Source organism: Manacus candei, unplaced genomic scaffold, assembly GCF_025592945.1.
Source record: "Manacus candei isolate 608988 ecotype Guabito, Panama unplaced genomic scaffold, ASM2559294v1 h1tg000086l, whole genome shotgun sequence".
Taxonomy (NCBI): Eukaryota; Metazoa; Chordata; class Aves; order Passeriformes; family Pipridae; genus Manacus; species Manacus candei.
This window is the reverse complement of record NW_026138134.1, coordinates 5,730,599-5,865,377: the sequence shown is the minus strand read 5'-3', so window position 1 is coordinate 5,865,377 and position 134,779 is coordinate 5,730,599. Positions and strand designations below refer to the sequence as shown.

The following is a 134,779-nucleotide window of genomic DNA, read 5'->3' as shown; positions in this document are numbered from 1 at the left end:
GTTTTGTTTTCCCAAGTCCTCGGGCCATGGTCTTGTTAAATTTTGGGAGGGTTGTCCAGAGTTCCACCTGCTGAGAACAGGGCTCCTGGATGTTTGTTCTTGGCATTGTTTTTTATTCCTTCATCACTTCAGAAACAAAGTACATTTAGCTCTCATGTTCAGAACTAAGTGATGATTGAGGAGCTGTGGGTTGTTGTGCCTCAGGCTGGACTGGCTGCACAGAGGCAGACAGAGACTCTGTGAGCTGAACCCACGGGGGTGCTGCTTCTAAAATGGCAACCAGACATTTATGCAGAGGAATTGGCACAGGAGAGGGGAAAAAAAAATGATCCACATCCATTTGTGTGTACACTGAACAGCTCTAAAATAAATTTTAACGTCGTCAATATTAAGAATGTTGCTCTGAAATGCACAGATGGTTCTTTTTTTTTTTTTCATACAAATAACCTTCAGATGGTGGGAGTGCCACAGCATCCAACTGTAGCTGCAGGGCACCAGGGGGAAGGGATTTCCAAGCAGGGCTCAGCACTTTCTGTTCCTGGTTGGATGTAGATTTAGGCTGCCTAAACTGTTTTGGGAATTTCTGGCCAGTTATTTTGTGAAGGAGGTTGGAGCAGAAAGGGCAGGAAAAACACAATAATTTGGGTTGACTTTGAGGAAACGTTTTAATTTTTTTATTTTTTTTTTGCAAAAGTGAAAGTGAATTTTAAGAACTTGTTAAAAAAAAATTCTCAAGTTTAACAAAGCATTTAGACCTGACCTAATGAGCAGTGACTTCAGCATTCCTGGTGCAACCAGGGAACCAAGACAGTGAGTTGGTCTCGGTGTTCACTCTTTCACTTTCACTCAATGATAATTTATTTGTATTTAATTTTTCATCGTCCTTTTAATTCGTGGCGAGTTAAAACCAAAACCGGGGGGAGAAAACCGAGAGGGAGCAACGTGAAGCGTTGTCCTCATATCCCAGGCTCTGTCACTAGATGGTGCTGGGAATCAGACTGAAGGAAACCCTCGGCAGCCAAAAACCACCTCAGGTACCACCAGAGCTCAGCAGGGAAGGGGAAGGTAGAAGAGGGTGTTGAAATCTCGTGTTGAAGTAAATCTGATATATGAGGGTGATGTGTGAGGCTTTCCCCGTGTTCCCGGTGTCGTTTTAAAACGTGCATCAGTGAGGAATGTGGCAGAAATGTGACTTTTATTGCTTTTCCCTGCCTGTGAAATCAGGGACTCAAGTATCTGTGGTGGTTGCTGACCTGGCTGTGACAGGTCCACCCTGAGCTGGAACAAATAGGTGGTGGAAGGGGCAGAGGACTCCCAAAAATGGGGCTGGTCTTTGGTCCTGAGCCAAGAACAGTCCAGGGGGGTGCTCAGGTGAAATTATTCATCTCAAAGGACTTTTGGAAGGTGGCATTTAAATGAGAGTACTGTAGAACACCGGGACTTCTGGCTCTCGCTCTGAATGTCTTTATGCTGCTTTTCTATAAATATCAAAGCAATTCCTCCTTTTATTTTACCACCTCTGCATTTCTGAACCTCGGGGTGGAGCTACCCCAGCATCCACACCTTTGGAAACGTCCCCTTTTGTCCCCCTGCAGCTCACAGGGATTGGGAATTTAATTTAGACCTAAATTTCAGTCCAACGGGGGCTTTTTCCTGGTTCAGCAGAGGGCAGGCTGGGTCTGGGGGGGGCTCACTTAGGGTTAAATGCTTCGTGTCCCCGAGCCAGAGCCACAAACAGGTTTTCTTTGGGGGCCTGGCTGCTCGAGCAGTGCTCTCTGTTTACAGTTGGGTCTTTTAGAGGATCCTTTCTGCGCTTGGTGTTTTCGAAACACAATGTGGTGGCTGGGGGCCAGGCAAAACACCTCCTTTCTGCAGCTCTTTCACAACACTGTCCCTCTCACCTTTTCATCCCTGCCCCTGACAGACACGGGCACGTGGGATCTGGTGCTGCTCAAAGAGCTTTTCTGGCTTGTGCTGGGAAGTGAGTTGTTGTTGCACGTGAACAAAGGTGGGCAAGCTGAGCCCCAAAGCCCTAAATTTTCAGGTTATTCCCGTGCAGTTCTTTTATCTGCAAGCCCTTTCTCCTCGTTCTTGTTCTGCTTCCATTGGGATGGTTCTACAGTGTTTATTAATAATCTGTTTCCTTTCATTTTCTGCCTAATCTCAGACTTGGTGGTGATCTAGTGGAGGATTCACTTAGGGAAATATCTGCCAGATGTTTATGCTTCTGCAACCAAATCCTCAACAAACCTCTCATCCCAAACAAAAAAAAAATCCACATAAGAAATGTTCCTTAATATCTGCATCTCAGGGATTCTGGAGAGAGAGAGAGAGAGAGAGAGAGAGGGGCAGCCTATCAGTCAGAAACCAGAATTAAGATGGGCCAAATTGCAAATGCTCCCCTATCAACTGTTAAACACATTTAAAATTTGCTTGTTTAGGGTTAATAATTAAAGCAATACATGAGTGGGGATAAGAAAACAAAGGCCCCAAATCCATTTTACCCTTCTGAACAAACACATTGAAAGTCACAAACAACAATGGTTTCTAATCTGGGGTCAAGTTTCAGGCCCTTTTTCCCATACACCCAGATTAGATTTCACTCCCAGTGGCCTTCATCCAAATTCTTTCAGCATCAGAGAAACGACTCCCACTGAGGTCAGTTAATGCAGCCCCACCATGGCTGCACAAGGAAAGGCAGAAATGGTTTTATACAGACATAAAAATGCTCTTTATTCTGTGTAGAGTTGGGTGTGGGGCTGCCTGGAGCCACTTTCCTGAGATACACCCAAAAAATCCTGCCCTGAGCATGAATTTCTATGGCTATACTGAATTATTACTGGGTATTTACAGCCAGCAATAATGCAGTCAGAGGTACTATTATCCCTTATTCTTGACCCCGAGGAGTTGCTTTGCAAAAGGAGAATTAATTTTGAATTTAAAAAAAAAGCAAAAACCAACAATAAATAAATTAAAAAATTCTGTAGGAATGGAAGGCAGGAATTTAATGGGATTCTGGCTGGCCTGAGAGGAAAAAAAGCCAAAACAACCCCACTCCTATGGTCAATAATCAAGTTCATGATATCCAAAGTTAACCCTTAATTCTGAAATTTGACCCAGGCATTTATATGCTGATGTCTGGATAATAACACCCTGGATAAGAGCAGGACCCTGAAAAACAACCCTGTAAAACTTCCAAGATTGCTGAGCTATTTTATTTGTTCACTGTTGTGTACAGGATTGCTTTTTGGTTTTCTTCAGTAATTGTGACAGCTGGTATTTACCTAAAAATAAGGAAGTACACCTTGTTAATCAGCAGGGCTAAGAAATGTGTTCAGTGGCATTAAGTTCCTTTGTAGTGGAATAAACTGATCTCTGAGAGTTTTGTGTGCCCAGCTCTGTTGTGACACAGCTTTAACAGCCAAGCCTTTATGTTTTATTAAGCTTAGGCATAAAATGGAAGGGGAAACATCACAACAAGACAGGGGATGGATGAGGGATCTCACCGAGGCCAAATTGCTACTCTTGTGTTTTATAGAAATGTATTTATTGCTGAGAGGAGAGATTTGCCCAGGATTATTCTTGCTGTAGTTCCTGCCATTTGCTTGAGCCAGGAATAAATAAATGGTTGCTGTGTCAGCCTTTGAGGATCAGCCCCTCTGACCAGAGCAGCCCAACCTGGCCATTGTTTGGGTTGGTTTCTTGCCACGTGGATATTTTTTTTTTCTTCTCCAGCAGCAGCAAGTTCCCATGGAAGTGCCAACACATCCCCCCGGCTGGGAGTTAATATTTCATTAGCATAAATCATTTCAGGGCTTGTGCAGCCTGACCTAATTTCTCCATCAGCACAAACCTGCACCTGATCCTTCTCTTCTCAGCACCACTCTCTTAGGCTTCAGCTGCTGCCCCCAAAATCTCTGCCCTTCAAAGGTTTAACTCCCTGGCACTGGAGCTCCTGCCCCCAAAATTCCTGCCCTGCAAAGGTTTAACTCCCTGGCACTGGAGCTCCTGCCCCCAAAATTCCTGCCCTGCAAAGGTTTAACTCCCTGGCACTGGAGCTCCTGCCCCCAAAATTCCTGCCCTGCAAAGGTTTAACTCTCTGGCACTGGAGCTCCTGCCCCTGCCAGCAAAGTCCTTTCACCCCAGGGCACGGGAGGAATGGGAACACAGCTCCACAGGGTGACACCTCAGGCTTTTAGGGTCATTCCAGGGGGTGGAAATGCCACCAAGAAAAAGTTTAATTCTCCTCAAGAAGGTGAATGACTCTCACTTCAGACCACAGATGGAGTTGTTTGAATTAGGGAATTGGTGCCACTGTTGGACTTTTCCAACTGAGCCAATGTTTTCCTGCGGAAAACAGCATCATGTTCCCAAAAAAACCACACTTATCAAGGAGCAGAGGTGAAAGATGATGCAGCTTTCTAGGATGTGTGACTGGCTGAGGGTAAGTTTGGGTAGGGAAATGAGAAAATGCAAAAATACAGGTGTTGCCTGGAATTTGCTCCTCTTTATCCAGGTTTGAGAGGCCGATGGAAACGCAGCTCACATGAGGAGATCTTGCTTGAAAAAAAAAAAGGGGGGGGAAAGAGGAAAAAATTAAACATTTACCCAGTAAGAGAAATGCCAATTGACAGATTAAATATGCTGGTTCTTTGTTATCATTCCAGTAATTCCAGAATAAAAAGTCAGAGCTGAAGGAGGAGCAGGTACCTGGGACAAGGTTTACACCTGTGCAAAGCAAGAGGAGACTTGTTCTCTGGGGAGAGCAGTGACCTCCTCTACATAACACCAGCTTTAATACCCAAAACCCCCAAATCTGACCCTCAAACCCCGTAGGATTGGCTTGAGATTAACAGGATTAAGTAACCCTCAGTGTTTTCATATTTGTAGTCTATTCTTGAATCTCAAACACTCTTTTAGGCTCATGTTTGCAAGTACTTCCCTGCAGGTTAAGTCCCTGGGACTGGCCTTTCTTAGTTAATTGGAGAAATACTCTTACCCACTTGATTCCAGGTGCTGGTTCTTTATGAGAAATGTGAAATTCCAAAAATTAAATAAACCAGAACAGTTGGAAGGGAGGGGAAAAAAACCAAAAAAGAATACCAACAAAACAACGACAAAAAAGACAAATCTTGGCACCTCAGAGCTGGCAATGAAGTACCATGAGAGGCATTTTACCTGCCCAGGGGTTCACCCACTTCTCTCAGAGAGTTTCCAGTTTGCTGCTCTGAGGTTGAGCAGATCTCACCCTTCCTGTGGGATGAGGGGTTGTTTTCTCAGTCAACAGCCCTGAGCTGCCCTTCATGAGGCTGCTCGTGCCTGGGGCCCAATGCAAGGGCTCAGAAAAATGGGATGGTCCCCAGAAAAACAGGTCCCAGTCAGAAAAATGCAGAGGTCCCCATAAAACATGTGGTGTCCTGCCTTACTCTGCCTCCAGTGCAGCCTGGGATAATTACAGGATTCTCCTCTGGTAAGATAATGAGTGTTCTTGCAAAAGCTCTCAGATAATTATGTTGTGTGGCCCTGGGACCAGTGTTGATGTGACTGGTGATTTAATTCACTGTTCTCCCTCAGAAAATACGTGGAACAGCCAAAGTCTCCCCTTGCTTTGTGAGATGATGCTTGAGAGAAATCCCAGGTAGGGAGGTGGTGCAGTAAAGCTTTTGTGCAACCAACCCAGGGAAAGAAAACAAAGCCAAGCAAACCCCCACCCACGACACATCCAACCACAGCCAAATCCACAGAGCACCAAGCTCAGGGTCCAGGGATTCTCCCTTTTCGTCAGGGAGAAGGAAACTAAGTTTAATTAATAAACTGATTTCCTCCTGAACAGATTTCTAGGCTTGGCCCTATCTCTTCCCAAAGCTTGTTTTCCTGGGAATTTCTTCTTTTGAGTTTTCTCCCAAAGCAGTGAGGGCAGGACATGAACCAGAAAGGGGTCATGTGTGTCACAGGAGCAGTTTAAGCTGTAAACTGGTTTTAAAACATTATGTATTTTATTATATATTGTTGTTCAATGAGTAAATAATTGCAGTGGTGCTCGTTTCCTGACGTGCTGGGAGGAACTGGTTTTCGCCAAAAGCAGAATTCTTGCCCCAGAAGTGCTGGGATCTTTCTGAGAGATGTGGATTTTCCAAAAGGGTGGGAGCAGAACACAACCTTCCTGGGGGACCCTTCACCCCTGAGCCCTGACCTTGGCACCCTGTGGGTTTGGTTGGACGTGTTGGGCTTGGGGGTTTGCTTGGCTTTATTTCCTTTATTTGAGTTGCCTTTCTCTTACACAGACCATGGAACACCTCATTCCGTTTCTGGGTGGTTTAAACTCAAAATTCAGTGGTTTCATGACAGGGCAGGATTCATTCTGTGCTTTGCCTCTTTAAGCCTCACTCGGGGCTGAAATGTTCCATTGTTTTTATTTTTTGTGGCCGTTCAGAAAACACATCGAGCCTCGTCGGGAGGGAAAGTGAGAAAACACCCCTTTGCCTTATATCAAAATATTCCAGCCTCAGCTCAGCTGTGTGTTTGTTTCTGATGTTCCACTCGTGTCCCACAGACTCGGGGGAAGCAGCAGCAGAGCAATTGAGTCATAACTCAATTTGTGAGATGTTCAGCTGGGAAAGTCCACCTTTCTCCCCCCCCTTGTGACCGAAAACGGCACCGCCCGCTTTGTTTTGTTTTTCTGCGATGTTATCAGGGCACCAAACTTCATGCAAATCCGGGGAGAGCCTCGAGCACCAGCAGCAGCAGGCAGATATCTGTGCCCTGACCTCCTGCCTCCAAAAGGTTATTTTCCGCTTCTGGCAGCGGATAAATTAATTCTTGGGTAAAACACACGAGGTTTCTTTTGCTGCCTGTCAAGCCCCCCGGTGAATTTTTCCCTTTTCCAGGGGCTGTTTTTCCACCATGGATAATAGGGGATGTGCAGCCAAGTGTTTCCCATAGTTCTCCACTCAGTGCTGGCAACTTCTGCCCGAAAATTGAATTTATCCACCTGGCCACGGTGTGCCTGCATTTGTGATGCACTTGAACTCCAAAGGACCCGGGATTTGTGCCCTCCCTGCCTGCAATTGGAAAGGAATAAATGATTTTAACGCTGTTTAATGTGTAACCCAACCCCCAGGGAGCTCTGTCCAATATGAAAATTCCGCCCTTCTGCAAACAGAAAAGCGACTTAAAAATTCCTTCTTTGGAAATCACCTGGCCTTGAGTGAGCTGGAGAGAAAAAGACCCAAAAAAACAACCCTGACCAACTCTTAATATTTGGGTTCAGGTCTCCCAGCTGGTTACAACTGCAGTCACAACCAGTGACTGCACCATCACCCAGAGAGGATTAATGAGGGTTTGTGTGCCAGGGGATATCTGGGGGTTTAATTGGATGTTGGAGCTTTGCAGTGACATAAGGACACGGAGGTGCATGGAAAAAAAAACCCTGAATTTTAGTGCCTACAGAAGTTATTTCCAGTTCTGCCCACGTGCATTGTCATCTCTCCTCATTTTCTGACATCCCTGTAAGTCTGACATGTTACAGAGCACTCAAAGGCACGAGTAGGGAAACCCTGCAACTTGTGTTTTCCCTCTGAAAATGACGTTTTCTAACGGGGGAAGAAATGAAATCATTTAAACCAGGTTTGTTACAGTCTTGTTTTGTTGTTTTTGTTACTTATTCAGCGTTTCACAGGCTGAGGGTGTGAGGGGAAATCCCTGAATTCCCTCTGAGGAACCATCTTGAATTTATTTCCATTCATTAATCAAACCCAAGCCTTGCCTGGCCCTCTGCCAGGCTGGGGATGCACAGAAACCCTCAGGATAAACAGATGAGTAGGAAATGTGTGATGGTTTTCAGAGGGGAAATGCAGCTCCCAGAGCCTTTGTTGCAGGGTTTTCCACAGTGGTCTTGGCTGATATTTCCAGAATTACTCGTGCCTTTTACTGTTGCACAGGAATCATGCTCAGAAATGTACATTCCTGGCTGTATTTGCCTCTTTATTTGGATAAAATAATACTTCCAACAACAAAAAAAATCCACCTGAGAGCACAAATGAGTAGGTGGCTGTGAGAATCATAACCCTTGATGGTTCTAAATCTCCCCCTGGGAGTGTGAGCTTTGAATTTATCAGGTTTTTGGAGATGTTGGGTCAGACAGGAACGAGTTACAGAGGAGAGCAGGAGTTGAATGAATTTTGGCAGCCTCAGCTCCTGTTGCAGGTGAGGATTCCTGAGGCCAGGCTCCCCAGCGAGGTAAACTTGCATCATTAGTCTTTCCCTGGCTCAAAGCACCTTCAGAGGTGAAATTGTGTGGAAAATAAATAACTGCAGAGTGTGCAAAGCCATTGACAGGTGAACAAAGGAGACAATTAAATGGGAAATTAAATGCTTTCATTGGTTCTCTCACCAGAATCATCAAGTTCAATTAGGGCTGGTTTCTGTACCTTTATTAAGCACAATAAAAGGTCACCCAGTGAGTGTTGCAGTTCTTGGAAGAGAAAAGCAGAGAGTTTTCACAGCTGAGTCCTCCAGAAGGAAAGGCCCTGCTTTTTCAGAGAACTCTGTGTTAATCAAACTCTTTTTGCGAGGGAAAACACCCCTAACTCTCTGCACTGCAAGAGAGAAGAGAGAGATAATTCAAAAACGTGTAGCAGAGGTGGCTGGAGAGCAGTGAGTGCTGTATTTTAAACAGAAATGTCTGGTTTGAGCGTTTTTCTCGGATTCCTTTGCTGCTGCTGCTGAGGAAATCCAGAACTGTTTTTTTTTATTGGGGTTAAATAAAAGCTTTACAGACAGAAATGGAGACTCTGTGTCCGCAAGCAGACTTTGTTTTCTAGTGTGTGTTTGCTATAATGTGCTATAAATGTGCCTGGAGGAGCAGCAGCTCAGCTGAGTGTCCCCAACAAACCCCAGAGCAGGACACCAGCCGTGTTTGCCCCAGGATGCTGCTGCTGCTCTCACCCCCACCTTTGCCTGTGCCTGCTGCTGCACTGCTCCCTTTTTTCAGAATTTTGATTCACTTGGGTGTAAAATACCCCGGATTGAGGGGAAACGGTGTTACCCCCGAATTATTTTCGTGGTTATTTTCTTTAATCCCCAGCGGCTGCCAGGGAGGGGACCAGCAGGTGGCACTTTCACCCAACTAATCCGAACCTGTTCAGAACGAGTTTGTAAATACTGACTGGAAAAGTGGAGAGCTTTTGTTTTTACCTAAATTACAGCCTTTTCTTGTGCTTCACTGCCCTTTTTCTGGTGGAGTTTCAGGCCAGGGACAGCTGTCAGTCAGGGGCTGATGTGGCTCTTGCTGGGGTTGTGTTGGACTCTTAACTCAGAGCTGGTTTGTGCAGTCAGGGGCTGTTTGCCTGAGACAGGAGGGTCAGATCACTCCAGTATTGATGTCCACCTCTGCATCCAAAGGCTGGCACGTGTCTGGGTGTGTCTCTGACCGTGGCTGCTGAAATCTTTCCACTGACTCGCAGCAAGTGCAGATCACACCTCACCACACCCCAAAAATGAGCTGCAACGTTCTGCTCAACGGGGGTACGGCTTTAAACAAGAAAATGCTGGTTTGCTTTGTGACATGAAGCCCTTCTCTCTCTAATTGTACAGAGGCAGGGAAATATGTCACTGAACTTGCTGTTGGGGCTTCTTTTTAATGCCAACAACTTACTTTTTTTTTTTTTTTTTGGTCAAAATACAGTCAGAGTAACCCCAAAATGGAAGGATAGTGAGTATGGTACAAAGCTTTTCCTATTCCCCCTGTCCCCCAACTTCCCAACCGAGTCCTTTCCCCCAGACTAAGCAGAGAATTAAACCTCTGGCTGAAGAGAAGAGCTGGGGCCTGGGGGTGGTCCTGCAGGTAGAGAGAGCTGTCTCACCTCTCCTGCCTCGTGTGTCCTGGGAAAAGTAAACGTGCCGAGCTTTCAGAACCAACTGCACCCTCAAGGGGGGGTTTCCCAGATGTTTGAGGGAGGCCACAGGAAAGCAAATGCTGAATGAAGCAATGGGAACTGCTGTGTACACTCAGCTCAGGGCAGGGCTATTGTTCTCTGCAGCTCTCTGCCCACTCCTCTGCAGTCCCACATCACAGGTCTCAGGGTAAGACAGGCACGAGGATGCTGCCAAAGCTGCTGAGTCCTGTTTTCTCCTCGAAACTCTGGGGGCAAACGTGCTCAGAGAGTGCTCTCAACATGAATGTGTTGCAGGAGGTACCAGGCAGTGGGGGCTTGACTTCCCTTGTGACTCAGTGAGGCTTTAAACTCCTGCCTCGGTAGCAGCGTCCAGGTTCACGCTCTAAATGAATCAGGTAGGAGCAGCAGAGTGGTTTGTGGCAGAAGATCTGATCTGATAGTAGAATACTGAGCACCTGTTTCAAGCCCTTAGCTTGCAGAAATGCTGGTGGTTGGGTTTTAATATCTGGGGGTGAAAGGAGGCGTTTGAGTGCCTGGTTTGCTCTGCTGAGGTGGGCACGTGGCTTGGCTCGGTGTGGCTCTTCCAGCCATTGATATTCCTGTTTGAGATGACCTGAGCACACGGAGTGTGAGCTCCAAGATGCCTTTCTAGGACTTGCCTCAGTGTGGAAAACAGATATTCTCAGAAAATGGGTTTGATCTGAATTCATGTCAACAGTCACAGGAATTGTGAATGAAACCCAGTTCTATGAATGGTGAATGTGGGTCGTGGGAAGTCTCTCTGAATTCTTGTTACATGTCTTCTTTGGTCTTTTAGTTTTGCTTCTGTGAGGAGAAAGGGAGGCCACTAAAAACATGATGGTAAGAACTCCTTAAAAACATACTTTGCTTTGGCAAACTCGACAGAGAGGGACCACAGTCTTTGGGGCAACATGTCACTGGCTTCTCTGCAGGACAGGGAAGAGAAGCCTGTTTGAGGCTCCAGAGGGAACATAGAACAAATGTTTAGGCTGTATTTCTTCCCTGACTGATAACCCCAGGCTTCCCTGCTGTCTCACACTGGCAGCTCCCAGGGCCAGTCATGCGACCTACGTGCTCAGCATTCAGTGATATTCTTAATCCTGTTTCCTCCTCATGAATCATTTGAGGTCTGAGTTTGATTTCTGTCACCGTCAGGTTTGTTTTGGGGGTGGTTCTGTGTGTAATTTCCCAACAGGTTGTTTGGATGGGTGGTTTGCCCCGTGCTGGGGGAGCACAAGCTCTGGGAGCCAGAAAAGCACCGGGCTGATGTTCCTGTGGGTGGGGGAGTTACAGAGATGCCCTTCTGCCTTCAGCCCTGGACACCAGCTGCTTTGGGGAAGGGGAGATCGACTGCTCCCAGTGCCATCCCACCCAAAATTGTCTGGGGGGAGCTGGTGAGATGCACAGGCACAGTTTGGGCACCTGCTGCAGGGAGGAGCTGCAGGGACAAGGATTTTGGTGGGCATTGGTTACATGGCACTGGCTCCAGGCTGGCTTGGCAGGCAGGCAGGGAAGGGGTGGGATCATCAGCCTGGTGGGATCATCAGCCTGGTGGGATCATCACTGCTCCTGGTCCTCTTGCTGGCTCAGTCACAGAATCACAGAACAGTTGGGGTTGGAAGGGACCTCTGGGGATCATCCAGTCCAAGGCAGGGTCACCTGGAGCAGGTGACACAGGAACACATCCAGGTGGGTTTGGGATGCCTCCAGAGAGGGAGACTCCATGCCCTCCCTGGGCAGCTGTTCCAGTGCTCTGCCCCCCTCCTTGGAAAACAGTTCTTCCTCATGCTGAGGTGAAACTTTTTGTGGTTTAGTTCATGGCCATTGATCCTCGTCCTGTTGCTGGGCACCCCAAAAGTGCCTGCTCATGGGAATCTCCCGTCTCCTTAAGTGCAGACAACTATGCTTGGCTTGGATATTTTACTTTATTTTACTCTAGAACTTGCTACTCTAGAACTCAGAACTCAGAAATAGCTTCTCTTAGGCATCTGTGTGCAGCAGTTTGGAAGGATTTCCCGCTCTCCACCGTGCCTGATGCAAAGCCTGACCTGTAGGGGCCACTCCTTTGTGTGAAAAATCCATGCAGCAACCCTGGAGTGGACGTGGAATGTCCCAGGATCGCTGCCTCGGGGCTCCTGAGGGCTTTGGTGATTTACACTGCCCGAGGACTTCACCTCTAGCACTGAGAACACCCAAGGGCTGCATCATTTGTTCCTTATCAAAGCTGAGGTATGAATCAGAGCTGGTTTCAGAGGCTGATGTGGGAGGTGTGAGGCTCACATCAATATTAAAAAACGAAAGAAGAGAAGAAAAAAGAAAAAAAAAAATCACGGAGTTTATTGTGCCGTGCTGGTTTCGGTGTCACTGCTGGGCCTGAGAGAAAAAGGTGATGCACCTCTTGGGAAGCACATCATTAGCATCTTGTACACAAGGCTGGCCCCAAAAGCTTGGCCTCTGCCCTGCTGCAGATTTCTTCTGTGACCTTGAGCAAGGCAATTTTTGTCCAGCCACCTCATCACTCTACCAGAATTAGGAGACGAGTTTAGTTCTGCTGCCAGAGCCCAGCACACCCCCAGGGTGGTCGGGATTTGGGTGACTCAGACCTCTGCAGGTGCCTGTTGCCCTTCTGGCTGTGCCCTGGGAGCTCCCCGGGGTGCAGTGGGCTGTTCCTGAGCCGGGGGATGTGATTTACACAAACCAGCTGGAACAAATCCAGGCCTCCCCGAGCTTTGGTTCTGGATCACTTCTTGCTCTGTTTTCACAGCCCATGTCGAGCTGCAAAGCAAAGACCTGGCTTGTAGAATTTGTAATCTCAAATAGCAAATCTGTCCCAGTCATATGGCAAATCCTGTTGCCTCAAACAAGGCTCAGCTTTTCATTTCCTCTATTCTCTCTCTCTCTCTCGATTGGTAAAGAAGTATGAGAACCTTTTCTAAGCATGGTTGTCTTCTGAACTCCCATTCAAACCTACAAGGTGGAGATCCACTAATTAATTTAGTTTCTGTGTTCTCAGAGGCAAATGTTTGTGTTTGCAGACCACAAAGCTCTCAAATATCAAACTACTACTTATATATTCCTACTTCTTATTGTGTATGGCAGGATTAAAGTGCTAATATTGACATGTTGAGAGACAAACCAAAAAAAACCCCACACAACAACAAGAAAATCCCACATCCAGGACATCTGTCAACAGCATTAATCCACTTTTGGAAGAAAATTACTTATTCCCTGGAGCTGAGGTTGTCAGACAACATCAAAGAGATGAGGGAGTGAGGTAAAGCTCAGGTTCAGAGTGACAAACAGAATATATCCCCCTGGTTTTACAGCCCCCAAAATCCTGGCAGGGCCGTGGTGCTGCCAGACAGAGCAGGGGCAGCTCCTGGTTTTAGTTCCCCTCAAGAGCAGCATCAGGTTTTATGGTATAAACCAACCACCAAAAATCTGCCTTCTCTCAGTCCCTTCCTCCTGCTCACCTGCATTTCTGTGCTGAGGGGAACCAGAGGCAGGAGGGGTTTTTTTGGGGTCTGTGTGACTGTGCCCTGTGCAGTGAATTTTGGTGAATCCACTGCTGGGCAGAGGGGAGATGGAGTCAGTCTTTGCCACATAAAAGAGGGAAGGATGGGTTTGTCTCCAGCACCTCTGAGGCTGCCATGTTTGTAGACTGAAAGTTTATAGTTTATAATCATTCATTTTCGTGTTTATAAACTCAAATCACGATTTACAAACAGTTGTCAGAGGAAGAGGCAAATGTGATACTTGCTAAGTGATGTTTTTCATCTTTCTCTCTGCTTCTGTCTCTTTCTTTGGACCTCGCTACTAAATGGTCCTTAACTAAATTGCATCTATAAAATGCATGAAAGGAGAAGAAAAGCTCGTGTTTGGCAGAGATTTTATTCTGCTTGGTGTGGTGTGGGGTCACCAGGCTACACACACTTCAGGTCTTAATGTATAACTGAAGTTACTCTTTGTTAACACATCAAAAGTTTATCTGGTAACTGTGTGTAAAATATGGAAATGGAGGATTATCAGCCACCAAAACAGTGCTGGCTGTTTTATCTGAGGAAAACATGCCCCTTTCTTGCAACTTCCTCATTTCAGATGTTTATTACAATAAGACTTTATCTGCCTGGCTTCATATTTTTAAAGTATTGATGTAAAGACCTTAAAACCAGTTTAATCCTGAGTTATTTAATGTTATCCACGGCTTTTCTGAGCTCAATTAAAGCACAGTTAAAGGTGAGATGATAAGCACATATAGATCCTTTTAATATGAGTCTGTATATTTACTTTTGTGTATTAAACAGCCTCCCTTCACAGGCACTTCAGCCCTGGTGTGTACAAATCTCAGACCGTGCTTGTGCTGCTCTGCAGAGCCCAAATGTACACAGAGTGTGTTCTCAGACTTAAAAATCAGCTCTTATTTCTGGCAGGAACCTGCCTAAACCCTTGATTTCCCGTGCTGGGCATTCCAGTAGCTCTGTGCTGCCAGAATTTGGGTGTTTCCAGAAAAAATCTCCATCAGAGAACACTCCAAACCCCCCCTGGCACTGCCTCACACGCTGGCTCAAGCCACACTCCAGGAACTTCTCCTGACTTTGCCTTGTGAGCTTTAAGTCAATCTAAACAAGTGATTTGGCCCCTTTCAAATTTCACTGCTCAGGAAGAGATTTGCTGCTGCATTATCTTAATTCCACACATTTAAGAGGTTCCTAGAATGAAATCCCATTAATTTAGGGAGAAACACGATATTGCTTTTTGGATCAGAGATATGAGAGACCACAATTTCTTCCTGCTCTGGTGCAGCTGAAAGGCCACTGGAACCAGTTGCACTGTTCTTTTCCACTTATTTGGCTTTTCCCTGGGCCGTGAGTTGGACTCCAGCTTACCTGGTCACCTGTGTGGGATTAGCTAAGGGGTTTTCTGCCATTACTAAGCACTTCAGCAGCAGAGAGGATGTTGTGCTGTGGGGCTGGCACTCAGCAGCAGTGCAGATATGCAAAATGTGGCTCAACAATGCCCTCGTGCCTGGGAACCCGGGAGGTGGGGGCTATTTTGGAGGGCAGCAGTCTGGGGATGACACATTCCTTATTTCTTTCCCCTCTGCTTCCTTTGGGGCTTGTTTCCTTTTTTTTTTTTAATTTTTTGTTTGTTTGTTTTTGTAGTAAAATTAACCATTTATCTTACTCTGATTAACCTGTGGTTTCTCGTTAAGCACAATTTGGTGTGTTGCAAAATGGTTCACAAAATGGACCCGTTCCCAAGAGGTGTTTGCCATTCCTGAAAGGCTAAAATTCCTTTAATAGGCTTCTGGCCCAAGAACTCGCCAGACCCTGCCTTGCTCTTTTTGTGGGAGATTTGGGAGAGCAGATTTTGGGGCCCTGGCAACTCAGTGACTGAAAACTGAACGGGAAGATGGGAATGCCAGAATCCTGGACTCACTGTGCAGCCTCCAACAAATAATTCTCTGGGAAAGAAGCTCCCAGATCAGTGTTAATTGTGAAAACTCATCACAGTGGTCTGGCTTTTAGAGGAAAGGGTGTTAAGAGGTTTGAGAGGTCGTGTTCATGGTGTGGGTAGGTGAGATATAATGGAGCTGTTATTAATGCCAAGAACTTGGCATTAATTCTTCAGACTCCCATGGAGAGTCTCTCTCAGCCCACCTTCAGCTTTACCAGCTATTTTGGAAGGGCTGTTTCTTCCTCAGCGGGGGGGATGTGTCGTATTTTGATAAAAACAAAACAGAAAAAAAGAGGGGTTTCTTTTTTAAACCGAGGACGTCCTCCCCTAATGAGGCCTGAAGTGTTTACAGGTGTTTCCTCAGCAGTTCAAATTTAGTGGCCCCCGGGGGAGTTGAGATTCTCACAAGGCAGGAGCAAACACTCCACTTTTGGGTTTTAAAAGGGCTGCACATTGAAAAAGGGCTGGTTCTGCCCAGGTAGGGTGTGTGGAGGCAGGATTTGTGCCGTTCCCTGCTGATCATTCCTGGCAGAACAACTTCTGTTCAATACCTGCCTGTCCCCCCGTGTCCCCCGAGCCTCGTAGCAATGCCAGAGTTCCTTTTCCCAACATGGAACTGCTGGAAATCTTATTAATCTTATTAATGCTCCTTCTTTCCTATACCCCTGCAGCGATGGTTGGTGTGTGTTGGCTTTGAAGGTGGGCAGGGAGGGTGTTCTGGTGTCAGGGAGACCCATGGGGGGACTGCTCAGGTCAGTGCAGGTGTCCAGGTGCCAGACACAGCAGAAGAACAACTGTCTTAGCGAAACAAGACCATCCTGAGTGGCAGGGAGGCTCAAAAACCTCACTAAAAGACCCTCTGCTGCCAAACCTTCTGACCTGCTGTTGTAAATCCGTGGTCCAAGTCCCGCGAGGGGCAGGTTCCAGGTCGGGTTGTTTGTTCAAATACACCTTTTTTTTTTGATGCACAACATCTTCCAGAGCCCACAGCCCTTGGAGGAGCCTCTGAGCATCGCGAGGAGCGGCAGAGAGCGAGGGAAAACGTGCAGGGGGTGGTGGTTGGAGGATGTGGTGACATCACAGGGTTCAGCGGGAACACGGGGCTTTTAAAAACCTCAAAGAAACATCCTGACACTCACTGGTGGCACATCCCCGCCGAGCACTCGCAGCCAGGTCACTCTCATCCAGGAGGAGGCAAAAAAAATAAAAAAAGGGCTCCATCCTGCCGTAGAACATGCACTGGCAAAAATGTAAGTGGGCTCTGATTCTGCTTTTCGTGGCTCTGGTGACGCCTGAGGGTTGTGGTGAGTGGGGCAGGACAGAAGGGGAGAGAACACTCGTGGAGAGGTGCTGAGCACAGGCAGGTGATAAGGTGTGATGCTCATTTTCCAGCAGGGATGTGAGCTCAGGGCATTGCTGCTTCATCACTATGAATCAAGTGGAAGACTATGATTCATAAAAACAATAACAGGATGCAGGTATTATATCAAAGGTTACGGTGGTTACGTACCAGAAAATTTTCCTTTTTAAAAGTGAAACCTGTGAGAAATCTTATTTCTCTGCCTTTTTTTTTTTTTTTTGATATGTACTTGGTTTTTGTTTGGTTTTTTTCAACTAATAAAAAAGATAAGGAACAAAGCAGTTGAGGGCAATACAGTTATGACTTTACAGGAAATCAATTTTCTTGTTTTCAAGCTAATTTCACTCCTCTGGGCCCACCTTTGCCCCAATAGTTTACTGATCACAATCCAGGTAGGTGTTTGCTTCTTGCAGGGTTTTCACTGTCACTGTGGGTCAGTAGATGATGCTGATTTTAGCAACTGTGCTGCCATGCTCTGTGCTGTTCCACCAGCCTGGAATGGTACAACACACCTGAATGGAAGAACTTGATTTCTTAAGCTCTTGCCAGTGATTTATCTGATGTGGAACTAACCCTCCTCTTTGTGTCACAGCTTGTAGGTTGGTTTACTGGGAGGTTGGTTTACTGTGCATTTGCCTTTCTCAGCTGATTAGCAGTGAAATCTGTTTTTCTCTCTTGCACGTTTCTCCTGAGTTTTTGGAGGTTTTTTTCAGTTGAGCGCTTTGGAAGCTCAAATGTATATTTGTGAAATGATGCTGTTAGATCCTTCAGCAAGAAGCTCTGGCTGCTCATTCAATCATGTTTCAATTTGTCTGACAAGTGCTGAGCAGCCAAGGGAAGCACCATGACAACACACCTTTCCCCCTTTATCTGGTGCAGCTTTCAGGATCAGTGGCTATAAGATGTGGAGCAAACTGCAAGATGATTACATTCAAATCTTGCATCTAATCTTCCATCTCGAGTCCATTAATGGCTTGTTTGGGTTTTTTTTTTCCTGCAGTGACAAAGCAATGTTAACAACCTGATGTTTTTAGGTGGGAGGAAATTGGTGTTTTTTCCTTTGGTTTTTTCCTTTGACACGTGCAGTGCTCAGAGGGGAGCAGGAATTACAAGCCTGCATGAGGAGAGATTAAATTGTCAGCCATTCCCTGCTGATCATTCCTGGCAAAACCACTTCTGTTCAATACCTGCCTGTCCCTCCGTGTCCCCTGAGCCTCGTAGCAATGCCAGAGTTCCTTTTCCCAACATGGAACTGCTGGAAATCTTATTAATCTTATTAATGCTGCTTCTTTCCTACACCCCTGCAGTGATGGTTGGTGTGTGTTGGCTTTGAAGGTGGGCAGGGAAGGTGTTCTGGTGTCAGGGAGACCCATGGGGGGACTGCTCAGGTCAGTGCAGGTGTCCAGGTGCCAAATCCCAAAGGTTTCTGTGGAAGTTGGACTTCTCAGCAGCTCTGGGAGTCTCTGGTTGGTGTGACCAGCTGTGACCTCTCATTTCCTGCCCCATCTGCCTCAAAGCACCTGTGAGCACAGTGGATGTTCCCCGTGGGAGTCACTGCATTTCTCCAAGGTATAAACTGGTGCAGAGGCAGCACAGGTGACCAGGGAACTTGGTGTGTGCTTCCATGAGCCCTGGGCTAATGTGGCAGCATAAAATCCCACCTCTGCTGGGGATTCCCCTGGGAATCCCTTCCCAGGAAACAGGAGCTTTCCTCTGCCATGCAGGGGTTTGCAACACAACTAAAATCAACATGAGCCACTCAGGTATTCTGACCAAAGGACATCCTGGGTGGTAGGTGGGCAGCAAGCCTGTGGAGAAATTCTGAGGGGTGAAGGAAGCTTTTCCCTGAGTTTGGGACAAACATCCCAGCGTCAGTGGAAAGCTGCTCCTGCCAGCAGCTGCTCTGCTTTGCACTCCTGTGGGACTGAGGGGCCAGGAAAGGGACACTGGGGCTGACACCCAGCCCTGCACACCCAGGGGTGGGTGTCAGGCTCTGGCATTCCTCACCCTGCAGGTAAACAGGTCTAAGCTGTGGAGTGACCACACAAGGTGGTCTCCTTTGGACATAGGCTGGGAGAGCTGGGGGTGTCCAGTCTGGAGAATAGAAGACTCCAGGGAGACCTGAGAGCCCCTTCCAGTGCCTAAAGGGGCTCCAGGAGAGCTGGAGAAGGACTTTAGACAAGGGCATGGAGTGATGGGACAAGGGGAATGGCTTCACACAGACAGAGGGCAGGGTTAGATGGGATACTGGGAAGGAATTTTTGGCTGGAAGAGTGGGGAGACCCTGGCACAGGTTGCCCAGAGAAGCTGTGGCTGCCCCATCCCTGGGAGTGTCCAAGGCCTGGTTGGACAGGTCTTGGAGCAACCTGGGCTAGTGGAAGGTGTCCCTGCCCATGGCAGGGGGTGAATGAGATGATCTTTAAAGTCCCTTCTAGCTCAAACCATTCCATGATTCTCTGAAAACAGGAGGTTTCAGAAGGAATGGTGTTGTTTCCATACGTTTTCCCCAGCCATAAAAAGAAATACCCAACAACAACAAAACCATTAAAGAACAAAGAAACTCCCAAACCCAAAGCACAGGAGTGACACAAGAGCTCCCCCAAATAGGTGTGACCTCAACCTGAGGGTGAGGGCACCTCCTGAAGGGTGGCTTCCTGCTCCTTCAGGGAGGAACAGAGGGCAAGCTGGCAGCCCCTGCCCTCACCTGCCATGGCCAAAGGCTCTTGTGCTCCGGGGAGTCTCACATGGGTGACCCTGAGAGCTGGAAGTCGTTCCCTCTGGGGGGACCTTCTCTGCAGGAGAGGGGCCCGTTTTTCCGCTCGGCAAAACCCCGGCGAGTGTCTCAGCCCGAAACATCCCCTCCCACGGCACAGCAGAAGTGACTGGTCGGGGCTCCCCAGCTTTTGGCAGGATTCTGCTGGATGGGAGCAGGCCCAGCAGCCCTTCAGGGATGGCAAATTCATGGGCAGCACCGGCTGCTTCCCTCTGGGGTGTCTTTGCCAGGGTGGTCACCCCCTGCTTTGGAAACAACGTGAACGCACCTCTCCTGAAAACTGGCTCCTCTGGCATTTCAGCCACATCAAATGGTGTCTTTTATGTAAAAGCATGGAAGCAGGTGGAAATTCTGTGAGAATTTCATGTATTTAGTGCTCAGGATGCTCAGCTCCTGCTGCAGTCACTGGCAGGAGTTCAGCTCTTCCCCTGTTCCACCCCCCGCCCTGATTTCCTTGGCACCAAGAGATGGGAGTTCCCACCTCTGAAAAATCTCTTCCCAAGCACTTTTGAAGTGGATGAAGCCCTCCCTGCTCTCAGCAGATGCAGGGTTGTACAGAGCCCCCCTGAAAGTATCAGCTAATGAGGCTGAGAGGTGAAACTGCGCCCTGTGAGTGACAATTCTGGTGAAGCCCCACCAGGAAAGAGGGATAGCACAAAAACTGAGCCCATCCATGCTCTGCAGAGCAGGTGTCAAACTCTACGAATGACCACAGCAGCAATTAAATGGAAAGCCTGCATTACTAAAATGGAAAGAGTATTTATGGGCTGGGAGGAATCAGGACGTGAGGGTGAGACTTATGGTTAAGGCACTTTCTGTCTATCTCAGCTTCCCCTTCTACTGAAAGAGGTAATTTTTAGTAGCCCCCACCACTGCATGGCCAAGTGCATCCAGCTCTTATTTGGCACTTGGAAGCTCTTTTTTTGGTGTTTTTTTAATTAGAATAATCCAAGCAACAGGGATCACTAACCAGCCTTTCAGTTGTTTCCCAGGAGTCTTCACATCTCCCCTTGATTCTTGTTTCTGCCCAAGTGGAAAAATCCAAAGTTTGACATTTTTATTTGTCAACCTGCAGCACTTTCCCTGTGTGGGAACAGAATGCAGGCTCTGTACAGTGCTCTCCAGACCTCCACTGGTCTAGGTCATTTTGGGGATGAAGGAGACCTCTTTGAAAGGACATTTGCCCAAAGCATTCCATGCCCCCAAGAACAGCACAGGCAGGTCCAAGGGCACATGAATCCAGGCTAATTTGATGCTTGGATGGCAGATGAACCCCTGAAAACAAAGATATTGGGCACAAATCTGAAATATATTGCTGTCAAATTAATGTTCCACTGACTTTGGTAGTTATAATGTGATATAACAGACCTGTTCAAACCCTGTCCTGAGTTGTTGGTAAGAAAGTGAAATATTTAGTCTATTGACTTCATTATGCTCAGAGCCCTCCTGTTTCCTTATGCTGAGCAATGAACCATCACTCAGCTCTTTGCTCCTGCCCTGAGCTCTGTTTGTTGTAAAGCAGATTCTCTGCCCAGGTGTTTATTTGGTGCTTTGCCTTAACTAAACTTTCAGTGAAACACCCACCCCCAGTGCACCAAACAGCATAAATGAAAATCCCCTCCAATTTTCCTTGTGTTTTCTGTAACTTGCTAAGATGGGTCTTGGTAGAAATAACTGATTGTTGTTGTTGTTGTTGTTGTTGTTTCCAAGGGCTTGAGTTGCAGATGGGTCACTTTGGAGTATTTAACATTTTAACTGATTGGTTGGATCAATTGAAATAGGGACACACCCTGAAGAATGCTGAGGGTCAGGGATGGAGTTGAAATGAAGAACCTTCCTCCTGAGTGACTCCCTGCCATGTTACTGTCTGGGATTTTTGACAATTAAATGCATTTCAATGCTTTGTTTCCCTGTCCTGGACTTACCACAACGCAGAGATAAAGATCACCTTGGTTTTTTCCCCTCTTTTTAACATATTGAGGGAAACTGTAACTGACCAGGAAATAAGGACAGGATCATGACCATGATGAAATATTTAGTCCCTGGCTAAGTGGGCACTGATGTCTCATTGTAAAAAGGTTTTGATTGGAGACTAAGCATCCAAGCATCTACAAAACTAAGCCTCTTTCTTCTTTTTATTTGCCAAAGTTCACTGCACCTGATAAAAGTGTGATTTGGTCTTCAATACCCAGCCATTAATTCGCTGGTTTGCTAATTGAAATCTGCATTTTTCCTTGCTATTCAGAGTTAGTTCAGATTGCTTTTCGGCATTACTGCAAATAAGGAAAAAAAAGGGGTTTTTTTCTATTGTGTTTCTCTTCAATTATTTATTACACTGGAGGCGAAAGAAGCCAAGGGGAGAATATTTAACACTGATCAATTGATAAGCTTATCACATGTGGGGGGGGGGGGGAGCAGAGCAGCAGCAAATCTCCTGAAGCAGGGACTGTAAGTGTGGCGGCTGCAGGGAGGGATTAGCTGGGTCTTTCAAAGCGAAAATTGCCTGGTGGGAAATCGTTCTGACCGGGTTGAAAGGCTGAAGTTTGGCACTGTGAGCTGCAGCTCCTGTGTGTGTGTGTGGTGTGTGTGTGTGTGTGTGTGACAGCCAGTGGCGCTGATGGGAAGTTCGCTGACCTGAAACCCGTCACGCTCCGGCACTCGCAGCCTTCCAGCAGCTGTTCTGCCACTGCCTTCCCTCCACTTTCAGCCCTGGTTAAAGCAAAAAGGCCCAGGAAAGTGCGTTTTGAAGTGGCCTGGTTGAGTTGTTCGGCGGTGTCTTGGCGTTCTCTCTCTCTGTCTGGTCGTGGAGCAGCGTTTCATGGATGTTCTTCATAACGTGCTAACGTGTTCTGCACACAAACACTGAGCTGCCAGAAAGCTGGGGCTGGCAAAACCATGTGGAAATGGGCTGTTGTTGGCTGCTGCACTAGGTGCTGTGGGCACAGAATCATGGAATCATTCAGGTTGGAAAAGACCACCAAGGTCATCAGGTCCAACCTCTGACCAAATCCCAGCAGTGCACTGGGAAGTGCCAGGTCTGTGTTTTGAACACTTGCAGGGACAGTGACTCCACCACTTCCCTGGGGAGACTCTTCCAATGCTTTTCACTCACTCAGGGAACAGTTTTTCCATCTTCCAGGTTCTCCAAGGCCCGAAGAACTCAAGGGCCAGGGTTTACAGGATTAGCACCCAGCACATCAGTCTCCTCTGCGTTTTGCTCACTCATTCCTGAAGCTCGTCAGCCCCTGGAGTGGGGTTGGAGCTGCTCCCCAAAATCAAACAGTAAGATCCCATTGGATGCTCCTGCTGTGTCCAGCACGACTTGGACTCGTACTCAGCAGGAAAAATTATATTTCTATGCTGTGATCAGCCTGGGGATAACCAGTGCAGGGAGATGTGTGTGTAGAGCTCCACAACAGCATTAATGGAGTGGTTAAATCCTCACCCAGAACCCACTGAAGTTGGCAACCTGGGGCCTTGTCTGTGCAGATTGGAGTCTTCTGGGCTGAGCTGTGGAGTAGTTTGGACTCCAACACCAGTATGGGCTTTCTTCTGCTGTCCCTTGATACTGGAAGGTTGTTCAAAAGTCTTCAAGGCTTGTGCTGGGCTTTTGCTGCCACTCAGCAAACACAGGGAGTGATAACATTGATGGAGGGAGCCTGAGCCTGAGCACACAGCCAGGATTGCTCAGGATGGCAGCAGCACTGCCAGGAGCCAAAACAGGCTGGAGAAACCAGCCCAGAGCTTCCTCCTGCTTGGATTAGATCCCCTCCCTTCTTTCTTGACTTGTGATGCTTTGTGTTGCTCCAGCTGCCTGTTGAGGAACAGCACCTGGCTGTTGTGTGGTCCTGGAATTGTGTCACACACAATTTGATTGGTTGCAATGGAATTTGGCCCCGTGGACCTTGGTGCTTTTCCAGCTCATGGCTCAAATGAAAATATAATTGAACCTTGGCTCCAGAGGTTATTAAGACCTTGGCATAAGGAGCTGGAGACTGCTAGATCCAGCTACTTCCTTCACGAGGATATTTTAATTGTCCTTATTTGTCAAAATGCTGATATTTGTAAATGCTCGTGTTTTTTGCTCGCTGAGGAATTAATTGCCCGCTGAAGCCAAAAGTCATTTTGCTGTGGTTCATCTGTGGTGCTCAGCCCCTGTGCACCCCTGAACAGTGGAAAAGCAGCTGTGCTAGCATTATTTTTACTTCTGGGGGTCAGCTTGGGGGAACCGAAATATGTTCTGCAGACTTTGGTTTTTTACCTTTTTTTTTTTTTTTTTAATTTTTTTTTTTGGTTACTCTGCTTGCACCGGAAACTCTGAATAGGTATATTTGTCAGCTTTTACAGTAAATTTCTTCTTTCCCATCCCCCAAACCTGGAGCCAGAAACCACCATCCTTCCCCACCCTAATTCTGCAAGGAGGCCCTTTGAAACTGGTGTGATGACTCGGGGATAAGATGCTCCCCAAGAGGTTCAGTTCTGCCTCTCAGGCAACTCAGAGCAGAGCTCAGGTTTGTGGAGTTGGTAATTCACTCAAGTAAATGACTACAAATTAAATTTAAATGTACAATTTAAATTTAAAAAGCAAAAAAAATTTAACCTGTATTAAAAACCCTTGTGGATGCTTGTATGGAGAATTAAAGTGACCTTAATTCCCTTTAAAAACTTCATTTCCAAAGCCACAGGATTCCTGAGAATGCAAGTAGCCTAATTTAAAGTGCCACCAAGAATGTCCACAGAAAAGGAAAGGTAGATCAGGCAAAGGCTTGAAAAATCATCTTTGCTTCAACTACTATTTGAAAGCAAAATATTTTCCCCAATGTTCATAAAGGTAACAAAGACAACAGCTCAACACATAAACGTGGTGCTGTCTGGTCCCAAAAGGATTTATCCTGGTCAGTCAAGATTCCATGATTAAATTATATGTGGTGAGTCAGAAATGAGTTCATGGAAGAGCCAAGTGGAAGGGAAAGAAGTATTTAATTTTTTTTAAAGGTCAGAAATGTTTATTCCGTTAAATAATTTTCGAGGTTGATTAAGAACCTCTGGATTTAGACTCAGCTTTTCTCCTCCCAGGCAGGTGTAACAGAAACATCTCAGGGTGCCTATAATTAGATGTAAATGAGAGAGATGATCCAAAGTGTGATGATTCATCTGTGATTTGAAGCACAGAACATAAATCTAAATAAATGCTCCCGAGGAGGAATAATATTCCAAGATTAAGACTCGAGCTGGATATCCACCTGTGCTTCACAAAACCAGTTGCAAGCTTTAAAAGTGGGAAGCTTATCAATTAGTGTATTTACACATCAAAGTGCAGTGAAGGGGGCAGGGAGCCACCACTGCTATCGGTGGCTTTACAAACACCTGAGCTCTGTTATCCCCTGGTTTCCTCCTGCTATCAATTGCCTCCAAACAGCCCCTGTAAAATATGAGTTGTTAATGTTGGCTTTGGAAGAAATGTGCTTCCTCTGCTCTCCCTTGCTGCAGGGCTTTGTGAGAGGCCTTTTTAGCTGGCTGAGGGCTTGAATTTTCAAAGTGGGGCAGAGTTTCTGGGGGTAAGCTCTGAGGTTTCTGGGTGCTGGCAATGTAACCCAGCTCACCCAGCTATAAACCTCCTGGCCAGGCCATGAGCAAAGTCTGTTTGGGACAGAAACACAGCTCTGGGCCAGGCTGGCACTTCAGCACCTGCCTGTGCTCGAAAGGAGGCATTCACATCCCACTGAAGATGTTTAAATGGCTTTCCAAGTGAGGATGCTTTGCTAATTTGGGTAGCTTGTGTCTAAACAGTCAATAACATGTATTTCTCTTAAATATCTACTTTTTTCCCTCTCTTCCTCTGTCTTTTTTTTTCATCTCTACTTTTTTATGTCTCTTTTTTTCGTCTCTACTTTTTTATGTCCCTTTTTTACATCTCTACTTCTTTCTGTCCCTTTTTTACATCTCTACTTCTTTCTGCCCTCTGTTCTGTCAGGGCACTGACTAGATATGCACTGAGCAACCCAAACCTCCCCCCTGTTGGATGTTCTCAGCCTGATTTGCCCTTTGGGGGGTGTGTAAAGCTGCACTGCAGGTCGGGGGCACGGAGCAACACAAAACAGAGCCACAGAGTGAGGTCTGAGGGGAATAAAACAAACCTGCTCCATCCATGTGACTGGTCCAGCCTGCAGACCAACAGGCTGCCACGAGGATTTGGGCTCCAAGAAAGGAAAATAAGTGTCACCTGCATTTTTTTTTCCCCCCTCAGCTTCTGCTCCAGACCAGCAGCCACAGCCTCGGCCCTACCAAGGCGTCCGTGTTAAGGAGCCAGTGAAGGAGCTGCTGAAAAGGAAGAGGGGGAATGTCCACAATGCCACTGCAACAGCAGCTGCAACGGTAGGAGGAAAGCAAACACGGGAGGAAAATCATTCCTGGGTGGCTAAATGATTGACCAGCCCCAGCACTGCCTTGGCAGTGAAAGAAATCTTTGCATCTCTAAATACCTTTAATACCCCCTTTAGTGTGCTGAGCACCTTCAGTCACCACTGAAAGGGGAAAAGTGCTTTGCTCTTGGCAGGATCTAATTCCTAGGGACAAAAAGTGGCTTGGAAGTGAGGCAGCTTGTTCAAGAGCACGGAAAGGGGTGACCCAGAGCCATCCTTGGTGATTTGCTGCCTGGTTTCAGCCTGTATTTGCCCTCCCAGGAGGGAGCAGGTGGACTGGCTCCTCTCTGAAGAGGAATTCCCTCTGCAACACAAGGTTTAAGCCCAGTTTAAGGTCCCCTTGAGCTGGGGTTATGTGTCCTGGCTGCCGGGCTCAGCTCTTCTGGGTGGGGAAATTCAGACACTGACAGTGCAGTAGCTGATAATCAGCTGACAACACTCAGTATGCTCTGTCCCTCGGTGCTTCTCTAAGGGATTGAATTTAATGCTGATGGTCTTCACCTCTGAATTTATTTTCTTCTCTCTTCCAGGTTGTTTTGCCCCATCAGCCACTTCCTTCCTATTCCCCAATGGGTAATGTATCCCCGACCCTCCCAGTGTTTGCTGCAGGGAAGGCTGTGCTGGGCTGGGTTTAATCTTTAACCCTCTCCTGTTTTTATCAGGCCAGCCCTGCATCGACATGGACGTGTCTGCCCCTGCTCTGCCAGTCACAGATGAAGGAGCACTGGCTTCTGGCTGGATCCCCCAGCCCTCTCCCACACCCCTGCAGCCCCTGACCCAGTGGACCACCTACCCCGAGTATGTGTCCCACGAGGCAGCCAGCTGTCCCTACACAGCAGACATGTACGTCCAGCCCATGTGTCCCAGCTACACCCTGGTGGGACCTTCATCTGTCCTGACCTACACTTCCCAGCCACTCATCACCAACTTTGCAGTAAGTCAAAAATGCCAGTTTTGCAGTGAGCCAAAGGTTACAAGTGACAGCTAATTCCCCCTAAGGAATTAGCTAATTCCCTGATTCCCCTAAGTCCCTTCTAGCAAGAGCCATGGGGCTGACTGGTGTAGTTAGTCTGATTTATTTAATTGCATAATGTTTCCTGTGTTTGCATCCACGCCATGCAGCTGTTCTAGCACTGGCTGGACATCAGGATGGTTTGAACAGGGCAAAAAAGCTGTGGTTGTACTGGAATCGGGCAAAATTCACTGCCCTTTTCCACTCCTCCAGGCTGAGCAGGGGTTCTTCACTATTGATTTCCAAGCTTAAAAAAAATAAAAAAAGCACAGGTAAATGGGATTCCAGGAAACACAACAGGTGAAGAAGGAAGAATGACTTGGCAATAAATTTCTCCAAAGTTGCTGTTTACTGATGGAAGAGGAAGGTCAAAATAGCATGTAAAGATAGGAAAGACAGCAGAATATTTGGTTGCAGGACGACCCAAGATAATTTGTTCCTCCTTGGAGGAGAAGGGCAGAGACTCGTGTTTCAGTGGAACTCAAGCAGCTGGTTTTTCCTTTCAGTGCTTCAGTTCAGCTGCTCAAACAGAGCCAGCAAAGCACCCAAAGCCCAGCCTGTGCCCTCTGGCCTTCAGTGCTGAGGAAGGGCCACCATTTCTGGGGTGGCTCTGCCGTGGGTGACACGGCTGCTCAGGATGGGGTGTTCCAGAGCCAGAACGAGCTGCCCCGTGGCAGCAAAGTCAACTTGCAAGAGACTGTCAAGAAGGCAGTTTCCAGCACAGGGTGTGAGAGTCCCAGGGGCTTACAGAGAGGGTGGGAATGGGAACAGAAAGCTAGAGGGAACCGGACCACGAGTGTGAGCTCGTGGCAGCCAGCACCTGGGACACCCACAGCCACCGCTCCCATGGGGAAAGTGTCACACTCAGAGCACCCAGAGGGAGAGGAAAAGGGATGTTAGAGGTCAGACCGAGCACCCCTAGTCTGTGCTGTGTCCCCCCCACCCCCTGCCCCACCTGGCCACTGGTTTGAGTGAGTTCTGTTTCCCTGCCAGCCCCGGAGCAGCACCCCGGCCGTGGTGCCCCCGCTCGAGGTGACGGAGCAGCAGCCGCCCCTCACGTACTTCCCGTGGGCACAGCCCCTCTCTGCCCTGCCAGCCTCCACTCTGCAGTACCAGCCAGCCTCTTCCACGCTCTCGGGGCCTCAGTTTGTGCCCGTGCCCATCTCCATCCCTGAGCCAGCCCCCCAGGAGCTGGAGGATGCCCGGCGGGTCATCGGCGCGCTGCCCATCGAGAAGCTGCTGCTGGAAGACGAGGACAATGATACGTATGTCCTAAACCATGCTCTGTCTGTCGAAGGGCTTTGAGGTGTTGCACACCTGGGGCCTGCCCCTCACCTACTCAGTGCTCCACCTGGCACCACAGAGGGTTTTGGGTACAGAGGAAAAGCAGGCGGGGTGGGAGGGGGGTGGGCTGGGAACTTTAGCACACCCTGACTTGGGTGTTGTGTGAAACTTGCTTTGTCCTGGGGCCCAGCACAGGATTTCTCTGCTGTTGCAGCTCCTGCTGCCTCTCCCAGGCAGGCTTTTGATACTGCAGACTTGTGCTCAGCATCAGCAAGAGGTGACTTTCACCCTCAGGCACAGGGAAGGGTCTCAAACTGGAATATTGTAGAGTATCCTTGGCCAGCTGTAGGATTTGGTGAGGCCACACTTGCCAAGACCCACTTCAGTAGGACTGCTTTTGTGTAAATGCCTTGTGTGTGTGTCTTTGCCCTGTCCATGCAGGAACTTCTACCAGCTCTAGGCCACTAGAAAACATTTTTGGGCTTAAATCGGCATTTTTCTTTCCTAAATTGAGCTGCTCCTTTGGGAACTTAGGAAGATTTAAAGTGTGGTTTTGTTCTGCTGGTGCAGTGATCTGAAAATAAAGCCAGTACAGCTGAACTAAATGCCAGTGCAGTCAGACATCCCTATTTGCAGGGCAGATGGAACATCTGAGCTCACTCAAAGGTGCAACTTGAAGGTCTGGCCTCGTCTGCCACTGGAATCCAGCCCTGTGGGTGTGGTTGGACTCAGGGGTTTTGTGGTTCTGGACTCTAAAATACCCACCTTTGGGATGGGGGGCTGCTTTAGTGGCTGCATGTTCTGCCAGTGGGCAGATCCTGGTGCCACTGAAGTCTCCAGGAGTTTTGTCTGAGTCAGGAGTGCAGGACGTGGCCCCGTGCCAGGAGATCACTGGGGAGGCAGGGGCTGCCAAAACCTGCCCTGCAGAATGACAAGGAATCTGTGCCATGGCTGTTATTTGGCAGTATTTTTGCCTGTTCTGTAGCATTTGGGTGTGAAGCTGGTGATGATGTGCTGAGCCAGGGAACATCAGGAACATCAGGGACCTCTCCTGTGCCTGTGGGAGATTTCCCACATTCCCTTTGCAGCTTTCTGATTGCCTTTCCTGGAGAACGAGTAGCTTTTACTTTTTCCTCTGTAAATATTGTGGTTGATGTTGAGGAGTGCCATGCCACAGGCGAATATATTTGCAGGAGAAATACCCCCTTCTAACTCTGTTTATTGTTCTCTTAATAAACAACAGACTCTTGGCTGGTAAACACAATTTCTCTGGGTTTTTCTGCTTTCCAAAGCCCAGGAGCCTTAGGTGATTTTATTATTTGCAAGACTAACAGCAAAATAACTTATTGCACTGCTTGTTACCTGGAGTCCAGTTGCCACCCAGGCAATATTTCAAGTCACCTCACAGTTAATGCCTGAGTGAGGTTTACAAGCTCAGGTTAAAAGTCTTAAAGGCTTTCTGAGCACATTTTGGTTTTGAATATTGACAAATCTGGAAGACATGAGCAATAGATCCTGTAAGTGATCATAAAGTTGTTGGAAAATAGCAATAGTTCAGGTGTGCATTGAAATTAGTGGCTTATATTTGCAGAAAAACCCAGCAAAGAAATTAATTGGAAGGAACTTAGTTCACCACTGCTTGCTCCAGTTTTACAAGTACAAGAAAGGGAGATAAAACTGGGATAATGCAGTTGTGAATCAAGCCCGTGGTTGCTCAGATTGCTTCTCAATTCCTTTTCACTCCAATGTATGTAAATTCTGTGTGTGGATATAAAACAATGATGAACTGTTTCCGAATTTCTTTCTGGGTTGTTCTGGTTAGAAAAAGACAAATTTTTATTTTTTTTTTTTTTGTTCCCAATAAAGATCTACAGTAACTTTTCTATGCCTAGAGTGTTTTATTTCCTATCCAAAAGGGTGACCTGGCATTGCTTTAGCAATCAATTAGTTCAGTATGGTATGTACAGGCAGGAACCACGGATTGGCTGTGAGATTTTGTGCTAATTTTGCACTTTAAAGCAGACTAAGGAGGAATTCCATGATTCAGCCTGGAGGCACTTTCCTCAAGCAGTCCTTGCTCACAGCAGCAGCTCATGTGTCAGTTCAATCTCTAGTCTCCTCTCCTGGCACCCCTGGGGATGTGTGGGTGTGCAGCCACAGCTAATGCTGAGCTTGACTGAAAATCAGATTAGCCAGAAAGCTGCATTTATACTTCCTGAAATGGCAAGGGCTGGCTCTGGGCTGCAGAATTACCCGAGGAGAGAAACGACTGCCTACGACCTCCTGGCTGAAAAGCCTCCAAATGTTGCTGTCTGGAGCAAAAGGCACAGCCAGGGGTTGGTCCAACCACGTGTGGGATGGGCTCCTCCTGTGCAGAGGGGAATGGCAAAGCTGCCTGTGCATTCCCAGGGCCCTGGGGGAATGGAAGTGGCTCCAGCCAGAGCCAGGCAACCAAAGTGAAGCAGCCCAGTGTTCTCCCCATCACTCAGGGCCACCAGCAAACCCACAGCTCCTGTGGGTTGTGACAACTCTGTGTCTTGTCCAGAATACAAGGACTTTGTCCTTCTGACCAGTGGGTTTGATGAAGAAGTGGAGTTTAACAGGTTGATTACAAATATACCACTTAGGGGTTGTGTGTTACCCCTGGCGGTGGGATTCCACCAACACACACAGGGCTGTATCACCCCAAAAAGTGATATATCCACAAAATATGGTACTCTGGGCCCCACCACTGGGTGTTGGGGAGGACTTAGGTACCTCCCGGAGGTGAATCTCACCCGAAGGACAGTGCTGAAGTGGGAAGGAGGCAGCGTGTCAGAGCTCAGGAGTGCTGAGGGCTCCTGGACACTGCAGTTGTTTGAGGTAGGAAGCCCTTTCCGTGGGAGTGGGAGCTTTAAGGTCTTTGAGCCCTTTGAGGCTCCTGGCGTGGATTTGTGGAACACGGGGTGTGAAACCCCCCAAAAGTGGCAGTGCCACCCTGTAGAAACTGTCCATGGCCGAGCAGTGACCAGTGTCTCTATTTGCTGTCTTAGAATTCTACATATTTATGCAGCTAAAGGCCTGAGGGCCCACGCCCGGGCAGCTGCAGAGCGAGTGAAGCCGCTGAGGGGACTCGATGCCAAGGAGCACAGAGGAAAGGTAAGCTGGACCCCTTCCTCCTGCAGCCAGAGGGGTTTGGGGTGGGCAGGGGCTTTGCACGACTGGGAACAGCTGGAAAACCCAGCTCTGCCCCTCTGTTAGTGCAGGGGAAGGTTTGGCACTGCTGAGCCTTGCCAAGGTGGCAGGAGCAGAAACGAGGTGGGAGGAGAACGAGCCTGTTCTTTTTTATAGAGTGATCTGAGGAAACACTGGTCCAGCAAGATGTGTGTTTGTTGGCAGCAGCCTCTGAGGCTGAAGGTTTTATGAGCAACTGGTTGGTGCCAGGAGGGCTGCACCTGATGGAATCGGTGCTCCAAAAACGCTGGGTGTGGGTTGTCAGCCAAACTGGGGCTGGAGAGCACTAGAGGGAGTTCTGCCAGAGATGGGTAGTGCCCATCTCAGGATCCATATATAAGTAATATTTATATATATAAGTAATATATGCTTAGCTTCTTCACACTGAATCTATCACTTTCTTACATTCAAGAGTTTAATTTTTTTTTCTCTTTATTTAAAAAAATCTTTATTTCTTTTTTTTAAAATTTGGGACCCCAAGCAACGCTCACCTCCAGATCACTGTTCAGGCCACTTCTAGTCTCTGCATCCTCATTGCTGCAGCAGGCTGTGGGTTCAACTTCTCACACACTGAAACCAAAAGGAAATAAATCCACCTGAGAATTGTCAGTGTTGGTGAACTTTTAGGTGATAAAGTTTGGCTGAACCTGTCAAGGAGTCATGTGGGATTCTAAATCACCCTTTTGGGCAGCACAACCCTGGGGATTCCAGGCATCACCCACCTTTCCCCATTCCTCGTTCTGTGCTGTCAGACCCTCACGTTCCTCTGCTGTTGCAGACTCCCCTGCTGGTGGCTGTCACTGCCAGGCAGGCAGGCATTGTCCACGACCTGATCCAGGCAGGAGCAGATGTCAACGCCGTGGACAACAAAGGGCAGTCAGCTCTGCACCTCGCTGCCACCTACGGCTATGCCCAAGTCCTCCAGGTGGGAGAAGCTTTATGGCTTTGATACCCTCGGTAAAGTGTTGATGTTGGTGTCTTTAAACAACTCTCTTAGAAGGCAATGTGTCAGCAAGCAGGGCAGACTGACCAAAAACTCCTTGTGTTAGGAATTAACATCCCAAGGGTGGCTTTTCTCCTGTTTTAGGGGTGTATTTGCAGCCAGTGTCAGCCTCCTGTCACAGAGGAAAAATCTTTTGGTGCATCTGTGGGGGAAATGCATTCTTTCTGCAGATCATGGCTCTAAACCTGCTGGTCTAGCCACCAGCAGGGTGGGGTTGAGCCCCCAGTGTGGTTCTGCATCGGAGGGGGTTCCCCAGCCGGGGGATTTGAGGAGGGGGAGCACAAAAACCCAGGGTGAAACCCCCTCTCTGGGGTCAGTGTCATCCAGGTGGGAGCAGGGAATTGTGTCCAGACTCAAGCCAGCTGAGGAGACAGCAGATGGGACCCTGCAGGCAGGGACAGCACAGGCTCAGCCTTCAAAATGAGGTGTTTTTTTCAGATTTCACTCAAAACACGACTGACACGAGCAGATCTTTGCTTCTCTGTTGCTCCACAAATCCCTCTGCAGACAGGGACTCCACCTGATTCGTGTGCCAGCCCTGAAGAGCGAGTTAGCCCATCTAAAAAGGCACTGTGGGAATTCTGGGAAGGGATTACACAGCAGGGATCAGCAGGCACGTGTCTTAAATGCTCAACTGTTGGCCATAAAATGGAATAATTGAAACATCCCCGCCCTGAGTCGTGTGGGGACCGAGCCCAGGCAGTTTTGTGGCTGTGCTGGGGTTACCTGAGGGCAGGGCACAGGGATGGGGTGCCAGGGGGTGCCTGGCATGTTGGCACTGCATCCCCAGCATTCGTTGGCCCTGCCTGGCACGTGCCCCGGGTTGAGCCCCGAGTGGGCAGTTAATGTGTAACACGGAGAGTTCCTTGGAAAACAGGTGTTTCCTTCAGTGGGGAGAAGTGTTTTAACTCAGACCATTCCAACAAAGCCTCCCAGAGTGCCTTGGGGTGGTTTGTGTTTCAGGGTTTCTTTGTTTGGCTTTTCTTTTATGCTTTTTTTTTCTTTTTTTTTTTTTTTTTCTTTTTTTTTTTCCCCCCCCCTCCCCTTGCCACTGAAAGGGAAAACTCACACAAAAACTCACACAAACTTACTTCTCGGTGTGGTCAAAGCCATGAAAGCCTTTATGGTTTGCTTGTTTATTTTATTGTGGGTTTTTTTTCTTCCCCTAATGGATTAACTATCTAATCTCTAATAATCAAGCACCTCAGAGGTGCTTGTCAATATTTGATCTGCATATATTTTATTGTTGTTATGAGAAGATAAGTCAGGCCCCAGCTGTTCTGGATCATCTTTCAGCAGCAAGATTCCTGTGCCTTCTCTTCTTTGAGTTCTGGATAAGTCACTGCACTGCAAAAATTCTCAGTCTTGTAATGGGAACAACTTGTTCTATTCAACCAAGAGAAAGAAATACATTATCCATAGTAATACAGAAAATAATATATATTATATATATAAGTAATATATGCTTAGCTCCTTCACATTGAATCTATCACTTTCTTACATTCAAGAATTCAATTTTTTTTCTCTTCATTTAAAAAATCTTTATTTCTTTATTTTAAAATTTGGGACCCCAAGCAATGCTCACCTCCAGATCACTGTTCAGGCCATTTCTAGTCTCTGCATCCTCATTGCTGCAGCAGGCTGTGGGTTTAATTTCTCACACACTGAAACCAAAAAGCAAATAAATCCACCTGAGAATTGTCAGTGTTGGTGAACTTTTAGGTGATAAAGTTTGGCTGAACCTGTCAAGGAGAAATTTCCATTTCTGCTTGTCAAGGAGAACTCAGGATAAATATGCACTGGTGTTACTGGTGTCTTTGCCTAATCCATGGTGACAGTGAGGAGGCTGGAACTCCTGAGCTGGGGGCAGTGACTAAATGGTACTGTTCTGAACTATAAATCTAATATGATATTATAAATCTAATATGATATTATAATTAGGTGGGGTTTAGGAAACTAGGGAACATGATCATCTTGTGTAACCTTGAATATCCCTGTTAGGAAACAGATTCACAGCATTGATATCTAGTGTCAAAAAAGGGCTTAGTTTGCAGTGAAATTATCATCATCTGATTTGTTTGATTTCAAAGTTTGTTGGTTTTCACAGATTTTGGCTTGGACACTGTTCTGCTGAACTGAAATTTTCGATTTCTCTGTTGCTTCCAGGTTATACTGTCACTGGGTTTCCCTCTTGACTTAGAAATGAAGGATTTTGAAGGTAAAAACCTTTGCACAGATATTTTACAGCAGCCTGAAAACCTGTATTGGCTGTTTCATTGTCTGCTGCCCATTGGGATTTGGGGCTGGGAGACCAGAGTGGGCTCAGGAACTGCCTGGGGGGGAGGCAGTTGTGTCTGAGCACTCAAATGCCACGGAACTGAATGGTTCAGAGGGGATTCAGTGCACAACTGGAAACGAGCAGGCACTGGAGAGCCCCAAAAATTGTCCATGCAGGCAATGTGGTACATGGGAAAGCAGAGAAGGGCTTGTGTCTTGGCAACACATGCAGAGAGAGGCACTTGCTCTCTGTGCCAGCTCTGCCTCCTCTCTGTGCAGCAGTATTTTGGGTTGGACTGTGGATCTCTCCCTGCCATCCTTGTTTTTGCAGGCCATACCCCCCTGCACTGTGCTGTGCTGGCCCACAACGCCCTGCTCCGGGAGCAGAGCTGCCAGAGCCTCACCCAGGAGCAGCACAAAGCCCTCCAGCAGCAGAGTGAGGAGCTGGAGTCCTGCATCCACCTCCTGGTGCACACCGGGGCCTCCATCTACAGCAGGGTGAGGGGCAGCTCGGCCATCCCTCAGTCCTCCCTGGTGCTTGTGCCGTGCTCAAAATGGGGAATTGGAGAAGGGATGTTCCAAGGGACTGGTTGCAGAGTTAGGTGCTGCTTTTGGGGGCTCCTTTCTTGCAGCCTGGAGCAAACACTGGGCGGTCAGAGGGTCGCTGAAGGGAAGGAGATGCTCCACAGGAGCTGCAGAGCTGGCCTGGGTTTATAGAATATCTCCAGGTTGCTCTGCAGAACAGTTCTTATTCTGTTTGTTTTTTGGTTTTTTCTCCTGTTTTTATAAACAGGATGTGAAAAGCAACAAGACAGTCCTTCATTACACAGTCCAGGATGGGAACATCTCCCTGCTCAGATACTTCTTGGAGCTGAACGCTTTCAAGTCCAAGGACTTTGTCAACAACAAGGTGAGTCAGGGCGAGCCTGGGGGGGATTTGTGAGCACATCTCCAGGCAGAGGAGATGCTGGGAGCAGTGTGGGAGCTGTGCTGCAGTGGGAGGCTGCACTAGAGGCATTGGGGTCCTCCAGATTCCAGTTCTTCTCTTCCCACACACACGTTTTTGTCTGTCAAAAAGGAATTGAATGTTTTCCATCAACTCACTCGGGAGGCAGATCCTGGACAGCTTCTGTCCTTTTTTTTTTACCCTTCAGATTTCTGTAGGAAGCATGTTTGGCTTTGTGTCTGTGGGTAAAGGCACCGAGTTTGTGTCTCTCTGTCCAGTGAAGGGCCTTTTCCCTACATTCCTTCTGTATCTTTGGAGACCCATCAGGCAGGTGCTGGCTTGTCCATGGCAGGCTGCTCTTGTCTCTTGATCACAACCCTCAGAGAGCTCCCTACTGTGATAGGATCACTTGGAGTCTTCAGTCTTGTTGCTGAGCTGTCTGGGACAGTGAGAAATGTGATGGGGAGGTTGTCTGATACCCAAACTGGATTTTTAGCTCTTCCAAGTACGAAGAAAACAAGGAAACAGGCACCCTGCAGTCCATATTTTTGGCTTCCCTGGCTCACCCACTGCTTGTTGTGGTTGTCTCATTGCAAATCTGCTTCCTTGGGGATTTCACAATGAGAAAAAAAAAAAAAACCACCGAGATCTTAAAGGTCTTTTTCACCTGAAGGGTTCCCAGAGCCCACATGTTGGTGCTCTGGCCGTTGTCTCCCATCAGCCCTGTTAAAGTCAACATGAGGCTTCAAGGTCAGGCTTGTCAGATCCTTGTTTTCTGAGCCCAGGCCTGGATTTGGAAGTTATCAAGTGCTCCTGCCACAAAGGTGCAGCAAACAAATGCAGATGTTTCCATTTTAACGAGAAATCCTGTAAAGAGCTTGTAACTATCCCTTGGCTCTCTGGGATAATAAAATAGACAAGGATCTGCTTGTTCAGGGCTTGTAAAATGTGCCTTGTCTGACAAGAGCTGTTAGGATCTTGCTATTGTATTTTCTGCCTCAACATCCCTGATAAATAGGACCTGAAAATCATGTGTGTTCGTTTTAACAGCTGGAATAGCAGCACACATTGCAATTTCTGCCCAACCATTCCAAGTTCACGACAAATGTATGGTCTTTTCTGAGAGAAAAACAAGCAGCTGCCCGAATGAGACCCTTGCAGACTAAAAATACCTCCCCTTATGCATTTGTTTATTAGGTTTTTCTCATTTAAAACCGTTACCAGTCATAACTGACTAGACAGGGCCCAGATTTCTGCACGGTCTGGTGGCACCAGAGCTTTCCTGCCCCAAGTTGCAGCACTCTCCATCCTGCCCCCCTGCCCAGCTCCACAGCCAGCTCTGTCCTTCTCGTGCAGATCCTGTTACTGGAACAGCTGGACTCGATCCACGCTCAAGGGAGTGCCTGACCTCAGGATTCTGCAGCTTTCTGGCCCTTGCAAGTGTTGGGAAAGGGAGCAGTGGGGGTGTGTGGAGCACAGCTGGCTCTGCTCTTGTCCAGCCCATGCGTGGTGTGTAGCAGCACAATGGGCTTTGTGCCTCCCAATCCTGCTTAATGCTTCCCAGGGAAATATTTCCATGGATAAACATGCATGTTCCATCCTTCTCTCCCTCAAATAACCCCTCAGGTCTCTGCTCACAGGAGGGTATGGTTTAGCAGGGGGTTGCAGAGCGATCAGGAATGTTGTTGGTACAGGGTTTATATTTAGTTATACCCCAAGCATCAAAGCCCCACAGTTTGTAGTGCTCTAGAAGAGAGAAAAATCTAAATCCACAAATCTCCTGCATGGGAGAAACAGAGCAAAGATCCTCCCTCACCTCCTGGTTAGTGATGACATTGGGCTTCCTCAGCTCTTGTTTCACAGATCTCCATTTCAAGGACAACCCCGAGGAGGTGGCACAGCTCAGCAGGAGCTTTATCTGAGCTTTTTTACCTCTTTTCCTTTCAGGCACATGGCAACACAGCCCTGCACATGGCAGCTGCCCTGCCAGGGCACAAGAACCAGAAGGAAATGGTGCAGCTGCTCCTGGCCCACGGGGCAGACCCGAGCATCAGGAACCTGGACAACGACCAGCCCATCCACATGGCCCCCTCTGGGAGAGCTGGGGACCAGGTATGGGATTGCTGCTCACCTGCACACTCAGAGGGGCTTGGGTTTTGTGCCTGCAGCTGTGAAAAGCTTCCTGGAGCTCCCTGGTGTGTTGAGATGTGTATTTAGTTGCACATATTCATGTATATAAGTGTGTGTGTGTGTATGCTTTGGGTTCAGATGGTGCTTTATGAACTTCTCCTTTTTTTTTGGCAGGTCAGGCATTTGCTGAAGAAAGGGAAAGTTGCATCTGCCTTCCTTTCCTGCCGCCGAAATGCCAGATCCTAGGCTGCCTGAAATTCATGGAATGGCTTCACCTTCAGCTTGCTGATGGCCTGAGGCCTCTCATACAGACTGTGAGGGTGGTTCACCAACAAATCCCTGCTCCTACCAGGGTGGGAAGACAGTGTTTCTCAACCTGGAGATGAGATTTCAAATGGCTGAATACTTAATTTTGCTACCGAAGAATACTGATAAGCCTCAAGCTTTGTTTGCAGGGAAGGAGGCAGGCAAAGCAAATGGCTGTTCCAGGAATAAGGACGTGTTTGAAGCACAGCCAAGCTTTGATTTGGTGGCAACTGAAGCCCGTGGAGGTGGTGGAGCACCAGGTGGTAGTTTGGCTACAAAAAGGTTGAGAAATGCTGCTCTGAGACACCCTCAAACTGTGCCTCCTTTTGGGTCCTGCACAGAGGTACTGGTTGAAATGCTGGAGCCTTTGTGATGTGCAGTTCCCACTGATCCTGCTGCCCTGGGAATGCAGGAACCTGAGGGGAGGGAAAAGGCTGGATGGAAGAGGTCAGGTCAGCCTGAGGAGTCATCCAAGGCTGTTTTTCACCAGAGGGAATGGACATCCAAACCAAGACCCCAGAGAGGGTTATTTCAAACTGCTGCTACCCCATTTCTTAGTATTTTGGAAGAAACCTGAAGCAGCTCCCCATGGCCAGTCTCTCACCCCACCCCAAGAAAAGAAAACAGATGGTTTTAAGAGCAAGTACAAGGGGCAGGTTCTCAGCAGCACAGGTTTGGGTGGCTCCTCAGTGCTTCCCAGTGCAGGGATTCCTCTTTGAGACACCTAATCCAGTCCCAAATCTCCAGCTCTGGTGGCACAGAATAGCTCAGAAAACACCTCAGGGTGGGGAGCTGAACCCTCAGCTGAGCCTGTGTAGGAGACACAGGATTCCTTTGGGTCTGAGATAACTTTTAGGCACGTCCAGGGTAGAAAACCCGTGTGGGTCTGTGCACAGCAGGGTCAGAGTGCAATGGGTGAGCCCCCTCCCATTGCCATTCTCAGCTGAGGGGGAGTCTCAATGGGTTCTTCTTAGTGTTTCTGTGAAATGGTTGGTGAATTGCTGTGCAATCACTGCAGAAGTGGCTCTGCTGGCTCAGCACACTGAGGGCAGGTGCCTGCAGGGAGCCAAAGCCACGTTTTGCCCCCCCTTTGGCAGAGGATGTCTCGACCCCAGCGCTCCCCCCGAATTCTAGTTGGCTGATTCCTCAAGGCTGCACAAGTTCTTTTCTCTGACAGGCCAGAGGAGTGAAGTGAAGGGCAGAGCCCTTAAATCACTGCAGCACTTCCTCGATCCCCCCCTGCCTGACTCGGGGCGTGGGAGTTTCTGGAGCACTGTCAGTCTCCCAGGCCTGCAGTGTTTAAACAACTCTTTAGCAGACTGGAACAAAAGCTCTTAAGAAATGCAGAGATCTCGATTTTCCAGCCCTCCTCTCTGCTGTTTTGCTATTGCTTCCCACTACATCACATCTCCAAACCTGCCAACATCCCCTGAAGAAAAAAAAAAACCAGCCACGTATTTGCATGTGTTTGCATAAATTTGCATATACCTGGGCATAGGCCAGCAAAAGCATGTGCTTTCTTACTTTGAAGGATGTTATAACAAGCCCTGGATTGAGGGATAAGTGTATCAGTGAGTTAGTACTGTGTGTCAAGACAAAATGATCAATAAAATGTCCATTTCTTGAACTTGCCAGCGACAAAACTGCCAGACTGTGTGGCATGTGATGCACCAGGGAACATGTAAAAAAGCTTTTTGCCATCTAGAAATGTCTGTGGGATGACTGAAATCCTTTTGCAGCATGTGTTAAAAACAAAATACATGGGTTCTTTTTCTCAAGTGGCTTTTCTCTGTGTTGTGTCACATGCCTGCTGTTGGGTGATCAGTGCAGAGCAATGTGATTGTTGTAGCTGTTTGTAATTGCAATGGGATTGTCTGGAATCATCACCACCTCCAGAATATCAGGGAAAACGTCCTCCTGGGGAGGGATGTGGCTCCATTCAGAGCATCCCCCTGGCAGCTGGTGTTGCTCGGAGCTGACAGGTGAGGTTTGCAGTGGGAAGAGCCCGTGACAGACACTGGAAGGATTCCTTCTCTCTCCAGGTATGCCTGTGCCTAAATTCCCAAAGCTGAGACATCAGAGGGCTGCTCTGAAGCCACAACCAACAAGTTATTCATGTTGGATTTGGACTGGAGCCACCAGACAGCTGGAGGCTGCTGCAGGTAGAACTCCTTTCCAACCAGACTGTGTAACAAGAAAATCCCTTTTAAGCCTCCAAGGTGTCTTCTGCACTGGGGGAATTTCACTGGTTTAAACAGTTCACACTTAACCCCTCAATTTTCTGTGGCTGTTTCAGGGGAAATGTGACTTCTCCCACTGGCAGTGTGTGATATCCCTTTATTTGCACGGTTTATCTCTTCCTACCTGTGGCTTTGGAGAAGTTGCTAATAACAAAGGCTTGTTATCACCAAACAAATGCTCTGAAGTGGCACCATAGAAAAGCTGTCAGTCGGTTGGCAAGCCAAACTTTTAGATCAAATACTCTGTGCAACTGGTAAAGAACTGGGAAAATAAGAACCTTTTCTTTTCTCTATAACTGCAGGTTACTTTTGGAGTTATTCATGGCTTTTGTAAGCATGAGATGATCCTCATTTTTGTGTAAACACGTGTTTATAAAGGCTGGCAGGGCTTCACCTGGCAGGGACTGATGACACACCAGAGTTTCAATAGGGCTGTGCCACCTCTCAAAGTGACTTTGAACCCTTTTTTTATTTTGGGGGGGATAAAGGAGGGAAAGAATGTGTTCCTCATAGCCAGAAAATGCACAATCAACCTTTGAATGGTTCCTCTGTTGTGTTTTTTTTTTCCTTCCTTGTGTCAACAAGACGTTGTGTCAACAGCCAACAAGCTTTTACTTGCACTGCATGTGTGGCCTGGAGCTGTTGACAGGGAGCTGGGGAACAGCATCTCAGACATGTTTCCAGTCTGGGACGTTGCAAAACAACTGGAGAAGGAGCAGCAGGGCAATAGGAAGAGGCTGCAGGGGATGGAGGGCAGTGATACTTAATTAATGGAAGCTGTTAGAGCCTGGAGACCTTGGTGCATAGAAATATTTTGCCAAAAATATCCTTATCCCAGTGGAGTAGTTGATAATTTCAGAGCAGCTGAGGCTACTAGATGTGGAGGTGAAAGATATCTTGTTAGCCTCTAGCCCTTGATTTCCCTGCTGGAGCTGTTGTGTGGATTTAGGATACTCCTCCCCTCGCTGTGAGATGTATTAACACGAGCCCTCCTCGGGTGCTTAGCTACCATCTCACGTGCCCTGTGCTCTCCAGAGCATCCCCTTGGCTCTGTCAAGCTCAGGCCAACGTTGCCAGCCCGTGGGGAGGATGTGGACACCCCATTTCCTCCAGAAGCCTCAGGAATTTTGCCTCAGCCTTATCTCCTTCTGGCTCTTTCACTTTACTGATAAGGGGCTTTGACCGTGGCTCAAGGTGCTCCTGCTCCTTGAGTAGTGGCACTGAGCAAGGCTTGGAGCAGGCTGGGGCAGGAGTGTTGCCCTCCACTGTCCCAAAATAACACCCAGGGGCTGAAGCACCCACCAGCACTGCTAAAATGACACCTAGCAGGGTGTCTCTGCACGGGGGTGATCACACCTCGAACCGCTGCAAAGACACAGCTGTTTGTAAGTGTTCTGTGACCTGATGACTTTATCACTTTGGCAGCCTCTGAGATTAATCAGGTAACGGCAGGGGGGAAGGGGAGATATTATTTGAAGTTGTCAAAATATTTTAAAGCATGTTTTGGAGGAAAAAAACCTGCCACCTGGCATAAGGTAAAGGGACTGGAAAGCTTTTCAGTGAAGTGCAGAAGTGCCTGGAGGAGGTGAGCACACAGCTAGATAAATTATGGCTTTGTCTTCACAGGTGATTGGGGTTTTTTTCATTTTTGTTGGATTTAATGTGAAAAGATGCTTCTTTCTTTCCAGTCTGGGTGCTCAGCTGAGAAACTGGTGTCTTGGCAATCTGCCTCCCCCAGTGCTATTAAAAGGAGACGAGACAGAGTCTTAGAAAGGTCTGGGTTTATGCAAGAAACAGGAAATACTCAGGTGTAACTTTCCCATTATCTACTTCAAAAAAAAAAAAATCATTTAGCTCCTGTTCAGTTGATTCTGCTGAAAGGTGCAGAAAAAAAATGTTATCAACAGCCCCAACTCCACAAAGGGCTGCCAAACTACCTCAGCCTCTCGCTTCTCACAGGGAAGCTGGTGCTGAGCAGCAGCCAAAGAAGTTTGGCAGCTGATTCCACCTCTTTGCAGCTCTGAGGGGCCCTGGGCTTGGGTGGAAAACAGCAGTTTTCTGCCAATGCCACTAGGGAACATCATCAGGGCAGCAGGTGAGGAGCTGCAGATCCAGCTCACAGCTCTCTGTGGGGACAGTGCTGGGCTCTGGGTCACACACAGACCTTTCATCTGCTGGAAAGGTTAAAGTGACACCTTTCCTGTCACTGAGTCAGTGCTCCTCGTGCAGCTCCTCAAAACCTTTCTGTGAGGACAGGGGCAGCGCCCTGGCTCACCAGCACGAGAGAAAAGCACTGACATTGAGCACGTGAGGAATGAAGAGGCTTCAGCAGGTGCACAAAATCATTTATTGGTATCAAAAAGAGCCGGTGTGACGACCTGTCGGATAAGGCAGCTTTGGATCTCTTTAAAAAACAACAACATCAACAAAAACAGACAGGAGGGGGGGGAAAACAACCCCAGCAGACCACCACCACCACGACAACATCAAGGAGGATTAATGTAGTGACAGCACGGTGTACAAAAACGTGTGAGTAGTGCAGAACAGCCCGGGCTGTGTCAGGCAGCACGACTTTGCATAGTTCATGGGCAATTAAGCTGCTCTGGGTGGAGTGGGTGTGCAAAACCACAGCCCCCATTAGCTGTAGCAGATGTCCCAGCTCCTGTCCCTCCTGAAGAAGTCCTCGGCCATGGCCAGGGGGGGCAGGTAGTCCAGGCAGTCCGTGCTGGGGCAGGGGAAGCACTGGGGGACCCTGCTGTCCCAGGGCTGGGAGCCACAGGCTGTGCAGCAGCAGGCAGGGCTGGGGAAGGGGCAGGGGGCAAGGCAGGACCACTCCTCCCCGGGGCAGCCGTAGGTCCTGGTGTCCAGAGCAGGGGGAGGGCTGGGGGTCAGCGGGGTCAGAGGAGAGAGCTGGGCAGGGGAGCAGCTGTAGTTCAGTGGGCTGGGCAGGTCAGCTGAGCTGGGAGGGCTGGCAGCCTGCAGGGTGAGGGAGAGAGAGAAAAAAAAACAGGAGAAAGGAAAAAAGGACATTTCAGGGCGTCGGCGGGGGAATTGTGGGGTGTTTGGGAAATGTGGAGAGCAGGCAGAATTTTTGTGGTGTTGCCTTTCTCAGGGGGGGCTGGTTACCCAGGGAGATGGTTTGGTCTCGGGGGGTCTAAACCCAGGAGTTTAGAGTGAGTTCCTGTGGCATTAGTGTTAATAGGGAGTTTCTCTGTGAGTTAGACAGGTACTAGCAGGAACTTTGCTGAAAACCTACAGGACCTGCAGAGGGAACATCCCCTGTCTCTCTCTTGGTTTGTCTGGGCCTCCCTGTCCTCTGGGGAACCCTTCAGAGCCCACCCAAGCAGCCTGTGTCACTGCATCCCCTAAAAGCAGCCAGATTCCCAAACTGGTTGGCTGCTGCTCTGCCCCAGGATGTGACTCCCATCCCCACTTCCCCCTGTGGCTGCTCCCCGGGGACACAAAGCTTACCAGGCCCTGGTTAAAGCAGAGAGGGACCGGCTGGAAGGTGTCTGGGGTGTAGTGTGATGGCTGGAAGGCACTGCAGGCTGGCTCCGAGGGCGCATCCGACTGCAGGCAGGAATCTATCAGCTGCTCCAAGTAGCTGGGGCTTTCCTCACAGGAGAGGCAGTTGGAAAACTGCCAGGAGGGACAGCAGTTGGGAACAGAAGAGATGGGCTCTGCATCAAAAGGGGCTGGGAGAGAAGGGAGAGCAGACAGGAGCAGGTTATTCAGTGTCACATGGGGCAGGTTTTGCCCCAGGCCAGGTTTCAGTGCTCTCATGTGTTCAGCAGCCCTGTGGATTTAGACAAAGGAAAAGGTCCTGTGAGTTCAGGGTGGATTTTCTAGGGAAGCAGAAACCAGGAGGAAGATGCTCAGAACATGTGAGTAACTTGGGGAACTTCAGTCCCCTTGGAAAGAAGCTCTTTAAATACTGCTGGAAACTCTTCTGGCCCCAGGCATTTTGGACTGGGATCCAGATGGAAACTCCCTCAGATTCTTGACCCTCCAGCCTTCCTAGAAGTGTTTACAGAGCCAGAATCTTGCCATGCAGGGATTTATGCTCCACAGCCTGGCACAGGGCTTGTTCCTGTGCCTCACCCATCTCCAGCCACGGGGTAGCTGCATCTGCAGGAAGAAGGGGATCACAGGAGAGTAATTTGCTCTTTTATCCCCCAAACAGCCAGACAGGGGACGAAGTTCTGAGCAGACCAAATGCAGCAGCTCAGGGATAATGTGGCACTGCCTCCACACAGTGTTCCTGGCCAAAGGGTGAGTTCCTGGAAAGCTCTCAGCAGATCTGGCTTTTCAGCATTATTGTCCTTTCAGCCTGTGTTTAAATATGGTGAAAAGCAAAGCCCTGTCCACGTGAAGGGCACAGGGCTGAGGGCAGTGGAGCTGCACACACAGGTCCAAGGTGGCAGCATTTGGCTGGATGTGGGGAGGAAGTGGAAGCACCCAAAATACATAAACTGGTGGAGGCTTTCCAGCCTGAAAAAGCTTTGGTACGTCTCACATTTCCTTATTAACATAAGCAAATTGCTTCCCAACTATGAATGGTTCGATAATTCCCTTGTCCATGCAATGTGCCTGGACAACTTTTTTGGTCTCTGGGCTTTGGCTGAGGAATAATTGAAGGATCTGTGAGCCCAAAGTGCTGTTCCCCCACCCCTCTCCCCCCTTTCCTTGGATATTCACAGGCAGGAGGAGGAAACTCTTTGTGTTGTTGAGAACCTGACACTCCTCTCACTCTTCTGGATGCTGCCAGGAGAGAGAGAACAGAGCAGGAGTCAGCCAAGTGCTCCAGGGCTGACCCTCTGTGTCCAGTGAGACCCGGAGAGCAGAGCCTGGGGAAGGTGATGCCAGCAGTGTTATTCCCTGGGGGATGTGCATCCCTTCCTGAAGGGGACCTTGGTCCTTGCTGTGGGTAAAACGACCTGCAGAGAAGAGAGGGGGTGAGAGTGCTCCCGAGGGGGTGAGCGTGCCCCTCATCTGCATTCCATGGGCTCCTTTCAGGTGCTGATTGGCTGCACCGCGGGCAGTGCCTGACTCAGCCAAGGGCTGGGAACGCTCCGGGCTGTGGGAAAACTGGGAAGGGAGTGGGATGGGACATGTGCACGGGCTTTGTACCAACCTGGGTGAGGCGGAGACACAGACTCTGAGAACTGGATGCTGCTGCTGCTGCTGCCCCAAGAAACCTGGGCAAAGAGAGAGGAAGGAAAGGACACAGGGGAGAGCAAGGTAAGTCCGGATTTCGGTGTAACCTATTTATGTAAACCTTATTTCCCTCATTTCCACCTGGGAGACTTCCCTGGCGCTGACAGAACATTAGATTGATGTGCATAACATGATTTTTCCTGTAGCAACGTGGGAGAAGCACAACCCCAGGCTGGTTTAAAGCCCTTGAGCCAGCCCCGTGCTGGGCTGATCTTTCTGCTGCATTTCTGACTCCACAGAGGTTTGCTTTGAAAACTGACGTGTGTTCAAACGAATGCCCTTGAAACAAATGTGTGTTCATTTCCAGGACCATGAATTCCACAGTGGAAGGATCCCAAAGAATTCCTAAGGGTGAATATTACTGAGAATGAGTAATTAACTAATGCAGGTGTCTCCATGGCTGGGCATCAGAGTGGGTTGCTGTGCTCGGTGCTGATGAGGTTGGAGAGCCAGCTCTGGCACTGCTCCCCACTCCAACACAGCTCTGTGCTCTGTGAAAATGGACAGCCTCGTTTTTTAAGGGATATTGGAAGCTGAAGGGGACAGATCACCCATTTCTGGGACCTGCTGGCAGCGAGAAATCCACCCCAAAAGCAACGGGAGTTTTGATGCTTGTTTGGGACCAGGATTTCACTCTGCAAATACAAATGCTGCTGTCGTTTGTTTTTTGGTTTTTGTTTTTGTGGGTTTTTTTTTCCTCTCAGTTTTAACTCATACAAACTTCCACTTCATTTCCTTTATTCCACATGCTCTTGAGTCAGCAGCTCATTTCCCTGGCGACAACTTCCCAGCACACCCCGTGCACTTAATTCACGGGACAGTGGTTGTTCTGGGCTGGGAGTGCCTGCAGGACTGACCACCCCTCTCCTCTCTGGTGACATGTGCAACCAGGCAGACCTCTTGGGTTTTCCTCCCCAGGGCTGCACACACCTTGTGCAGCTCACCGAGGTAACCCCCTGCCCTGCCACCGCTCACTCTTTCCTGTGTGGGCTCGGCAGGCGATGTGATGTGATGTGATGTGATGTGATGTGATGTGTAAACCGGCGGTGGGAAGTGAAAACCGGTTCGGCTCAGCCCCTGTGATGCTGCCGGGGCTGCAGGGGAGGAGTGACCCAGCATTTCCAGAGCCTGGCAGTTCCGTGCGCTGCTCCCCCGGCCCCCCGTGCCCGTGCCCGAGCAGCTTTCTGTGCGATCGGCTGCAGCGAGGCACAGCCACTGAGATCTCAAAGCCTTCCGGAGCCACGAACCAGGAGGAAATCATGATTTACCAGCCTCTCTGTGCAAATCCCTGGAGTGGCTGGAGCTAAAGGCTGGAAGAATGAGTGAGAGAGAGTGTGAGTTCACACAGAACTCCATCCCCTCCTCTGGAAGATGAGCCCTTCATCCCGGGCTGAGTGATGCTTCTGGAGCACCAGCCCTGCTCTCTCCCTGCACAGATTCTCACCCCTTTAGATCACTGCCTGAATGTTTTTTTCCCTGTTACACTCAGGCTTTGGTAGCCATGTGGGCCCAGAGACTACAGTCTTGGCAAAAAAAAAAAAAAAAAAAAGGAAAATAAACAGAGAAGAGACAAAGCAAACAACAAAATATTTTTACTCACTGCTGAACCAGTTGCTGCCTGTCGTGCTCTTCTCTGCTGCAGTAACTCCTTCACTGTAATCTTTACTCTGACACCTTGGTACACCTTGGGCTTTCCTGAAAGAGTTTGGGGAAAAACACTTTGCAGGAAGGGAGAGCAAACAGCAAATCCAACATGATTTCAGTGTAGAGTTACCATGATTAACTGGTCACTGTTTAGTCCCTTGCAATCACAGTTTACAGCCCTTTTGAAGGCCTGTTATTCAAGCTTGTGACAAGCAGACACTTATGGAAAAGTTGGAGTTGATAATATTTAGCCACACATATTTTATTCTTCTCTATCTCCTTCTTCCCCCTGCCCTCCCTCCAGCTTTTCTAATACCGAGCTCCATCTGCTGCTGCTGTTGAATTTATTTAAATTCCTAACATATTTGCCTCTCTCAGGACCTGAAAATAAATGTGGGAAGCACTTCATCTGGCAGAGGAAGACCAGGAATAAAACAATGGAAATATGTGGGTGGTTATGTAGAGGGCTGAACAAAACACAAATAAAATGACTGCTTTCATGAATCACTTCTTGCAAAGCCTAGATTGTCTCTTTACTTTGGCCATGTACAACTCCCATTGACTTCAAACAAGCATTCAGGATGTCTTTAATCCATCTGAAAACAATCAGCAATCACCAGGCACTACCTGATGGGGGATTTTTAGGGAATGGCAAAGAATTTAGTTATTCTGAAAAATCCCTTTTCCCTTTCTGTATTCATGGTAAAATACTTAAACCTGGGGCAGTTGTTTTAATCCGAATCACATGACAAAGGGGCACCAAGCCCAGGCCATTCTCTACACCCAAAAAAAAGCCAGAGCAGACAGCCCTGAAGGAGCAGGAGTGCCAGGGCTAAAGCTGGCCTTCCAGTGCCACCTCTGGACGGGGACCAGCACCCTCTCCCAGGCAGTCACCAGCTGCACGGTGCCAGCAGGTCCTGGCAGGAGGACAGGGCTGGATTTGCAGGTTCTGCCCCCACACCCAGGCAATCCCATGCTGTGGGCACTGTTCCCTCCTGCCACAGCCTCTCCCAGTGCCCAGGGATGCACGGGGTCCTGCCCAGCCCTCCCAGTGCCCCCGTGGTGCTCGGGGTGGGGACAAGCTGTGACAGGCACACGGGTCCCTCCAGAGAGGTGACAGCTGAGCTGGGGCTGCCTGGGGGGCACTTTGCTGGGCCGTGCTCAGCTGGGGATTATTCATCTCATACTTTTGATGTTTTGCTTCTATCCAACAAACAGCAGATGGGGAAGACGAGGGGAGGGAAGGGTTGAATTTTAGGAGAACACCCTCGTTACCAGGCCTCCCTGGAGCCAGAGGGGGCTCTGAGGCAGCAGCTCTCCTGGCAGAGCATTATGCCCCCAGGATCTTGCTTTTCTGGCACCCTGAGGCACCTGCCTGCAGGTGAAGCACCCAGAGCAGGGCTAGCCCTGTGGCACGGGGCAGGCTGGGCAGGGAAGGGGCAGGGAGATGGGCTGGGGGCCAAGGGGCAGGGTGGTGAGGGGGGGCTGGGAGTCAAGGGATCAGGGTGATGATTCTGAGGGGCAGGGAGAAGGGTGATGGGGCTGGGGGCCAAGGGGCAGGGTGGCAAGGGTGGGCACAGGGTGGTCAGGGCAGGGGTGGAATCAGGAGCAGGGTGACAAGGACAGGCTGGGAGTCAGGGTGGGCTTGGGGTCGGGAGCAGGGTGGGCTTGGGGTTGGGAGCAGGGTGGCAGGGAGGGCTGAGGGTCTGAGAACAGGGAGATGGGGCTGGGAGCCAAGGGGCAGGGTGGTGAGGGCGGGCTGGGGGTCAGAGAACAGGGTGGTGGTAGAGGGTTTGGGGTCAAGGGGCAGGGTGATGAGGCTGGGGGTCGCAGAACAGGGTGATGGGGCTGAGGGTCACAGAACAGGGTGATGGGGCTGAGGGTCAGGGAGAAGGGTGATAGGGCTGGGGGTCAGAGAACGGGGTGATGGGGCTGAGGGTCAGGGAGAAGGGTGATAGGGCTGGGGGTCAGAGAACGGGGTGATGGGGCTGGGCATGAAGGGGCCGGGTGGCTACAGTGGGCACAGGGTGGTCGGCGCAGGTGGGGAATGGGGAGCAGGGTGACAAGGACAGGCTGGGACCCGGGGCTGGCGTTCAAGAGCGGCGTGCCCAGGGCAGAGCGTGCGGGGAGGGCACACGGGGGTGCGGGTCCGCCTCTCCCATCCCTCCGCGGGGATCGCGGCGGCAGCGCCGGCCACGGGCGAGCCCCGGCTCCCCCCGACGGCTCTGCCCGCCGTCCCCGCCGTGCCCCCAGCCGGCCCCGCTGGCCCCAGTGCGGGCAGGAGCCGATCCTTCCCCTGCCTCCTCCCTCCCTCCTCCCCGCCCTCCCCGCTCCCTCCTGCCTTGGCACGGCGGCATCGCCTCGCTCGCGGAATGACCCCGGCGAGCCCCGAAACGGCCCCAAAACGGGGTGTCGGGGGACAGCGGGGGGGGCAGAGCGGGGCTTACCCGACATCCTGGGCTGGAAGGGGCAGCACCTCGCCAGGTACCCGGTGCTGCAGCCGCGGTGGCCCCGGCCCCGGCCCCAGAGCTGGCCAAGGGGGCAAGAGGTGACAGGCTCGAAACTGGGGGGTGAAGGGACCTGCCTGCCTGGTGGCAGTGGCAGGTGGATCCCGACAATATTATTGTTTTATCCCTACGGGTATAAGTTTGAGTTTTTCTCTCCTAATGCCAAGTATTTAAAACCTCTAGAAACCAATGATTTGACAATCAATGATTGCGCGATACTTTCAATTTGAATATTCAAAGGCTCCACAAAATGGGCTATCTTTTTGTGAAACCGAGCACATCCCCATCTAGCAGAGGGTCTGGGGGAACAAGATTTGGTGGGGCCACCCTCCCCACCCTTTGCTTTTGGGACATTTGCAGGGTTTTACCCATCTTTCCCAGAATGAAGCAGATGCCTCGAAACCTGCCCAAGTGTTTTCCCCTCAGATGCACAGGCTGGGCTCCAGCCCTCTCATATTTCATTTGCTACCTGCAGAGAGGACTCTGCCAGGCACTGAGTTGCTTTTTGCACGTTTTTTCACATTTTAAGGCTAAATGCTGAGGGTTTGGGGCCAAAATGGCAGCGGGGTGGGCGGGGTGGTTCAAAGAGGCTGCCCTGGGTACCCAGATAGCTGAGGGTACCTGAACCCCGCTTCTTGCCACAGCATTCCCTCCCCCTGCCCAGGTGCTGGGCTTACTTTGGAGTTTATCTGTGCTTTTCCCTAATTCAGACTCTTTGCTTTTGCTGCACAGGTTGGCCTCTCTCTCTCAGGTGCCTCAACACTGGCCTGCCCTGTGAGCTGCACGTGGGGGGTTCAGTGTGTGTAGGATGAGAGGCTTTGTGGATAAACCACACAACACTGACGTACTTGGAGTTTTTAGGCTGAGTTTAAGCTTTTCCCTGGGGACCACAGTCTCTGCAGTGCTCAGGGAATCTCTGGCTGAGGCAGAGAGCAGGCCAGGCTGTTAATGATCTACCAGCAGCTCAGCTCGGCTGCTGTCACAGCCCAGTCTTTGCTTTTCCTTTAAGCTGAACAAATACACTTGAGTTCTGTGGGGAGTGATCCCAGCAGGGAGCCCATTCTCCCTGACAGAGCCTTGTGCCTTAAGGAAACACCAGGTATCTGTGTTGGGGGTGTTCCTGCATGTCCTGGGTTTGGGAGCAGTTCCAGGCTCACAGAGACCCTGCCTTAGCTGGGAGCTGAAGGCCAGAGAGGGTCAGACACTTCCAAGACAGCTCAAAAACCTGTCCCTGCTTCTCTCCCTCACAGCCTGATGTCCCTGTCCATGGAAACCCCTTGAGGAAGGAACAAGAGATGGTCACTGTGGCTCAGCCAGGCAGTGGGCTCAGCTGTGGTGTGGAACAAGGCTCTGGGCTCGTGCAGGACTCAGGTTTGGGGGCACAGGGGCTGGGTGTGGGGCAAGGAGATCTGCACACACCCTGAGAAGCTCTGGGGCTCCTTGGCTTGCCCTGAACCATGGTCAGGGGAGCAGCTCTGGCTGAGCAGGTGCCACCCCAGGATGCTCCACACCTCTGCTCATGAGAGCCTGCAGTGCCCACAGACCAAACTGGGAGTAACTGGGCTCACCCTGCCCTATGGGTGTGGAGCAGCCCTGGCTAAGCTCTCTTCCCCTTGGCTGAGCTTTCCCTGTCCCACCAGCAGAAAGGAGGGCACGACCAGTGGGGTGAGCAGAGGTGAGATTTGAGGCACAGTGAGCCTCAAATTCAGAAGTTCAGATATTTCCAAGCGGGTCTGAGTGAGGCTGGGAAATCAGGATGGACCCCAGCTCAGGCAGGATCAGGGCTGGGTGCTCCTGGCTGGCCATGCCCTCTGCCTGAGCAGGGGCTCCCCAGTCCTGGGGCAGCCTGGGCACAGCTCTTGGCAGGGTTGCTCACAGGGCTCTGGCAGATCCCCCTGTTTCCAGGGGCAATGCTGGCCCACCTTCCCCACAGAGAGGTGCCCCTAGGCAGCACGGCATGGGGAGATGCTCTGAGCCCAGTCCTGTGTCCCCGGTGCCATTTATGATCCCTGGAATGTGCTGTGAAGGCTCCAAAAGCCCCATTATCCCCAGGATTTGAGGAGAAAAGGCATCTCATCACTTGATATTCCAAGGTGTTGGAATGCTCCTGTTCATCCCCAGAGAGGCTTTTGGTGCTGCTGCTGTGGGCACCAGGCTGGGGGCGAGATGGGGCACATGGGGTGGTCTCCTCCAGGGGCAAACCCGTCGGGATCTGCTGCATCTGTGAGGGTTCCACGGGGCTCCTGGGTGCGTTTGTGTGTGCAGAGCTACCTCTAGTGGCCACGGGGCCCGGACTGGCCCCGGGACAGCTCTGTGGCTTCTCGAGGGATGTTGGGGAGGGTGTGTTTTGTGCACTGCAGGTGAAGGCAACCCCCTACAGAACCATTAAACCCTTAAGGCTGGAGAAGCCCCCTGGGAAGTCCCTGAGGCCCAAAAGGTGCAGATATTTTTCAGGCTGTGGGTTTTACCTGTGGCACAGCAGGACTGTGAGCAACGACTTTCACAAGGCACTAGAAGGCACCACTTGGTATTTACAAGTGATTGTATTTCTAAACAGAGCACAAAGCATCACACGTTGCAGCACCTTCTGTTTGAAGGTTTAGGAAAGAGGGAACAAACAATTAATGGTCCATTTTCTGATTTTTCCTGCAGCTCTCCTCTCCCATCAGTAAGTTCTCCGACCTTCATAAGTCCCCCAGAGGGCACTTCCATCCTCTTTTGCCCAGGCAGGGTTATCCTGGAGGTGTGGGGTCTCTGAGGACTGCTCTGGGCAGAGGTGGCTCATCCTGGAGGGCGGCTCGTTCCCCACGGCCGTGAACGGTGAGAAGGTGTAGGGTGAGCTGGGGGAGCAGTGGGCATCTTCCAGAGGGTGCAGAGGGTAGGGCTGGGCTCCAGGGATGGCTGGGGTCCAACCTGAGCCCCGGAACGGGGAAAGCCCCCCGGGTTCAGGCGGGGAGAGGCAGCTGGAGCCGGGAGGCAGCGCTTGCAGGGGCTCTGAGCACGCGGCGTCCGACTGGCCCAGGCTGTCGGCTGAGCTCTGCTCCCAGGGCTCTCTCTGCAGGGCAGCAGGGGGAGAAGGCAAGAAAGACCCTTAGGAACAAAAGCTTGTCCTGGAGGTAATGGCATTTCTATCCCTGGGGCCCCGCTGGGAACACTCAGAATCCCAGAATGGGCTGAGTTGGAAGGGACCCTCAAGGATCATCGAGTCCAACCCTCAGCCCTGCACAAGCCCATCCCCAAGAGTCACACCCTGTGCCCCAGAGGATCATCCAAACCCTTTTTGAGCTCTGGCAGCCTTAGGGCTGTGCCCACTGCCCTGGGGAGCCTGTTCCACAAGGGTTTCTGCTGCTCAGGAGCAGTGTTTGGTGTTAAAACTATTGCACAGAAACATCCATCCTGTCCATAGGATGACACTTGAGAAGTATCAAGGGCTGGAATAGCATCCCAGTGGGACTGACCAGCCCTGATCCTACAGGAGCTCTGCCCTGGGGGTGTGACAGGAGGTCCCTGGGAAGCAGCAGGGATGGGGGATAGGCAACAGCCTGGAGCTGCCAAAGGATGTTTCTAGAAATTTTAAGGAGCTTAATGCAGTAGTTGCTCTGGGGAGCAGGGAAGGTTGGTCTCTCACAGGGAAAAGGGAGAATTAGATGGGAACAAAGATAAAAAACCTTCCCTGCAGAGCTGCCCCATCTGCTGGGGGCTCTGCTGTGTATCAGCCACTTCCTTCCCACGAGCCCTCCCGAGTGAACCCTGGGGTTTAAATGGGGTGACCTTTTATTGGGTGACAGAACCACAGACTCACTCACTAGTAGGAAGTGTCCTGTGTCCCCAGGGAAGGATGGCAGCAGAGGGGGCACAGCAGAAGGGCTGAAGAAGGAGCTGGCACCAGGAGCGAGGGGGGGAGCACGGTAATCCCCGCACTGGTCGCTGAGATACGAGTCCAGCAGGGCTGGGTAGCCCTGAGAGGCAGAGGAATCACAGGAGAAGGGCTTGGAGCCCACAGGGGACGAGTAGACATCACTGACAAACTGCTTGGTGCTGTGGAAATCCAGCTCAGCTGGGAAGGGTCTCCTGACTCCGTAGTAACTGGTGGGAGGGGAGCCTGTGGTGGGCAGAGAACAGGTGGGACAAAGGGAAGCTGTGACAGCAGCACCTGGGAGTCACAGAGCCATGGACACCTCTGGGGGTGCAAACCAGAGCCCTGTTCTCTCCAGCACCACCCAGAGAAAGAGTCAATCCTGCCTTCAAGCAGGTGTGTGAGCCCAAGTGCTTTTAGCACCCCAGCCTGCCCTGGTCCAGCTGGTGACCTCCATCTGTGGCCAACCAAATGTGTTCTGGGAAGCTTTAAATAGGAGGCCTCCTTTTAAACAGGGAGATTGAGGGCAGTTTTGTCAGCCTCTGCTTCTTCCTTGGGGAGGAGGTTCCAGCCTCACTCCCCTTTCCCTGCCCAAGAGCTTAAGGGATGGAACAGGTCAGCTCCTGATTTTGTACTTTCTTTCCTCTGCTCCAGAGAAAACTGGAAGATGCAGAAAGAAAAGAAGGGATTCTGTGTGGCTCCTCCATCAAAAGAGGTGGGAACTGCTTTAATTATCTCCCTTTCCTCTCTGGGAATTTTACACAAGATTCTTGCTGTTCCTGTTTTGACTCTTGTAATTACTTTCCTCCTGGGCTCTCTCTGAGGGGTGGCCCTGCTCCAGGGCTCCTTTGCTTATTCATGTCCTCTGGAGGAGAACAGACAGGGCTGTGTCAACTACCCAGCCTGCATGGAAGGTATTTATCAGTGGAGGAAAACCTCACCTGGCACTTGGACAAAGGCTGACTGTGGTGTGCTGGTGCTGCCCTGCAAGAAGACAAAGACAGGTTAGAAAATTGCCTTTCCAAGGCGAGGTGGCTCTTTGAACACGTGGTTTGGGAAGGTGTTGGCATAACTCAGATGCACTGTTTGAGCCTTGGTGCTGTGAAGGGCTTAACAACATGATTTCAAGCCTCTGAGGCATTAGCAGATGTAGGCTAAGAAGAGATTGTGGAGGTCTTGTGCAGAGCTGATAACAGGAGAAGTATCAAGATAAATGGCTTCTCTCTGGTGCACTGCAGAGTCCTTTAATGCAGGCACAATGCTGAGCACTCATTTTGGTGCTGGCACAAAACAGGTCTCAATAAACTGGTATTTGAGCCCTTGACTGGTCAAAATGGGCAGAGTCTGAGTCCTAGCTCAGCCCACCTGTGCTGCTTTGCCTGGCTCCTCCTCACAGCACAAGCAGGCTCTCTGCAAAGGCAGTCATTTCTAATTCCCTCTTGGGTCCTGGAGCAATGCTCATCTTAATAATAATCCCTTCTGGGTGCCCAGGGAAGGGAGAATTAGCCCTGAGTGACCCTGGTGCTCACAGTGCCTAATTCCTCACAAAGCACCGTGGCAAAGGCACCTGCTGCTCTGGAGCAGAGCTCATACCTGGGGTTCCATTGAGTTTTGGGACCTCCAAACCTCTCAAACAGAGACACAGAGCCCATGGCTGCATTTATTACATCTCTCCAGTGCTGGGGACAGGCTATTTTCAGTTTGCATAGTGCAAACAGGAGGTTCCTGCCGTAGCAGGCAACCAAATTTAGAGGTTTAAATTTGAATTAAAATTTGCCAGTGCTGGGACTTCCTTTTGCTGCCGAGGGAGGTTTTGCAGCTGCTCCCTGGTCAGTCATGAAAATGAGCTGTGAGCCAGCACAAGCCACATGGGCTCCAGAGGTGACAGGAGGGGGTAGGAAGGAGCCCCTTGGCTTGGGGATGAAGAAGAGTGTTCATGTCACAGAGTCAGGGCTGGCACCAGCCTCCAGCTGGGTCATTTTTGGCTGCAGACCCCAGTGAGGATCCCCTCTGGTGGTGCTCACTGCCCAGCAGGGCTCAAGCCTCCACATGCAAATCTGGCCTGGGCAGACACCCCTCTCTCAGCATCCATGTCACTTCAGGAGGAAAAGGTGGTCCTGGGGGGTGCAGGTGGCACAGACCCTGCCTTAAAGGACAAAGGGCTGCAGTGATGAGAGCTGGGATGGGCCAGGAGGGTCCTTGGCACAGCTGCCAGCCTTTAGGATGGAGCATTCCCAGTTATCAGAGCCTCTGAGTTAATCTCTGCCCACTGAAACCGCCTGACCGAGTGTCCCAGGCAGGACTGCAGTGCACACACCTACAGTGGGGGCTCACAGAGCTGGGCTTTGCTGCCTTAATTCAGCTGCAGGAGCCTCTGCTGCAGCTCTTCACCAGAGCAGGCACCACGTGCTTGCAGGGACCTGCATTTCATTCCCCTCCTCGCTCCTTATCTGGCGATGAAAGGCTTGGCTTAATTGAAGCCCATTAGTTCATTTCCTTGCCTGCATTGCTTCCTCTCCGTGGGGCTGGGGGGGGGCTGGATCCTCTGCAGCACTTCAGTGTGTCTGTCCAGCATCCCCTGGGCTCTCCCAGCACGTTCAGCTGGTGATAAGCTGGGTCTCAGCCTGCCCTGCACATGGCCAGGCAGAGATCCTGGCTGGAAACGCTCCAGGGAGCTGGGTTGCTTCACTGCCTCGGGGGGCTAAATGGAAGGACCCAGGTCAAAACAACGACCTGGTCCTGCAAGGGGGATTTATGGTGCCCTCTCAGCAATGTTTTGGCTTCAGTGCATCACCTCTCTGGGCCCAGTTTGTAGAACAGAAGCTAAAGTGATGAAAATTCGTAATAGAAGCAAAGCTTAGTCTGTGCAGGGCACCTCAAATGGTCTGTCCCTGGCTTCTGAGTGAGGCTGGGTGCTCAACACCACTGCCCTTTAAACCAGAGGATTGCAGTGCTTCAACTGCACACCCCCCCTTTTCCATGGCTGAGGAAAGATGGGAACCCTGTTATCATGCAGGGGGGAACTGCAGGTTCACACCTGTGCAAAGGAAAAGTGGGACCCTCCCTAAAGCCCAGGGCCAAGCCCTTCTGCCCTGCAGTTGGTGCAGAACCCCAGATTTTGTGTGGTTTTCATCACAGCGTGCCCTGGTCCTTGTGGGTCCCTCCCAGCTCAGCATATTCTGTGATTTCCTTTCATTTGATCTGTGCAGGGCCTGAATGACATGAAATTCTGGCTGTTGTGCTGCCTCAGTAACCAGCCCAGCAGCTCATCTCTGCCAAGCCCTGACCTTCCCTCCTCCAGAGAGCTCCCCTTTCTACACAGAGGCCGAGGGATTATTTCTTTTTTTGGGGATGGGGGAGCAAAGATCGTGCTCAGACAAAAGATGCAGCTGAATCCCACGGCATCATAAACACACAAAGGGGTGTTCAGTTATCTGCCACTTGGTTTTGTCCTGCCAGACAAACAGAGCTGCACTTACAGCTGCTCTTTTCTCACCATATCTTCGAGCAAATACGGATGTTTGCCCTGCACAATAATTTTTTGTCTCTCCTTGGGAATTAGCACGAGATAGACACGCAACTGCTCAGCTCTGGAGGACAAAGCCAAGGGCAATAAAGCAAGGAGCAAGAATTTTACACTTCCTGAGCCTTCTCATTGCAGCTGTTGGAGCTGCTGCCTCCAGAAAGGGAGCAGGTAAAGTGTGATGTCACCATCCAGGAGCTGTTTCCTCAGTGAGGGCAAACACAGCAGTTGCTTCCTACTGCTCCACAAGGCATAATTCCTAAATATCTGCCTGCTGGGAGCATGTCTTTCCCACTGACTGTCCGTGGCTCGGGGGGTCTTCTTCCTTTCTGCAGCACCTGAAGGCTGTGAGGTGGCTGGAGATCCATCTCTGTGGCTGGATCTTGCTGTGTTTTTAACACCCAGTGCTGGTTTTCTGCCTGTTTTGCTGCACAGATTTAAGCCACAGCGAGCAAACCTCTTACAAGTGTTTTATGCTTGCAAGTCCCTTAGAGGTTTCTTCATTTTGCTGAAGGCAAAAAGCCTGAGAGCACCAAAACTCCTAATATGTGTCTCCTGCTGCCAGTAATCTGGGTTTCTGCTCTCACTCTTTCCTTCCAGGGTGCAGTTTCAGCTGCTGGGCTGCACCTCCTCATCTGCCAGAGTCCCACTGCTCCCAGGAGATGGAACTGAGGAGCTGCTGCTCCTTCAAGGTGAGTCTTGGGAGCACCCAGGGAATAGCTGGTTGTGCCACTGGGTGCCACGTGCTGGCACTGCAATCTTGCATTGCTTTGCTGGCTTTGCTGGCTGGCAATTGAGGGAAAAAAAAAACCAATGTAGTGGTACCAGAGCCTGGCCTGGGCTTCCTGTTGCCATAGAGCCACTTTAGGAAGAGATCATCTCCTCCAAGCTGCTGCTTGGCCTCCTGCCAGCCCATAACATCACTGCATCTCCCCTGGCACGCTCTGGTGTGTGCCAGGGAGGAGCTGGAAGGAGCACAACGTTCGGGGAAGAGCAGCTATTTTTTATTGGCACTGAGTGGTCCGAGTGTGGCTGGGGGGGGGAGAAAAGGAATTCGGCTTGGAAAGGTGTCACACGCAGGATGTGAGAGGAATAATGAGAAATTTAGCATTACTGGTGCACTTAAAATAGAAAGAAAAATACTTTCAGGCATTAGTTCACTGATGTGAAAAACCAAGGAGTCATCAGGGATGTTCTGGGACAAGCAGTGGTGTTGCAAATGTTTTTGCTGTTCCCTGCCAATGCTGGAGGTGCCCTGAGCTCTGCCAAAATGCTCTTTAAAGCAGAGGGTTGGATGACATGTCTTTTTTGGGTTAAAAAAAAAGGTGGAGAGGGAGTGACTTACGCTGAGGTGGGAGCCACTGCTCTGCCTGGAGCGTTTCTCAGCAAGAAGATCCTTGACTGTGTGCTTCACCCTCACTCCTTGGTACACACGTTTGCCAAAATCTGTGGGGACTGAGGGGTTGAAAGGAGCATTAGGGAGTTCAGTGGGAGCCCAGAGCGGCTGGAAGAGGTTGTTACAGAAGGAGAATATTTATCACATCTCTACATCAAGGCAGGAAGGAAAAACTGCAATTGTTAACACAAGAATCATCCCTTTGGAGCTCAGCAGTGAGAGCTGCTCATCTGCAGGGGAAGACTGAGGTGCCCTAACCTGTGTTTCCACATCGAGTCCACATGGTTTTCATGCAGCTCCCTCTCTGTCTGATGTGGCTGTCTCACCGTTTTTTGGCTTCTGTTTTACCAAAGAGAGCTCCAGGGGGTCCCACATTTCCCCTTTGAGCCAGCAAATGTTTCTTTAACCCTTTGGTTTCAGCAGAGGTGCTGTGGTTTAGCCCTTCTGGGGCTGTTGGCTCTCAGCACATCTCTCTGCCAGCTCTGATCCCAGGGTGGGAATCCCCTGGGATGGCTGGAGTGGCTCCTCTGAACACTCATGTGGATCAGAGAAGGGAAAAGAAGCTTTATCCCCGCAGCAAATCCAGCAGGTGCTTGTGGGCTCTGCTTTATCCAGGTTATTCAGGAAGGCACAAGTGGGTGAAATGTCTCTGCCACGTCACCCAAAGAGGCTGATGGTGGGTCTGGCTCCGTTTTTTGGCCCTGCTACAATACCAGGGACAGCTCTTTTATCCTGGCAGGCTGTGCCTGAACACAGAGCTCACACCTGTGGGGCCAGGGAGGGGTTTCCATATTTGGATTTTATTGAAATCTTCTGGAGGGGAAAAAAAAAAAAAAAAGCTTAACTTTGAAGTTAATCCCTTGGAAAACACACAGCCACGTTCTCCTGAGGGAACACAAACTGCCACCCCACAGCTGATGTGTTTGATCTCTAAAATTTATCATTTGGCCCTTCTGCTTTGCAGGATGTGTCCTTTGGCCCCGTTTATCCCTCTCATTCCTATGTCATTGTGTCCCCAGGTGCACAGGCACGGGATGCACGGGGAGGGATTAGAAAGGAAAGAGCAGGGGGTTTAAACAACACGGTGCTGGCTTGGGGTTACCCCAAATGTTGTCTGCTGGGCCACAGAAATTGCAATTTGGGGCAATTAGAGCTTGGTTTTGGTGTTTGAGTGCTAACCAGAGGCTTCAGCCAAGACTGGGAATGAGGTGAACACACTCAAGGGGCAGTGCCCCAAAAATAGAGGTGGACACTGAGCCTCATATCCAACAGTGAGTGTCTGAAGTGGCCAGAAATGGATATCAATTCTTACAGCTGAGAGGAATCTGCACACTGAGACTGGGTCTTTTTTTTCAGAGCCCAGGGAAGATTCTCCCTCCTGTTCTCCCTTTTTGGGGCTGTTTCACTGGCAGCAGCTGGGAGCACAGGTACCTGGTGTGCACTCGTAGCCAGAGCTCAAAGCAGGTACAACTGACAGAGAAAGCTGTTCCTTTTGCATCAGGAACTTCCCATTTTCCCCTGAGAGTTCCTTCAGAGACAAGAACATTGTGGTTTGATGCAAAAGCCTGAGCTGCAGGGCACAGTTCATCGAGCTCCATCACAGTTTGATACCTGTGGCAACTCAGTCTTTGGCTGCATCCAGTTGAAAATCAGGCCTTGATCCAGCACAGAACCACTGGAGGACAAACTGAAGCCAGAGGCAGACTCATATTTAATTTTCAGAACGGGGATATTGCTCAAAAAGCTGTGAGCAGCTTTTATTCTTTTATTCTGCAGCCTGACTTTCCAAACCCCCCAAGCTCTTTGCATTAACTGCCCCTTGCTGCTCTCTTTCCAGCAAGAGTCTGATGAGTCTCAGAAACAAGAGTCTGATGCTCTGCACTTCCGCAGATGTTTCCCTGGCATCTTTAGTGTGCTAAAAAAGCTTTACAAAAACACTTCCACACCTCTTTATTTTTACACAGAAGTTCTGTGCTGTTGAATTTTCTCCATTCATTTGGGCAGTTACTTCTCTGCCCAAATTGTTTTAATTAAGCCACAAAATGGCTCTGTCCTTTAGCCTTGTTTTTCAGTTTTCAGTCCAGCCTCACAGAACTCAACCTGTTGCTTTCAGTGAATTATTCAGGAGCATCTGATGCTGAGCTATTAAAACTTCAGATAACTCTGCTACTGGCAGAATTGTGGAAGAAAATGCTAATTTAGGCCTGAGTTTATATAATTTTCAGGCAAATTGAATCGTATTTCACATCACTTTGATCTAACTGCCTTTTGAAAAACATTGCACTGTGGAGGAATATAAATTCAGCTTAGAGAAGGCAGAACATGCTAATTGATACCATTAAATTCTTGGGACATTGAACATGCCACATGTTGATTTTAAGACAATTCTTTCTGATTATTTCTTTTTTAAAATGAGCCCAAGAACAGCACAGAATGTTCTCTCCCTGGTAATTCCATGAGGAGGCATCCTGTGAGAAGTCAGGGGTGCTGGAACTCACCTGTTTCCATTGTTGTTGCTGCAGCTGCCAAGTCCCAGCTCTTGGATCCTGCGGGATTTTGGAGAAGGGCTGTGTCTGTCATGAGCTTCCCAGGGCAGAGTGAAACCCGTGCTCATGTTCCCCTGGTAAACTTCCAGCTGAGAAAGCTGGAGGAAATAGGTTTTCTCCAGTTCAGGGATGTCTCCACGACACCTCACTTGGGATTTGCTTAAATGCAAATCCCTGGATCTGTGTCTCACTCCCATTTGCATGGTCAGTGGGGATCCTTCCCAAAGAGGCTCCTTCCTGTCCGACCTGACATTTCATGGATGAAACCCGAGGTTTGGGGACAGAAAAACCTTGCTTTAAGGTGAAAGGGTGGCAAGTCCTGCAGGGGTGAGCCACCTCCTTACAGGTGAGGGATTTGGCTGGGAAAACAAGGCTTGGGACGAGAGGATCTTCTCTTGTTGAGTGTGAGACACCCCTGAGCCTTTGGAGACATGCACGGCAGACCTCGCTTGGGCAGTGGTTTTGTCTCTCTGGGACCCCCCAGTTTGTGCTTTGCATCACTAAAACTGTCTCTTTGGACACTGGGAACCCAGGAAGGCTTTGCCTGGAACCCACAGGCACCTGCAGGGACAGGGATAACCTTCAGCCAGGGACAGAATGTTCGTGGGAGCGGCAGGAGTGTCCACCAGCAAACCCACACGTTCCTCGGGAGGGAGCCTGAGGAGGGGTCCCCTTTCTGGAGGGCTGGGTTTGTCCTCCAGGGAGGCACCAGGAGAGGGAACAGCAGCCAGGAAAGGACCTGTTTGACACTGCTGCTGGACCCAGATTTAAAGGAGTGTTGGCCAGACCTGCTACAGCCACTCCTGCGTGGGCAGCGAGGCTGTGCAGTGTCTGAACCACAGGGCAGAGTTAAGCCTCTAAACTCCCCTTTAATCACTGCAAGGGGGTATTTTCCCTGTCAGGAGGGCGAGGGCAGGCCGTGCTGAGGCAGAGGATCTCTGGAGTGCTTTGTGCACAAGCACAGAAGGCTGCTGTGCAGCACTTCTGCTCATCTTACAGGAGCAGGGCAAGGCTGGCGCCAGCATGTTCCTCCTAATTCAATATTCCTCCTTGTGGAGTCTGCTGCCAGCTCGTGGGGCCATTAGGAAAGATCCTTCCCTCCTTGTAATCCATGTGCTTCCCCTAGCACTGGCCTGGAGACTAATTTGGGTGGTCACGTGACCCACCTTCCTGGGTTTTTTATAAGTGTAATTACTCTTTTCCTTCAGAGGAAATAAAACACACCAAGAGCAGCAGCTGGCAAAGGCTGTGTCTGTATCACTGAGGCAGAGCTGAAACGATATCCTGAATAATTCCCAAATATTCTTAACTTGCAGGAGTAAATTCGGGTGTTCTGCCTGCTCAGTGCCCAGAGGACACCCCACAGTAATGGAGTGTCATCCTGTGTAGAGCCTTTCACCACCCTCTTGTATAAACACAACTCTTATTTTGGCCCGTCTACCCCTTTTCCACCCCTTCCTGGTGCCCACAGGTGCCCAGGATTTGGCAGGCAGGTCAGAGAATGGGCAGGAGCCTCCAGGTGGGGCAGGGAAGGGTGGGCAGATGTGAAGTGGCACAGAAAGGGGGGTTGTCTCTGCTTTGTCAGCAACGGGCTTTGTTTGCCACCTGCCTCCTGGAACACTGCCCAGGGAGTTTTGTCTCCTGGGGATGAATCTGCAGAGGATACACACGTTAAATCCCAGCCCCATTCAGGCTTTGCAGTGTTCAGTCAGTCCAGGTGTTCTCTGTGCTGATTGCAAAGTAATTGCATTGAAAACAAACCAACCTCGCAGGAAACAAACAAACAGAGATGGAGCAAAAACTCAGCCAGCCCTTCTTTGAGGTGAGATCAACCTCTTACCTGATGTTTTCATTTGAAAAGGCATCACACCCAGGTTTTCTTTATAATTTAATGGGTCTGGGCACGTGCTTCCCACTCACATCAAGGGCAGAGCCGCTGTGTGTGACAGGAGTTACAGAAACCATTGTGCACAACATGCTTTGGGGCACATTTTATACAATCCCATTTGCTTTTATAAGACGTTTGCCAGTGCCAAAGCAAACTCTGAGAACTGTGCCTCCGTTCTGTGTCACAAAGAAAGCCCAGCACAGCAGATGTAACAGTCAGTGTAGATTTGTTTAATTCAAACTGTCATTTCGATCCATCTCCTCGTTGCTGAGTAAAGGGAATTTGTGGCATTATCTCATGGTTGGAAGCACAGCACTCCTGGGGTTTGTGTCCAGCTCGGTGGGTTCTCAGTGTGAGGGCTCTTGTTTAGGCAAGGAAGGGTCCTGGAGGCACCAAAAATTAACTCAGAATGGTTTGGGTTGGAAGAGACCTTAAAGATCATCCAGTCCCACCCACCTGCCATGGGCAGGGAGACCTTCCACAGACCAGGTTGCCACAACCTGCCCTTGGACATTTCCAGGGATGGGGAAACTCGGGGCAACCTGTGCCATGAACTGAAACACAACAAGTTCCACCTCAACACGAGGAAGAACGTCTTTCCGTGGAGGTGGCAGAGCACTGGAACAGCTGCCCAGGGAGGGCGTGGAGTCTCTGGAGACATCCCAACCCCACCTGGATGTGCTCCTGCATCACCTGCTCCAGGTGACCCTGCCTGGGCAGGGGGGGTTGACTGGATGATCTGCAGAGGTGCCCTCCGACCCCAGCTATTCAGTGATTCCGCGGAGAGCCGCCCTGGCTCCCGGGGTGCAGGTTTTCCCAAACCCAAACGGGAATTAATCCCGAGGCTGTTTGGAAGCCTCCCTCTCCCCGTTGGGACCCAAAGCGCCCCGGAACCTTAGCGAGGCGGCGCCGCTTTCTCGGCGGGCCCGCTCAGGTGCCGCGCGCGCGGCGCCTTCCCGCGCGGCGATTGGCCGGTGGGCTAAGAGGAGGGCGGTTCCTATTGGCTGTCGGGCGCGGTCCGTCGCGTTCCGGAGCCCCCCTGCGGGGCAGAGGCGGGCGGAGGGGCGGCGGCGGTAGGTGTTTTATTCCCGCTCTCCCCGCACCTCGCGGGGCTCCGAGCAGCTCCTGGCTGGCCGCAGGAGGCTTCAGTGGCTCTGCCCGGCTCCGGGGGGCCCCGGCCATGCCGCCGGGCAGGGCCGGCGGGAAGGGGGCCGTGGTGCTGCAGTGCGAGTGGCAGCAGTGCTCGTACGTGGCGGCGGGGATGGAGGAGTTCTGCGGGCACGTGGCGCAGCACCTGCAGCAGCACCTCCCCGGAGAGAACCGCGACGAGATAGACCCTCTGGGTAAGGGGCTGGAGGCCTTCTCGCTGTCCACTGCTCCCTGACAGGCGGGAGGAGCCGGGGGGGGCAGGAGTCGGGCTCTGCTGCCAGGGAACAAGGGACAGGCTGCGCCAGGGGAGGGCCAGGTTGGATATCAGGAGGCATTTTTTCGTGGAAGGGGCTGTCAGGCACTGGAAGGGGCTGCCCAGGGAGGTGGTGGAGTCCCCACCCCTGGAGGTGTCCAAGGAAGGACTGGACGTGGCACTCAGTGCTCTGGGCTGGGGGACAAGGTGGGCATGGGGCACAGGGTGGACTGGATGATCCTGGAGGTCTTTTCCAACCTGTGATTCCACGAGAAGAGAGGGTTTCTGGCCTCCTTCCTCCTCCCCTCCCTGAGCAGAGCAGTGCTGCCTGTTGCATTTTGCTTCCCCCAGCATTGACTTGGAGATAATTTGGCCTGTCACGTGACCTGCCTTCCCAGGGGAGGCTGCTGGGCTTTTTTGAAGTGTAGTTACTCTTTTCCTTCAGAGGAAGTGAAAAATACCAAGAGCAGCAGCTGGCAAAGGCTGTGTGTGCTCAGGTGGGGAGGCACCGAGTCGGATCTCAGCAAAACCCCCGTGGTGTTTTTTCCCCTGGAGGGTTTCCCCCTGACCAGTGGACTGGGTGATCTCAGAGGTGTTTCCCAGCCTGGCTGATGATCCTGTGATTCAGGCTGTGTGTGTTCTGTGTGTTGCAGAGGAGTACACGTGCCTGTGGCAGGACTGTGGGTTCTGCTCCCCGGAGAGCCCCTCCGACCTCGTGCGCCACGTCTACTTCCACTGCTACCACACCAAGCTCAAGCAGTGGGGGCTGCGGGCCCTGCAGAGCCAGGGGGACGTCAGCCACTGCCAGCTGGACTTCCAGAGCAGGAACATCATCCCTGAGATCCAGGAGAACTTCCTGTGCCTGTGGGAGTACTGTGAGGTGAGAACAGGGGGCTTGGTCTAACCGAGGGAGGGAGAGCTGCTGCTGCCCTGCACCCCGACCTGCTGGCTCTGCTGGGGCCTGTGTGAAAGCACCTGAGCTTGTGCTGATCTCTTTTTTTGACCCTGTTTTTTCTGTCCTTCCTCCCCAGAGATCCTTTGATAACCCTGAGTGGTTCTACCGGCACGTGGAGGATCACAGCTTCTGCTCCGAGTACAAGGCAGCAGGGAAGGAGAACCACGTGGTGCTCTGTGGCTGGAAAGGTTTGTGTGTGGCTCCAGGGCCTCTCCAGAGGGGCTTTGCACAGGGCTGGGTTGCAAATGTGGCACAGGAGAGCTCTCTGCTCCCTGGGAGGGTTTCAGGGAGCCCCTGGACCTTCAAAAATATGTGTGTCCGTGGTGCTGACAGGGAAATGTCCTGTAGGATTTGCCTCAGGGCATCCAGCTGAGTGCTTGACAAGGAACTTCTCGTTAATATTTGATTAGTCCCTAGAAGAAAAAGGCTGGAGTTTGATTTTATCTGTAATTTCCCCCTGTGTTTGTGCAGTTGCCTCAACTGCTGGTAGGGGTTGGGCCAGTTGTACACCAGCAACCTCACCCTGCTGTGCCCCTGCTCCCTGGGCTTTCTTGGGGCCTTGCTGCCCCAAAGAGAAGGAAGAAGGCTGGCAATCAGTCAGGCTGTGTGTCGTGGCCCAGCTGTGAGGGGTCTCACTGTGCTGTTGTTTGTGCCCAGACTGTGACTGCAGCTTCAAGGGGCGCTGCAAACTGCGGGAGCACCTGCGCAGCCACACGCAGGAGAAGGTGGTGGCCTGTCCCACCTGTGGGGGGATGTTTGCCAACAACACCAAGTTCTTCGACCACATCCGCCGTCAGACCGCCCTGGACCGTAAGCCAGGGGGCAGGGAGGGGGCAGGGGGGGATTCCTGGGGCTGGGATGTTTGGGAAGAGACCTCCAAGGTCATCCAGTCCAACCTGTGCCCGATGCCCACCTTGCCACCCAGCCCAGTCATTCCTCAGACACCTGCAGGGATGGAGATTCCAGACCTCCCTGGGCAGCCCCTTCCAATGCCTGACCACCCTTTCCAGGAAGAAATTCTTCCTGATGTCCACCCTGAACCTCCCCTGGCACAGCCTGTGTCTTCTGAGAAGTGTCCTCTTGCAGAGGCAGGGTTGGAGGGTTCACACTGTTCAGCCAGAACTGTTCCTCCTGCAGAGTCCCAGGCAGGGACTGGGATTTGCTGGCTCAATTCCCTGTGCTGACAGTGTGTGTGATGGTTGCTCCCCAGTTTCTGCACTGGGAGGCTGTACCTTTTGGTGTTTGCAAGTGTTGTTTTGGGTTTTTTTCAGTTTGGCTTTGTAGTCAGTGTGTGCTGTGTCTGCCTGCAGAGAAGGGTTTCCAGCTCCCCTGTAACCACCTCTGTTTCTCACTCGCTGCTCTTTGTGCTGTTCCCTCTGCTCTGATCTCCTTTCTCACCACCCTCCCCCTTCCTCCCTGTCCCAGAGCAGAGGTTCCAGTGTTCCCACTGCTCCAAGAGGTTTGCCACCGAGAGGCTGCTCCGCGACCACATGAGGAACCACGGTGAGTAAAGGCCCCTTCTCCCAGCTGAGCCCCTGAGGAGTGAGTGCTCTGCCCTGCTTTGGGGTCACATTTCCCCCTCTCCTTGGCACAGTGAACCACTACAAGTGCCCTCTGTGTGACATGACGTGCCCCCTGCCCTCCTCCCTGCGCAACCACATTCGCTTCCGGCACAGCGAGGAGCGGCCCTTCAAGTGTGACTACTGTGACTACAGGTGAGGGCCAGGGCTTTCCCTGCTCCCAGAGGCAGGTGTGTGCACGTGCCGCCACGTTCACAGCTCTGTTCCCTCCCCCTTGCCTTCCAGCTGCAAGAACCTCATTGACCTGAGGAAGCACCTGGACACGCACAGCAAGGAGCCGGCGTATCGCTGCGAGTTCGAGGCCTGCAGCTTCTCTGCACGGTCCCTCTGCTCCATCAAGCTGCACTACAGGAAAGTCCACGAGGTGGGAAGGCAGCAGGGCTTGCATTGCTCCTGTTACCCCGTGTCAGTCTTCCCAGAGAAGCTGATTCCCCCTTCCATGCCCTCTCTGTGCCCCCCCAGGGTGACTCGGAGCCCCGGTACAAGTGCCACGTGTGTGACAAGTGCTTCACACGTGGGAACAACCTCACTGTGCACCTCAGGAAGAAGCACCAGTTCAAGTGGCCCTCGGGGCACCCTCGCTTCAGGTACAGCCTGTGCTGAGCTCCTCTCTGCCTCCTCTCCAGGGCAGGGGATGGCTGGGGCTGTGTCCTGTGTCCTGCTGCAGCGCAGACCTGGCGGTGCTCGGGCTCTGATGTTTGTAGTGTGCTCAGTGTCTGGGCAGTAAACATTCAGTGGGATCTGGCACAGTGACAGGGCAGTGCTGGGAGGCAGCTCCAGCACTGGGTCAGAGATCTGGGGCAAGGGCAGCAGTGGGACACTCCTGAGCTTGGCAGGGACAGCTCCAGCTGTGCCCCTCTAGAGAGAGCTGCTGCAGGTCAATCCCTTGGCAGGTGCCTCTGCTGCATCCTCCCTAGGAAACTCCAAAGGGTTTCCAGAGCTGGGAGGGAAAGAGGATGGACTTAAATGCTCCTAGTGGAGCAGAGTGGTGGGAGGAGATGGGCTGGGGGGATGATCGAGGCTCGTGGCGCAAAGCTCGGGAGCTGCCACGTGGGTGTGGGTTTAGGGCTTTTATCTTACTTGCACAGTATTATCTATGCAGCACAGGGCTTTGAAACCTAGAATCCCCCTTCCTTGGCTGTTCCTGTCTCCTGGGAAGGGGAGTGTGACTGTCCATCCCCTTGCCTGTGTGTCCCAGGTACAGGGAGCACGAGGACGGCTACATGCGGCTGCAGCTGGTGCGTTACGAGAGCGTGGAGCTCACAGAGCAGCTCCTGAAGGACAGGGAGAAGCGTGGGGAGGCCCTCGAGGGCCCAGCTGAGTGCATGGTGCTGCCTGAGGGGGAGGGCAACCTGCAGGGCATCATCCTGGAGCCCCCAGCAGACGCTCCCCTGGCAGAGGAGAACAGGGGCTCTGAGCTGTGCCCGGCCCCGTGCTCTGCTGGCAGCCCTGAGCCAGCACAGCCCAGCGCCTTCCAGGGAGCTGCACTGTCGTCAGAGCAAGAGCCCAGCACCTTCCCAGGGCCTGCTTTGTCCTCAGAGCAAGAGCCCAGCACCCCCAGCAGCCCCATCATCCGGGTGGTGAACAGGACCAACGAGCACGGGGAGAGCGAGACTGTGTATTACGTGATGGCCAGCACGGCCCCAGAGGAGCAGGGGCCAGCCCCTGCAGGGCTGGCTGTGGAGCTGGAGGAGAATGTCATGGACAGGCTGCAGAAGACAGCAGAGGAGCTGGGCATCCAGATCGTGTGAGGTGCCCCCAGGCCTCTGTGCGTGGGGAAAACTTGGGCCTCCGTGGGATGTGCTGGTGGGGGAGGTTGGGGGGTGCCTGGGGGAGAGGCCTGGGCTTGTCTTCACCCTGTGCTGCCCCAGCCTGGCTGGCTGCTGGTTCTGGGCAGCATGGGCAGAGGGGAAGGACAGGTCTCTCAGCTGTGGATCAAGAGATGTGAGCTGGGAAGGGCTGTCTGTCTCCTCCTCTTGGGGATTAGGGACTAGCGAGCCTCTCCCACCCTCCCAGGAGGTTTGGCCTAGGCCTGGCCCAGGTAACTCATGGGTGATGTGGTCCCTTGCTGAGCCTGTTCCTCAGCCAGGACCTTTCCAGGCTGGATGGTGTGTGGAGCAGACACTGGTGCTGAAGCCTCTTCCCTGGGGAGATGTGTGGCCTTTAGCAGTGTCCTTGCCCATCCAGAGTTTCTCCAGGGGATGGCAGTGCCTTCATCAGCACGTCCCTGCACATCAGCTCTCCTGGTTGGCACCCCTGATCCCATGAGTGTCTGGGAGGAGAGGGCTGGAGGTGCTGTCCCTTGCAGGCCACTGCAGCACTGGGACACTGGGGAGCTTCCCTTCTGCTTTTGTCATTCCCTGGGTTTCCTCCCCACATTGGGGTTTGGGCTCCTGGTTGGGCAAAGTGTAATTTGGCACGACGAATAAAGATCAGGCTGCAAGGCTGAGCAGTGTCTGGTGTGTGTTCCAGCCCCACCCCTGCCAGCTGTGGTGTGAGGAGATGACACTGGAGTACCCTGAGCCTGCAGTGTGGGAGGTGGGCACTGAAGAGCTGCCAGGATCTCCTGACACCGTGCAGCTGGCACTGGAGTGTGCTGCTCCATGTCCCCAGAGGTGGCACTGGAGGGCCAGGTTTAGCTCTGGCACTCCTGTTCCTGCTGTGGGTTTGATTTTTGCTGCCTCCTCCAGGGCTGTCTGCTGCCTGCTCTGGCCTTTTGTGAACACAGGGAGTAGCCTGGATTTGTGAGCAGAGCCAGCTTGTCCTTTGTCAAGTGACTGGACAAGGACAGTGTGAATTTGGGGTCCCTGAGGTGACTTCTGTGCCCTCTCTACCCTGTGTGGAGGTGCTGAGCCCAGGTGGAGGCAGGGAGGCACCTTGCTGGATACTGAGTTTTTCCCCTTGCTCCTTCCTCAAGCAGCTTGAGCAAAAGCTGTTGGAATTCCAGTTTAATGGAGGAAATCCCTTTATCCTAAACCCTTGGCCATCTGCTCACTTTCCAGTTGCACCCACTGGCTGTGGTTTGGTGGCTGTGCCCTTGGGGTGGGGCAGTGATGAGAGCCGTGGGTGGGGGGCACTGAGCTGTGCAAGGTGCCATCCAGGGGCTGGGTATGGAGCAGGGATGAAGTGGGCAGAGCTGCCTGAAGGTGTCCTGGGGCTGGATCCGTGTGTGAAGGGCCATGTGCACCCCTGCACCCCAAAACTGTGCTCTCCAGGGGTGTGGGGCAGTGGAACACAAGTAGGGCCATGTACTGGGCACCCGGTGCTTGGGAGGTGTCCCAGCAGCCCTGGCAGCACAGAAGGCCAGAGGATGCTCCTAGATCCAGGCAGAGCATCCCTGGGCTTGGAATGCAAGGTTCAGGCCTTGCCCAGCCTTCCCTTCCCTGCTCCCTGGTCCTTGGCAGAGCTGGGCCAAGGATACCTTCGAGAGAAGGGCCCTGTGCCAGGTTTGCCTTCGCAGCACTCCCAGCCTTGGCCCTCATTCCAAAGTCCTGCCAGAGCCAGGGCTGTGCCTGCATTATGTTGGATGGAGTGGTGGGTGCTGGGAGTGGAGGAGAGGCTGGTAATGGCTGGGAGTTGTCCCTTTAAACACCGGGTCCAGGCAGGGTAAATCTGCCAGAGATTATCTGCTGGGGAGAGGATTGGCATTAGCGGGAATGTCTCCTCCCTTCCCCCATGTCCTACAGCAGCCCCTGTCCTGTGTGTGAGTGTATGGAAAACCAAGTTCACTTTCTCCTGGGCGAGCAGAGAGGGGGGTCTGTGGTCTGAGGGGCGAGGGGAGGAGGGCAGAGTGTGCACCATGGCACTGGGCCTCCTCTTCCTCGCCGTGCTGGCCACGCTGGTCTCCTGCGAGGACCCAGAAGGTAACAGGGTGTTTTTGGGGGGATGAGGGGCTTGCAGGGTGCCCCAGAGCTGCTGGACCAGTCTTCCCCAGTAAGGAACAAGGCTTCTGCCACACTCCTGTGCTGGGGCTTGGCACAGGGGAAGTGGGAGCTGGGGTCTGGGAGTGAGGGCACTCACCACAGCGAGGGTTGGGGGTGGGCTGAGAGGAGTTTTGGTGGGCTCAAACACCTCCCTGTGGGACTCTGAGGGCTGGGGAGCTGGTGGGAATGGTGGTCCTCACCCCCCAGCCTTGCTCTCAGTGGCACCAGAAGACCTGGATACCTACTGGTCTGGCACAGCCCCCATCTGCGTGGGGGGCTGCAAGGGGAAGCACAAGGAGCTGAAGAGGAGCCAGTGTGGGAACGGCAGCTGCTGCTGGCTGGGCTACAAATCCTTCTGCAGAGGTAAAACCAAAGCGGGAAGAGCGGGGCGGGGGTCCTGGGGCTGCTGCAGGGCTGGGCACGGGCAGCCTGAGGAGGGCAGGGTTTGTGCCACACACACATGTGTGTGAGTCCCTGCAGCAGCCTGGCCCTGGGGCCACGTGGGGACACAGATCCTGCCCAGCCCCTGGTCCCCATCCAGGACCCCCAGCCCTGCCTGGGGCACCCCTGGGGCTACTGGTTGCACAGGGCGGTGGCAGACGGGACCCTCCGTGTTGGCAGTGAACTGCGGGCGGCCCGAGGCGGATTTCAACTCGGTGGTGCACGGGAACGACTGGTGGGTGGGCTCCGTGGTGCGCTACAGCTGCCGGCCCGGCTTCCTGCTGCTGGGGGACCCGGTCAGCGCCTGCCAGTCCGACGGCCGCTGGACCCCCAAGCCCTCCTGCCTCCGTGAGTACAGCGGGGGGCACGCCGAGCCCCCTGCCCGCACGGGGACGGGGCTGCAGACGTGCCCCCGGACCCCCTTTCCCCCGGGAAAGTGCCCCGCGGTGGGCACCCTTCGACGCGCCCTGTCCCTGCTCCCGCAGGGATCTGCCTGCGGGGTCGCATCGAGATCAGCGAGCGGGACATCACCGGGAAGTGCTCGTCGTCCTGCAGCTCCCAGGCCCACCTGGGGGCCTCCCTGAACCGCGGCTGCATCAAGATCTCGTCCTGTGTCACCAAGCGGTCGGGCTGGGCGCGCTGGTTCCAGCGCTGTGACATCTGTGAGTGCGACTGCCACGTGCCCTGCGGTGAGTGCCGGCGGTGCCAGCCCTGCCCTGGGGCCGCTGCTCTGCGGGAAAGGTTGGCACTGACTCCTGGGGGCTGCAAACAGCTCAAAATCTGCTGCCTTTGCTCCCCTCGCAGGTTCCTCCAGCTAGAGCTGGGCCATCCAGGGCTGTGGCCCCACGCTGAGGGAGGCTTCCACCCTGGGTGTCTGTTCCCTCCACCACGTGTCTCCATTGCTTCCATAAGCTCCATCCATCCCGAGGCTGCCGTCTGAGAGGAGAAGAGATGTTCTGGACTCACCCTTGCAGGGCTGCCTTGCTGTCTGGCCCTGAACATCCATGACAGAACCAGGACAGGCTCCCTCTGCCACTGCCACTGTCCTGGAAGTGTGTGAGCCACCACGGGGACACACTCACAGCCACTGTAGGAAGGTCCTAGCTGGAGACCAGAGGGATGCTGAATGTGCCCATGGCACTACCCACCAAGCCTGGCTTGGCACTGGACTCCATCCCTGCTTCCTTCCACCTTGAAATGACTCCCCAGCAGGATGCTGCAGCAGTCTCTGGTTGCTGCATGGCCACCAGCCTGGGCTCAGGATCTCCCAGCCCTGACTCATGCAGCTGAACAGGAAGGGGTTTAGCATCAAGAGTGTCCCTCCCAGGCCCACCTTGTGCCCACCTGCAGGGCAGCAGGGCTGTTTGGCACCGCACAGAGGGGGCCTGGGCTGAGACTTGCTAATGGTGAGTGGCCTGGGGGTGGGAGGCAGAGTGAACTGGGCGAGTACCATGTGCCTTTTGCTCCATGAGGAGATGACTCAAGACCTCTGTGTGCAGCTTGGCTCCATGGCTACCTCCTCATGCCCTCCCCTGGCCCAGCCCGTGGGCTGCTTTGCCCCACGGCCTCCCCTGGCTTGACTGTGCTCTGCCAGGAGGCCAAACCACTGCCCCGAGCTCTGTCCCAACCCAAGGCTGGCTGTGGGAGGGGGGAAGCTCTCCTTGGCTCAACAGATGGTTTTTTAATTAATACTCTTGTTAGTGCCACTCATTTCCATATGTCTTTCGTGCTTAAGTGCTGTGGTGGGTGAGAGGTGTGAGTAACAGTGAGGATGGAGCCAGGCACGGTGGAGGTGCAGGGGGATGGCAGATCCTGCAGGATGAGCTGCACAGGGGAGGGTGTGCTGGGGGCAAAGCCCTGGGGAGCCAACCCCATATCAAGACCCTTTGGGGCCAGTTTTCACCCCACCAGCCCCAGCTCTGGGTGCCCGGGGTGGGTTTCCCAGGCACTGCTCTGTGTGGCAGCCCTGGTTTCACCCAGGGGTGGCTGCACGGGGGTCAGTGCAGGGCAGAGTGGGGGCAGGAGTGGGTTTAGGGGGTCTTGGGCTCACTCAGGGAGTTTTGGGGCTCATTCAGTGGGTTTTGGGCTGAGGTGGCAATGGAGGAACTGCGGGGAGGGGTGTCCCAGATGCGAACGGGAGCAGGGGGGTGCGGAGGCAGGGCTGGCAAAGCTCAGGCGTGTGCGCCGGAGATGCTCAGGGCCTGCTGGCAGGCAGGCAGAGGAAATAGGGTCGGTCCCTTTAAGAGGATTTTTTCGCTGCCTGGCAGCGCTGCCCGCCCGGGCAGCCCATCCATCCATCCATCCTGCCGCCCATCCCGCTCCCCGCCCGGCAACACCGGGAACGGGGCTGGCGGAGAGGGGCACCCCCGAGCAGCGGGGGCTGCTGGCCACTGTGGGGCCGCTGCTAGCCACTGCGGGGGTGCAGCTAGCCACTGCAGGGCCGGGGCGACCCCCGCCCGCCCCGCCCGCCCAGCCCCGCGGAGGGATGGGGAGGAGAGCCCGGCCGGGGACCCCGGGCAGCGCCCAGCGCGGCTGTCGCTGCTGAGAACCGCCCGCCGAGCCGAACCGAGCCCCCCGCCCCGCCCGGCCGGGCCCCCCGGACATCGCCCCTTTGTCTGCGGAGGAGGAGGAGGCGAGGCGGGGGCGCTGCGGGAGCGGAGCCGCCGCGCCCGCACCCGCACCCTGCCAGGTGAGGCTGCGGGAGAGCCGGGACCCCTCCCCGGGCCGGGGGGGCAGGGGATGGAGGGGGCCGGCGGGGAGCGGGGATGGAGAGAAGGAAGAGCATCCTCGGCAAAGCCTTCCCGTCCCCACCCCGCGCCTCGGGGCTGGGCTAAGCCGCGCAGAGCCGCTTGCGGGGTTTAGCGCTCCCTGAACGCCCAGCCGGAGGAGTCAAGGTGAGCCCGAGGGCGCTCCGTGCCCGCTGCCCCCCCTGAACCCCGCGTTCCCGCACCCCGCGGATGCTGGGAACCCCCACCCCTCCTGCCCACCTCTCCCTCCTCGGGGCTGGGCTGGCTCCCCTCCAGTCCTGGAAGGGCTCTGCCCGCAGCGGGGGCTGGGCTGGGGGCTCTCCCGCAGCTCCCGGCCATCCCGCTGCCCCTCGCCGCTCCCGCCGCAGCGAGGCACTGCCCGCAGCCCCGGCTGGATGTAGGTTAGCGAGGCGGGGGGACCCCCGCCTGGGAGGCGAGGTGGGCGCTGGGCACAGCCCAGGCTCCTTTTCCTGCTGCTGCAGGGCTCCCCGACCCCCTCCCAGGCTCTGAGACCCGAGGTTAGTGCGTTCCCCCCCCGCCTGGCTCCGCATCCCCCCAGCACCGCAGAGCCCCCAAGCCAAGTGGAGACACGAGGAGCTGGGCTGTGCTGCAGCCGGCAAGGGGAGGACTGCAGGCAGGAGAATTTCGGGCAGGTGTGGGGGTCAGTGTCATGGCCCCAGTTAAGTGCTGGCCTGCTCTCTGAGGCTGTGCTGGAAAGAGCCAGGGAGGTGAAATGATGAGCTGAGGGAGGCAGAGAATGTCTGGCACTAGTAGGGTCCCCTCCCTGTTCTGTTAAGACTATCCCAGTAAGCCCACGAGGACCCCGGGCTGGGATCTAGTCTGTCCAGGACTGGTCTGCCCCAGGAGCCTGGGTGAGGCACAGCCAGGCTTTGTCCAAGAAAACAGCTGGAACAGTCAGCTTGCTTAGGATTTCATGCCTGTGTTCCCCCAGGCCAGGCCAGGCAGGGGCAGTTCCTGGTGAGCCTTTGGGGACATCGAGGTGTAGGGCAGAACATGAGCTCTCCCACCTCCTACCCTGTGACAGACAGGACTGGGGCAGGCAGCCCAGCAGCCCCGGGGCTGGCAGAGCTGAGCACGCTGCCAGCTCTGCTGCCAGAGCCGGACCAGCCGCAGGAGGTGCATCAATTATTGACTGTGGAGCTGATCAGCTGCTCCCCGTGAGCCCCTCAGTGCAGAGGCTCAGCCACCCTGTCCGGGTCCATCCTCCCATCCAGATGTGGGTGCTGGAGCCAGCTGGGCAGCGCATCACAGGGCAGGGGGGGCAGTGAGGCCTGGAGCCAGCAGGGAAGGGTGAGAGAGGACTTGCTGTGGGCTGGTCCCTGCAGTCCCTGAGAGAGGCAGCCGGCTGCGAGCCCATCCCTGTGCGCTTCCCACAGAGCGGCAGGATGGCGGAGAAGGGCATGGATCCCGCCTGCGTCTCCATCGCCCTGGAGGACACGGTGTGCCACGCCAGCCCCCCGGACGCCCCGCTCCTCACCACCCACTTGAAGAAGGTGGAGAACCACATCACGGAGGCCCAGAGGTTCTCCCACCTCCCGAAGCGCTCGGCCGTCAACATCGAGTTCATCGACCTGTCCTACTCCGTGCGGGAAGGATCCTGGTGGAGGAAGAGAGGTGGGAGCTGGCGGGTGGGGAAGGGCAGGGCAGAGACACCCCGCTCCTGTTGTGCATGCCATGATCTCACCCTGCTCTGTCCGAGTGCCAGGGGCTGTTTGCAGCCCTGCTGTGTCTGGCTGTTGGTGCTGGGTGCCCGTGGGAGGAGGGAAGGCTTCGTGTCCCACAGTAGTTGCTGTGCAATGCAGGAGGAAAGCACAGCGCATTCCAGGGAAACCTCTGGCCAGGGCTGTGTGGGGAGAGAGCTGGGGCAGAGATGCTGGGGCAGCCAGGGTGGCTGGGTTTCCCCAGCACTGCTGTTCGGGGTATGATGGCTGTGTGGGATGTGCCGGCAGTGGGAGACCCCGGGGGTGCCCCTGCTCAGAGCCTGGCAAGGAGAACGTGTGGTTTGCAGGGGATTTCCTCTCCAGTGGCTCCCTGTGCAGCTGAGGCCACGATTCCCTTTGCTGTGTGTGACTCTGGCCGAGAGCTCAGGGAGGGGAGAGGGGAGGCAGATGGCGGCTGGTGGGTGGTAGTCTGCTTTAATTAGCGCTCTCGGTTAATGGGATGCCAATCAGGCAGCCCGATAAGATGGAGGGGGAGCTGATCTCCAGAAGGCAGGCAGGGATGAGAGGGGACCGAGGTCACAGCGCTGCCCAGAGAGGTGCCCTGCCAGCCAGGAGTGCTGGGTGGAGCCTCTGCCCCTGACCCCAACCAGGCTGTGCAGCTCGGGAAACCGAGGCACTGAGAGATGTGGGGACCAGCCCCAACATCCCAGAGGATGCTGCCCGCCTGTTTATTTGGGATGCTGAGGAAACATCCCGGGGGGAGCCGCGGCTCAGCCGTGGGTTGTGCTGTAGCTCCCGGGGAGGGGACCGGCTGCTTGCCTTGCAGGGAGGGAGGGGGAAAAGCTCGGGAAGCTGGACCCCATGTGAGATGCCGGGGAGTACTGGGGTCCCCCGGTGGGAGGGCCGCTCTTCTCCGCCAGGCCAGGCAGAGGCGGAGGAGCCGGCGGGGGGGCTCGCGGTGCCTTTGTCCACAGCCCCCAGCTCCGGCTGCCCCGCTGTGCTGAGGAAGGAGGTTACTGGCAGTCAATGAACGCGAGTAACCGCTGCGCAAGCTGCAGTGGCGCCGACGTGAGCAGCATGCGCGGTGCGGGGCCGTGCGTGGTGCCCGGGGGGGCTGCCGGGCACGCTGGGCTCTGCTGCCACCCTGCACAGCCCCCTGCCCTCCCCTCGCTGCCCCTCTGCCAGCGGGACCCGCTGCCGTGCGCGGGGTGCCAGCTCCGAGGGGTGCAGAGGGGCAACTGGGGATGCTGGTGCTGGGCACCCTGCCCAACACCCCCCTATCCTGGGCATGGACAAGCCAGAGGGGCTCCCCACAGTGCGGTGGGACCGTTATGGGAGATGGATTTATTGCCCCTGTCCCACACCACCTGCCCCCGTGGGGCGCAGAGGGGGCGTGTTTCCCTCGGGGAGATGCTCAAGCTCATTCCGTGATCCCAACATCCCGTATCCCGTATCCCGTTGCTCTCCTGGCCAGGGCTGCGTTTTGGGAGCAGCTCCTGAGAGCCCGAGGCTGTGCTTGTTCCCTGTTCCCGACACATCATGTTCCTTCTGCCAGAAAATGCTAATCAGCTGCGTTTAAAGCGGAGATAATTCCAGGTCTGATTAGCAGTGGCTGCTGCCGGGCGGCACAGCGTGAATGCCAATGAAGGCAAGAGCCAGGCCTCCAGTAGGATTGGGGACTGCCTGCCCCGTGCTGCCCTGCTCCTCCCTGTGCCTCTCCCCTGGCCCCAGGGATTGGGATCTGAAGACATGCCCAGGACCGATGTCACAGCCTGGTAATCTCCCTTAGCAGCTCTGTGACCTGACCCAGGGATTTCCCTGGTCTTTGCTGCAATCCAGGTCATGAGCTTCTTCAGCACTGGAAATCAATGGGATCAGCCAAGGCCCAGGGTCAGGGATCATGCTGGAGGTGATCCTGCTGTGGCCATAGCCCTGGGGACGCTGATGGAGATGGTGCAGCCCCTGGCACGGCACATGGAAACCCTGAGGTCCCCCAGATGCCAGGATGGCATTGCAGTCCCTGTAGCCCTGCTGCCCTGTGAATCCAACCCCCTGCTGCTCTCTCCCTCCAGGGTACAAGACTCTCCTAAAATGCCTGTCAGGGAAGTTCTGCCAGCGGGAGCTCATCGGGATCATGGGCCCCTCGGGCGCCGGGAAGTCCACCCTCATGAACATCCTGGCTGGCTACAGGTGAGGCTGGGGAGGGCTGGGGGTGCAGAGCTGGGGGTCCTGTGCTGCAGTCCCTCACACCTCCTTTCCTGCAGGGAGACTGGTATGAAGGGGCAGATCCTGGTGAACGGGCGGCCGCGGGACCTGCGCACGTTCCGCAAGATGTCCTGTTACATCATGCAGGACGACATGCTGCTGCCACACCTCACCGTGCTCGAGGCCATGATGGTGAGCTGGGCCAGGCAGGAGCCTGCTGGGCTCTCTGGGCTGTGTCCTCGGGCACTGAGCCCACGCTGGCATCAGGCATTTCCAAGGGCTCTCTGGAATGCGGGAACAGAATCCTGCTGTTCTTGCTGCCTTCACCCCCAGCTGCTGCTCTGGGCTCTTGCCTGGGCAGGGCTGGGGCCACAGTGCTGCTGGGTCTGTTCCCTGCATCTGACAGTTGTGTCTCCCTGCCCCTCTTCTCCCTGCAGGTCTCTGCTAACCTGAAGCTGAGCGAGAAGCAGGAGGTGAAGAAGGAGCTGGTAAGTGCAGAGGAGGGTGGGCCCAGAGCCCCTCACCTCTCCCCAGGTGGAGACAGCGGGTCCCTGAGGGGACCGAGGGGCTCCCAGCGAAGGGAGGTGGCAGAAATGGGATGAAAGGCCATGAAAGCCTCATTCACCATGGGCTGTCTCACAGGTGAATGAGATCCTGACAGCCCTGGGGCTGCTGGAGTGCTCGTACACCCGCACCATCTCCCTGTCGGGGGGGCAGCGCAAGCGCCTGGCCATCGCCCTGGAGCTGGTCAACAACCCCCCCGTCATGTTCTTCGATGAGCCCACGAGGTGAGGACACAGGGATTGGGGCTCCCCAGCACTGCCCAGCTGGGCTTCCCCTGCCAGGGGCACTGGGGTGGCCAGTACCCTCCGGTGCCCACCTGAGGGTGGGGTGGGACTGTGCCCAGGGTCTCCAAGAGGGCTGGGGCTGATGTTCCTCTCCACTGATCTGAGAGGAGGGTGCCCACAAGCAGTGGCATCTTTAGGATGTACTCCTGCTCCTCTCAACTCTGTCCTTCTCTCTCTCTGCTCTCTCCTCTCTGCCCCTTCCTGCGTGCCCACAGTGGCCTGGACAGTGCCTCCTGCTTCCAGGTGGTGTCCCTGATGCGCTCCCTGGCTCAGGGTGGGCGCACCATCATCTGCACCATCCACCAGCCCAGCGCCAAGCTCTTTGAGATGTTCGACAAGGTTTGGGCTGGGATGGGACACGGGGATCTTCAGGGGGTCCCTCTGGCTCTAAGGGCCAGGAGAGAGGCCGGGGGGGGGGGGCTGCAGGCATTTGACTCGGGGTTTGTGTGGCACACAGGGGTGTGGCAAGGGTGCCCTGTGACACCCCAGGGTGGGGAGGTGGATGGGAACAGGTGATAGTGCCCTGGCTGCTCTTCACCTGCCATATTCCCGGCTTTCTCTTGCAGCTGTACATCCTGAGCCAGGGCCAGTGCATCTTCAAAGGCGTCGTGACCAACCTCATCCCCTACCTGAAGGGTCTTGGCCTCCACTGCCCCACATACCACAACCCTGCCGACTTCAGTGAGTGCCCCTACCCCAGCTGGGGCTGCGCAGGGTGGCGAGGTCCAAACCCAGAGCCCAAGCCCTGGGGGCTGCCCGGTGCTCCTCCAGGTTGCCCAGGGGAGATGCCTGTGCCCTTCCTGTCAGGTGCTGGCTGGGGAAGTGGTGGCAAGGGCTGGCTCAGCACCTCTCAGGGGTCCTGTGTCCCCCCCCAGTTATTGAGGTGGCCTCAGGAGAGTACGGGGACCTCAACCCCGTCCTGTTCCGCGCCGTCCAGAATGGCATGTGCACCATGGCTGAGAAGAAGAGCAGCCCTGACAAGGCAGATTCATCGTGCCCAGCACACTGTGGGACGGTGAGTGGGGTCGGAGGGGCCTCCTGCAGGTGCCCACCCAGGGTGCTGTCCTAGCAGGGACCCCGTGTTGTCGACTTGACCCACACTCCTGACTCGCCCGTGGCCTTGCAGGACGTGGATCACATCGAGAGCCACACGTTTGCCACCAGCACTTCAACCCAGTTCTGCATCCTCTTCAAGAGAACCTTCATCTGCATCCTGAGGGACACGGTGAGGGCAGAACAGGCTGGGACAGGGCTCAGGGGATGGGGCCTGTTGGGCACCTGGGGCTGGCAGAGGCAAGGATTTAAATGGGGGCTGGAGGGGGCTCAGGCTGTGCCCTCTCTGCCTGCAGGTGCTGACCCACCTGAGGTTCATGTCCCACATCTGCATCGGGGTCCTCATCGGGCTGCTCTACCTGCACATCGGCAACGACGCGGGCAAGGTCTTCAACAACACCGGCTTCCTCTTCTTCTCCATGCTCTTCCTCATGTTTGCTGCCCTGATGCCCACCATCCTCACCTGTAAGGAGCTCCTGCCCCACAACCCCCAGCCCTGCTCCCAGCCCTCGGGGTGCTCCAGCTGAGTGCTGGGCAGCGTGGGGGGCAGCCAGATGACTTGGACAAGAGGGGGGGGAAAAGACAGGACGGGGGGGGGGAAATCAAACAAAGAGGAGGAGAGGAAAATTCTGCTCATGTGTATTGCAGTTTTGGCTCCTGTTTGGCTGTGATGTGCTTCTGGGTTCAGCAGAATGCTGGGTTATTATTTTTTCTCTGATAAACTGTCTGTAAAGCTGTGTTTTCAGCCACTTTAACTCTCTTTCACTTCCTCGAAAAGTTTGCCTAAAAGCCCCCAGCCAAGCTGACTTTTCCATGAGGAAAAAATCAGTGTCTGATTTATTTATTTTTTTTCCCTGATGAAGACTTGGGCAGAGGCAAGAGGTTACCTGGAGCTCTGTGCTGGGGCAGCATCACCCCTGCCTGCACCAGGACGGGTGGGAGTGGGGCTGGAGCCCCCCAAGACACTGCTGGCTGCTAACTCCTTGTTCCCACACAGTCCCCCAGGAGATGACTGTATTCCTGAGAGAGCACTTGAACTACTGGTACAGCCTGAAAGCCTATTACCTGGCAAAGACCATGGCAGATGTGCCCTTCCAGGTGAGCCTTCAGCTGGATTCAACCACAACCCTGACGATGCTGTGCCCTGTTGGCACAGCCACTTGTCCCGTGCCCAGGCTGGGCTTTGTGGGGTGCCTGCACCCCCCAGGAAGGGTGTGTGGGGTGAGCGTGCCCGTGGGTCCAGCAGGGTGGTCTCTGTGCCCCTGTGCAGGTGATCTGCCCCATTGCCTACTGCAGCATCGTGTACTGGATGACGGGCCAGCCCCCCGAGGCCACGCGCTTCCTGCTCTTCTCCGCCCTGGCCACCGCCACGGCCCTGGTGGCCCAGTCCCTTGGGCTTCTCATCGGAGCTGCTTCCACCTCCCTGCAGGTCAGATGGGGCTTTGCCCGTCTCGTGGAGGCTTGCAAGGTGTTCCATGGCAATTTGGGGGTGCAGGGGGAGTGGTTCACCCCTGGACAAGGATGTGACACCCCGCTTGTGCTCCCCAGGTGGCCACCTTTGTGGGACCCGTCACTGCCATCCCCGTCCTGCTCTTCTCGGGCTTCTTTGTCAGCTTCAAGACCATCCCCACCTACCTGCAGTGGAGCTCCTACGTCTCCTACGTCAGGTGGGACCCCATGCTCTGGCCAGAACTCCTGTCCTGGGCTCCCAGGGGGCTCCTGTGGGGCCCTGGGTGACTCTCTCGGGTGTGCTCTGCCCTAGGTACGGCTTCGAGGGCGTCATCCTCACCATCTACGCCATGGAGCGCGAGGACCTGGAGTGCCTCGAGGACTTCTGCCCTTTCCAAAAGCCCATCAAGATCCTGCAGGAGCTGGACGTGGAGGAGGCCAAGCTCTACCTGGACTTCCTCATCCTGGGCATCTTCTTCGTCATCCTGCGGCTCCTGGCTTACCTGGTCCTCAGGTACAAGGTCAAGTCAGAGAGATAAAGGGCCCCCACGGCCACTCCCGGGCCTGGCCTGCTGTGAGGGACCCTCTGTGGATGGACACGGTGCTCCTGGCAGGCCACAGACCGTGGCAGAGGCACCGCTGGGTGCCAGCCAGGCCTGGCTCAGTCGAGAAGGGTTTTGAGACATCTCGGAACTGTTTTAACCTTTCCACACACACTCTTCATTGCAAAACGTTTTGTACAGCCCTGGCATGTGCCACCCTCTCTCTCCCGGGAACCGCTGGACCCCACGGAGGAGGTTGGGTGCCCTCTTGTCACCCCTGGGACAGCAGGGACGCTCCCGAGGAGGTGGCTGTGTGCCCAGCAAGGCTGAGAGGAGCCCGCTGCTCCAGGCAGGGGGGAGCAGCACCCAGGGGCTGGAGCTGGGAGGAGAGAGCAGCACAGCCCAGGCTGGGAGTGCAGCACATGGCCCCGTTCCTCGTCCTGGCTGGCACCACGTGAGTCAGTGCTGAGAAGAGCCCAAAGATGCAATAGGCCAAGTTGCACAAGGCTTTAGTGTTTCCTGTTGCTGCATCTCCTTCTTCTTTCAGCACAAATCTTTCCTCTTTTTTTTTCTTTTTTTTTTTTAATTTTTCCCTCTTTTTTTTTTTTTTTCCCCACAAACCCCACTGCACCCCAGAGGGGAAAGGGAGCCAGCAGCCAGCAGGCAGAGGAGGACCTGGGGCTCTGTCTCAGACTTCTGCTCTTGGTGCCATCCTCAGAGATGGGATCTTCCAACCCGGGGATATGGCAGGGTCTGCAGGAGTAGGACAGTAATCTCAGACCTTAGGGAGTCTCATGTTCAGTCCCTGTCGTCTTTGGGGTCTCAGACAAGAGGGTCTGACCCAAATCAACCAACGTGGAGAGAAGTGACTGGTCTCTTCGAGTGCTTGCATGGAGCAAGGAGGATTTAAGTTGCCACACCCTGCCAGTGCCAGGAGGCTGGAAAGCAGGGCTGGGCTCAGCTATGCCATCACTGGAGGAGAAGAGCTGGCCCTGAGCCCTTCCCTTGCAACCTCTCTCCTCCCAGCACAACTGTGGCTGTCTCAGCAGGACAGAGCAGAAGAGCCTCGCTCAGCACTGGCTGTGCAAGGAGGGGATGGCAGGGACACCCAGCCTTGTCCCAGTGCCAGCCTCCCTCCAGGGTGACACTGTGCAGAAGGGAGTCCCAGCAGGGCCTGGAAACCAGGTGAGCTCTCAGAGCAGTTTGTTTGCAGCGGGTGTGACCCGGACACTGGGAAGGGCTCTGAACCTTGTGACTGGTATCAGGAAAACGTCCCTCTTGGCAAGTGTCTCCTCTGAGGTCACCTCCCTCTCCACACACCTTGCAGAGGGAAGGCAGGTCGGGGCACCCTGCTGGCTCTCCAAAGGAACTGAGCTGAGCCTGGAGCTGGTGGGGCATCTGCACGTGCTGCTGTGCTGGGAACACAACATGCTGCTTAGCTGCACAGCACAGGCTCTGTGTGTGCTGGCACTGGTGTCACTGGGCTGCACTGGTCACCCACACACACGGGATCCCCTTGGTTTTTAGATGGGGAAGGCAGCTCTGCCCTACCCTGGTGTGCTGGCCCCGGGTCAAGTGCAGCCTGGGAGGTGCTGCTGCTGGCACTCTGAGCAGCCAGGGATTGCAGGGCAAATGCCAGACTTCAGCAAAGTCCTGGAGGCTGATCTTTGATTTCACTGGCTCGTGCTGGGACTGCACAGCAAGGTCTGGCTGGCCTGGCACTGATGCTGGGCACTCAGCAAAGCCGAGCTTCCCCTGCCTGGAGAGGTGGCTGCCAGGGAGGTTTGGCCACAGGGCTCTCCTGCACAGAAGGTCTGGAAGCAGGACATACCCTGGTGCCCTTTCCATGCTGGGTATCGGGGTCTTCCACAGGGGCTGTTTTCTGACTTATCACTATCCCTCACAAAATTCCCCTCTGGGAATTCCTCCTGGATCTTCCTTCACTGCCGGCCCCATGCAGGGAGCTGTGCCAGCTGGGGGGCTGCAGTCTCCCGGGCAGGGGCACAGTGGAGTGGGGAATGGTCCCTGTGCCTGCTCTGTCACGAGGTGGATGGATGGGCAGGGAGCCAGGGGGATGGTGGGGCTGTGGGCTGTCACCCTTCTTCCACCTCCTTGTCCGTGGAGCTGATGGGACTGATGCCCTGCTTCTGTCCTGCTCTTGAGCTGGGACTAGTTAAGCCTGGCTGGGCTGAGGGTTTTCCCAGGATGGATCCCGAGCTGGTAGGAGGTGTCAGTGGGGCAGCTCTGCACAGCTCCTGCCTGCTCCTGGCATTTGGGCCCTGCTTCCTGCACACCAGAGGCACTGCCATCCCCAGCGCTGTGTCCTGCTGCTTCCTGCACCTTCCAGAAGGTACCACCTGGACACCCCTGTGCCATCACTGCTGCTCCCAGGAGGACCAGGACAAGATAGGCTAGTGATGGAGTGGAGCAAAGGGCAGCAGGAGGCAGCAGGCACCTGTGACTGCCACTGCCCGTGTCCCTCAGGCACAGGGATGCTCAACACGAGGCTTTGGGATGGGCTGGCTGAGCTCAGAAGAAGACTGTTGGGGCAGGTACCTCCTCAGGTGGCTGCTGGGACCAGCCTGTCCGGGATGGGGCAGCTGGAGCTCCCCCAGGATGCCCAGGAGAGCTCAGCACAGCCTGGGCCTCCTGCACTGGTGAGTCACGGTGTCCCAGCTGAGCAGGTCCATGGCCACTGTGGGGCAGAGGGCCAGGACAAGCCCTGGAGCTGGAGGATGGCTGTGTACCCGGGCTGGGCAAGGGCACTGGGGAGTGGGGGTGATGGGGCAGGCACCCCTCATCCCCAGGGCAGCAGGAGGCACGGGGAGGTGCTGATACGAAGGGGCTGCAATGAGTGAGGGATCTGGGCACCCTCAGTGCTGCCTGAGGAGTGAACTGAGCCATGACCCCTTCCCTCCCTCCCTGCCAGGACAATCCCAAGGATGGCAGAAGGCACAGGAAAATGCAAAGGGAAGAAGCACGTTTGCACTGAGCCCCCCAGGTTGTTGTGGCTGGGCTGAGCACCTTGGTTTTATTGCCCCTCTGCTGCCTGGGTGGTCCCCTCCCTGCAGGAGCTGGGCAAGGGGGGTTGTCTCTGCCCTGGCATGGCAGGGGGACGGGGTGCAGCCATCCTGCTCAGGGGGGCCCTCGGTGGAGCAGCAAGGATGCACTTTATCAGAGCAGGGAAGCGGTGCCGTGGGTGCTCCAGGATGCAGGAACCCCACGGGAGAACGCGTCTGGATAATCATGAGGAGTGTGAGGGAGGAGAGCAGGCTTCTCCCCCCACACCTCCTCTCCTCTCCTCTCCTGCCCCTGCCTTCCCTTGTGATGCACTTTGAGTGGACGAGGATGGGGGTTCAAGCTGTGGCTCCAGCTCCCTGGGAACCAAAAACTGCTTCAACCCCTTCAGCTCACGGGCACAGTTGCACCAGGTTCTGCCTCTCACAGCTGCTGGGAATGCAGGCAGGGCAGGCAGGGGGTTGCCACTCACCTCCATGCATGGCCAGGCCACCTTTGTCACACGCACAAGAAGAGCAAATGCATCATCACCCGCCTGGGGTTTGCTGGAGGGGAGACTGGGCTAGAACAGGGAGGAGATGGGGCTTCTCCCAGGGTTTCACCCCTCTCCCAAATCAGGCAATAAAACAGTGTTTCCTTCTCACTGTGTGTGGACACCATTTGTCCTGTCCCTCTGCCACGGGCAGCCCTGGGATCTCTGAGTGTGTCCTTCCCCCTCTGGTTTTCCAGTCCTCACCGTGCCCACCCGTGCAGTGGGGGCTGCACAGTGGGGTGCCTGTGAGGTACAGGGCTGGGGGGACCATGCAGAGAGGTGCAGCCATTGAACCCCACCTTTCCACATGACCACAGGTGTGAGCTGTGCTTCCCCTGGGGCAGTTTGCCAAAATAAGCTGCAGGTAACCCCTCCAAGGCTGAGGAGGGTGTCTCTGTCGTGGTAGCTGGTCTGGGTGGCGTTTGTCCAGGTCCTTCTGCCTTGCTGGCAGGAGGCTGAGAAGCAGGACCAGGGCACTGCTGCCCACAGCTGCAGCCTGGCAGGAACCAGGCAGGGTGGAGGTGAGGCCCTGGGCCCTCCAGGCTGGGCTGCACACGCGGGTAAGTGCCCCGCAGGGACGGGGTGCCAGGCCCCAGCTCACTGCTGGCACTCACCAGTGCCCACAGAGGGTCCCGGGAGCTGTTGGGGCAGGAGGAGACATTGTGGTTGATGTTGGTGTTTCTGAGGTGCCAGCTGTACTCATTGGATTTCACACATCAATAAAACCTATATTTATAGTGTACTGCCTGCGTTTCTCGTGCTCCTGAGTGCCTCAGGGGGACACACGTGAGGGGAGGTGTGTGTGCCCAGGTATGGGGCTGGGAGGGGCAGTGTCTGGGCATTTGGGGTGTGAGCATCGTTACCCACGTGTGACCACTCTGTCCCAGCACCCCAAGACAGCACCCAGGGATTAAGCAGGGTGCATGTGGCAGCGCTGACACAGCTGTCTCTCGTCTCAGCACCACCACAGCTGATCTGCAAGCAGCGAGAGGGCAGGTACAGATGTCTCTGTGTGTGTGTGCGGGTGTTACACAGCCAGGCAAAACCACCCGCGCTGAGGTCCAGCTTCCTCCAGCTCCTTTTCCTGGTGGGGCTGCTGTTTTGTTCCCTGCTCCCTCTCCCTGTGAGAGGGTGGCAGCCGAGCAGCTGATTTGCTCAGGAGCAGAACCCCTCGCAGGCTCCAGTTGCACAGCCGGGATGCAGCCGGGGATGCAGAGCCGCCAGATGCGCGCGGAGGAAATGCCCAGCGGCACATCTGGTAAGACCCAAGCCTCCCCCATTCCGTGCGTCCCCGTGTTCGGGGTGCAGGCGCTTTCCCTCGCCGCTGTGCCTCCGGCCGCCCTCCCGTCCCGCCCGCGGAGCTTGGCAGGCGCTGGGCGTGGGGCGGGCCGGGGCAGGGATGGCGTTGCAGGAAGTTATTGCTGCAGAGCAGCCGCCTCCGCAGCCGAGCCTCTCGCCGGGACGGGCATGGAAGGAGGCGGGTGAGCGGCCCCGGGGCTCTGCTCCGTGAGCTCGGAATCCTGCCGGAGCTAACCGCGAGCTGGAGGTAACCCGGAGCCGATTGCGAGCCTTGCTTGGCACCGGCTCCACCACTGCCCCGGGCTCCGTGTCCCTGCCCCGCCACGGCCCCGGCCACCATGGGCACGGCAGCAGCGGGGAGGGAGGTCACGGCGAGCGGGGGTTCGTGGGCCGGGAGCGGCACTGGGGTCCGCGAAGAGGGGGAAGCGCGGGGCCCTCTGCTCGGCAGAGGGGGCTGGGAGCTGGGCACGGGACGCTCTGGGCTCTGCCGGCTGCCAAGGCATCCAGACCAGGACACCCCGGTTCAAGGTCAGCCCCGCTGCCCCTGTCCCCGAGCTGCCCCTGTCCCCGAGCTGCCCCTGTCCCCGTGCCGTAGTTTCTCCCTCTGGATGCGCTGTAGAAAGCCCGGCGTTTGGCAGGACTGAGCCAAGCCGTCGCTGTTCGTGTCCCTTCCTACCTGCTGGAGTTTGCTTACGCCCTCTCCACCACCCCCCCCCTCCCGCCGTGCCTCGGTTTCCCAGGATGTTGTGGGCTGTGAGCACAGCCCGTGCTCCCGAAGGATCGCCCTGCTGAGCCGGGGCGGGAGCCTGAGTCAGCACCAGCACAGCCGGTTCTGCCGGACTGGACCGTACTGGGGCAGGCAAGGCTGGGCAGGGCACTGCTGCACCACAGCCCCACCGCCCCATCCTGCCCTGCCCCACGTGGGACGGATGCTGAGCACCCCAGAGCCCCTCACCCACCTGTGGGCACCCCCTCTCTTTCAGGTGAGGATGGCACGGGCCATGCAATGCCAGAGCTGCCTGCCCTGGGGCAGCTGGATGCAGAGATCCCTGTCGTGGGGCAGAAGCACCCGGGGTGTGCACGTGTGTGCTGCTTCAGTGCCAGGTGAGCTGGGCTCCGTGCCTGTGGGACTGTACCCTTGGCTCTGTCCTGCTCCCAGTGACATCCCTCCCCAGCTCTACAGTCTGTGGGTCACCCCAGCAAGGTGTGAAGCCTTTGGACTGGGTGGGGTCAGTGCTGCTGGGCTGGAGAAGCCCATCCCTGACTCTGTGTGTTCTTCTTCCCCCTCAGGCACTGCAGGCAGCTGCTTCCTCAGGAAGATCCTTCGTGCAAGCAGCATCTCTCTCCCCAGGTACAGTGCCACACAACTGGGTCTCTGTTTGCCACGGGGCCTGGGTGGCTGAGGTGGCTGCCTTGGGGCCAGCAGGGCTCTGTGGGCACAGACACTGCTTTGCTTCCACCTAGAAAAACACCCACACCCAAGTCCCTGCCTGCTCTGCCTTCAGCCCCGCTCCTGTGCCTCGCTGTGGGTTTGCTGGGGATGCACAGCACGTGCCTTGCTGACCTGCCCTTGGTTCCCAGCCGTGCCCTTGCCCCAGCCCTGCGCTCTCTCTTGGTGTGGGGGAAGGAAGGGGTGAGCTGGCTCCACTCAGCACTTCCCACGGCACTCACCTGTGATCTGCCCACCCTGCCCCAGGCAGGGCTGGGAGCTGCTGGCCCTGCCCCCTCCCCGTGACACTCTCCTTCCTCTTGCAGGGGCTATGTTGGCTACCAGGGAGGCTCTGGGGAGAATCCTGTCCACCCCAGCTCCTCTCGCCACAGTCAGTCCCAGCTGAGGAACGTGGCCTCTTCAGGTGAGCTTGCAGCCCGGAGCTGGGTGGAGGGTCCTGCACAGCAGGCTGGGGGCAGCTGCTGCCCTGGGCAGTGGGAGGGTCAGCAAGAACTGGGTGCTGTCCCCTCGCTGCAGCCACCTTGTTGCAGTGGTTTGGGGTAGGCAACTTCCCCAGCCCCCTGCCCTTGTCTTGTTAAGCACCCTCCTCCTCCCAGGTGCCATCAAGAAGCACCAGAAGAGCCTGTCTGCGTGGTTCAGCCACCAGCCCAACGAAGAGCGGCAGTTCGGCCCTTCCTTCTCTCTGGACGCCGTCCACGTGGACCCAGTGATCCGGGAGAGCTCCCTGGAGGAGATCCTGAAGCCCTCCCCTGACCTGACCATCCAGGAGCAGCTCCAGCAGCCCTGCAGGCAGGTCATCAGCCTCCACAACCTCTTCGACGTGGACGCCTGCGGGCGGCAGGTGAAGAACGTGGTGCTGTACGGCACCGTGGGCACGGGCAAGAGCACCCTCATCAAGAAGATGGTGGTGGACTGGTGCCACGGCCGCCTGCCCCGCTTCGAGCTGGTCATCCCCTTCTCCTGCGAGGACCTGTCCCACAGCAATGCCCCCATCTCCCTGCGCCGCCTCATAACCAAGAAGTACCAGCACCTCCGGGACGTGGTGCCCGTGCTGGGGGCTTCCAACCTCAAGGTGCTCTTCATCCTCAACGGCCTGGAGCGCCTCAACCTGGATTTCTGTCTGGCTGGCACGGAGCTGTGCTGTGACCCCAACGAGCCCGTGCCTCCCTCTGCCATCGTGGTCAACCTGCTGAGAAAATACCTCCTGCCCGAGGTCGGTGTCTCCCCCCAGCTCCTTTGTGCTGGAGAAAGGCTGGGTGTGGGCCCTGAGGCATCACAGGCAGGGCTGCTCAGGTGATCACTTGTAGTGCAGCTTGACTGGGAGCAAACAGGGAGGGGAGGGACTGGAGGGACTCACTAAGGTGGCCTCACATCACTGTTTCTGGGTGGTCTCTGTGGGAACTTTGGGGAGGCCTGGTAAGGTAGTGAAGGCAGTCTGCTGGGCTGTGGTCTTCCACACTGCACATATGTCTAGCAGGGGACAGGGAAAATCCTTCCATCCCCTCTGCCAGGGCCTAATTTGATCCAGTGCCCTTTGCCCAGCAGCTTCTTGAACCGGGTGGGGTGATCCTTGTGCACCTGTGTGTGGGTGGTGTACCTGTGTGTGGGTTGTGCACCTGTGTGTGGGTTATGCACCTGGGACCCTGCTGGGCCCCTCCAGGCTCACCCAGCCCTCTGGTTGCAGGCCAGCATCATCGTCACCACGCGCCCCTCGGCCGTGCGCCGCATCCCCTCCAAGTACGTGGGCCGCTACGCCGAGATCTGCGGCTTCTCCGACACCAACCTGCAGAAGCTCTACTTCCAGATGCGCCTCTGCCATCCTGACTGCAGCGGGGAGGGCAGCAGGGCTGGCAGCTCGGCCGAGCAGGAGAACCTGGTGGAGATGCTGTCCAGGAACTTGGAGCGCCACAACCAAATAACGGCCGCCTGCTTCCTGCCCTCCTACTGCTGGCTGGTGTGCACCACGCTGCACTTCCTCTACTTCACCAGGACGGTGCCTCCCACCCAGACCCTCACTGGCATCTACACCAGCTTCCTGAGGCTCAACTTCAGCGGGGAGGTGCTGGACAGCACCGACCCCACCAACATCTCCATGATGAAGTACGTGGCCAAGACGGTGGGCAAGCTGGCCTACGAGGGGGTGATGAACCGCAAGACCTGCTTCTCAGAGGACGACCTGCAGCAGTGCTTTGAGGTGGAGATGAAGACTGAGAGCGAGCTCAACCTCCTGGAGGTTTTCCGCAGCGACGTGTTCCGCTTCTTCCTCAGCCCGTGCGTGCAGCCAGGCAAGGAGCACACCTTCGTGTTCACCATCCCGGCCATGCAGGAGTACCTGGCGGCCCTCTACGTGGTGCTGGGCGAGAAGAAGACCCTGGCCCAGAGGGTGGGGAAGGAGCTGTCGGAGGTCATGGGGAGGGTGAGCGAGGACGTGGCCGTGGTGGTGAACATCATCTCCAAGGTGCTGCCCCTGCGCTTCCTGCCCGTGCTCTTCAACCTGCTCAAGATCTTCCCCCGCTACTTCTCCCGGCTGAGCGGGAAGGAGCGGGACGCCATCGCCCACACCATGGCAGAGGAGCTGTTCAAGGAGGAGGACTACTACAACGACGATGTCCTGGACCAGATCAACTCCAGCATCCTGGGCGTGGAGGGCCCCATGCGCCACCCCGACGAGGCCCCCGACGACGAGGTCTTTGAGCTCTTCCCCATCTTCATGGGCGGGATCCTGTCCCGACGGAACCGCGCCATCCTGGACCAGCTGGGCTGCTCCATCAAGAACCTGGCGGCCTTCGAGATCGCCAAGGCCATGAAGAAGACGGTCATCAGGAAGAGCCACAAGGGGCTGCCCCCCTCGGAGCTGATGGACTACCTGTTCTTCCTGCACGAGTTCCAGAACGAGCGCTTCACGGCCGAGGCCGTGCGCTCCCTCCGCGCCATCAACCTCGCCTCCGTCAAGATGACCCCTCTCAAGTGCTCTGTCCTGGCCTCTGTCATGGGCACCACGTGCCACGAGGTGGAGGAGCTCAACCTGACCTCCTGCAACCTCGACAGCAGCAGCCTGAGGACCCTCTTCCCTGTCCTGCTGCGATGCAAAGCTCTCCAGTGAGTACCACCTTCTCCTGCCCGTGGGCAGTGCCCAAAGGCTGGGCTCTCCCTCAGCTCTGCCCATCTCATGGATGCACTGGGAGCCCAGGCATGGAAAAAGTAGGGCAGGGCGTGCCTGCCCTTGTTTATCTTCAGTGCAGACCTGGGGAACTACAGCTTCCAACATGCAACGCTCCCTGAGCAGCCTTGCTAGGGCACGGCATGCTGGGATTTGCAGTCCCAGCACACCCTCCAGCAGGAATTTTTGGGCAGCTCCCAGCAGCTGGTACAGGCTGTGCTGCCAGCTGCCCTGGCAGACCCGAGTCCTTCCCTGGAGCCATCCGTCATTCCCGTGTCGCTGTCTCTGGGAGGAGCTGGGCATCCCAAAGGCGGGAGTGTGAGCCGTGCAGGTGTTTCCACAGTTGTTCCAGAACGTTTGTGGAGCTGCAGGTCTTCCTGCCGCCCAGGTGGTGGCGAGACGTGCTCAGCAGAGTTGGACGGGGCTCTGCAGCTGGGCTGTGCCGCACTTCCTTCCTCCAGATGCTCAGGAGGGCTTGGAGGAGTCCTGATCCCTCCTCAGACCTTCACCCACCCTGAAGACCCTACACCCCCATCCCCTCCCCTGCTCCTGCTGGCTCTGGCTCTGCTGGCCGATGCTCCGGAGCGGGATCAGTGTGCTCCCTTTGGGAGAGGAAACCTTGCGTGGCCTGGTTTGGGGAGCCCAAGTAGGGCAGTGATGGGGAGGGCTGGGGGAGATGGAGAGGGCAGGGCTGCCAGGCCCACGGGCAACAGCCATTTCGGTCCTGCCACCCCCGTGTCTTGCTCTGCCCCAGCCTGCAGCTCAACAGCCTGGGCCCCGGCGCCTGCCAGGAGATCCGTGACCTACTCCTGCACGACAAGTGCGTGGTGAGCAGCCTGCGGTGAGTACTGCCCCGTGTCCCTGCATGGCACTGTCCCTGCCGCCCACCACGAGCCATTCCCCGCTCCCCCCCGTGTCCGCAGGCTGGCCAACAACCCCGTGGGCGAGCAGGGGGCTCAGCTCCTGGCCGAGGGGCTGGCGGGGAACCGCTCGCTGACCCGGCTGTCCCTGCTGCACACGGCGCTGGGCGACGGCGGCGCCGAGGCCATCGCCCACCACCTGGCCCAGAACCGGCACCTGAGGGAGCTCAACCTGGGATACAACTCCCTGACGGACGCGGGCGCCCTGCGCGTGGTGGAGGTGGCCAAAAAGCACGAGGCGCTGGACAAAGTGCAGTGAGTTCGCTCCGCCGCGTCTCTTCCCTCCCGCCGGCGGTGCCCGCGCCCCTGTCCTGCCTCTGTGCTCCCCCACGACCCTCACGGCGTGACCCTCTCCCAGCCTGTACTTCAACGACATCAGCGAGGACGGCAAGCGGGCGCTGCACAGCCTGCGCATGGACCGGGACGGCGTCAGGGCTCTGGTGTTCCTCACGGCGGGCACCGACGTCTCCGACTACTGGTCCCACATCCTGAGCGTGGTGCAGAGGAACCTGCCCTTCTGGGACCGGGAGCGGGTGCGGCAGCACCTCGCCCTCCTCCTGCAGGACCTGGAGAGCAGCCGCAGCCAGACCGTCAACCCCTGGAGGAAAGCCAAGTTCCTGCGGGTGGAGAGCGAGGTCAAGAAGATGCTGGGGGAGCTGCAGGACGGGACCCTCTGAGCCGCTGCCCCGTCCCCCGGCCAGGCAGGGAGCGGTGGAGCGTGTGCCCCAGCCCCCTGTGCCCCGATCCACATGGAGATCCTCAGTGGATGGGTGCTGTCCAAGATGCTGGGTACGTGGGGCTCAGCCCTCCAGGCTGCAGTGTGGGAATGGTACAGAGACCAGGCCAGGAGCAAACGGGACTTTTTCTCCTGGGTTCGTGGAGCCCCAGCCCCTGCAGCAGTGCCAGAGGGTGGGGCTCAGGCTTGTCTGTGAATCCTTTGGGAGCATTAAAGTGCACCACTTTGTTTCCAAGACTCGATCTCCTCTTCGGGCTGTTCCTGGGGAGGAATGTGGGAGCTGCTGGTGCAGCTGCCCCTCCAGCAGGTGGAGTGGAGGGCTCTGCCCCTTCTCCCTCTCCTGGATTGGCACGGAGCAGCCCACTCCTTGTGCCAAATCAGTTGGTCCTTCCCGCTGTGCGTTCCCCTGGAAGCCAGAACATCAGGAGCTGGGTGTCCCAGGGGGCTGGTCCCTGCTCCCAGCCCAGGCTGGCAGTGCCCTGGGGTTGAGAGGGCAGGGGAGACGTCGGGGCTGTTTAACCATTAAACCTGGGGCGTCTTGGGAGAGGCGGGGACGCATCCCTGCCACTTCACCCTGTACCTTGCTCCCTCCTGCATTCCCTGCAGCCATGAAGCAAACAGAAGGTACGTGCTGGGGGAGTGGGGCTGCATCCTGGGGAGACCCTTCCCCACGCTCCTGTCCCCAGGCCCTGCTTCCACACGGAGCAAGGCAATGTCCGAGCCTGGGCGGGCCATGGGAAGGAGCTGGAGGCATGCAGGAAAATGCAGATGGACACTGTGGGGATGCTGGAGAGGAATCCCCTCTCTGGTTTTGGGGTTCCTTGTGCTGGAGGAGGTGGGGAGGGCTTCTATAGGGAGGTGTGCCAGGGAAGGCCTCTGTCTCCATCTCCTGGTGACCCTTCTCATCCTCACCCAGCCCTGTAAACCCTCAGGACTGAGCTCCTTCTGTCTGGCCCTGCTTTGCCCCCCAGGATCCTGCTGGGCTGGGCAGTGAGAGCCCGTTGGATCTGGGAATGCAAGAGGACAGTGGTGGTGGGGGCAAGGGACGAGCTGTGCCAGGGGACAGAGGGGCTTGGGGGGGCCGTGTGGGCTTGGCAAACCCCCTCACCTGGCATGGCAGGCTCAGCCTGGGAATGGACAAGCCCTGAGTGTCCCAGAGCATGGGGTCTGCTCCCAGCCCACCACCTCCTGCGCTGACCTCTCCTCTCCCTCTGCAGGGCTCGGGGACAAGACATCCATCATGTAAGTCCTGAGCTCCCCTTGGCCAGGGGGCTTTCTGGGGACTCCTGGCCCCACAGCCGGGCTGTGCTGGGCCACATCTCAGCTGAGGTGGGGTGGGTCATGGCTGCCCTGCCCCAGGAAGCTCTTCCCTGGGTTGTTAGCTCGGGAGAGATGTGGAGGGTGATCCAAGAGGGAGATCCCCTCCTGGCTTTCCCCAGGGAAGAGGAGCTGTGGCTCAGCTGGCCCTTTCTTGGGAGGAACAGGCTCCCCAAGGCTGGGGAAGGCAGGGGGAGGCCACAATGCTGCACTAACCGTGGCCTCTCCTGCCCCTTTATCATTTCAGAAAATTTGAATTTAACCCCAAAGATGGGATCGACAACCCTGCCTTGACACTGACTGAGGACACGGGTAAATAAACGCCCTCATCTCCCAGGGTGTCCTTGTGTCTGTGGCACCAGGGCACTGCTGGGGTCCTGAGCACCCTCTCACACTGGGCAGCTGTGGGAGGTGAACTTATAAGGAGCCCCCAGCCCAGTATGGGGTAGAGGACTCATGTTAGGATCCCCTGCTCATGGGCTGTGCCCCACCACAGATGCTGAGGGTGTGGGGGAGCCCCGCTTCTACTTCCTGAGCAAGGACAGCACGGAGACCTTCGGGTTCTGCCTGCACGAGGAGCTGAGCTGCCAGGGCCACATCATCCGGCAGATTGAGCTGGGGGGGGTGGCCCAGCGCAGGGGGCTGCAGGACGGGGACAGGCTCCTCCAGGTCAACGGCCACTTCGTGGACCACCTGGACCACATGAGGGTAAGCTGGGAGCACCCCAGGGCCAATGGCATGACCCTGATCCCACCCCATGCCAGGGGTGCCCGCCCGGGGTTCACAGCCTGGGTGCTTCCAGGTGGTGCAGAGGATCAAGGCCAGCGGGAACCAGGTCCTGCTGGCGGTGCTGGATGGTGATTCCTACGAAGCTGCCAAATCCCTGGGCAGGGACCTGTCCCAGATGCTGCCCGCTGACATCCGCCCGCGCCTCTGCCACGTCACCAGGGACAAGAGCGGGTTTGGCTTCACAGTGTCGGGGCCAGAAGGTAAAATGGGCAGTGGGTGCTGGCACTGGGAGCCTCCCCGATGTAGCACCCCAGGATGCAGCCTCTGTCCCTGTGTGACACTGTCACTGCTGCCCCAGCACGTGCCTGGGCATTCCCTGAGCTCCTGCACCCACGGGCTGGTGAATAACCCCAGATCTCCTCCCTGCAGGCACCAAGGGCACCTTCCAGCTGTCAGTGAGGCAGGATGGGCCAGCGGACAGGGCAGGGGTGCCAGCAGGCTCCTGGCTCCTGGAGCTCAACGGGGACAGCGTGAAGAGCTACTCACACACCCAGCTCACCAGAAAGGTGCCTGTTCCCCGCGTGGGTGGGTGAGGGATGATGGGGCTGGGAGCATCGCTGAGAGCGTCACCGAGCGCCCTGTGCCTCCCACCCAGCTTAAGCAGAGCGGCAACAAGGTGACACTGCTGGTGGCATCCAGTGCCGTGGAGGAGTTCTACCGCCTGCGGGGCCTGCGGGTCACGGCCGCCCTGGCAGACCCCGCCTGGCTCCCCTTCAAGGCCCGGGAGCTGCACTTGGTGAAGGGTCCAGTTGGCTACGGGTTTCTGCTCAAGGAGGACGACTGCATCTCGGGGGGCGTAGGTGAGGGGGCTGAGGGGGTGGTCTGTACCTGGGCAAGGCGTGCCTGAGGGTTGGGAAGAGCTGCCAGCCCCGTGCCCACCTGCACACGGGGGCCAGCAGTGCCAGTTCCCGTCTGGCAGCATCTCCCCACCCTCCCTGTGCCCTCACCGTGCCAGGCCAGTTCCTGTGGGAGGTGGATGAGGGGCTGCCAGCCGAGCAGGCGGGGATGAAGGACGGGGACCGTGTCCTGGCAGTGAATGGCGAGAGCATCGAGGGGCTGGACCACGAGCAGACAGTGCACAGGATCCGTGCCCACGAGGAGTGGGTGACACTGCTGGTCATCGACCCTGCTGGTGATGAGTTCTACCACTCGGTAGGTTTTGGGGACCCAGCGTGGTCCTGCCCTGGCTGGGGAGCCCTGGGGTGCTGTGGGTGAGGTCCTCTGGCTGTGCAGCCCCAGGAGCTGTACGTCCATCCCTGTTCTGCTCTTCCAGATCGGGCTGTCCCCTCTGCAGTTCTTCGAGGACAGTGACCCTGCCTCAGGCTCCTGCACACCCTCTCTCAGTGGCTCCCCTGGACCCTGTCACGTTGAGGTGGCACCAAAGGGACCTGCCTCCTGGCTGGTGGCTGCTGCCAACAGCATAGAGCTCGTACAGGTAATTCCTCTCACCGGGAGGTGCTGCTCACAGCCGGGCAGTGCTCTGAGCCCTGCCACCCTCCTGCTCTGCCCCTCCTAATATTTCCCTGGCACCTGTGGTGCTGGCAGGAGGGGGCTGCGTGGTCCCCTGGCCACAGGGGCCAGGCAGAAAGACGCCTCCAGCTTGCCCATGGGGTGAGGGGTGGGTGTGGTGGGGTGTGTATATGTGTGTGCTGCTACAATGCCCTCGCTGTGTCCCTGCAGAGGTCGCGCCAGCAGGAGCAGAAGAGGCTGTGCCAGTCGTTTTAGTGGCCCAGGAGCCTCTGGACAGGCTCTCCCACACAGCACCTCCACCCAGGCCACGTCCAGCCCCTCAGACCACAGCATGGACCTTGCACACGCAGCTCCTGTGTCTCCGTGACGGGGCTCACAGCATCCCACCTCCCAGACATGATGGACATGGCTCCCAGCTTTTACTGACCGTGGTGGCAGCTCCTTGTAGCCTGAAGACAGACCTGTGTCTTTGCCAGCACAGCTGCCTCCAGGGATTTCTCAGGACACTGCCCCGAAGCCCTTGCCCAGCTCCAGGCTTTGGGAGTTCTCAGGAGAGCCGAGGCACTGCCCTCCATCCATGGCCCAGGGGAGTGGGGACCTCGAGGACTGGCTCAGGGCTGACCTTTAGGCTGCCATGTGAAGAGGGAAAGGAGCAGTGGAGGCCAACGGGGTGCTGGAGGAACCCCCCACCTCTCCGATCTGCCCGTGCATGGACATTTCTTGTGCTCCTCTCACCCTCCCTGTGAACCTGTGGGCAGTGAGTGCCCAGCACCCAGCACAGCACCGTTCCTGCACTGCTCCTGCATCCCCCAGTTGGGGTGTGATTAAAGGACAAATCCACACTGGGTAATGGTATGGAGAGCACTGTGATTTGACAGGACCTGTCTTCTCTCACTGATGCAACCGAGGGGCTGGGCAGCAGACGTGGGAAGCTCTCCAGCTGTCCTGACAGGGAGGTAAGGGCTAAGAGCCACCCTGGGAGCCCCAGGGCACTGCATCTCCAGGGTTTTGGGGCCAAACTCCTGTGGGCACGCTTTGTGCTCCATAGCAGTGGTCCTTCCTGAGGGTTCCCTTTGCAGGTGACACATCAGGAACATCCCTTCATGCACACAGTGCTGGGGCAGGAGGGATCCCAGGAGGGGGAAGTTTTACCTCTGTCAAGGGGGGGAATCCCAGGAGGAGGAAGTTTCACCTCTCTGTTAAGTAGGGATCCGGGGAGGGGGGAAGTTTCACCTCTCTGCCAAGCGTGGGAGAGTGAAAACCAGCAGGGAGTTTTGCATGTGGCCAAGACCGCAAACCTCTGGCTGAGGTTTTACCTCTGCTAAAAACTGGGCCCTGCTCGAGCTGAGAGGAAAGGGAAGCGATAGCAGAGAAGTCTCTGTGCCTCTATGGTGTCCTCTGAGCTCAGTGCAGGCCTCTGGGGTACAAGGAGTCCGTGTCCAGAGCCTTTGGGGGGAGGGAGCAGGGCAGGGTCCAGAACACTCAAGGGAGATGTGGGATAAACTTGGCTGGCTGACCCCAGCAGCACCAAGGTGTGGGGTCCCTGCATCTGCCCAGCTGCACCCTCCTAACAGGAGAATAATCTCAAGCAAAAGCAACCTTTGCTTGAAGTCTCACAGCCCTGACTTGGAAGTGAATCATGCCCAGAGAAGGAGATAGTCAGGAATGCAATTGCTCAAGCATGTTCCCTGATCTCTTTGGCTCGGAGCCATGGTGATTTTTGTAATTTGGCTCTAACAAAGCTGGTGTTGCCCTCCCCAGCTCTCTTCCCCAGGTACTTGTGGTATCCTGGAGCTGGCCAGGGCACCCGCTGGTGGTCAATCCGGCTTGACTATTAGCCAGAATCCATTAGCACCTAATGGGAAAAGCCTCAGGAACACGGCCTCAACAAACGTTGACATATTTGAGGTCAATATAATCCTTAGGAAAATTTGCCCAGGTAATTAAAGCCAGACAAGGAGTTGCCTGTCCCAGAAATATTTTACCGAGCTTTACCAAAGGCAATGAAATAAAAGACAGAGGGTTTTATAACCGATCCATGCCAGGCTCCCTTGTTGTATGCCCAAGCTCCAGGCCTGAGTTTAGGGGGCCTGTGCTCCCCAAACTGCAGCACTTGCTGTTTCCCTTGGCCCCTTCCCCTCTCTCAGCCCCTGTGGTGAGGCTGAGGCCGCATGGCACCAACCGCAGCAGGTTTTTCACGGAGGATGAGCCCTTGTGCCTGGAAGAGGAGATGAAAAGAGGATCTGAAGGCAGCAAAGAAACAGAACTGAACCAACTTTCGAGCCTGTGTTGTAATTTTTTGAGAGTTTGGTGTTGAGAGCTCTGACAAACCTACTTCCCGCTCCCCTTTTCACTCCCTGGTCCCCTCTTCTGTCCCTGAACCCCTTTTCTCTCCCTGCTCCTCTTTTCTCTCCCTGTTCCTCTTGTTGCTCTCAGTACCCTGCTCCTGCTCCCGTGGGATGCTGATGTCAGGGACGAATCCCCGTGTGGGCTCTGCCTTCCCCTGCCCCTGTTCCCATCCTGTCCCATCCCATCCCACCCCATCCTATCCCGTCCCGTCCCATTCCATCCCATCCCATGGGGATGCCGGTGACAGCGATGCAGCCCCTGGTGGGCTCTGCTTTCCTCTGCCCCTGTTCCCATCCCATCCCATCCCATCCCATCCCATCCCATCCCATCCCATCCCATCCCATCCCATGGGGATGCCGGTTCAGCTCCCCGCGGCTGGTCCCTCTCCCGCCCCCCCCCGGGCACATCCCTCTTCCCCGCGTCCGAGCGCGTTCTTAGAAAAGGGAAGGCGGCCTCTGGAGAAAGGGGAAGCGCCCCTGTTTCGCAACCGGGAAGGGAAGGGATGCGAAAGCTCCATCCCGGGGGGGGCAGCGGGACCGGCGCGGCCCCCGCGTTGCCATGGCGACCGCGCCCCGCCCCGCCCCGCCCTCACCAACCATGGCGGCCGCGCCGCCCTCAGCCCGCCGCGTCGCGCATGCTCCCTTTTTCCCAACCAATCACCGCCCGCTCCTCCCCAGCCCAGGGGGCGTTCCCGGGCGCGCGGGGGGGAGATCAGCCAATCGGCGGCGGGGAGGAGGGCGGGGCCTCGGCGGGAACCGGGCGCCGCCACCGCCCACGGCCGCCGCCGCCGCCCTGCCCGGCCCGGCCCGGCCCCAGCGCCCTCCGCACCGGCCCCTGCAGGGCCGCGGCCGCCGTGCCGGACGGGCCCCCCCGGCACGGGGGGCCGGGTGCGGGTGTCCCCCATGTCGGCGCCGCTGAAGAAAGGCCCCGGCGGGCTGATCGGGCTGATGAAGGACGCGTTCCAGCCGCACCACCACCACCTCGGGCCGCACCAGCCCGGCGCCGTGGACAAGAAGATGGTGGAGAAGTGCTGGAAGCTCATGGATAAGGTGGGAGGGGGGTGAGATGGCGTGGGGTAAAGCTGGGGCTCGGGGGTCTGGGATGAGCCTGGAGTTCGGGGAGAGAGGGGTTTGGGGCTGGGAGGGGGGATCTGGGGGGTCAGAGGTGTGCGGGCACAGAGCGGGGTGCAGCGCTTTGGGGGGGAAGGATGTAGGAGCATGGGGTGACAGGACACAGGGAGTGGTTCGCACTGACAGAGGGGAGGTTTAAACGGGGTATTGGGAAGAAATTCCTCACTGCGAGGGTGGAGAGGCCCTGGAATGGCTTTACCAGAGAAGTTGTGGCTGCCCCATCCCTGGAAGTGTTTAAAACCAGGCTGGACTTGGTTTGGTGCAACCTGGTCTAGTGGAAGGTGCCCCTACCCATGGCAGCGGGTAGAGATGAGCTTTAGGGTCCCTTCCAAGCCAAACCATTCCACGATTCCATGTGGGAGCTGATGGAGAGGTGAGGAGTGGAGGACATCCCAGAGGCAGGATGGGAGTGGGATGCCAAGGTGGAAAGGAGATCAGCAACTCTGCAAGGGTGGGCTGTGGGGGGAACAGGTTGGAGGAAGAGAGGGTGATTTGGGTTGGGGGATGCAGACCTGCTCAAGGGGATCTGGGGTTTGTGCTTCCCCGGGGCTGCCAGAGCTCCAGGAGTGTTTGGACAGCGATCTCAGGCACAGGGTGGGATTGTTGGGGTGTCCTGTGCAGGGCCACGGGTTGGACTGGGTGCTCCTCATGGGTCTTTTCCACCTCAGGGTATCCCATGATAATCCTGTAGGTGCTGGGCTGGGCACTGGTGGTGCTGGGAATGGGTAGGACCTGGTGGGGAGCTGCAGGTGGTGTCAGCAGCAGGTCCTGCCTGTGTGTAACTGCACAAGGGAGAAATCCCGGGATTTGCTGGTTGGAAGGTGAGCCTGGGCCTGTGACAGAGCCTGGGTGGTGGAGCTGAGCACCTGCTTTGGGGCAGGTCAGGCTGTTCTTTTCTGAATGGACAGGGACACGTTGCTGAGCTCAGGGCAAAACCTTTCCCTTAAAACTGGGAAGCAAAACATGAAACAAACCCTCTACAATAAATACACATAGTTACACAGACAAAAGGAGCACGAAATGTAACATAAACAACGAACAACTTGTGGTGTGGGAATGGGAAAGGCCTTTCTTTCCAGTCCCACACCTTTAGGAGGGGCACAGCTCTCTGGGGTCATTAAGCCTCTCCCCTCCTCCTCCTCCTTTTAAAACGCCAGGAAGTGGCTGTTGCCGGGGGCAGGACACCAGACCTTTTGGCCTGGTGGTGTGAGGGGATGTGGCATTTGGTTCCCTGGCCTGGCTAGGTGTGCTGGTAAATCCAGTGTTTTAGGAAACCCTGGGGAGATCTCAGGGAATGGCCCAGTGAGTGAGTGTGGGCGCACAGAAGTGGGCATGAAACAAAAATGTGACATTTTTCGCAGGATTTTGGCTGATCCTCTGATGTTGCTGTGCAGCCCTGAGATCAAGGCTGGGCTTGACACATTGCAGTGTGTTTTATGGCACTGGGTTCAGAGTAAGGCTCACCCACAGTCCTTGAGGAGTGTCACCTGGGCACCTTCTTCCCAGCAGGCAGGGCTGATGGGATCCCTCATCCAGTTGCCCTGCAGGCTTATGCATTTCCTCCTTTCCCTCTCTTCTCCCTGCATTGTTTATCCATGCAGTGTCTGAGCCTCCTGCAGTAAGTGCTAAAAGCAGGCAGAGCAAATGACTTCTTTAAAGGCTGTATGAAATTATATTCATGCCAAGAGATCACTTTGTGTTGGCTGGCTCCACAAAAGACAGGGTTTATGGTTGTGCCTTGCTGTGCCTGTGATGAGCTTTGATCACCTACAGCGAGACTGGGATGAGGAAAAAAAGCCTTTTGAGAAAGTGCCATTGAGGGCAAGCACAAGTGCTAATGTGGGAAAGGGAGTTTGAGCATGGAAACAGGGTCCTGAAGAGGTCTAACTTGCACATGCAACTTGTGAGAATGCACATCTTCATATACAGAATATATGGGTATGAATGTCAACCTGTCTTTGACCTCATAACCTGTTCAGAGGAAAAAGTGGGCCTGAAAAAAACCAGCTGATTGCCTTGGCATTTTGAAAGGCAGTGGGATTTTGGGGGGGATATTTCACGGCTTCAGAGCTTTGTTGTTGTTGTTGTCCCCTCTCCACTGACAGAAAAGGCTGCTGCTGTATTTGTCACAAGTTAAACCTCTTTTAAACGTGCACTGACTCCAGTTTTACTCGTAGGCAGCCTCCAAAAGCCCTTAGATGGAGGCTTAAAGTCTTAAAGAGTTAGTTGTTCGGTGTGATTTGTACAGGAGGAAAGATTTGGCTGTGGAAAGCCTTTCAGATTTCAGTTAGACCACAGCTGTACTTAGGCACGCTCAGGAGAACACCTCTGAATTCAAACTCTTTTTAGTGGGGTAGCAAATTCCCAGTAAAGCTCGTGGTGAGAAGGGCTAAGTGAATGGAAGGTGTTGCAAATGGGTTAGATTTCTGGAATTACAGGTGCAGATATAAAACCCCCCTGGTGTGCATGTTTAATAGATGATGTTTGTGCCTTGCAGAGCTGCGTGCTGTGTCTGTGTGTGTACACTGCACTCACGGCCTCGTTTGTCAGCCTGCATAATTAGCTGGGGTTGTCAAAGCATTTGTGCATCTCTGCTCTGGGATGTGACTGATGAATTTCCTATGCAAGTTGATTCTTGTCCAAATATTTCCCCTGTAATGTTCTCCATAAGCTGCCTGACATATTTTATGTCTTTCAGATTCTTTCATTTGAAGTCCTGATTTTTTTTCTCAGCTCTAACCATTCCTCCCACAGCTCCACGTGGCCCCATGGACATAAAATAGCCCTTTCCATCCCTGTGGATGTTCACCTTCAGCTGAATGAGGTGGTATTTATGCACTTCTCTGCAGAGCAGTGATTAAGTGCAGCCCACTGGAGTTGGTTGCTGTGGGTGGAATTTGAGGGATAGGTGGGTTAGTCATGAGGTGGAAGGGAGGGAGCAGAGGAATGACAGAATACACGGAGGAGGAAGAGGAACTCGGAGATAAAGCTTCTCTAAACAGCTTTCTGATGCCATTCAGTTCCTAGAACTGCTATAGAGAAGTGCCACTGCAGGTCACCTTCACTGGAAGTGGAAGAGAGGCCAGACACAAATTCAGCAGGAGATAAGAGATGTTTGAGTAGGTTTTGTTCTGCTGTTGGCTTAAGCTGAAATGAGGTGTGATTTCAGTCAAGTCGGTCATTCAGCTGTTAAAAGAAGGGAAAAACAAATTTTCAGAACTGCGTGGAAGGGAAAATCTTACCTGGGACAGCAGCACCTGGATGCTTGTCAGGCCTGGGACTGCAGGTTCTTGAAGGGAAACATTCAATTCCAGGCCTCCAAGACCTAGATGAGATTGTTGATTGTTTTTCCCCCTGTTTTGAAGATTCTTTCTTCAAAACTGAGTTAGGGAAACTGTTTGGTTTTTTTTTTTGATTATTTTCTGCTCTCGAGTTTGGAAAATTGAGCGGATAATTTCAATTTTAGGGTTTGAAAAGGCTACACCTCTTAGAATGTTAATGCTAAGCTTGCAGTGCTTTATTGGCACGTCTAAAAACCCAAAAAGGCTTGCTCCTGAGAGAACAAAGCATAAGCCAGGCAAACTTGGATGCGTTGGGCTGATAATTTAAAAGCAGGGATTGCTTCTCTTTGCTGCCATCACACCTAGTAGAAAATATTTGCTGCTTTTTGCTCCATTTCCTTCCACGTTGCTGGTCCCTGTGGAAGGCTGGATGGCTGCTGAGGGGCAGCTGTTCCCAGGGCTGGGAACATTCCTTTGGGCTCTGTCACGATGCTGCAAGTGCACACTTAGAGAAAGAAGCACAACGCGACTGCTTTTGGTGCTGCTGTGTTATAAAACCACCAAGTTTGCTCAAGAGGCAGCAGTTCCCAGTCGTGCAGCATTGTTCAGCTGCTTATCTTAGCTAATTCTGCTCTGCTTGGTAAATAAAGGAGCTGATTTGATAATAAAATAGCAGCAGTTTTGACCTCTCTGTTAACTGTTGGAGGGATCTCTGCGAGTCGCTTCTCGGGAAGTGTTTGCTGGGGGCTCTGAGAAGGAGCAGTTTGCAGAACTTGCTTCTGCTGTGGGGAAACTGCTCTGATTGGTATCAAAGCCCGTTACATGACTGAAGTACAGCGGGTTTGCTGCTTCCAGAGCTGGGTATTTTCAAAGGGTAGCAGCCAAACTGCTCTCTCAGATGGCTGAGGGAAGTGCATACTCTGACTTGTTTGCTTGCTTAATGTGGCTTCCTCCTAAGAGCTGACTGTGTTTGTTAAGGTTTTAAACCCACTGTGGAATAAACAATTTCTGCTGAAGAAAAAGGTTTTGCTACCCCAGAGCACAACTCAGCTGTGTCTGAGGAGCATATTTAGAACCTATTCATGCTGCAGAGTGAAACTACTATTTTTTTTTTCCAGGGGACAAATGTGTTGACTCAATTTGTTGATATGGTTCATTGTACAATGTTCACAGGCTCCAAGGAAGCAGCAGTTGAGGCATCAGCATCAATTGACTCAGTCAGCTGTCTGGCCATCCATCTCCTTATCTAGACCTCCTAATCCTTGGCAGCCTCTGCAAAATGGAGGGGAAAGTTTGGTGGTTTGTTTTTTCCCCCATGTATTCTTGCAGAGGCTTTTTTCAATGGCAGTTTGATTTTTTTTCCTGTTGGAGTTTTTGGTACACTGTGTGCCTTTCTCTGGGCTGAAATGGAACCTTTCTCAGTCAGCTCTTGATAGGGGCACTGCTGCAAGTCAGGTAGAATTGGAGATGTCACTTCACCAGGTTGCTTTTTGCACACACAGTTAAATGCTAAAACGCTGCTTCAGAAGAACTGACTGTTTACCATCAGTGTTTAAGTGAAGTAGGTATTTAAATATCCGCTGTAGGGAACTGCTCAATTCCTCTTGAAGGTTTCACAAGGTTTTGTGGAAATGATGTGCTGCAAAAGGATGTTAAATTATTCTTTTGCCTTTTCCTGTCTGCTGCACTTCAGTTTTGTGTTGTTTGATACCTGCAATTCCCTCATACCTGGCAGTGTCCTGAGTTTAGACCTGTTTAACATTCATTATAGCAAAGAATAGGAAACTGTAACTACAATTTGGGCTGTGCTTCCTCCCAAGTTTACTGTAAATCATGGAACATAGAAGTGTGAGCCACTAAAACTATCCCAGCTGCTGGTTCTTATAAGCTTGATCTAAAACTGACCTCACAACTCTAATTTCAGCCCTTTTTATAACTGAAAGTGCACTGCTTAATTTTTCAGTTTGCTGCTTTGCCATCAGCTCTGCCTATTATTCTCTCAGTTTAGGCAATGGAAAATTTGGGCTGTGACAGGGGGTGAAGTGGCTTCCTTTATCCTCCCCTGCCACAGAAATTTATTGTCATGAGTTTCATCAGTCCAGAGGCTCTTCAGTCCAGAAATTGGAGTCTTCTATGGTGACTGGGCTGACTGTCTAGAGAAAATAGCCTGGAGAAAAGGAGGCTCAGGGGAGACCTTATTACCCTCTAAAACTACCTGAAAGGAGGTTGTAGCCAGGGGGAAACTGGGCTCTGCTCCCAGAGAACAAGGGACAGGATGAGAGGAAACGGGCTCAATTTGTGCCAAGGGAGGGTCAGGTTGGACGTCAGGAGGAATTTCTTCAAGGAAGGAGTTGTCAAACACTGGAAGGGGCTGCCCAGGGAGGTTTGGAGTCCCCATCCCTGGAGGTGTCCAAGGAAGGACTGGCCGTGGCACTCAGTGCTCTGGGCTGGGGGACAAGGGGCTGATGGGTCACAAGTTGGCCTGGGTGGTCTTGGAGGCCTTTTCCAACCCAAATGATTCCGTGATTCTGTCTGGACTTGACCAAGAAACGCGGTTTGAGAGCGAACATTTCAGACTTTTGACGCTGAACTGTGTTTAAGCTCCTGATTTCAAAAGGGTGTTTTCTCCCCTGAGCACAGGTGGTGCGTTTGTGTCAGAACCCCAAGCTGGCCCTGAAGAACAGCCCACCCTACATCCTGGACCTGCTACCTGACACCTACCAGCACCTGAGGACCATCCTGTCCCGCTACGAGGGCAAGATGGAGACCCTGGGGGAGAACGAGTATTTCCGGGTGTTCATGGAGAACCTGATGAAGAAAACCAAGCAGACCATCAGCCTCTTCAAGGAAGGGAAGGAGAGGATGTATGAGGAGAACTCCCAGCCTAGGTAATGCAGAGAAATGGTTCCAAAAATTCCTTGTAGAAACTAAATAGGTTGGATGCTTCATATTTAAGGGAGATCACTTGTCACCTCGTCTTTCCTTTTGTACAAAGGCAGAGCTGAGATCAAGGGACGTCTTCAAGGTGAACAGCACTTACTGGAAAGGATAGGTGGAGGTAGAAACTGCAGTTGCATCTGAATATAAGGCTCTCTTGAACAAAAAAATTTGAATTTAATGAGCACTGCACTGTAGGAAAAGTGTTTCTTCATCCAGCATTACGGAAAGAAGAGATGATTTAAGATTAGGATAAAGCTCTGGAGAAGGTTAACCTTACACATTTGTGTGGCTGTTGGCAGCAGGTCTGACAGACAGAGATATACAAGGCATACATTTGTAACTCTAAACTCATTTCAGGATTTTGAAGTAGATGCTGAATAGAAGTAGATGCTGAATTAAAAAAAAAAAAGGTGGAAAAAAAGAGTAAAAACCACCCAGTGGCTGAACATAATTGCCCTGGGGAGAATGTGGTTAACGCCCTGGCAACTGCTTGCTTGAATTACTGGAGGGGGGAGAAGTGCTGGCACATGTTTCTGGTTTAATATTGAACTCTGTGTAGCATATTCTGTCATGTTGAGCTCCAAGCAAAGCCTGTGATAGTGTCTCCAGAAGGCATTGCTAATGCTGTTTGAATTGTTACCCACTGCGTGGAAGAATGAATTAAGAAATGAAAAGTTTCTTTCTGGATTGTTGCTGCCTCTGTGTGTGTGTGTATTGTGATCTGCCTGCCACGAATCTGGAACATCTGATGGGTAAATGATGGCTGTGTCAGTCCCAAAGCCAAAATCCTACCTCCAGTTCCAAAGAGAAGCAGAGAGAAACAATTCCAGAGAGTTTATCATCCTAGTTGGTTTGTATTCCAACTAATTGAGTAAAGGGAGGGAGGGAAATGCAGATTGACAGATGTGAAGTCAGACAGAGGATTGCAGTGTGGGCTGGTGTTCTCACAGCAGGGATGGGAGTCCCTGGGGGATTGCTAATTGTCCCATTTATGAGTAAACAGCTTACCAGGGAAGGAACTGTGGTGAGACTTGTAAACACAGGCATAAAAACAGCATCACATCCTGATTGCTCTCACTGCATCTTCCTTTGCTCCTCCAGTCAGCCCAGGAAGCAGCAGTTGCTGTTTTGTCCTAAATGGGTAATGCCAGAGAGCCTTTTCCTGGTCAGGAGCATGGGAACCTTCTCAGTTCTTTCATTTGTCATGGAAAAGAAGGAGGTTACAGCAGTCAGTGCATATGAGCTGTGTACCAGCCCAAAAGAGATTTGCACAAAGAATGTGCCTTTTGGGTTTGGGGAATTTTGTTAAATGCTGCACTTCCAGTGTCAGACTTTCCTGGTTGGATGAGCTCATGGAACCTGATCACTTTAGTGCTGTTTGTTATATCTGAAATTGAGTTACATTCATTTTTTCTATAACTGCACTTATAGATTTAAAATGTATATAATAATTTGAGGTGAAGAAACTTAAATTTTCTCACCTTGCTAGGAGTGGAAGAAAACCACTAATTTTTGTAAGAATTAATGAATTCAAATATTCCAAGTGTGGGAGGATTGTCAGGAGTCTGCAAAGCAAACAAATATAACCTGAATCTGGTGTTCATGGGGAATGGGCTCATGTCAGTGTGTATATATGTGTGTGTGTATATATATTGTATATGTAAAAAATGTGATTTTCTCTTGATTTCATGGAAGTTTATGGCTGTTAATCTGCAGTGTTTTGAGAAGAGGACTTTAATGATTACGTTGTCTTGACTTTTTGTGACCCTTTTTTCCCTGTTGTTCTTGAAGCTTCTTTCTTCCTGCCTTCCAGACTTAGCATTCATTTTGCCTCCTGTTGTGTGTGCTCTTATTTTCCTCCCCCAAACGTCTCTTGATGCAGAGCAAATGCACTGTTTTGACATTTGCATAAGCAGTGTGGAAGCTGTGCAGGTGTTTGCTCCCAGCAAACAGACCAGTAATGAAAAATGAAACCTCTCTTAGATTTTAGGACCAGAATTGTCTTCATCACTTGAGCATCAACCCTCTATTCTTATTATTTCCAAACTGAGAGGTAAATACACAAAGAGCAGACATTTTTAGGGGTTCTCCAGTGTGCTGTGAGGCAGAATTGGAGCAGAGCTGGGGAGATTCACCAGGTCTTGGAGGTGCTGGTGCTGCTTTCTGAGTGAAGAGCTGCAAGATGTTTGGTGCAGTGTTGTGCTTGTGTTCAGGGCACGTGAAGGAGCATAATAAGGATGTTCCTTGGGCTTTCAAATGCAGAAGTACAAAATAAGTCATGTCCTGAGCATTTCAAGGCGGGTTTGAAAAGAGAGGGCATGGAGGGGTTTGTTCTCCTCCCAGGCTGCAGCAGAGGAGCAGAAGAGAGCAGTGCTTCAGGCTGGGGACAGAGTGGCTGGAGAGCAGCCAGGCAGAGAGGGACCTGGGGGTTTGGATGGACAGGAAGCTGAACAGGAGCCAGAGTGTGCCCAGGTGGCCAAGAAGGCCAATGGATCCTGGCCTGGCTCAGGAACAGGGTGGCCAACAGGGCCAGGGAAGTGATTCTACCCCTGGACTCAGCGCTGGTGAGGCCACCCCTGGAGTGCTGTGTCCAGTTCTGGGCCCTCAGCTCAGGAAGGACATGGAGGGGCTAGAGCAGGTCCAGAGGAGAGCAACGAGGCTGGGGAAGGGACTGGAGCACAAGTGCTGTGAGGAGAGGCTGAGGGAGCTGGGGGGGCTCAGCCTGGAGAAGAGGAGGCTCAGGGGAGACCTCCTCACTCTCTGCAACTCCCTGACAGGAGCGGGGAGCCGGGGGGGGGTTGGTCTCTTTTCCCAGGCAATAGGGCTGGGTCTTCAGCTGTGCCAGGGGAGGGTTAGGTTGGAGATTAGAAAGAATTTCTTTCCAGAGAGGGTGCTCAGCCATTGGAATGGGCTGCCCAGGGAAGTGGTGGATTCTCCATCCCTGGAGGTTTTTAAGACAAGACTGGATGTGGCATCAGTGCCATGGGCTGGGAACCACAGCGGGGTTGGATCAAGGGTTGGACTGGATGATCTCGGAGGTCCCTTCCAACCCAGCTGATTCTGTGATTCTCTAAGTGCTGTGAGCAGGGTTTGGAAAGGCTGCTGGGAGCCCTGGCTGTGCTCCCAAAAGCAGGGGAGTTTCTCCCTCCAGGTTTGGGCTGTTCAGATGAACGTGGCTGTCCCTGTCACCTCCTCTGTGGTAACAGCACCCGGCCAGCGCTGGAACACTCAATGCCTTCCTTTCTTTTCTTAGCTCTGCAGTGGCTTTTCTGGCTCTGGAGAGCTGTGGGTTTGATGTAGAGGGGTTTTTTTCTGTGTATATATAAATTAACCATAGTTGTTCCTCTCTCGAGTGAGCTCCTGCTGCGATTTTTGTGAAGAGAACTCTCTTGTTTTATTAGGAGAGCTTTCAAGATGCTGTTTAAATTCTGCTTTAGCTCACTTCCATATCTGTTTAAAAATTAATGCTGCTGAGGGTGCTTTTAAAGCTCCGTGTGTGTGCACTTCCTGACTAATAAGTACAAGTAGCAGCTCCTAGTTACTGTTTAAATACTGAATTTTAGCAAGTGGATCAAATTGGACTTGGTGACTTTTGTGGATTTTTGTGGAGATAACTGTGTTGCTCCTCTGAGTTTTGACAGCTGCCAGTAACACCTGCAGGCTTTGGTCTTGGAATCAAATAGCATTTCCAGAGTTAATACTTTTGGATATTTTGTCCCATGTAAAGGCAAGTCATCCAATAATTGGTTGGCTGAGTGCAGTAATTAGCAGGAATTCTTGGGGCTATACATATTTCCAGAGCTGTGGTTCCTTTTTTATCCAGTGGTAAATACTCCAATGACTTCTCTGAACCGGTAAATATGATGAATTTCTTGAGTTTACTTTTTAACTAGTGGTAATAACAAAAATCTGGTTAAACATATGTATTCTTTCCCTGCAGTGTGATGGTTCCATTGCTTGGCAGTGCCATCCACGCTGATACCACTGCTCTGACCATGCCTGAGCTCTCGATTTTGGTTTCATCTGGAGGCTCAGGGGTTGCCTTGGACTATTTTTTTTCCTTTCTGTTGCAGAAAGCTTTTATTTCTCAGCCCTCTTGCTTGCACAGAGGAGCTGCCATTCGTCAGCTTCCCCCACTACATAAATTACTTATTGCACCAGTGGTTTTGCAGTTGTGTAAATGGATTATACCTGGCATGGCAGCGCTGAAAAATAGCTTGTTGATCAGTGGGATTGTCTGTGACCTGGGAAAGGATGAATTAGGCTGAAGAGTCTGTTTTTCACTAAAGAATCAAATATACTAATTATTTTAAAACAGCCTGTTAAGGGGGGAAAATTCTGAGAGTTTATTTTCTATGTAAAATCCAACCACTCAAATGTTTCCATATCAGAACACAGTTATGGGAGGTGGAGGGCTGAGGAGAAAGAATTACTCAGGATGTGAGCTGGGTGTTTAAGGAATAGCACAAGTTATTTTTCTGGTTCAGTTTCGGGAAACAAACTGTTAACAAACCCAGTTAACAAAACAATCGTGTCAGGGAATATCATAAACCCTTTCCATAGAATAGGGAGGTGAAGTAAAGCTTTGGGAAGCTGCTCCATATTTAATTGTTGTTCTTTTGACAACAGCCTTACGGGATGCTGGCTCAGCAGGATTTAATTTGCTTCTCCAGCTCCAAAGACTTACTAATTTGCACAGGAAAAAGCCACCAGTATTTAATGTCTACTGGAAATGACCATACATATCTCTGAAGGGGAAGGAAGTGCATGAAGAATGACTTGGGGAAGAAAGAAAAAAAAAAGGTTGGAATTTAAAGAGGAAAAAGTTGGAAAACACTTGTGCTAAAACATGAACCTGAAAAAGTCTCTTGGGGAGGGGGAGTTGGTGCTCTAATCTCATATTTTAGAGCTCTTGCACACATTCCTGCCCAGGGAAGAGAAGATATAGTGTGAAATGTGGGACTCAAATGGTGCGTGCGAGTCCTCTTTCTGCCACTTCCTTCTAATACAGCAAGACTTTTTTTTTAAACAAAACCCACTAGTGTGAAGTCTACATCTGCATTTAAATTAGAACATCTTAAAGAAAAGAACAGGCTCCAAAGCTGCCCACAAGAAAGGTTTCCTTGCCAGGCTGCAGCATATGAACACTAACTAACTGCTTATTACCCAAGAAGAAATTCATTATCATGTAAATGTTGTTGGAGAGAGGAATGTGAATTATTTCTTTTTAATTTGGCTTTAAATTGCAGTTTAGGTGATAGTTTTGGAACTTAAGTAACACTTAGCATAATTGGATCTAAGCTTGCATTTATTACAGTTTTCTTTCTGTCTAGCCTTGAAAATCAATTTATGGACAAATGTAAGCTTTCAGATTATTGCATAATAAGGAAGTAAGGTTTTTATTCTTCTTTGCTCTCAGAGCCTATAAAATTGTAGAGTTTTATGGAAGACTAACTCTGTGGACTTGCTGCTGTGGGTGGAATTGCAAGCACATTAGTTAGCTTGTAGTGATTATCATTTGAAATGTGGATAGATTTTTTTTTTTTTTGATGTTGGCAAAAATCTGTTGCTGCTACTTGGCAACTGGATCGTGTCTCTTGGGTGTTTGGCTTGTGTGTTAAGGGCTGAGATGCCTTTTGGATTTGTGGTTTTGGATTTCAACTTCTTAATATCTGATCTGAGCCTGCCCTCCATCAGTTTAAGGCCATTCCCCCTTCATACCCAGCACAGTTTTGAAGTGGCTGAAGGTTAAGCTTGAGATTTGGAGTCTTCCTTGATTTGGAAACAGGGCTTTTGTGCTCTGTTTTCCTCTTTAACTATAGCAAATAGCCCCTGAAGTATAAATTTTGATCCCAGTGCAGAGAGCCCAAATATAAGTATAATGAGGAGTGTCCTGAACAGTGAGTTTGCTGTGTAGTCCCTTGAATTTGGTAAAAGAATTAATAAAAGAATTAATCTGTTACCTGAGAGGTCTATCCTTTATCTTATCAATCCTCTATGTTGAACTTTTTAAAGACCATTAATCATAGCAAATGTATTCTTCTCTTTAAAGAGTTTTCTATAATATTTAAATTTCAAAAGTGGATTTATTTTTTTTAGCTTCTTAGCACTGAAAGAAATGTAGCTTGTTAAAAATATTTGTGCCTAGAATAACAAGGCCAGATCCTTTAAAGGTCAGTAGGTTTGGTCCTCCTGGTCAGCACAGTGGCCTCTTGTCCTTTCTGCTTCAGATCAGTCACAGCCACTTGCATAAAAATACGGGTGTGCCAGAGTTTTTGGGGTGGTTTCTGTGACACTTTGAACTCGTTGCCAAGCCCTGCTCACAGACCTCAAGGTGTTTAAATATATATATATGCTAGCTGGAAAATGTCAGGATTCAGAAGGGTGTGAGGAAACGTGTATTTGTGTGATATTTCTGCCCTGTAATACCCGAAGCTTTCTGTCCTGTAATATCCAAGGCACTGAAAGGAATTAGCTGATGGTCTCAAATTCTACAGTACAGGCAATTAATTTAAAGTTAGCCTGCTCTCTCAGTTGTCCTGAGGCAATCCTGTGAGTGTTACAGAGCAGAGCTCTGCAAAGTGCCTTCTGTTGAGCCAGTAATAGTTAAGTGGAATTTCATTCACTTCCTGTGTTGCAAGTTTTGTTGAAAGTAGTTCCGCTGTTTCTATTTTTAAATCTGATTGCTGCGTGTGGAGGACACTGAAACTGCCTCAGAGTCACAAAAGACATCTTGGGATCACCTCAATTTCCACTGGGTGCTTATAAACATTAACTGGAGGTTTGTCTGAACACGAGGAACACGCAGAAAACTTGTTGCTGATGTGGGAGTGTGATAGGAGCCAGAGTTATTCTTTTTTTTTTTTTTTTGGAAACCAGGCACATCAAACCATCTGCTGAAATGGGGTTGAGCTGCTCGTGCCCTGGTGCACAGTTCATCTGAAAAACACGTGTGATGTGAGAACCCCACTCCTTTGTGGTTTCCAAAGGTGCATTTTGCTTGTTGCAGAGTCGTTAAGAACTGTTGGGGTGGGTTTTTTAACTCATTTTTTTTCTAGCTCTTAAATCTTCACACTAGAAAATTGTAAAGATGTAAGGTAGTTACAGGAAAAAAACCTGTGGTTTTTGGGTTTGTGGTTTGTTTTTTCATAAATACTGAAGCTTGCACTTACCTCTAGTGGGAGCTGACCCTGTCACCTCAACGTAAGTGTGTAAGAATAAGAAATAAGCACTTTAATTACAGAGAAGGGAAGCATTTTGAGGTTGGTTGTCTTGTGTTCCAGCTCTGAATTCCTCTGCACAGCCCTGTTTGTAGCATTCCTCCAGCAGAACCAACTTCACAGACACAGCAGTGTGTGCACGTCAAATTATGGCAAGTGAGCACAATATTGTGACTAAATCAGGAGGAACAAAATTATCCCGTGGCAGCTGCTTGGCTGTGAAGGGGGTGAGAAATACTGGAAGGAAATGAGAAAAAATGGTAGCTGGCAGTGGCAGAAATGGCAGTGCCACGTTAACATGGCCTTGAGGTGAAAAGGCATTTAGTCATGAAGCACATTAGGTGCTGTGGGGCTTTGTAATGTGAATTAATTGAAATGAGGGAGACAAGGCTGATTAAACCATCCTCTGCCCTTAGTGGTTTTGCAACACTGAGGCTGTATGGTGGAAAAATCCAGGAAGATGGGGAAGAAAAATTCCCCCTGGGTCAGGGGGAGGCAACAGCAGCAGAAAGCCCAGCTGGGGGTGGCCTTGGGGGGCAAATGGAAGTGTCTGCTCATCCTCTCCTGTTCCACAGAGATGTGTGGAGCAAAGGCAGTCCTGAAGCAGGAAGGAAGTAGCAGAAGCCCAGCAGAGGAGGGAGGATGGAGGAGCAGTCCTGCTCAGCCCACAGCCTTGGGGAGCCAGCACGGGGGAACCGAAGGAACCCTCTTGCTTCATGCTGGTTTTGGTTCCCCAAATCTCTGGGACCTTGTCAGTGTTAAGGCAGCAGGATTTTACAGGCATTAACTGCAGCTCAACAGGCTCTGGGGTTGTTACAGAACCAATTCTCAGTTAACTTTGTGTGCCAAAGGACTAATGCCTCCACACTGGAACTGCAGGTGCTCCTCAGTAAAATAGCTGCTTACTGTACACAGTGGAAAAACATTTGGCTTTTTAAGCTTTCACTTGATTCATTAACTCTGCCAATAACGATCTGAGTGCTCTGCCTGCATGTGGGAAAGCCCTGAGGGCTGTGAAATCCCACCTCAGCCCTGCTCTGCCTTCGGGCATACCCACGGAACAGAAACTTCTCTGAAGCTGGCACAGGTGTTGCCTTCAGCTGGTTGCACACTCTGAGAAGAGCTGACTGATGTGGTCCCTGGGTACCATTTTCAGCAGTGCATGTCATGCCAGGTGTTTGAATTCCCAGCACTGGGATTTAGTGCTTCCCAAACTGTGCTTGGCACAGCTCTGGTGCAGCTCTTGGTGACAGCATTTGTGTTGATTACCCTGTTAGCTAAAAGTTTGAAAAAAAGGCCATCACAGTCTGTAAGAAACATGGAAATCCGTGGCTGAAAATATTTGGGAATCTCTGCTCTCCTTTGAACATCTCACCCTTTTCTGGGAGCACACTCACTTCAGTTGAAGCAGTGGAGATAAGGACAGTTCTGATGTTACTAAAAATAAACTACAATCGTCAGTAAACTTCGCTGTGCCAGTAAAAACGTTCACTCCAATTGCAGGCATTTATTTGGTCTGTATAAATTTACAAATATGTAACTTGTTAAAATAAAGGAAAGTAAATATTTGTGCTTTTAGCACAGGCTTGGTAACCAGTTGCTGTAAAAGCTTGTAACTGACATAAAGTGTTCTGCAATTTGCTGCTCTTTATGTTCACTTCCTGTGTTTTGCCTGTTATTTGCCTACAGCTAAGGCTGAATATTTGTAAAAAACTACGATAACCTTGAGAATTCAAAGTGTTCAGCTGTCAGAAATGTTTTTGGAAACCGAGCCCTTCCATGTGTGTGTGTGTGAAATCCTTTGTTTAGCCATCCTTAAGCCTCAGGAAGCTCTTAACTTCTCTCTGAACTGATGTGCTGAGCTGAGTGCAGACACTTCCTGAAGCTCAGCTAAGCCAGAAGGCTCTCGGGCAGAAGGGATAAACAAGTGGACACAGGAATATTCCTTGGCTTCCTGCAGTGTTCAGTGTTTTGTTTAAACCATGCACTTGTTCAGGGTCAGAAATCATGGGCTTGGCTGACTGTACCCAAATTTGCTGGGCAGCAAAGACAGTAGTAGTTTTATTTTGGGCAAGTAGTTTTATTTTGGGCAAGTAGTTTTATTTTGCCCAAGACAGTGGTGGTCCAAGGCAGTAGTAGTTTCATTTTCAAACCCAAGAGCAAGGGAGTCTGATGGGTTTTTGTCTTCAATACTTAACAGGGTGAGGTCTGAATACTGGCTTTGCACATTTTTGGTGACTGTATTTCCACGGGAGGGTTTCTGCCTTGGAGATAACCTGCCCTCCTTAAAGACATTCTGCAGAGTTTGGCATTGTGGAAAATGTCTTTACAAACTCTGCTGATAAGTCCCATGTGTTGGATGTTCTGAATGCTGGGGGAACACTTGGGAGGTGGTCCCAAGTAAGAAATTTTCCATGCTGGGATCATTCTTGAACCGCAATAAATACTGTTTCTGCTGTGTTCAGAGTGATAAACTGCCCCTTTTTGAAAGAAATGTTTGGGTTTGTGGTCCTTTGCAGGCGGAACCTGACAAAGCTGTCCCTGATCTTCAGCCACATGCTGGCAGAGCTCAAAGGGATCTTCCCAAGTGGCCTCTTCCAGGGAGACACGTTCCGGATCACCAAGGCAGATGCTGCAGAGTTCTGGAGGAAGGCTTTTGGGGAAAAGTAAGTTTCTAACTGTGCTTAAAAATATGGATGTGGGAACAATTTGCACACAGCACAATGTGCTTTTCTGAATTCTGGTTTGACATTGAGGAAGGGCTTTGTCAGGTTAAAATGAACAATGGGAGAGACCTGCTGGTCATTTGGTTCCTCTCTGGGGTGAGATAAGGGGTCGTTCCCACATTACATTTCCCAGATTTTTGTCCTGTCTGGTTTTAAATGATGACTCTTTCCCCACTTTTCCCACTTACTATCACAGAGTTTCCCTTGATTATTCAGCTTAAATCTTCCTCTCCTTGATTTAATTCCTTAACTTGTAAGTAAGCTCCACAAACTATGCAAAATAATCTACTTTCTTCTTCCAAAAGTTACCATACAAAATAATCTGCTTTCTTCTTCCAAAAGTTACCATGCTCCCAAATATTAGTTATCCTTTCTTTTCATCTTCCCTCCAATTAGTGTTTCCAAGCACTTGGTCACCTTTTTTCCTGAACTTCTGTTTGCAGAATGGCTTTGATGAGGTGAAGGAGAAAGTGAAGTGCAGTGTGGATTTGTGTGAAAACTGTTGAAATGTCAGCTTTAGCTTTTGTATCTAATAAAACACTGACTGAATGAACCACAGAGGTGTTCACAGCAACATTTGAGGATTTAAATTAACAGATTTGGTACTGCTTTCAAACTAAGGGAACTGAGGTACTTCACCTAAAGAGTTTAATTAGTAGCTGTCAGAACAAAAAACCATAATGTATTTACTCATGAATAAGAGTTGTCTGAAGTGAGGCATCTTCTTTCTATGTTTCTATTCCACTTGATATATTAAAAGAAGGAAAATATTCCTTTAAACAGGAGCCTCTGCTTTGGCTTCTGATTATCTCACTTCTCCAGTTAATCCTTCTTTAGAGAATTGTTTGGAGCTTTTCTTCTTTTTTTTTAAAACCACCTAGACCTCTGCTATAAGACCTACTGTTAACTCCTTCTCTACCAGCTGCAGCACTGTGAAATTATTATCAAGTGATGCTGTGGTGGGAAAAGGGAAAGGAGGAAGCAGGGCTGGACTTCTGACTCCAAAATTTTGCACGTGCAGCGAAAATCACCTGAAGTTCCTTTGGCTGCTGATTTCCTGCAGCACCAAGAAATCTCTGCTTGTGTGACATGAATAAATAAACCTCCTGAGCTGGATACTCACCAAAAGAATGTCTAGGTGTGTCCATGGGGGTGGTTTTCAGACACATCCCAACGTTGGTTTTTCCCAGGACCATCGTTCCTTGGAAGAGCTTCCGCCAGGCCTTGCACGAGGTGCATCCCATCAGCTCAGGGCTGGAAGCCATGGCCCTCAAGTCAACCATTGACCTGACCTGCAATGACTACATTTCAGTGTTTGAATTTGATATCTTCACACGACTTTTTCAGGTAAGAACTGTCTCAGTGCTTCAGGTTAAACTCTTTTTTTTTCCCCAACCTGTTTTATGCACTAAAATGACATTGTTTATACTGCATGGGATTTGGTTGTCTTGCCCTTCATCCCTTAAACAGCTTTAGTAATACTTAGGATCCCATGTTGCAGTAAAAGTGTGTGATATTCATGGTTGTAGAAGAAAAAAATTATCTAAATATATACTGCACATTCAGTATCCTGCCATGAATCAGGTTTTCCCTTTCAAAGGTCACTTTGAGCCTGGAGTTCTGACACATCTCCTGCAAGCCAGGAAATGTGAAGCTTAGTTTATCACTCTTGTCTTCCCTTGTCTTTCTCTTCCTTGTCAGATTTATTTTCCATATGGGGGAGGGAGGTTGTTCAGGATGGAACATTAGCATGGAAATTTGGGCTTCCTCTCTTTTGAACTGACACAGCCAGGATGTTGTGGCCACGTCTGTGTTGGGTGAAATCTCACTGAAGTGATATTAATAGGAGGCAAAATTCTAACCCAGAGTCTTTAATAGTGCTAAATTAAAAAATGCAGCTTCTGATGGTACAATTGGGTATTTAGAAGAACAATCACTTACTTCTTTGGCTCTGACTTGCCTTTTCCCATGTGATAGGGTGGGTTGTAATTAAGATATGTCTAGATGAAAAATTCCCATGTTTGGTGTTGCAATGTAGCTGATCTCATTCAGTACTTTTTCCAGCTATTGTACATAGAGAACAAGTCAAGAGTTGCTGCAGATTCCAAGAGATGCAAAGTTCTTAGGCAGTGCTGGTACCTTCTTGTGGGCAAGTTAAAAAATTCAGAAAAATGGGATGAGATTTACACACCCAAGTCCTTCTTAAGGTTGAGAGCTTTCAAATTGTTATTGTGACTTTTGGGGTATTATTTTAAGGGATATTTAACACGTGTGTTATTTATTCAGATCTCAGACTAGCCAGCAATCCTTGCCACACCCCGGTGAGGTTGGGTGGTTGAGGAGCAGTCACAAGTTACAGACAGTGAAACTGAGACAAAGAGAAGAGGTCACTGTCCTGAGGCCATTTAGGAAGTGTTGGAGATCAGACTTACTCCGTGGTTTCTGGTGCTGTGCATCACCTCATTAAACCCTTGACTTTATCCCTGTCTCAGGAATGAGTCACTGTCTCTGCAGAAGCAGCCCAGTTGATAGCTGTTCCTGAGCTGGGACCTCAGGGCCTTCTCCCTTAGTATTTATTAAAGGAGTTTTAATCAAGGTCTGTCTTAGGTGATGGTTTTGTCCAACAAGAGAAATGGTTTTATCACCAACAAGAGAAGAACCCAAATGCTCCGTGCTGCATGGGAATGGATGTTTTGGTTCCTCTGCTGGATTTGTGGTGGAAGACAAAGCCCATTCCTACAACTGAAGAACTGACCCCTTTGGTGAAGGGTTGCTGTGTGTGTTGACACCTCTCAGGAGTGAGTGGGTAATCTCCTTCTGTGTTGCTCCCACAGCCGTGGTCGTCCTTGCTCAGGAACTGGAACAGCCTGGCAGTGACTCACCCTGGTTATATGGCATTCCTGACCTATGATGAGGTGAAGGCCAGGCTGCAGAAATTCATTCACAAACCTGGCAGGTTCGTGCTCAGTGTTTTGGATGGTTCTCACTGACACCACTGATCACTGCCCCTGCTGAGCTGACACTTCTGGCTGGGCAGGAAGGGCCATGGGGGCATTTCTGGGGGTTATATGGTCACTTCTGTGCTGCTTTTAGAAATGGAAACCTTGCCTAGTCTGCTTGTGGGTTTTGGTGTTTGTTGGGTTTTTTTAAGTTAATGTCAAACAACTGATTTTAAGGATGTTAACTTGTCCTGCTCTGGGTTTAATGTCACCTGGATGCTTTTCTCCCCTCGTATCACATTACAAAGTTCCCCTTTGATCTGCCTGGGGGTCAGTTGAGAAAAGCTGGTATAAATCATCAAGTTATTCCTGATTTTTATTTGCTGTCTGGAGACAGCCAGGCCCAAAGGCTGCCTGCTTGACATGGAGTCTCCTCTGTTTGCTGCAAGCTGAAGTTTCTTTCCCCTTCCTCAGTTACATTTTCCGGCTGAGCTGCACCCGCCTGGGGCAGTGGGCCATCGGCTACGTCACTGCAGATGGGAACATCCTGCAGACCATCCCCCACAACAAACCCCTTTTTCAAGCACTGATCGATGGCTTCAGGGAAGGCTTGTAAGTACCTTTGTCAAAATTCACACCCCGGTTCAATTGGGAGTGGTCCCATTGCTGCCAGTGGAATAATTCATGTATTGAGCTATTTTGGCACAGTTGTCTTTGCTGCCCTCTGCAGTGGCAGGTGGTAAATGTGCAGCAGTGTTTCCCTTGCCATAGATCCCTTTTTAGTCAAGCCTTTAATTTGAGCAACAGCCACTGATATTATGGCATCAGTTTTCTTATTCTTGATATTATAATTATTATTATATATATATATATATATATATATATATATATATATATATATATTATATAGGATGATTTAAGAAGAATAGTCTGGGACCATAACATCCTGTTTAAAATAAAAATTGCTGCCAGGAGGGACAACAAACTTCTTTTTATTTTTAAGAATAACATATTTGGGGTTTTTTTGGATCATCAGATTCTTCCAAAACCTTCTGAATTCAGAATACCTTGAATTCCCATCCCTCACTTCTCACCTTCATCCTTTCTTTCCTTCACCATCCCCAAAACATACCTGATTTCTGTGTGTGTGTACTTATGCATGTGTGTACATGCACATATAGAGAGAGAGCTTTTTTTTTCCCAACTGCTTCCAGTTATTTATTTCCTGATGGCCGGAATCAGAATCCTGACTTGACTGGCTTGTGTGAGCCCACACCTCAGGACCACATTAAAGTCACACAGGTGAGTAAAATGGTCTATCCCATCAAACTCCCCATTTCTAGCCTCATTTAGCTATTTCCACAGTTCTGTCATACTTGGCATTCCCAAGTTTGTTTTTAAGGCCTCTGTATTTTACAGGAATTACAGAAATCTTTGAATGGGAGGGATGGGCAAAGACATATTTAAAGGGTTTATTTTTAGAATGTTCTGCCAAGTATTGATGCTTTTGTGCCACTCAGCATGTCTTGAGCCTTGCTTTTCTTGGGACACTTAAGTGAAAAACAGATAATTTGAAGTCCACTTTCCTCAGAGCTTGATACATAGAATTATAGTAAAATCTTTGCAGATTTCTGTTCTCCTTTTTATTTCATGGCATCACCCGTGTCTGTCTGTCTTTCCCTAAGGAACAATATGAGCTGTACTGTGAGATGGGCTCCACCTTCCAACTGTGTAAAATCTGTGCTGAGAACGACAAGGACGTGAAGATTGAACCTTGTGGCCACCTGATGTGCACGTCCTGCCTCACGGCGTGGCAGGTAAGGCATTCCCTCTGCTCTCAGGGAAGCTCCTGGCTCTCTCACCCTCCAAACTGGCCAGTTTCCTGCAGGGATGGAGATAAAACAGCAGCACTGAGGACTGGAGCTCACAGTTCAGTAATATCAGTGCATCAGAAGCAGTTTAGATCTGCTGGAATAGGCAGAAAGTGTGAGAACTTGCTAAAAAGCCGTTTTTCTACTTCAGGGAGAAAATTTGTATTTGTAGCACAGTTTGCCTTTGTCTCCCTATCAGTTGGAAGGTACCTGCCAAAAAGCAGGTTTAAACCTCCCTGTGTATCAACCCCGTGTTTAATTCCTGCATACCAGTGGTGCTGTGAGAGATGCCTTCTCTTCCCTGCAGGAATCAGAGGGCCAGGGTTGTCCTTTCTGCCGCTGCGAGATCAAGGGCACGGAGCCCATCGTGGTGGATCCCTTCGACCCCAGGGGAGGAGGAGGATTGTCCCGGCAAGGGGCAGAAGGAACTCCCTCCCCCAGTTACGATGATGATGAGGATGACAAGGCTGATGATTCCCTCTTCATGATGAAGGAGCTGGCTGGTACCAAAGTAAGGTCCCTGCAGTGGGTGACAGAAGGTCTGGCAGTGCATTTGCCCACCAGTTTCCTGTGGGTTTAGTGATTTGTGCCTGTGAGGGTCGTCAAACCTTATAAAGGGAAAAGATCCTACTCATTATGGAAAACAGGGATTTAGGTTCAGTTGGGTGAGTTAAGTTCACACTGTCAGTTTTATTAAACACTTGGAATCCTTTGATCTCTTGTGTATTGAAAGAATCCCTGGAAGGGTGAAAAGGGCTGGCCTGACCTGTGGGAATGGCAGGTGTAGGTTTGTAACACTCCTCTGTGTGTTGGCCACGCTGCTTTGGATTTACCAGCCAGAGTTCACCCAGATCAGCACAAATCCCTCCAGTTTTCCCCAGTGGTGAGCACAGCCAGGCAGGCACAGCCTTCCCAAGGTCCTGATGACTAAACAGGGTAGAGGACAGGCTGTTTTGCTGAGGAAGTCAATTTGACTGTCAGCTTTTTATATGCTGCCTGATAAGTGTACATAATAAAGGTGTGATACCTCTGCCATTAGTGCTGCTTCCCTCCAGGAGCTGTGTATAAGGCAGACATTTTTTAGGGATCCCTGTGTGGCTTTTTCCTAAAATCTCATCGCTGCTCTTGCACTGTTTTACTGCATAGGGAAGTGGGTTTGAATTTGGCTAATTTTTAATAGTTGAATCAACTAAAATGAGCTGCCTTTTCTGGTCAGAAAGAATATTTTGCTCTGGTTTACCTGTAGTCTTATTTGTCTTTATCTTCCACTCTGTGAAGTAACTTGCTAAACAGTAAACACTGTTCCTGGAGGTAGTTTATTTATAAATATCTTGGGGAAGCAAAGCAATTTGCTTGGTGAGACATCTTGTCAGAGTGTGGAGTAGGATGGTACTCTGTTGGCATTAGTGAGTCCAAACCTGTGTAAAGCTTTTCAAAGTTAGAAAGCACAAGCTTTGCTTGTAAAAAGAGAAAATAAAGAGAAGAAAAGGCACTGTTCTGATTTGTTAGGTGGAAAAACACCTTTCTAGGGACAAAAATGGGGTGATTGCTGCACCAGCCCTGACACTGTAGTTGAGGCAGTTTGCACAGTGACAGCAGGTTTTGCAGCAGCTCGTGCCCTCTGGTGTCCAAAAGCAGCTTGTTCCTGCTCAGGCAGATTTGTTACTCCAACCAAACAGCTTGGCTTGTGTTGCTAAGTGTGTGTTTTCAGGGCTTGCTGCCTGTCCTGTGACACTGCCTTCATTACTAGCAGTATAATTGTTTATCACAGAGTGATTTGTCATCAATATTGCAGCCAGTCTGAGTCACAGAGATTTAAAGCCTCTCTAGAGGAAAGGGGCTCTGCTGCATCGAGTCATCTGTTGATTTTCCCATTTTTCCCTGTCTCAGGTGGAGCGTCCCCCCTCTCCCTTCTCCGTGGCTCCACAGGCTGCCCTTCCTCCCGTGCCACCCCGACTGGATCTCCTGCAGCAGCGAGTGTCCAACCCCCCCGGGGCTTCCAGCCCTGGCACCACTTCCAAGGTCAAACACACCTTTTGCCCTTCCAGCTCTGATTTTCAGGGAGAACAGCATAAAGAACTTTTCTTCACGATTTTTTTTCCATCCAGCATTTTATTCAGATAAAAATACTAAAGAATTCAATGTGTGTGGCTGGGAGGAGTGAGCTGGCTTTGTGCTTGATCAGCAGGAGGCAGTAGGATGATCTTGGTGGAGTTTGTTTACTGCTTGTTGAGATACAGCAGCAGTTCTTCATCTGGTTTGGATGAAGTAATGAAATTATGGAAGTCCAGGCAGAAGAAAAGATCTATTTTTAAGAATATTCATTGCTGACTGCTGGCTGTTAACTTGTATAAATAACCCACAACTGAATCGCTTTTTTAATGATTTGGTAGGCTTTGTTTGAAATCCCATCTAATGCTGCTGTGAGCTCTTGTTCTCCTCCAAGAGAAAGAATCTGGGGTGTTTGGGGTGTAGTGCACGTAGTTGCTGTGTTATCTCTTGGAGCCCGTGGAGAAGGTGTGGACATATCTCCACATCCCCTGAGATAACTCCTTGTAAAAACAGATAAAAACCAAACAACCCAAAACTCTCCTCCCGTTTATCTTTTATGGCTGGGCCTACCTGTGTTAAGCAATCTCTTGCATTTTTGTTGCCTGCAGGCCGCCCCTGGTGCTCTCCACAAGGACAAACCTCTGCCAATCCCCCCCACGCTCCGAGACCTCCCCCCGCCGCCGCCCCCGGACCGGCCGCATTCCATGGGGAACGAGGGGCGTCCTCAGAGGAGACCCCTGCCCTGCACCCCGGGGGACAAACCCCCCCCGCTGCCCTCCAACCGTCAGGGGGACCTGTGGCCGTCCAGACCCATCCCCAAAGCCCCCCCTGTGGCCGTGAGCCCCGGGGACCCCTGGGCTGGCAGAGAACTGTCCAACAGGCACTCGCTTCCCTTCTCCCTGCCCTCCCAGGTGGACTCCAGGGCTGACAGCCACCGGCTCGGGAGCACCCTCAGCCTGGACAACCCAGGGGTGAGTAGAACTGGCAAAGCTGGGGGTGATCTGTGAGAAAATCAGCCTTCCAAGGTGCCCTCTGCTCACGCTGAACGGTGTGATCCTGTGCCAGGGGAGAGGTGGAAAGGGACTGGTGGATGCCAGGCAAGGGGGGACTTAGTGAAGTGCTTTTGTGCCTCTTGGGGGCAAGGCTGAAGTGCCAGTTTCAGATGCATGATCACTGTTCCCCTTTCAGTTTTGGAAGGCTGGGAATGCTTTCCATTGGGAGCTGGTGTGCTGAAAAAACCTGATTTACTCTGCTGGTTTTTGAGCCCTGAAAAGCATGCACAAAGTAGCTGTGATGGATTGAACACAGTAAAATCTGAGTTTAGTTTGGATCTGTTAATGCACTGGGCACTGTTACCAGTGCTGAGGAGTCTCTATTGTTCTCAAAAAAAATTGCAGGCAGTTTTGCTTTCCTCGATTCCATTTCCTTAATTTGTCCTTTTAATATCTCCAGCTCTCTAAAATAGAAAGCAAGGACGTTTTTAGCCAGATTGTCTAGGAAAATGACACTTGCACAGTTGCCATCCTGTCTGCCTGTGTGTGTGCTTGTCTACATCCTTTTCCTCTTGTCCCCCATTTTTGACCTATTTCAGCTGAATTTGCCAAGGCCATTGGAATCTCAAAAGATAGGAAGTTCCTCCTGCAGGAAAGTCCCTGCTTGTGTCCTCACTGAGGGAAAACTGTCACAGAAGTCCTGGATTTCTAAGTAAATGCTTTGGAATAAAGGAAGATGCTTCATTCCCTCAGGGGATTTGCTGAATGACTGGCTTTGCAGCTGCACTGGTATTTGTGGTGTTTCTGATTCCTCTTTGGAATTCTTTTCTTTCAGAGCTCCAACAGTGGTCCAGCAGCAACCTCAGAGTGTGAACACCCCAAAATTAAACCTTCCTCGTCTGCCAATGCCATCTACTCCTTAGCTGTCAGGTCTCTTGTTTTCTTTTATAATTTACAGAGTGGTGCTGGTGCCAGGGGCAGAATTTGACACAACTCTGTCAGCCTTCATTTCATTCCTGACAGACTCAAAACACACAGTGTGGGGAAAGCAGATGAAATCAGATCCCAGAGAGCTGTGGGGAGTGGTGCTAGTTCCCCTTGACTGTGGCAGTAGGAAACAGGCTCCAGTTGCCATCAGCTCTTCCATGAATCCAGTTTTGAGTTGGTCTGCATGTGAAGTGGGTGATGTGAATTTATATGATACTGTCACCCCCTTCTGCACAGTGACCTTGTGCCAGTGTGGCCTTGAAGTCCTGAAAACCACTTTATTGCTTTAGACAGAATTGCTGTAACATGACTACACTGTGGGTTTTAAAGGGCACTTTGACAGTATTTAGGTGTGTGAATATCTAAATGTTATATTTATGTAAATGTTCTTCTGATGTTTATATGTTGTTTCTTCTGCCTCCAGACCACTGCCTGTACCAAAACTGCCTCCTGGGGAGCAGTCTGAGAGCGATGAGGACACTGAATACATGTCACCATCCTCTCTCCCCGTGGTGCCTCCAGGTCCTGCTGTACAAAAACCAGAGATGAAAATGCCTTTGGAAGTGACTCAGAGTTTACGGTGAGGCTCTGTGTGTCTGTCACAGCTCTGGGACAGCACATTTGGGCAGCAGGGTGGGGATTTTGCTTGCTTGGTTCTCTGAATTCCCCCAGTGATGTTCACCAGATCTAGGCTAAAATAGCTGTAAAGGAATTTTTTACAGCGTCCTTGCACAGCATTAAAGGAGTCAGACAACCCCTTCCCCCTCTCCCTGCTAATAACCTCTTGAGAGCAGAAACAACTGAAATTCAAAACTCAAAATGCAGTGTTTTGGTGGTATCAGTTGATCTATTTTGAGCTGAGATGCTGCACTGCAATAGACGTTATTAGAGCATTTTTCTGGAACAAATATGTCACAGAAGAGTGGTGGTTTCACTTTGAAACAAAATCTGTGCAGAATGTCAGTCACAGAGACAAGGTGGAGGTGGTGGCCACTGTCTCTGGTGCCAAGGGCAACGTGTTCTCTCCCTCAGAGTTTTGGACTGTGAGCAGCAGCCAGAGGGTTCCATGTATGAAGCAATGTACAACATTCACTCCCAAGCAGCATCCTCTGCTTTCGAGCCTGTCAACACTTCTGGTGAGTGGGTGTGCTGACAAACAGCTGAGAAACTGGGGCACAATGGATTGATCCCAGTTGGAACAGCGTTTTCAGCTGAACAGAGTAACATTTGCTTTTGTTGTTAAAATAGCTGTGGAAATATCTGGGTCTATCAAGTATTTTTAACCTAATGCTCCCTTCTGGAAAGAGCTTCCATTGAAGGTGTGGCTTTAGCAGAAAAACCTGAGTTCTGTGTCCTGTCAGTGTTTCTGGGGGGTGTGGGGGAACAGAGTCTGCTTGAGAGACTCCGAATCCCAGAGCTCAGGATGTGCCTCCCGTTCCAGATGAAGGGGATCTGGCAGCAGCCACTGCCAGCAACGGCCCTGAAGAGTCAGAAAATGAAGAGGATGGTTATGACATCCCCAAACCACCACTCCCAGTTGCCCTTGCTCGTCGCACACTGTCCGATATCTCCAATGCCACTCCTGCCTTCGGCCGAATGTCCTTGGAAAACGACCCTGGGACAGGTTAGAGGGCACTTCTGGCTTTCTCTGCGTGTTTGAAACTCGTGCCACTCGCTCGAGGTTTTGAGTGTAAGCTGTAAAATGAGGTTTACAAGGCAGAATCACAATCACTCTTGGGTGTTTGGTTTGATTTACAGCTTGGAATAATACACTGCCTTTAATCACTGAGCTAGAAAATCACTTTGAAATCACAATTAGAGAAACCTTTCCTGAGCTTAAGGAATATTCCTTAGGCCACTGTGCTTTTGTACCAGGGTGTACCAAGGCAACCATCCCTGGAAGTGTCCAAAGCCACATTGGACAGGGCTTGGAGCAAGTGGAAGGTGTCCCTGCCCATGGCAGGGGGTGGAACGAGATGAGCTTTAAGATCCCTTCCAACCCAAACTGTTGTGTGACTCTATCCCTGTTCCAGGTGGAAGATGCCAGTGCTGGCCTTGCACAGCCTGTGCCTCAGTGCCTGCAGATGGCACAAGTGTTCTGTCTGATGCTCTCAGCTCCTCTGAGCAGGGACCCGGTGGCTCAGCAAGGTCAGCTTTTTGTCCCCCGGGAGTAGGGGACATCGTGTCCTTCTGGCTGCAAGGCACATTCTCAGAGGGGAAAAAACTAAAGCCTCGTTTCTCCAAGAGCCTTTCTGAATAATGCATGACTTATTCCCTACAAACTGCCCAGCAACTCTTAAGGAAGCTCTGAAAAACTTCCTGTTGGGGGGCTTTCAGCATGTTTGAACATGCTGGGGATTTGCCAAGGAAGAGGAATGATTTTCTTGTTCCTTCTGGAGGCAGAGCCTCCTGTACCCAGAACCACCTACCCCAGTGAGACTTCTGTTCATTTGCTTCATCATTCTCCTTCCCTGAGCCTCTGTCCTTCAGCAGAGGAGAGTCTCCTAGTGCAGAGAAGTTCATTAGCCTTTTGCCACTCCTCCCTGCCTCCCTTTTTGAGCCTGGCACTGTGTCTGGAGAACGTGGCTGAAAGGGATGAGAAGGGACAGAGAGGGAGTCACATCCCCCTCCCAGCTGAAGTACTGAGCTTAATCACTGACACTTCTTTGTTTTGACAGCCCTGAAATAACAGTGCTGTTGTCCTGCCTTGGTGTTAGGAGCTCTGCTAATGGAAAATGTGGGAATGCTGATTGTTGCTGCTGTGGGAAGCATAGGCACTGTGCAAGCAAGCCTGAGCAGTGTGGGATACATCTTGGCAGATTTATGTTCTCATACCTTGTGCCCTGCAGTTTGGTTTATTAATCATTTACCAAAAAAGCTGTCTTGGTAGTTGTCCTTTCAGATTGACCTGTGGTCTCTGAAATTTGATCCAGTTCAAGCTGAAACAGCTATTTCTCAAAAGGCACTTCAGGGGAGAGGAGTGGGCAGACCTTTTTCTTACATGTACAAAAGGCTTTTTATGTGTGAGAAGCTTGTCCTGTGAACATCAGTGAGCTGAACTGCCTTGTGGTTAGTGAGGAAGGCTCAGGGAATTTGTTTCCTGAAGAGCCTTCTCTATCTTAGTGCTTTTGGTGCAAGTTTTTCAGAAAAGCCCCACAATGGTGCCTCTCTGAGCAGGGCTACAGTGCCCACTCTTAAAAAGGGATTGCTGGGACTTGTCTGTTGTGCTGCTGGAAAACTCCAGACAATGCCCTGAGGAGTTTTTCCAGAAGACAAATAAGACTTTCTCTAAGGTGATGTCAGATATCCACGCAGAAAAGCTTCCTGTGATTGGCAGTAAATGCTTTCTGCAGCGATACAGGAGGTCAGAATGCCAAAATTACCACATTAACACATTAAGCAACGTGATTTTTGCCTTGGAGAGTTTGGTGACTCGTTTGGTTTATTGGCTATTCTTTTCTCTTCCCAGAAGGGCATGATGTGGCTGCTGGGCACTGCCTCATCTGAATGACTAAGGGAAAGGCAGAACAGGCTGAGCTTATTGATCTGCCCTGGCTGCAGCCGTTGGGCAGGGTGAGCTCCAGCAGGGGAACAGGAGAACATTCAGCTGCTGACCCTTCAGAGAGCATAATTCAGTCGCTGGAGCATTTGTGGTGGCTGAGCTGTGACTGATAGAGCTGGCTTTGTGCACACCCTCCCTTGGCACTCTGCAGCGTGCACAGCAGGTCTGAGAGGAGAGATCAGCTCAGCTGGGGGGGCTCTGTCTCATTCCAGAAGGAAATGGGATGTTGGATAGAGTTGCATGTTCTGTCACTTCTTTTCCCAGCAAATCTCTGCTGCTTATTCTAAGACTGATATCTGAGCTCTGCTCACCCACAGTGAACCCATGACATTTTTTTCTATTTATGTGGTCTTATCTTAATAAATGAGCCTGATGTGACTTGCTGATCAAAAACATCTCCACGTAGCAGGTTTTGCACACAAGAGGGGAAGCTGAGCTGACTGGAAGGAAGGATGAGCTGGTTGGGCACTGGAAATGGATACTCTCAGACACATGATGTGACTCCTGGGGATGGTCCTGTGAAGGGCTAAGGATTGGACTCGATGATCCTTGTGGGTCCCTTCCAACTCTGGGATTCCATGAGCTGGTTGGAAGGAAGGCTGAGCTGGTTGGAGAAAGCGCCAGAGCTCAGCGACAGGTTTTTTTGAAGTGCCATTTATCAGCCTAATGTCATTCCCTCTTTGTTCCAGGCCGAAATTACACGTCCTTGTTTCAAGTGCTGCCTTCATTTCTCCTTCCAGGTTTTTCAGATGGCTCCCAAGTTCCGGAGAGGCCGCCAAAGCCGCTGCCCCGGCGGATAAATTCCGAGCGGAAAGCCGGGAGCTGCCAAGCAGGAGGAGCCAGCAGTGGGGCCAGCTCATCCCTGCAGCTCTCCAGCGAGATCGAGAACCTCATGAGCCAAGGCTACTCATATCAGGACATTCAGAAAGCCCTGGTCATTGCACATAACAATATTGAGATGGCCAAGAATATTCTGCGGGAGTTCGTCTCCATTTCCTCCCCTGCTCACGTGGCCACATAGCACAGGACACCTCCACACCTACAACTTCTGTGGACCAACTGCCTGGGCAGCTGTGGCCCAGCTGTGCACCAAAGGGGAAGGGGGTTCCTTTAGAGACTTCGTGCTGAGGTCAGTCCTGCCTCTCAAAGAGAATCAGTTGTCAGGTTTTTGTGGTTCCAGATTTCAAAGCAGAGGAATGAAATGGAGCAGAGTGGTGTTTTATACAGTGTAATGTCTTGGAGTCCTTTACCCCTACCTCTTGTCTGGGAGAACAGATTTATTTCCAGGGTGTTGGTGGAGAAAAGTGTCGTGACAAGGGACCCCCGAGCCCATGCCCTGGAGGCTGTTGGGGGAGTGTTTTGTGCTGTGAATTTTAAGTGAATGCTCAGAGAAACAAAGAGTCTCGAGGTCGGTGTGGTGTGTCCTGTGGTTCATGGTACTAGGTTTGGATCTGTTCACTGCTGTGTGTCTGGCTCAGGCTTTTTAGAGCAGCTGGGAGGTCACTTTCTGCTGGGAATAAATGGGAGACCTTGGAAGAATCGTTTGATTGCTTCCTCTTTGCCACGGCGTGTCCCTCTTGCCTGTACTAATAGCAGTTATTGCCTGTGATTCCAGCCCTCCCTTGCTGTGTGGAGATAGCAGGAGCAGCTCCTGCCAGGGGTTTTGATCCTGGCAGTGCTGGGAGTTGAATTTCCCTCTTGTGTGTGCCCTCTTGCAGCACTGGCAGCACCAGATTCCAGGCAGCTGGAAGTGCCAGGAGTTTGGCGTGTTTTGGAGGGATGGGAAGACTTTGAGGGAGAGCAAAGAACTGGCTGCTGCTTCTCCTCCCTTTTTTTAGCCTTGAGCATTTTGTGCTTCAGTGCTCAAACTTGACTGTGGCCCCGCTGGGCTGGAGCAGCTGTCACCAGACACTCTTTCCTAGGAATGTTGCACCTGGTGAATATGATGTTTTATTTATCTTAATTGCATGGTGGCTGTTGCAGACTTAGTGGCCTTCACTCACATTCCATCACCTCCTTCAGAGAGCTTTTGCAGGAGCCATCTTCGTGCCAGGGTGTGTTGTGGAATTGGTAGATGCAGCTGATGTGTTTGTTGGGTATCTCACCTGCTTTGCAGTAAAAGAAATTGCAGCAGTTCCTCCTGCATGGCTGTCCAAAAAACGACATGGGGGGGCTCTTCTTTCCATTCCCATTGCTCTCAAGGTATTGCCAGATCTCGTGTTCAAACAGACCTGGGCAAATTCTGTGTTTGTGAAATGATCACGTGGCTTTAAAGGTCAGAACTCAGCTGTTACATTGGAAAAACCCGACCTGCAGACTCAGCTACTTAACTCTGTTCGTGCAGGAGGAGTGGATGGTTCCTCTGGAGAGGATTTAAGTCAAGGAGGCATACACAGATCCCAGCTGACAGACTGTGCACACAGAGAGGCCCTTGGCCTTTGGAGCGTGTCCAGCATTATTTGCATCTCTCCCAGGTCAGCAGTGGTCAGTAGGCTAAGGGCTGCAACTTGGAATATTGCTGGAGTGATTCTGGCACTTGGATGCAGTTTGGCCTTTTGAAGAATCCAGAGGCTGGGCCCAGATCTCAGCCAAACGGCTGCAGTTGGCAGAGAGGAGTTAACAAGTGTTTGCAGAGGGAATTGAGCATAAAATGTTTTTTTTTTTTATTAAAGTAGAGGTTTCTCCGTGGACCTGCAGCTTTGTGAATCGATGCAGTGGGTTCCAGGCAGTTTGAACTGTCTCTCTCTTTACTCCCCTCCTTTCTTGTAGTGAACATTCTCAGAAGCCGTAAGGGGATCTCCTGCAGCACTTGGAGGCCACCAGCACTTGCTATTTCGGGGCCAGGGCTGGGAGTTGCCAGTGCAGCAGCCTGGGGAGGTTGATGTCGTGGGCACAGGGCTGTGCAGGGCACAGAGGGGTCAGGCACAGCCCCGAGCTGGGGCCCTGGGGAAGCTACTGAGCTGTGGTGTCAGTGCCTCTTGCACTCGAGGAGCTTCCTCCTGTGCCCACTTCCTCTGCCAGTGTGGCTGTGGGAGCTGCTGGAGGAGCAGGTCCAGTGCTGGTGCTGCTGAGGCAGGAACAGGCAGCTCTGGCTGTTGTGTCACACTGGGGAGCCTGAGCAGCCTGACAGTTCCTTGTCTGTCCTGGAGATCCAGGGAAACCCTTCCTGAGGGAGTGCTGTGTTTGCTTTCCCTCCTTCTCACACTCCCCCCAGTGCTGCCCCCCAGCTCCTTTGTGTCTGCCCTGCTGTGTGAACTCAGTGCCAGTGTGCCCAAGGGGGACATGTGACTCTTGCCACTGCCCAGGCTGTGCCAGAGCCCAGTCCAGCCAGCTCCAAAGCCTTAACTCTTGTCTTGCACAGTGTGTGTGCTCAGACTAGTGATGCCCTGTCCCTTCATGGCAGGCTGGTTGTTAATGTTCCATTAACTCCTGCCTGGCAGAGCTGCTCCAGGCCTGTCTTTGGGGTTTCTGTGCCAAGAGAGACCTTCCTCTGGGTGTTGTTCTGGGTGTTAGAGATTAGAGAGGGCAATCTTCGTGGCATGTATCACTGATTTTTCTGCATGTGTCCTTTCTGTGCACTGTTTTGTGTCTCAAGCTGATTTAGGAAACTTTTAAGTCTTGGCTTTTCTTCCTCAGACATGTAAGGATTTGCTAATTCCAGGGGGTGCAGCCATGCCTTGTGGCTGTGCTCTGCCAGCTCAGTCCAGGCACTGCACAGTGCATTATTCCTGGGGGTTTTTTTCAGCCCAAGATTGATTGCTCTTCTCTCCCTTCACCTCCTTGCTCTTTATCCTTAAAAAAATTAACTTCCTTGACGCTCCTTTCAAAAGAAAACCAACCCAAATGTCTAGTGCCTTTCTCCAGGGAATGCTGCATCACCAGGCTGGACCCAGGAAAACCCAGCCCTGTGGGAAAACCAAGAGCTGGACGAGCTGCAAAGACACCTCTGAGCCTGAAACTGCTTTGAAAGGGGTGCAAAGAAGGAGCAGGAGCGCTGGGCAGCTGTCACTTCAACTGTGCCACTGTGTTCTGTAGCATTTCAGCTGGGGCTGGGGACGTGCTGGGCCAGGGCAGGAGGATTCAGGGCAGGAATCCCGAATATTTCCCTCTCAACACCCCGAGTGCATGTCCTTCCCCCCGGGGAGCTCGAGCCCAGCATGCTGCTCCCTGCACTAGACTGAGGACTTACTGTAGCTAATCCCAAGGCAGGGTCATTACTGTAAAGGGGGTTGGGGTTTTTTCTGGTTTTTTTTTTTTTTTTTTTTTTTCTGTTTTTTTTTTTTTTAATTATTATTTTTATTTTATTTTTCAATCGAGCAAGAAAAAAAATAAAAAATTGCGACTCCCAGGGCGCTTCCTCCGAGGTGCCACTTTAAAAAAAAAATAAAAATTAAATTAATGGAAAATAAAGACACTTATTTTTACAGTTCCTCACAGAAATCTTCTTTTTTTGTTGTTGGTTTTTGGTTTTTTTTTTTTGAGAAAAAAATTCCCAGCGGAGGAGGAGGAACTGCTGTCGCTGTTGTTCTTTCCCTTGAATGACAAAAACACCGATTTGTAAAATATCAGTGTTAAAAAGAAAAAAAAAATAAAAGTTGAGATTTTCACGAAATATTTTAAAAGAAAAAAAAGTATAATAGTGTCATTAATATAAAATTATAATAGCAGTATTTAATCCTTTCAGATCTGTAAAGAATAAGGAAAAACAGAAGGTAAATATTCTTACAGAGAGTAGCTGAGCTTTAAGGTTCACTTGGTTTAAAGTCCTCATTTTGTTTGCAGAGGCATTGTTAATGTTTAGAGGTTATACTAATGTTATTTATTAATTGTTTCCATTCTTGTATGCTGCCCACTAAGAGCTTCTTTGTTTGGGATTTCATTCACCTGTGTCAGTAAAGAAAAAAAAAAAAAAAAGAAAACGAAACAAAGTTTTATTTTTAAATAAAATTTCCTTTGTTGTAGCACATGGTGTGTGTTGTGTTGGTTCTGTGGGTCCTGGGAAGAAGAATCTCCTGCTCCAGCCTGAGATGTTCAATCTCCTGGATCTATTTTGTATTTTATATCTATATATATATACCTCTCTATATAAAAATATAAATAAATGTATATAAATCTATATATAAAATGTCTATAGATATAAAATTCCTATCTCCTTATAGAAATATAAATAAATATATATAAATCTATATATAAAATATCTATAGATATAAAATTTCTATCTCTATAAAAATATAAATATATATAAAAATCTCTATAAAATATCTATATATAGATATAAAATTCCTATCTCTATATAAAAATATAAATCTATATATAAATCTATATATAAAATATCTATATATAGATATAAAATACCTATCTCTCTGTAAAAATATAAATAAATATAAATCTATATATAAAATATCTATAGATATAAAATTCCTATCCCTATATAAAAATATAAATAAATATATATAAAAATCTATATATAAAATATCTATATATAGATATAAAATACCTATCTCTCTATAAAAATATAAATAAATAAATATAAATCTGTATATAAAATATCTATAGATATAAAATTCCTATCTCTATATAAAAATATAAATAAATCTGTATATAAATCTATATATAAAATATCTATATATAGATATAAAATACCTCTCTATATAAAAATATAAATAAATATATATATAAATCTATATATAAAATATCTATATGTAAATATAAAATTCCTATCTCTATATAAAAATATAAATATATATATATATAAAATATCTATATATAGAATATCTATATATAGATATAAAATACCTCTCTATATAAAAATATAAATAAACATATATAAATCTATATATAAAATATCTATAGATATAAAATTCCTATCTCTCTATAAAAATATAAATAAATATATATATCTATATATAAAATATCTATAGATATAAAATTCCTATCTCCCTATAAAAATATAAATAAATATATATATAAATCTATATATAAAATATCTATATATAGATATAAAATACCTATCTCTATATAAAAATATAAATAAATAAATATAAATCTATATATAAAATGTCTATAGATATAAAATTCCTATCTCTATATAAAAATATAAATAAATATATATAAATCTATATATAAAGTATCTATAGATATAAAATTTCTATCTCTATAAAAATATAAATATATATAAAAATCTCTATAAAATATCTATATATAGATATAAAATACCTATATATAAAAATATAAATAAATATATAAAAATCTATATATAAAATATCTATATATAGATATAAAGTACCTCTCTATA

At 51.9% G+C, this 134,779-nt stretch overlaps 10 protein-coding genes across 14 annotated transcripts; 8 read left to right on the top strand and 2 right to left on the bottom strand.

Annotated features, from left to right (window-relative positions):
- Positions 1-16,508: 16,508 nt before the first annotated feature.
- On the top strand, positions 16,509-28,275 carry POU2AF1 (POU class 2 homeobox associating factor 1). Its single transcript, XM_051812584.1, has 5 exons — positions 16,509-16,624; positions 25,755-25,882; positions 26,460-26,502; positions 26,592-26,863; positions 27,935-28,275. Exons 1-5 carry the CDS (start codon positions 16,609-16,611, stop codon positions 28,244-28,246), a joined length of 771 nt encoding a protein of 256 aa, XP_051668544.1. The 5' UTR covers positions 16,509-16,608; the 3' UTR covers positions 28,247-28,275.
- A 2,170-nt stretch (positions 28,276-30,445) lies between these two features.
- On the top strand, positions 30,446-38,040 carry LOC127482205 (NF-kappa-B inhibitor delta-like). Its single transcript, XM_051812307.1, has 7 exons — positions 30,446-30,561; positions 31,258-31,363; positions 32,217-32,363; positions 35,133-35,216; positions 35,512-35,628; positions 37,612-37,776; positions 37,969-38,040. Exons 1-7 carry the CDS (start codon positions 30,446-30,448, stop codon positions 38,038-38,040), a joined length of 807 nt encoding a protein of 268 aa, XP_051668267.1.
- Positions 38,041-42,779: 4,739 nt separating this feature from the next.
- Positions 42,780-49,655, bottom strand: POU2AF3 (POU class 2 homeobox associating factor 3). Its single transcript, XM_051812306.1, has 6 exons — positions 49,649-49,655; positions 47,158-47,288; positions 45,475-45,538; positions 44,442-44,468; positions 43,774-44,035; positions 42,780-43,443 (listed from the first exon to the last, which is right to left on the bottom strand). The coding sequence occupies exons 1-6, from the start codon at positions 49,653-49,655 to the stop codon at positions 42,978-42,980; spliced, it is 957 nt and encodes a 318-aa protein (XP_051668266.1). The 3' UTR covers positions 42,780-42,977.
- Positions 49,656-52,373: 2,718 nt separating this feature from the next.
- POU2AF2 (POU class 2 homeobox associating factor 2) lies at positions 52,374-60,991 on the bottom strand. The gene is made up of 5 exons (XM_051812305.1): positions 60,982-60,991; positions 58,433-58,542; positions 54,506-54,548; positions 53,515-53,810; positions 52,374-52,763 (listed from the first exon to the last, which is right to left on the bottom strand). Exons 1-5 carry the CDS (start codon positions 60,989-60,991, stop codon positions 52,374-52,376), a joined length of 849 nt encoding a protein of 282 aa, XP_051668265.1.
- Positions 60,992-63,954: 2,963 nt separating this feature from the next.
- Positions 63,955-69,309, top strand: HINFP (histone H4 transcription factor). The gene is made up of 9 exons (XM_051812319.1): positions 63,955-64,260; positions 64,973-65,199; positions 65,351-65,462; positions 65,932-66,084; positions 66,700-66,777; positions 66,869-66,989; positions 67,080-67,218; positions 67,317-67,441; positions 68,053-69,309. The coding sequence occupies exons 1-9, from the start codon at positions 64,098-64,100 to the stop codon at positions 68,603-68,605; spliced, it is 1,671 nt and encodes a 556-aa protein (XP_051668279.1). The 5' UTR covers positions 63,955-64,097; the 3' UTR covers positions 68,606-69,309.
- Positions 69,310-70,604: 1,295 nt separating this feature from the next.
- Positions 70,605-72,838, top strand: LOC127482216 (complement receptor type 1-like). The gene is made up of 5 exons (XM_051812320.1): positions 70,605-70,717; positions 70,997-71,140; positions 71,399-71,566; positions 71,704-71,907; positions 72,023-72,838. Exons 1-5 carry the CDS (start codon positions 70,654-70,656, stop codon positions 72,034-72,036), a joined length of 594 nt encoding a protein of 197 aa, XP_051668280.1. The 5' UTR covers positions 70,605-70,653; the 3' UTR covers positions 72,037-72,838.
- A 547-nt stretch (positions 72,839-73,385) lies between these two features.
- ABCG4 (ATP binding cassette subfamily G member 4) lies at positions 73,386-82,318 on the top strand. 2 transcript variants are annotated; one of them, XM_051812243.1, is made up of 15 exons: positions 73,386-73,907; positions 75,363-75,600; positions 77,720-77,837; positions 77,912-78,044; positions 78,290-78,340; positions 78,495-78,640; positions 78,916-79,039; positions 79,267-79,381; positions 79,576-79,715; positions 79,827-79,925; positions 80,050-80,218; positions 80,751-80,851; positions 81,024-81,182; positions 81,302-81,420; positions 81,516-82,318. In XM_051812243.1, exons 2-15 carry the CDS (start codon positions 75,372-75,374, stop codon positions 81,739-81,741), a joined length of 1,929 nt encoding a protein of 642 aa, XP_051668203.1. In that variant the 5' UTR covers positions 73,386-73,907; positions 75,363-75,371; the 3' UTR covers positions 81,742-82,318. The 2 variants fall into 2 exon arrangements, with proteins under 2 accessions (XP_051668203.1, XP_051668202.1); XM_051812242.1 differs by lacking the exon at positions 73,386-73,907 and adding an exon at positions 73,973-74,112.
- A 4,373-nt stretch (positions 82,319-86,691) lies between these two features.
- Positions 86,692-93,094, top strand: NLRX1 (NLR family member X1). Of its 3 annotated transcripts, none has more exons than XM_051812221.1 (9): positions 86,692-86,840; positions 87,577-87,697; positions 87,884-87,944; positions 88,349-88,446; positions 88,640-89,256; positions 89,728-91,142; positions 91,958-92,044; positions 92,127-92,378; positions 92,482-93,094. In XM_051812221.1, exons 2-9 carry the CDS (start codon positions 87,583-87,585, stop codon positions 92,798-92,800), a joined length of 2,964 nt encoding a protein of 987 aa, XP_051668181.1. In that variant the 5' UTR covers positions 86,692-86,840; positions 87,577-87,582; the 3' UTR covers positions 92,801-93,094. The 3 variants fall into 3 exon arrangements, with proteins under 3 accessions (XP_051668181.1, XP_051668183.1, XP_051668182.1); XM_051812223.1 differs by having other exon boundaries at positions 92,127-92,417; positions 92,482-92,606; XM_051812222.1 differs by lacking the exon at positions 86,692-86,840 and adding an exon at positions 86,865-87,121.
- Positions 92,769-97,285, top strand: NHERF4 (NHERF family PDZ scaffold protein 4). Of its 2 annotated transcripts, none has more exons than XM_051812264.1 (10): positions 92,769-92,912; positions 94,077-94,101; positions 94,424-94,488; positions 94,673-94,884; positions 94,979-95,165; positions 95,335-95,471; positions 95,561-95,765; positions 95,921-96,117; positions 96,239-96,400; positions 96,646-97,285. In XM_051812264.1, the coding sequence occupies exons 1-10, from the start codon at positions 92,873-92,875 to the stop codon at positions 96,688-96,690; spliced, it is 1,275 nt and encodes a 424-aa protein (XP_051668224.1). In that variant the 5' UTR covers positions 92,769-92,872; the 3' UTR covers positions 96,691-97,285. The 2 variants fall into 2 exon arrangements, with proteins under 2 accessions (XP_051668224.1, XP_051668223.1); XM_051812263.1 differs by lacking the exon at positions 92,769-92,912 and adding an exon at positions 93,232-93,483.
- Positions 97,286-99,548: 2,263 nt separating this feature from the next.
- Positions 99,549-133,078, top strand: CBL (Cbl proto-oncogene). The gene is made up of 16 exons (XM_051812224.1): positions 99,549-99,833; positions 105,836-106,083; positions 115,875-116,021; positions 117,272-117,428; positions 118,916-119,037; positions 119,495-119,632; positions 120,235-120,322; positions 120,706-120,837; positions 121,199-121,402; positions 122,782-122,913; positions 123,552-123,914; positions 124,771-124,865; positions 125,347-125,502; positions 125,955-126,058; positions 126,364-126,546; positions 129,225-133,078. Exons 1-16 carry the CDS (start codon positions 99,687-99,689, stop codon positions 129,503-129,505), a joined length of 2,697 nt encoding a protein of 898 aa, XP_051668184.1. The 5' UTR covers positions 99,549-99,686; the 3' UTR covers positions 129,506-133,078.
- The last annotated feature ends 1,701 nt before the right edge of the window (positions 133,079-134,779 follow it).

Excerpts from the sequence above, each read along its gene's own strand:
- POU2AF1 (XM_051812584.1), top strand. Across the intron at positions 25,883-26,459 it reads CTGCAACAGCAGCTGCAACG|GTTGTTTTGCCCCATCAGCC; the intron begins GTAGGAGGAAAG and ends TCTCTCTTCCAG. Across the intron at positions 26,503-26,591 it reads TCCTTCCTATTCCCCAATGG|GCCAGCCCTGCATCGACATG; the intron begins GTAATGTATCCC and ends TGTTTTTATCAG.
- LOC127482205 (XM_051812307.1), top strand. The coding sequence starts at position 30,446 with ATGGCAAGGGCTGGCTCTGGGCTGCAGAATTACCCGAGGAGAGAAACG. Across the intron at positions 31,364-32,216 it reads CCAAGGAGCACAGAGGAAAG|ACTCCCCTGCTGGTGGCTGT; the intron begins GTAAGCTGGACC and ends CTGCTGTTGCAG. Across the intron at positions 35,217-35,511 it reads GGGCCTCCATCTACAGCAGG|GATGTGAAAAGCAACAAGAC; the intron begins GTGAGGGGCAGC and ends TTTTATAAACAG.
- POU2AF3 (XM_051812306.1), bottom strand. Across the intron at positions 44,469-45,474 it reads TGTGTCTCCGCCTCACCCAG|ATGCAGCTACCCCGTGGCTG; the intron begins GTTGGTACAAAG and ends TTCTTCCTGCAG. Across the intron at positions 43,444-43,773 it reads GGGAGCAGCCACAGGGGGAA|GCAACACCACAAAAATTCTG; the intron begins GTGGGGATGGGA and ends CCCCTGAGAAAG.
- POU2AF2 (XM_051812305.1), bottom strand. Across the intron at positions 53,811-54,505 it reads AGCCTTTGTCCAAGTGCCAG|GCTCCCCTCCCACCAGTTAC; the intron begins GTGAGGTTTTCC and ends TGCCCACCACAG. Across the intron at positions 52,764-53,514 it reads ACACAGGACACTTCCTACTA|AGAGAGCCCTGGGAGCAGAG; the intron begins GTGAGTGAGTCT and ends GCTGCCCTGCAG.
- HINFP (XM_051812319.1), top strand. The coding sequence starts at position 64,098 with ATGCCGCCGGGCAGGGCCGGCGGGAAGGGGGCCGTGGTGCTGCAGTGC. Across the intron at positions 64,261-64,972 it reads CGACGAGATAGACCCTCTGG|AGGAGTACACGTGCCTGTGG; the intron begins GTAAGGGGCTGG and ends TGTGTGTTGCAG. Across the intron at positions 67,442-68,052 it reads TCGGGGCACCCTCGCTTCAG|GTACAGGGAGCACGAGGACG; the intron begins GTACAGCCTGTG and ends TGTGTGTCCCAG.
- LOC127482216 (XM_051812320.1), top strand. The coding sequence starts at position 70,654 with ATGGCACTGGGCCTCCTCTTCCTCGCCGTGCTGGCCACGCTGGTCTCC. Across the intron at positions 70,718-70,996 it reads CTCCTGCGAGGACCCAGAAG|TGGCACCAGAAGACCTGGAT; the intron begins GTAACAGGGTGT and ends CCTTGCTCTCAG. Across the intron at positions 71,567-71,703 it reads CCCCAAGCCCTCCTGCCTCC|GGATCTGCCTGCGGGGTCGC; the intron begins GTGAGTACAGCG and ends CTGCTCCCGCAG.
- ABCG4 (XM_051812243.1), top strand. The coding sequence starts at position 75,372 with ATGGCGGAGAAGGGCATGGATCCCGCCTGCGTCTCCATCGCCCTGGAG. Across the intron at positions 80,852-81,023 it reads TGGCAGATGTGCCCTTCCAG|GTGATCTGCCCCATTGCCTA; the intron begins GTGAGCCTTCAG and ends GCCCCTGTGCAG. Across the intron at positions 81,183-81,301 it reads CTGCTTCCACCTCCCTGCAG|GTGGCCACCTTTGTGGGACC; the intron begins GTCAGATGGGGC and ends TGTGCTCCCCAG.
- NLRX1 (XM_051812221.1), top strand. The coding sequence starts at position 87,583 with ATGGCACGGGCCATGCAATGCCAGAGCTGCCTGCCCTGGGGCAGCTGG. Across the intron at positions 88,447-88,639 it reads GAGGAACGTGGCCTCTTCAG|GTGCCATCAAGAAGCACCAG; the intron begins GTGAGCTTGCAG and ends TCCTCCTCCCAG. Across the intron at positions 91,143-91,957 it reads CTGCGATGCAAAGCTCTCCA|CCTGCAGCTCAACAGCCTGG; the intron begins GTGAGTACCACC and ends GCTCTGCCCCAG.
- NHERF4 (XM_051812264.1), top strand. The coding sequence starts at position 92,873 with ATGGAGATCCTCAGTGGATGGGTGCTGTCCAAGATGCTGG. Across the intron at positions 95,166-95,334 it reads CACAGTGTCGGGGCCAGAAG|GCACCAAGGGCACCTTCCAG; the intron begins GTAAAATGGGCA and ends TCCTCCCTGCAG. Across the intron at positions 96,401-96,645 it reads ACAGCATAGAGCTCGTACAG|AGGTCGCGCCAGCAGGAGCA; the intron begins GTAATTCCTCTC and ends GTGTCCCTGCAG.
- CBL (XM_051812224.1), top strand. The coding sequence starts at position 99,687 with ATGTCGGCGCCGCTGAAGAAAGGCCCCGGCGGGCTGATCGGGCTGATG. Across the intron at positions 124,866-125,346 it reads ATCTACTCCTTAGCTGTCAG|ACCACTGCCTGTACCAAAAC; the intron begins GTCTCTTGTTTT and ends TTCTGCCTCCAG. Across the intron at positions 125,503-125,954 it reads GAAGTGACTCAGAGTTTACG|AGTTTTGGACTGTGAGCAGC; the intron begins GTGAGGCTCTGT and ends TCTCTCCCTCAG.